The 124,657-nt window shown below is 49.5% G+C and overlaps 7 protein-coding genes and 2 long non-coding RNA genes across 17 annotated transcripts; 8 read left to right on the top strand and 1 right to left on the bottom strand.

Moving 5' to 3' along the window:
* The first annotated feature begins 5,093 nt into the window (after positions 1 to 5,093).
* On the top strand, positions 5,094 to 6,065 carry LOC117005898 (lysophosphatidic acid receptor 1-B-like). The gene has a single exon (XM_033077982.1). The coding sequence runs from the start codon at positions 5,094 to 5,096 to the stop codon at positions 6,063 to 6,065; it is 972 nt and encodes a 323-aa protein (XP_032933873.1).
* Positions 6,066 to 8,869: 2,804 nt separating this feature from the next.
* On the top strand, positions 8,870 to 9,929 carry ZNHIT3 (zinc finger HIT-type containing 3). Its single transcript, XM_033078249.1, has 4 exons — positions 8,870 to 8,949; positions 9,066 to 9,097; positions 9,165 to 9,308; positions 9,455 to 9,929. Exons 1-4 carry the CDS (start codon positions 8,870 to 8,872, stop codon positions 9,643 to 9,645), a joined length of 447 nt encoding a protein of 148 aa, XP_032934140.1. The 3' UTR covers positions 9,646 to 9,929.
* Positions 9,930 to 9,988: 59 nt separating this feature from the next.
* On the bottom strand, positions 9,989 to 27,583 carry MYO19 (myosin XIX). Of its 6 annotated transcripts, XM_033078239.2 has the most exons (25): positions 27,545 to 27,583; positions 26,294 to 26,383; positions 24,602 to 24,746; positions 24,219 to 24,367; positions 23,937 to 24,050; positions 23,094 to 23,226; positions 22,812 to 22,881; positions 22,353 to 22,455; positions 22,044 to 22,140; positions 21,514 to 21,590; positions 21,128 to 21,218; positions 19,661 to 19,832; positions 19,414 to 19,487; positions 19,200 to 19,321; positions 17,520 to 17,633; positions 16,964 to 17,140; positions 15,989 to 16,135; positions 15,679 to 15,786; positions 15,083 to 15,153; positions 14,518 to 14,627; positions 12,639 to 12,793; positions 11,963 to 12,092; positions 11,735 to 11,820; positions 11,147 to 11,428; positions 9,989 to 10,746 (listed from the first exon to the last, which is right to left on the bottom strand). In XM_033078239.2, exons 2-25 carry the CDS (start codon positions 26,303 to 26,305, stop codon positions 10,618 to 10,620), a joined length of 2,868 nt encoding a protein of 955 aa, XP_032934130.1. In that variant the 5' UTR covers positions 26,306 to 26,383; positions 27,545 to 27,583; the 3' UTR covers positions 9,989 to 10,617. The 6 variants fall into 6 exon arrangements, with proteins under 6 accessions (XP_032934130.1, XP_032934132.1, XP_032934133.1 ...); XM_033078241.2 differs by lacking the exon at positions 15,989 to 16,135; XM_033078242.1 differs by lacking the exons at positions 9,989 to 10,746; positions 11,147 to 11,428; positions 11,735 to 11,820; positions 11,963 to 12,092 and adding an exon at positions 14,060 to 14,156 and having other exon boundaries at positions 12,708 to 12,793.
* Positions 22,078 to 31,024, top strand: PIGW (phosphatidylinositol glycan anchor biosynthesis class W). 2 transcript variants are annotated; one of them, XM_033078248.2, is made up of 3 exons: positions 22,078 to 22,158; positions 22,628 to 22,785; positions 28,638 to 31,024. In XM_033078248.2, exon 3 carries the CDS (start codon positions 28,652 to 28,654, stop codon positions 30,170 to 30,172), a length of 1,521 nt encoding a protein of 506 aa, XP_032934139.1. In that variant the 5' UTR covers positions 22,078 to 22,158; positions 22,628 to 22,785; positions 28,638 to 28,651; the 3' UTR covers positions 30,173 to 31,024. The 2 variants fall into 2 exon arrangements, with proteins under 2 accessions (XP_032934139.1, XP_032934137.1); XM_033078246.1 differs by lacking the exons at positions 22,078 to 22,158; positions 22,628 to 22,785 and adding an exon at positions 28,115 to 28,183.
* Positions 31,025 to 34,192: 3,168 nt separating this feature from the next.
* On the top strand, positions 34,193 to 51,362 carry GGNBP2 (gametogenetin binding protein 2). Of its 3 annotated transcripts, none has more exons than XM_033078419.1 (14): positions 34,193 to 34,248; positions 34,914 to 35,041; positions 38,713 to 38,793; positions 40,350 to 40,603; positions 41,197 to 41,295; positions 43,766 to 43,879; positions 45,383 to 45,586; positions 46,501 to 46,675; positions 47,564 to 47,758; positions 48,261 to 48,411; positions 48,647 to 48,772; positions 48,854 to 49,005; positions 49,355 to 49,603; positions 50,687 to 51,362. In XM_033078419.1, exons 2-14 carry the CDS (start codon positions 34,949 to 34,951, stop codon positions 50,888 to 50,890), a joined length of 2,097 nt encoding a protein of 698 aa, XP_032934310.1. In that variant the 5' UTR covers positions 34,193 to 34,248; positions 34,914 to 34,948; the 3' UTR covers positions 50,891 to 51,362. The 3 variants fall into 3 exon arrangements, with proteins under 3 accessions (XP_032934310.1, XP_032934308.1, XP_032934309.1); XM_033078417.1 differs by having other exon boundaries at positions 45,383 to 45,592; XM_033078418.2 differs by lacking the exon at positions 34,193 to 34,248 and having other exon boundaries at positions 34,862 to 35,041; positions 45,383 to 45,592.
* Positions 51,363 to 52,863: 1,501 nt separating this feature from the next.
* Positions 52,864 to 78,450, top strand: DHRS11 (dehydrogenase/reductase 11). The gene is made up of 7 exons (XM_033078375.1): positions 52,864 to 53,029; positions 64,867 to 65,076; positions 70,888 to 70,982; positions 71,949 to 72,078; positions 72,470 to 72,562; positions 73,143 to 73,208; positions 75,877 to 78,450. Exons 1-7 carry the CDS (start codon positions 52,898 to 52,900, stop codon positions 75,916 to 75,918), a joined length of 768 nt encoding a protein of 255 aa, XP_032934266.1. The 5' UTR covers positions 52,864 to 52,897; the 3' UTR covers positions 75,919 to 78,450.
* A 1,360-nt stretch (positions 78,451 to 79,810) lies between these two features.
* MRM1 (mitochondrial rRNA methyltransferase 1) lies at positions 79,811 to 86,936 on the top strand. Its single transcript, XM_033078510.2, has 5 exons — positions 79,811 to 80,537; positions 81,391 to 81,484; positions 81,978 to 82,098; positions 86,161 to 86,280; positions 86,407 to 86,936. Exons 1-5 carry the CDS (start codon positions 79,891 to 79,893, stop codon positions 86,454 to 86,456), a joined length of 1,032 nt encoding a protein of 343 aa, XP_032934401.1. The 5' UTR covers positions 79,811 to 79,890; the 3' UTR covers positions 86,457 to 86,936.
* A 3,386-nt stretch (positions 86,937 to 90,322) lies between these two features.
* LOC117005872 lies at positions 90,323 to 90,819 on the top strand. The gene is made up of 2 exons (XR_004419897.1): positions 90,323 to 90,419; positions 90,703 to 90,819. It is a non-coding gene; the product is annotated as an uncharacterized LOC117005872 (long non-coding RNA).
* Positions 90,820 to 96,725: 5,906 nt separating this feature from the next.
* LOC117005871 lies at positions 96,726 to 99,424 on the top strand. The gene is made up of 3 exons (XR_004419896.1): positions 96,726 to 96,833; positions 97,661 to 97,768; positions 99,289 to 99,424. It is a non-coding gene; the product is annotated as an uncharacterized LOC117005871 (long non-coding RNA).
* The last annotated feature ends 25,233 nt before the right edge of the window (positions 99,425 to 124,657 follow it).

Below are 124,657 nucleotides of genomic sequence, written 5' to 3'. Positions count from 1 at the left end.
AGGATTGGAGTTGATTTGTGGGACTGGAAAATGGGAATTCCATGTGCAGCAACAGGAAATGTTCATTAGGTGACACACAACACCTTACATACGTAATTAAGCAAGGATACATTTTTTTAATAATCCTTTTTTTCTACTGTCTGCTTCTACTACTGTAATATGAGATAGATACAGATTTTTGGATTTGGTCCCCTTTGTTTTCCTATCTAAATTTTTAATTTCACATTTGGAATTAAAGACAAATCAGGGGCAACTCAGATTTTACGTTCAACAACGAAAAGCGACACAGATTTATTACAGGATCACCTTTGGGGTTTTGAGGGGTGGATTTTGATCCAGCTGAGGAAAACACATGAAGCAAACTTCTTCCCCAAATATCCCTGGGGGTACAAGCCCAAAGCTGGGCTGGGTGGAGGAAGAGCAGGATGCCCATGAGGGATGGGCAGAGTAAGTGATGTTATCCCAGCTGAGCTGAGCCTGCAGAGTCATCCAGCAGAGGCTGAGCTCAATCTAAAGGAGCCAAGAAAAAGAAAGAAAAAGAGCCAGAACAGCCTTGCCCTGCTGCTCAGGGCACCCAGGCAGACCCAGGGCAGCTCCTTTATTCATAACAATAAATGAACATAAATAACATTGCACCAATGAATTCTGCTGGGGAGGTTTCCCACCCTGCCCCAGCGCTGATTTGCTTTGCCCATGGGGATGAGGTGAATAATTCCTGCAGGGAGGGGAGAACAAGGAGGGGGTTCTGGCTTTTTCTCCTTTTCTCCCTTCCTCTGCAGGGCCAGGTGAATGCTGAGCACGGAGAGCAGCAGGGCTGAGCCAGCAGCAGCCTCCAAGGGCATCCAAGAGACAATTCCTGGGCTCTGCTCCTCACTGGGGAGCTGAACCAACATCTCTGGGCTTTTTTTCCTTGAATTCCTCTGTTCAGGACTGAAAAGCTGAGGGTTAGAAGTTTTGGTCTTGAAAAATCAGGATTCTTGATTTATTTATCTTTTTTTAATTCTTTTTGTTTCTAAGCCTTCCATCCTGTCATTATCAAAGTTGCAATAAACTGCACTGCAATAACGTTAATTAAGGCTTTATTTGAGTTCAAAAGTGAAGGCACACTCAGGGAAAGACATTCCCTTTCCCTCTAAAGCCTGTCACCTAAAAAAGCAGGGCTGGCATAACTTGATCTCCTTATTTTGTTTTTTTTTTTTTCTAAGGAAACTCCCCTGACAGGTGCTTGGATATCAGTTGAACTTTGGGATAATTCTGATTCCTTAAAAAAAAAAACCTGTCCTGAGATGCCACAATGCCCTCAAGAACCGGATGCATTTTACATGGAGACTTTTGGAGATTGAACCTGAAAATGTGAGAGGATTTTGGGCAGAGGAGATGACACAAAGCTCAGCAGATCTCTGAATTCCAGGCTGGCTTTTCCTGGCAGCTACAGGGTAGGGAATATCAAACCCAGTAAAAACTGCTCTGATTTTGTGGCCTTGAGCAACAAAGGCTGGGAGGGTGAGGCTGGCCTGAGTCCAGACCTGGTCAGGGATGAGCTGAGCCAGCAGGGATTGTCCCTGCAGAGGGACAGGGGAGCAGTCCCCAGGGATTTCAAACACAGATGGGTTTCAGGATTAGTGGGTGGCTGGGATTCCCACCCTGCAGAGTGAGGAGACAGAGTGCTCCTCATTTAGCTGTGTGCTGTCATCCCATTCATTAGGGTTCCCACGCCACTGAGCAGGAAATCTGGAATTTCAGAGCTCTGGGTGCAGCAGAAACATGAAAATTTCATCTCCCCTGTGCAGATGTGAGCTGGCTCTGATCCTCCCTGGCTCTGCTGCCCTGGGAGTGCAGGGATCAGATGTGTCCTGTCCTCTTCACACACACCTGCTCCAGGTGTTTGTCTCCCTCCAGACAGCCCAGGTTCTCCAAAGGGATCACTCCAAACCTGGCAGGCAAAAATTCCTCAAAAAAAGAGAGGCTGCAGAGGGGAGGAGCAGAGCCCTGTGTTTTCAAAACAGCTCCGAAAAATCTTGGAAGGAGATCACACACCCCATTTGTGCCTTCCTCTCCAGAAAGGAAGGCTTTAATCTGCATAAATTGAAACATAAATTGGATAAATAGGCTCCTTATTTGTATTACTCCCTTTCCTGACTGTTTCTTCCTTGCAGAGGCTGGGCAGGGGGATGCTCTGACCCCACAGCTTTGCTGTGAGACCTGGATTCATGGAATGACTCTGCTGAGCTGCCCACCACGCTTGACTTTTGGGGTTTTTTTGGGTTTGGTGTCTGCAGTGTGGTGACAGTGCAGGGACAACGGGGAGAAAACAAAACCATCCCAGTTCCCAAGGTTTGGAGTCAGGAATTGACAATGTGACAGGGCAGTGAAATCCCTCTGATCCTTTTTGGATTCACCAAATCACCTGTGCCTCATCTCTCCTCCTCCCTGTGCTGTGGGATTCTGGTTCCATCACCAGGATGCAGATTTCCTCTGGAGTTTCAGGCACAATTCAATCCACAATTCCAATGTGCCTGACCCCAAGGTGAGGTGGGAGCTGTCCCAGGGCTCAGCCCCAGGATGAATTCCCTGGTTTGGGATCAGCTGTGGGTTTGGGACCTTTGTGGGTCCCATGGAGGCTGAGAGCTGCAGCTGCTCAGGTGGGTGAACTTGGATTTTCCACACTTGATCCATCACTAAAAATTCAGCCTGAAGCCTCTGGTGCCTCTTTCTCAGTCTCTTCACGTGGTCAGTGGTTATTTCTTCCCCACAGGCACAACCAGCAGATAATTCCACAAAACGAGGCCATTTCTTACACATACATCTAAACAAACTGGGCATTCAGATAAAGAAATGTAAATACAATCACAGAACTGAAAAAAAAATAAACGTTGCAGAAGGTGGAATCTTGGTAAACATGAGTCAGAGGCTGTCCCCAGCAAGGTACAGTCAGTGTCTGAGGTGTCTGCCTGAGATCCTGAGATCACATTGAGTTCCCTGGAATCTGGTGGCACCTTGAACAAACAATGAGATTGTTCTTTGCCCATTTATAAGATGCAGATAACAATTTCCTCACCGGTGTAGAGTGAGATAAGTGCAGAGAATGCTTCACAGTTCCTGGAATATGGGAGTAGAAAAATGCCCTTGAATTGTGGTTGTTCCATGAAAAGGTTTTGCTTTAAATTTAAAGTGTTTTTTATCTGATTTTTGGGAACTCCTACTGCATCACAGAGGGTTGGGATGTACAAATCTGGGGGGGTTCTGTACATTAAAGCCCACTAAAAAAAACAGCTTCCACACTATTGTCTCCCTTAATCCAGCAACATGATGGTAATTTGTGTGCAATTCTATTAGGGAAATCAGATTACAAATCTTTTGTGGAGAGCTATTTATACCACTTGATATTACTTTAATTACATTCTGCTCTCTCATCCTTTAGCATTTTGTGCTCAAGCACCAAATTTTCAAATTAGAGCAACTTCAAGCAGCATTTTCAGGAACATCTAGAGCCCTTTGGAGCCCAAATTCACAGAGAAGTTCTTTTTAGCCACCAGGGTATTTTCAAAGCTGTTTTGCTCTGTGGATGTTGAGTTCATCCCAGGTGTCCTGTGCCCACCTGGGCTGTGCTGCCACTTCTGCTGGGAGTGAAAGGATTGGCTGGGCTGGCACAGAGGGGACAGAAATAGTGGGGCCCTTGTTCAGCAGCAACCTCACACCAGAGGTGTGGCTGCCCCAGCTGGGATTACAAAGGGTGTTTTATCTGGGACGCTGGGAGAGGAATATTTTATAGGGTGTTAATGCACCCCCAGGCTGGACTGATCAATTCTCAGCCCTTATTTCTATGAAATCATTCCCTTGTGATCATCTGAAATAGTTATTGCTTGCCTAGACTTGTATCAAGTATGATAATCACGCTTAGAAAGTGTAATAATTAATTATAAAGTATTCCTAGTACACAAAAATGGTGTGTGCTGACTGCACATTAAACTGAATGTACTTTCATACACTTCAGTAAAAAAACCCCAAACCATTAGAATTCCTCCTTTTAAACTTAAAATTATAGCCTAAATTTCTTACATTTGCAATTTGGCAGAGCTATCAGAGTTCACAGATTCCCATCTCTGCTGCTGTAATGATCAGTGCTGAACTGGGAGCCCATAAATTCAGCTGAGCTGCTTGGCAGGGTCGTGGTAGAAAACTGTGACCAGTGGAGGTGAATCCTTCATCAAGGTAACAAAAAATATGAATTGAATCACAATAAATAACGTGGCTTTGCCTGGATAATTGTCCTGCTCACCTGGACTGCTCAGCTGTGTAAAATCTCCCTGCTCCCACTGTATCCTGGATTTTATTCCAGCAGTGCCCTCTGCTGAGAGCATGGAATGTGTGTCCCCAGAGCTTTCTTTTCCCTCCAAGTCTCAGGCATTTTCAGTCTAAGTTCTCAAAAATCATTTGTGTTTAAAAAGATGGAGAAAGAAAAGCTACAGTGGTGTTGATGCTGGTTTATTAATGAACACACCACATAAAATAAACACAAATTATCCTGTAGCAAAGATGGGTGGTGATGTTGGTTGGGCTTTAGCTGTGTTACCATGAAAGGATTGAGTGGCAGAAGGGATTTTCTGGGCTGGAGGGGTCCAGGCTGGTGACAGAGCACTGATGTTTTATTTCAGCTCCCTCAGCCACACACTCCCCGCTCCAAACCCACAAAACTCTGCTCTCCCTTTCCTGGCTCTCTGATCTAATTCATTTGTGAGTTAAATCTGAATTCACTTCATTTTAGAATGAAGAACTTTAAACTGCAGGCGTGACCACTCATCTCCCCAAGCCCTGGGTTTTGTTTTTTTTTGTCAAAGGTTGTTTCCAGCGGTTCATCCATGTGGGAAATGTGTTCTGCAGTTTGGGCTATCCTAGCAACTCCAAGGAGATCAGCACAGCCCCCAGCTGGCAACCCAAATATTGGAAAGCACTGGTTAAAGTTTAATCCCCGGCAGGTCGGTGATGTGGCAGCGGGAGCTGCGTGTCAGGAGCGGTTCTGCAGCGAGGTGGGAGCTCCTGGGGAGCATGGGATGAGCAAAGCCTGGCCAGGGGCTGCAGGAGCACTTCCCACCATGAATGGATTCTCAAACTGCTCTGCCAACTACACCAAGATCTGGAGTCATTACCTGGTGCTGGCCCTGGGGATCCCCCAGCTGACCATCAACGTCACCTCCGTCATCTTCAACGGGCTCGTCATCGTCACCCGCCTGGCCACCAGGGACCTGCACAAGCCCATCTCCATCCTCTTCTGCAACCTGGCTGTCTCTGACCTCTTCACCAGCTTCTCTGGCTTCTGGATTACCGTGCTGTTCATCACCAACCCCGACATCACCATCTTTGGCTCGCAGGACATGCTGGCTCCCTACGCCCTGTACACCACCTCCATCCTCTCCACCATCTACAACCAGGTGAGCATCGGCATCGAGCGCTACCTGGCCGTGGCCAAGAGCATGAGGACGAGGTTCAGGGTGGCCAGGCACCACTCCATCGTCGTGGTCTTCATCATCTGGGTCCTGGCTTTCTTCCTGGGCTGCCTGCCGCTGATGGGCTGGAACTGCCTGCAGGCAGAGAGGAGCATCTCGGTGCTCTACAGCCCCTTCTGCGTCGACTACCTCGTCTTCATCACCATGCCCAACGTGGTGGTGGCCTTCCTCGTGCCCCTCTTCACCTACCTGAGGATCATCATCATCCTGAGGAAGAGGAAGCTGAGGATGCAGGAGGCGTGTGGCCAGGTCACCAACACCTACAAGTCGGCGGAGACGCAGGTGGCCAGGACCAGCATCTCCATCTGGCTGCTGGCCCTGGTGTCCTACGCGCCCTTCTTGGCCGGCGTCATCTTCGACGCCACCAACCAGCGCTGCCACACCGACCTCTACCCCGGGGCCTACATCTTCAGGAACTGCACGGCCATGCTGATCACCATCACCTGCCTGGGCAACCCTGTGCTCTACACGCTCAAGTCCAGGGCGCTGGGGGCCAGGCTGAAGGCGCTGCGCTGCCTCTGGGCCTCGCGCGTCCGGGCCTGCGCCATCGACAACGTCTGACTGGGAACGGCACAGCTCCCACCGCACGGGGAGAGCACGCTGATGGCTGCAGAGACATGTGGGGATGGGGCCCTGGGTGCAGAAAAATGTGTGGATGTGGTACTGGGTGCAGAAAAACGTGTGGATTTGGCCCAGAGTGCAGAAGAATGTGTGCATGAGGCCCTGGGTGCAGAAAAACGTGTGCATGTGGCCCTGGGTGCAGAAAAACGTGTGGATGAGGCCCTGGGTGCAGAAAAATGTGTGGATGAGGTCCTGGGCTCAGAAAAATGTGTGGATGTGACCTTGGGCTCAGAAAAACATGTAGATGTGACCCTGGGTTCAGAAAAATGTGTGCATGTGGCCCTGGGTTCAGAAAAGCGTGTGGATGTGACCCTGGGTGCAGAAAAATGTGTGGATGTGGCCCTGGGTGCAGAAAAATGTGTGGATGTGGTCCTGGGTGCCGAAAAATGTGTGGATGCGGCCCTGGGTTCAGAAAAGCGTGTGGATGTGACCTTGGGTACAGAAAAACGTGTGGATGAGGTCCTGGGTGGAGAAAAACGTGTGGATGAGACCCTGGGCTCAGAAAAACGTGTGGATGTGCCCTTGGGTTCAGCAAAATGTGTGGATGTGGTCCTGGGTGCAGAAAAATGTGTGGATGCAGCCCTGGGTTCAGAAAAATGTGTGGATGTGGCCCTGGGCTCAGAAAATGTGTGGATGTGGCCCTGGATGCAGAAAACTGTGTGGATTTGGCCCTGGGCTCAGAAAAATGTGTGGATGTGGCCCTGGGTGCAGAAGAATGTGTGGATGTGGCCCTGGGTGCAGAAAAATGTGTGGATGTGACACAGACACACACTGGTGGGTGCAGAAAAACGTGTGGATGTGGCCCTGGGTTCAGAAAAACGTGTGGATGTGACCTTGGGTACAGAAAAACGTGTGGATGAGGCCCTGGGTGCAGAAAAATGTGTGGATGTGGCCCTGGGTGCAGAAAAATGTGTGGATGTGGCCCTGGGTGCAGAAAAATGTGTGGATGCGGCCCTGGGCTCAGAAAAACGTATGGGTGTGACCTTGGGTTCAGAAAAATGTGTGGATGTGGTCCTGGGCTCAGAAAAATGTGTGCATGCGGCCCTGGGCTCAGAAAAATGTGTGGATGCAGCCCTGGGCTCAGAAAAATGTGTGGATGTGGTCCTGGGCTCAGAAAAACGTGTGGATGTGGCCCTGGGTGCAGAAAAATTGTGGATTTGGCCCTGGGTTCAGAAGAAATGTGTAGATGTAGCCTTGGGTGCAAAAAAATGTGTGGATGTGGTCCTGAGTGCAGAAAAAGGTGTGGATGCAGCCCTGGGTTCAGAAAAGCGTGTGGATGTGGCCCTGGGCTCAGAAAAATGTGTGGATGAGGCCCTGGGCTCGGAAAAGTGTGTGGATGTGGCCCTGGGTGCAGAAAAACATGTGGATGTGGCCCTGGGCTCAGAAAAACGTGTGCATGTGGCCCTGGGTGCAGAAAAACGTGTGGATGTGGCCCTCGAGGGTGTTCCGTGGTGGGTGGTTGGGGTTGGGGATCTCAGAGGTTTTTTCCCAGCTTTGGCAGCTCTGTGGTTGCTCTCTGGGGTGGGGATGGAGCCTGGCAGAGCCTCCCAGCACGGTGCTGTCCCTGTCCCTGAGCAACTCTGCCTGGCTGCTCCATGGGAACAGGGAGCTGCTTTCCCTGCAGTTAAAAATAATAACCATTAATGGTGTTTGCTTTGTGCCTCACGTCCCTCTGCTCTGGGCTGTGCCTCTGGAGAGGGTGGAACAGCTGGAAAATTACCAGGAATTTTGGGAGATAACTGTGGTTTATTTTCTTGTTCAGTCAGTCAAATTGTGACTTTTGACTGCTGGGTGAATCTTTATTAACAGGGGCACTCAGCACTGTTTCCCTGCTGTGATTTTAATTGCTGGATGAGGTGTTTGTGTGAGATATTTTGGCTGTGCTTTCATATTTCTGCTGTTAAGGGCACCCTCGAGTCTCTGGCTGGTGAAATTTGTACTCTTACAGGTAAATCCTTGCCTGGGCTCTTCTGGATCAGAGCTGCCTGGACAGAAAGAAATAAAAATGTCAAGACCAGATGTTTTGTAAAAGAGAAAGGTCTCAACTCCTCCCTCTCAAAAAAAAAAAAAAAATGACTTGGTTACTGAATATTTGTTTAGTAGATATTATTCTGTCAGATCCCAGTGAAGACGGATGCTTATTCTTAGTTACACTGGGATATTTCCTAGAAGAATCTCAATGTTTAGACTTCTTTAGAAGCCTGGATTGAATAGATTTTGTGACATCAGCTCATGTTTCTGGTTCTGCACTGCTCAGCTGCTGCTCTGTGATATTTCATCAACGCACAGCAATAAAATTCCATGAAAATCCACACAGAGATGATGTTCTCACATCCATCACACAACACATCAGCCCTTGGAGTTTTCAGGGACTTCTTTCCAGTTTCTTTGCTTTGCTGTTTTTTCCTCATCGCTACATATATCTCTGTATCTATGTCTACATCTATTTATATATTTTATATATGCCTGTATTTATACTTCTATCCCTATCTCGATATACACATCTCTCTCCACTCCCTCCTTCTTTCCCCACATACAGAGCTATGTCTGTATACAGTTATATCCGTAATATCTCTATATATCGATGTCCATACATCTCTATAGTTATTTATTTATGGAAAAATCTCGAAACAGTTCGGTGCTGGATTGAGCGCGCCTGGCCGGCGGCGCTCGGCGGTGGATTAGCAGCACTGCCGGAAGCGGAAGTAGAAGCGGAAGTAGAAGCGGAAGCGGAAGTGGCGGCCATGCGGGCCCCGGGGCCGTGCGCGGAGTGCGGGGCGGGGGGCGCGGCCCGGTACCGCTGTCCGCGCTGCGGCACCGCTTAGTGAGCGAGGGACGGGCTGAGGGGAGAGGGAGGGAAGGAGGGGAGCGCGGGGCTGGGGAGCGCTGAGGGAGCGGCGGGCGGTGCGCGGCCCCTCTCTCACGCCGTTCTCCCCACAGCTGCTCCGTGCCGTGCTGCCGGACCCACCGAGGTGAGTGCGGGCCGGGGGGCCGGGATAGGCCGGGACTAACGCGGGGCTAACGCGGGTCTGTCCGCAGAGCACTGCGCGCCCGAGCCCCGGCAGGAGCGGCAGCGGGAGGCGGCCGGGCACGGTTCCCCCCCGGAGCCCGCACCCCTGGAGGACATCCTGAGCGAGGAGGACGAGCAGGACCGCGTCCCGCCGGAGAAACTCAAACTCTTGGGTAATTCGGGGAATTGGAACCGGTGGAGCTCCAGCTTATCCCAGGCCTAACAGCGTTACAAGCTCGATCTGGCCCTTTGGAGGTTTTTTGGCAAGGTCAGGGGGGCCTCAGGCACGTCGGGAGCTCTGATCTTTCCCTCGTTGCAGGAGAATCAGAGGAGCTGAGGGATTTGCTGCTGAACCCCCACCTGCGGCAGCTGCTGCTCACCCTGGACCAGGCTCGGGACAAAAGCTCCCTCATGAGGAAGTTCATGCAGGAGCCCCTGTTCGTGGAGTTTGCAGATTGCTGCCTGAGCATTGTGGAGCCCCCTGAGAAGGAGAACATTCTCCCCGAGTGAGCTGCTGTGGGAATGGTTCTATATTTATCTTTAAGATTTTTATTTTTTTGAGGTTTGGCAGCAGCCAGAGCTGCTCTGCTGTGTGTCTTGGCCACTTTGCCCGTGGATGTCAGTGCTGATTTCAGTTTAGAGCTGAAGGGGCAGGGCTGTGTTGGGACATTTTTAGATCCTGGGGGTTGAACTTGCTACTCTGAGGAAATTTTTCTGTTGGCACAGAAATGCTGGCAGCCACAGGAAATGTTGCTTCACAGTGACAATATTAAATATATTTGCATTTATTTTAATCCATGAGTGCTCTGAAATGTTTTTGTTCACTAAAGGTTGTTGGAAAGGCTCAGACACCTTGAGAGAGCATTGAGCAGTTTATTTGAAATGACATACACAGAGCAGCTGAACATTTTCAAGATCCATGAGCAGCAAAGGGAGGGTACAGAGCACCTGTGGTGAGCCCTGGGCAGGATGGTGCTGTCTGGGGAGCTCTGCAGGCACCTGGCAGCTGTGAGGACTCACAGATTTTGGTTCTGTAGATAAAAAGCAAGAGCCCAGCCTTGCTTTTCCCTGAGACATCTGCCCTTAGTGCTGCAGCTGGCTGCTCCTCACTCCCTTGGGGCCGCTCGTGGTCAGGCAGGACGGTTGCACCTCTGAGAACCCAGCAGCAATCAGGAATATTTGCATTATTTGCTCTCTCCTGAGCAGCCTCAGTTCAAGTATTCATTGCTTCAAGCACCTGATCTGTTTGAATCGATTTGTTCCCATAGTGTTGATATTTCCTGTAATGTGTGGGGGAGGAGGAGCTGCCCCACACACTCTGGATTGAATTTATTGTCTATTATCACGTGTATTGTGCTGTGTGCTGTGTTCCATCTCGTGGTACGGACAAGGCAGCGCTGTGGAAGCTCTGAGGTAGCAGCAGAAGTTGAGTGATTGGAAAGCAGCAGCTTGCAGAGAGCCCTCCCTGAGGCCAGGGCAGAGCTATGTGGGCAGCAGCTCCTCTCTGTCCAGCAGGATCTGGTTGAGTCCCGTGCTGGAAAACGCCTCTGTGTGGGGGCTGACGTTGGCAAAGTGCAGGGGGGACCTCCTGCAGTGGAACTTGACAGGGCCCTGCAGGGACAAGAGGGGGAGAGTTTTCAGCCAGATGTGCAGCTGATTTTGTTATTCTTGAATATATGAACCACTGGATGAGGACAGAGAACTCCTCCAGAGGAGTCCACTACAAATGGATCTGGGAAATGGTGACTACAGAAAATGCCAGTGCTGGGAATGGAGCTGGAATCAGCTCAGGCTCTGGAGGTTGGAGTGCTCAGCACTGACCCTGGCACAGTTTGCAGTACCTGTGAGCTCTTGATGCAAACACAAAAATGTTTCCCCCCCAGACCCAAAGGTGATTTCTAACTGCAGTTGCTGAGGGAAGCCAGTGCCAGCTGGTGGCAAATGCTATCCCAGAGTGTTCCCGAGGTCATGGCAGCTCCAGGTGCTGCAGACAGGAGGGAGGGGTGGGTACCTGTGGGAGGGCTCTGATGGAGGTGATGCCACAGGCCAGGTCCTCCCTGGAGCCCTGCAGCCCCCTGAGGCAGCTCAGCAGCTGCAGCGCCCGCCGGGGCCCCGTGACTCTGACAGGGGCAGAAGCCAGCACCAGGCCCAGGGGCCAGGACAGCACAGCTGCCTGCAGAGGCCACACTGTGCCCAAAGAACGGGGAGGTCTGGCCCAGGTAGCTCCAGGAGCTGGGAACTCCTTTCCTTCCCCCTCGTCCAGCTCTGCTGCTGCCAGTGCGGCCGCTTTTGCCTAAAAAAAGACACAGAACAAGAATATTCTGAAATGTGCTGGACACAGCTTAGGACTGCAAAACTGAGAGGCTAAAAATGAGCTTGGAAGGACAGCACACCCCAGTTTCCATGCAGGTAAGGAATGAGGTTATTTCTGCAGGGTAAACTAGAAGCAGCTGTACAGGACTGGCATCTCCCCTGCTCCTCAGCTGGAGAAGAGTTTTCTGGAGCACTGGGTCTGTAGCTCTCAGAGTTAGTGCTCTCCCTCAGACACCAGGAAGCCTCAGTGGCTCCTTTCCAGTGCTCTCCTGTCCCCCATACTCACTTTCCATCTCCTCCAGCCACGCTGGATGGCACCAGCAGCTCTGCGGATCCTCTGGAAGCGATTCTTGGCCAGCCAGGAACGAACAGCTGAGGATTGAATGGAGACAAACCTGAGTGCAGAGAACCTCAGCAGCTCCTGCACACACTGGGACAGATGGCACTGTAATCCCCCAGTGTGACTGGAAATGTCCCTTGTTGTGTTATTTCAGCCCCACCCTTTGCAAGTCACCTGCTTGGATCAGAGTTGCAGAGCGTCTCTCCTTTGCTGTTTTCTTCTCTTTAAATCTTCTCCAACAGCACTGAATGCAAAATGCCTTCTCATTCAACACCTCAGCTCTCCTGCCTTCCAGGAGCTCCAGCTGCAGTGGGGAACAGGAGAATGGAGTTAGGGATGGGATTCCTCTTGGACAGCCTCCTTGCAGTGTCCCATGGCTGCTGATGAGGTTTGGGAAGTGACAGCACTTCATGAGTGCTTCTTAGGTAACATGGAAATGAAAATGGAAATTCTTGGGGAGGAAAGTGGAGCCTCCCAAAGTCCCAGCAGAGCAGGTTCATACCCAGCTCCACTGAGGGGCTGCATCCTGCCAGGCAGAAGTGCCTTTGTCTCCTTCCTCTTTCCCAGGGAAGGTGTGTTGGAGCAGGCAGATCTGGAGCTAAGGAAAGCTGCCATCCCTGCTGGAATCCTGACTGGAATCCTGACTGTTCTGTACACCAATGCAGCTCCTTGTCCAATGGCAGCACAGAGGACATCACACAAAGTGCTGTGCAGAGCTAGGTTCTGATGGGTGCTTGATTGAGTTCAATAATTGGATGGAAAATGCCCAGTTCTGGTCCCACTGCCTCGTGTGCCAGAATGTCCCTGAGGCAGGAGCACTCCTGAGCCATCAGGAGGGAACAGCACTCACCACAGAATTGGCCAGGAACACTTTGGTTTTGCCACAGTAGACTGAGGGGATTCCTGCTGCATTCCCTGTTTCCTGAGCAGGGGTTTGTCCCCTAAGAGCATCCTGCAGGATCTCCAGAACAGCAGCACTGTCACCATCCATCACTGCAGGCTCACCTGGAAATGAAGCATTGAGGAGAAGGTGTCACCAAATCTGGAAATCAGGGCCAGGGAATTAATTGTCTTTGCACTGGGATTTCCTGGCCATTTAGAGGGGAAACACCTGCAAGAGGGGAGGAGGAGATGGCTGGGAACACTCAATCCTGCTGTGTTCAGGACTAAAATGTGGCAGCAACCAGAAAAGCAGTGAGGGATATTTTAACTGGGCTGTGCTTGGGTGCTGCCTTCTCATCTGTTCTCACCTCTGTTCTCCACAGGTAAATCTGCAATTTGGGGTACATCTAGACTGACACAGGGAGGGCTCAGGTGCTCTCCCATTCCAAGCATCCCACATGGAAGCAGGAGAAAGCAGCAGCAATGCAATTTAGAACTGACTGAGCAGCTCAGCCCTAAGAAAATCCCATTAAATACTCAAAACTCAAAGCTGTGGGAGCAAAGAACAAAAGGCAGGGAATTGTAGCCTTAATGGACTGAAAAGTGCAGGAAGGGGAAACAAATTCTACACAACTGTGCAGCTGTCACAGGGCACTGGGAGCAGCTACAGGGTCCTGTACTGAGCAGGAATTTATGGCAGCAATTACAGGTTATTAAAGCCATTTCTGGGCCACAGTGCACAATTTTTTACATTACAAACAGGTCAGCCAGATGAATCTCTTTGGAAATAGAGACAGACTTAATTCAGACCTGGAACAAGAGATTGTTGCAGGAGTTCCTGCATGCTGGATGGGTTTTGCATCATTCCATCCTGGATACTGTTTGCTTTTCTGCTATAAATATTTCTAAGGAGATGAGAGCATTTTAAGGTCCTGAAAACAAATAGAAGCAATTCTTGCATACAGGAAGACATCTGGTGGCTCTGATGGTGTTCATGGGGCTGGACTGATAAGGGAACCAAAAGCTAGCTCTGTGTTTGGGCAATTGTTTTGCTTTGTTTGCAGCTTATTACCCCCTGAAGATAAAAAGGACTAAAAACCTATCACAAAGAGGCTTTGCAGTTAATGAGTTTGTAATGGAGGGGGAAAGATCCAGTGTGTAAGTAATTCTCCAGCCTGCACTTCCTTACTTCACCCCATTTCCACACAGTGAGCAGATTTCCACCAATTTTACTCATCTGCAATTTTACTCCTGCTTCCCACAGCTGCTGCTTGTTGAACAGAACCCCTGGGTGAGGAGGGGGATTCATTTGGGGGGCAGAAAGGGGCTGCAGTAACCTTCAGTATTAAATGTAAGCACCTGATGAGCTCCTCCTTTCAAAGGCATTACCTGTAGGCTGGATTGTGTTTGTTAAAGTCCATCCTCACTCTTGCTTAGAAAAAGAGAAGTTTGCAAAAGATGGAAGAAGCAGCAGAGTCCAGGTAAGCTGGAAGGTCAGTGATGCAGCAAGGAAACAAGGGGGGAAAGAAAGGAAGGAGAAGGAAGATAAGGCAAAAGGTAAGTGGTTTTCAAATTTACTAAAGAATCAACTCAAAATCAAATTATATTGGGTGAGGGGAACCCCAGAGACCACTGTGATTGTTCCACCCAGGAAGGACACAGAAAACCAGCAGTGAGGGCAAAGATTTGAAGTGTTAAGCAAATTAAAAACTCAGGTTGGTGATAGGTTAAAGAAGAATTTTGAGAATAGTGGTGAACACAGTAATTATCTGATCTGTGTGATACCAAATGGGTGCAGTGACAATTTTTCCTGATGGCAGAGGGATTAGCTGAAGAAACTTACTTACCTTTTTTCACAGCAGGATGAGAGTTGCTTTTATCCCACACTCTTTTTCTACTGGAGGCCCAGGATTTCCTCAGCAGTTCATAGCGCTCAATGAAACTTTGGAAAGGGATCCTGAGAGAAAAATGTGCAGGGAATTCCAGGCAAGAATCATTACTGTAAATAACTGATCCTTTTTTACTGTATGATAAATAACTGATCCTTTTTTACTGTATGATAAATAACTGATCCTTTTTTGCTGTATGATAAATAACTCATCCTCTTTGCTGTATGGTAAATAACTCATCCTCTTTGCTGTATGGTAAATAACTTATCCTCTGAAGGGGGAAAATTCCAGAATGGTTTTGTGGACCCAGTGCATGGGATGCAGAGTACATGGTCAAACAGGCCAGAACTTCTGAAGAAATTCACATTTCCCACTAGCAGTGACTGTAGCAATGCCTGGGCAGGAATTGTGCTTGGATATGCTGATGGTATAAAATATTTGGGTTTCCTGCTTATAAACTCTTCTGAATGACTAAATGCCACTAACTGCTATGGAAATGGATTGTGCTGAAGATTGGACTCACCTGACAGGAAAACCTGCTGCACTGATGGTGATGGCTTCCACTATTCCACAGGCCTGGAGCTGGCTGAGAACCTGAGGCACAAGTTGAGATGGTTTAGACAACACTGACTTTTGTGGAAGCTGCTCCTTGTGTGCCCTGTCCTGGGCATGCACAGGCAGCAGTGCCCAAAGCCAGCAGGGTGTGAAAAGCCTGTGTTGGTATTTCCATGCTCAGCAGATTCCAGGGGTGTTTAAAGCCTGATTGCCCATCAGATGAGGTTCTCCAGTTACAGCTCTAGCATCTGCTGCTCTGCTCCCAAAACTTCTCAGCTCCCTGGACTCCAGGAAGGAGCACAGTTTGGGTTGGAAGGTATTTGTGTGCTCAGGGCTGCTCAGATCTCCTCCATCTGTTTGGAGGCAGCACCCCAAATCACCCCAGCAACAAAGCAAGGTTTGGACAAGCAGCTCAGTGACTCTGAAAGGGTCACTATCTATCTTTGCTCTCCTATCTCAGAAGAGAAAGAGCTGTTTCAAAATGTGCTGTGAAAAGAGCTTTGCCAGTGACTCAAGATCCTGAGAAACCCAGCAAAGGCCTGGGGAAGGCTTTGGAAGAGTTACCTCTTCTCTTCTGAAAGTCATGGCCTTGCAGTCAGCGTTGGGCTTGATGCAGCGGATGTAATGGGGCGTGGTCCTGCTCAGAATCTCCATCAGATGCTCCAGGGAGCTCTGCAGGAAACAAAACAAACACAGCTTCATCCTCCTCCTCAGGGATCTGCCATCCACCCCACCAAGCTGCTCTTGCCAAGGATGGCTTTGCAGACTCAGAGCACTTGAGCTAAAACTCCACTCTGTAGATGCCTTCATCACATTGTTGATGGTAAATCCAGAAAGTTTCCAGAATTACAGCAGAAACCTGAACAGGATGTACCTTGAACTTGGACACCACTGTAACAACAGCTGCTCTGTTCTGGGTTTTGGTGTTATTTTGGTTCTTTTCTGTCACAGGAAATAATTTTTGAAGCAAAGGGTCCTTTGAGTTCTGCAAAACGTGGAGCAGCTCTGGTGGGACAGCATCCTGCAAACAGACATGACCTGTCAGTGTCTGGGCCTGGCAGGCACCTGCACCTCTGAAAAGAACTGAGAATTCCACACAGAGATAGAACAGTTATTTCTGATGCCAAATTTGATGTGACCACAGCTGCAGTTTCAAATCTGATGATGTGCATTCAATCATAGCCACATTTGGGAACAGAAAACAAGATTTGGCTGAACATTCAGCAAATCCAGTCCAATGTACAACTGCTCCCAAGTGAGCTCCAGCTCTCAGGGCTGGTTTAATCCCTGAAGGACAGACTGCAGCAGACATTAGAAATGTTCTCTGAATTAAGAGATGGTGTTTTATTGGTAAATAAATAATAGCACTTGCTGTAATTGCTGGGGATGTCAGAGCTGAGAAGGGACCCTCCTCTCTGCAGAATTCACATTTGTTATTCCCTGATGGCCAAATTTGAGTGCTTCCAGCACTTTCAGTAGTTAAGCCCATGCTCTTGTTCCTCATAAATTTAGCTGGAATTCGTAGGGAATTAAGTGTTGTATTTGTAGTTATAAAAATGCCTTGATGCCAGTAACAATTCTGCATCCCCCAGGAATGGAAGATTTGGTGAAGATTCACTTCATCCTCAGCTCAGAGGTGAAACAAAGCATCTGCTTGTGCCAGTGGTGCTTCAGAGAACCACACCAAGATCATCACCCACTTTTATGTGGCCTGAAGGATTTATCTGCAGCAAGGTATGTCCAGTACCCAGCACTGAATGTATTTGTTAGTGGTGCTTTGATTTAAATCACTTCAGGTCTGTAAGATACTTTTAAGATTTTTTAAGCAGCTCTTTCTGCCATCACCCACCTTATTTTTCTCCACCATTGCTGCCAGCTGATAGCAGACTTTGCCAGCATAATGTGAAATGATAAAGTTGGGCTTCTTACTGAACTTATCTCGACTCAAACACTGATTACTGGACAAGGCTTTCTCAATCCTGGTTTGGAACAGGTCGGTGTTGGAGGCTCTGTTCAGACGACACTCCTGCAAAGGACACACAATTGCAGCATCTCTCATTTGTCCCAAAGAACTGATTCTAAAAGCTACAGCATTTCAAACTTAAATCATAAACCATTTTACCTTCAGAGCTGCTTTGAGTATGCAAGGCCTGAAATATTGGAAAGGAAAGGAGGGAAAGAAATAATTGAGGCTTCATATTTGAATCAGAACATCCAGGATAGAGGGAAAAAAACAGCTCAGAACAGGAGGAAGCAGTGGCATGATTTTTCTGAAACTGAAGCCTTGCAGAAATTTTATAGCCAATAGGTTTTCTATTAATTTACTGTTTGTTATTTTCTTTGGTGGTGTGGGATAAAGGCAGGAAAATGGGCCCAAAAAAATGAAAGGTTTAGATCACACTTACCTCATTCAGCAAGGAAAAAATGCTGAGAGGATTTCCCTCAATCAGATCAAGGCAGTTCTGGTTATCCTTGTAGTTTATGAATGACCACTGCAGGCCTTCAGCTGCATACTCTTCCTGAAGGAAGAGGGAAGGGGTTATTCTGCAGCAGAGGGCACCAGAGCTCAGAACTCTGTGCCTTGGGCAGCTGATCCAGGTCCTGTTTGAGGAGTTAATCCCAGCTCAGCTCTCAGGTCAACACCAAGCTTGAGAAAAAACAACTCACATGAGGATATCCTACCCCAGGTAGCTTTTGGGTGTGATCAGAACCTGCTGGAACAATTTGTCTGAGGATTTGGGAACCCCATGGATTTATCAGAGTGAGCTGTAAGGCTGCAAACAAAGGCCACAGTCACACAAAGCCTCTCCTGGCTGTGCTGAGATTTTCCCTGAAGGACAAGGAACAAGCAGAACTCCTTCCCTGGACTGGGGCACAGCCCTAAGCCAGCCTTTGTGTGCCAGACTTTACTAACTGGGCTCCATTTAAAGCAAAGCCTGATCTGAAAGGAAGTGCACAGAGATACTGGTTGGAATAATTGGTACAATATTTATGCTGAATTACAGGACAAACTGTCAGCAGTGTTTAACAAGCACAAGCTCTGGGCAGTTATTTGAAAAGCCTCCTGCCAAAAGCTTGCTCAGCACAGCCACTAATGGCATTTAAGTGGTTTGGGGGACAGCCAGATCCAGAGGTAAGAGGGCAGGCAGGGAGTGGGAGGGGTGCTATAAACAGAGGTCGTGGAGCCGTTTCAAGAAAAGCAATTGTGTGCTTGAACTTGCCTTCCATCTTCCCTGACCATTAACCCCTGGCATGCTGACCAGGGAGGCAGGGAAAGCAGCCTGGCAATAGCAAAAGCACAGTTTGCAGTTAAAGAAAATACTTGTGTGCTGAATAAATGGAAACCTGCTGTGAGGCAGGAGGTGCCAGCATGCTGGTGCCATAAAGAAAAGAATTCCCCTGATTGCAGGTAATGGCAAAGAGCATTTTGGTAATGGATAATGGTAATGGATCTGCAGTGGGAGGGGTAGAGCAGCCTGGCAGGGAGTCTGCACCTTGCAGGGCACTCAGATGAGAGCTGGAATTAGCAATGTGTGACCAGTGAGGGACTGCATGCTGCAAAAATCCTTCTCTGCTGTGGAACACCAGCATTTGTGTCCCTCCTGACTCAAAGATAAAAGCTGGTGCACGCTGGGGTTTGTTTTAAAGACATCAGCATGCCTGGTTCAGGGAGCTGTGCCCCTGTGCAGGGCTCTGCTGGGCTCTGCCTTCACACCAAGCTCAGCCCAGCAGCTCCACTCTTTAAGAACCTGCTGCTTCATGGCTGTAAGCAGAAACTTCCAAGACAATCTCAATTCAGGCTGCACTTACCCCAAGAATTTAGTCTCTAGTGCTCAGCTCTTTGGGGGAAAGCAAAGTCTGACATGCAGAGATCCAATGGAGCTGGGAACAATTTCCAGTCCCCAAGAGACAAAGCTGTCCTTCCTTCCCACACTCCCCTCTTTACAAAGCCACTGCTCCCTCCCACTGCTTTCTGTGGCATTACTGACTGAAAGTTCCATCTGACCATGGGCCCAGCAATGCAATTAAAGTGACAAAAAGATGCTGTTTTAAATCAGATATTGAAGATCTGTTTGGGGTATTACCTGCTGTGCCTTCAGGTAGTGAGCTACAAAGTGCTGCTGCAGTTTCTCGTTGGCATAATTGATACAGAGCTGCTCCAGGTTGTTCTCAGGGAAAGCTTCAAAGCCATAAACATCCAACAAACCTGGAAGGAATGGGGAGGACAGGGAGCTGGAGTTTAGGAGCAGCTTGGAGGGCTGCTGGCCCCTGAGTTAAACCAGGGTGGGATGTCCATACCTATGAAGCTGGTCCACACTGAGGGATCTGTGTAGATGTTTTCATTTATCACCAAAACCAGCCACTCAAACAACCTGCAGACAGCAACAATGGCATTAGCTGGAAGCTGCTTGCTTGCAATAATCAGAATTGTTTCTTTTACTGCTGTTTCCATCAGGAAGGAAGAGGAATTTCTGATGTGCAGCAAGTAAATCCCTCTGGCCTCCCCATCCCCTCTCAGAAGTCACCTGGATGAGCACATCCCTACCTGGCATAGATGATTTTAGCCAGGCAGTCCCTCCTGGTGTCACACTCAGCTCTGGAGCAAGGCTTCTTGAACACTTGCTGCTGTTTTCCAGCAGTGATTGTTCGAATCCTTAAAGATTCCAGGAGTTCCTCCACAGGAATCTGGAGCAGATCTGCCGTGGTCTTCACAAACTCTTGTTCAGGAGAACAAACAATGCAAAGTCAGCTGGTGTGTTCACACCTCTGAAGGAATGGAAGGGCTAGAGATTGTGTGAAAAAATGCTAATTCCATCAGCTCTCCAATTTAAATGTGGATTTTGGATCTTTCTACCCAAACTTGGGAGCAAGTTTTGCAAAACCAGACTCTAAATTTGGATGTAGAGTGTCCCTAGAATTTCAGATCCTTTCTTTAAAAGGAAGGAATACCAGAAAAAGCTGAGGTTTGCCACACTAAAGTTGTTTTTCTCTCTAAGTGTGTCTTTGTTACTTGTTCATCTTCTTTGAGCAGGGACCTCAAAACCCAGACAGACAAATCCAAGTCATGACCAGGAAAAAAGCAGGGATTTGGGGACAGAAAGGAAGTGTAGAAGAATGAGTATTTGCTGACAAAGCATTTAAGATCCTTCTCAGCTAAGCTGTATTCAAAATTATTTGAATATTAATTACTTTGAGTTCAGAGGATGTGAAATTGTGGCAGGAATTTCACTGTTCAGGGCAGTTTCAGCTCTGAAGGAAACCCAGATCCACAAACCTCCCCAAGACATGCACAGCGACCTCTATTTATGCTGGAATTTCACAGATTTGTGGTCACTGGCTTTTGGTCTTTATCATGAAAACTTGCAAGCTTTGATGTGAAAAGCTCTCCCTGTGGGTCACATTTCTGCCAGCCCTGTGATGGCAGGGTAAGATTACAATCAGAGCCACAGCTCTGCCAACAATCCTGAAATCACTGGTAATGCTGCAGTTGCCCTGACCTGTCAGGGAGGGGAATTATCTCTCAGGGCAAGGGAGCATTAGGTTTTTGTTTGTTCACACAAACACACCCAAATTTTGGGTTGCTCCTGGCCTTGATTGTCTCCTATCAGCAGGAGAATTACTGTTCAAATTCTTTCCTTTAATAAGGAATTCTTTCTGAATTCAATGAAGAAATTAAGTGAATTCGATTTAATAATTTAAAATGCAATAAATTCAACAAGGTTTAAACAAATTTATTAAATTTATTAATAAAATAATTAGGGTTATTAGTAGTTAAAAGGAATTAATAATGAAAAGTAATAATAGCTAAAATTACTCAAGTGAAAAAATGGTAGATTTAATAATTTTAAATACATTTAATAAATGCTAATAATTAAATAAATGCAATAAGTAAATCGAAATTAATTAAATAAAGGAAAGAATTCTCTCCATTCTTTCCCTTCTCTAATCCTTTCCCTTGGGCATCTGCACTGAACTAACAAGGCTCTGGAGCAGGACATGGGTGTTGCCTCACCTTTGGTTTTGTCTTGCAGTTCACAAGGCTGAGATTCATCCACTGGATTAGAGAATTGAACATTCCCAAGGTGCAGAAGGGCTGATAACACCTGGAACACAATCAGGGAGTTTTTCAGGACAGGAACAGGCCATTCACAACATTCCTGCACACAAAAGATCCCAAAGTTCTGTGTGGATCCCTAATGTGCAAACTGAAATTCAGAGGTGCAGCCTTTCAGTTCAGATCTAATCTGTGGCTGTGCAGCCTGATGTGGAGCTGGGGTCCCTCCAGGGAGGAGCAGCAGCTCTGCAGAGTGTCAGGGATTTATTCCAGCAGCAATCCCACCCTGGGACACACTCCCAACACCCTCAGCAGCCTCGTGCTGGCCCTGCTGGGGAGCTGACCTTGAAAATATTGCTCTGCGTGGCGTGGCCGATGCCCAGGTGGAACATTGCCCCTCTGGTCACCTCGAAGCAGTCCTCTGAAAAGCCAAACAGTGCTCTTGAAAAAGCCAAGCACACAAACAGGGGCAAGCAGCACATCTCAGCACATCCAAACTGGAATGGTCAGTGGAGAGGGGGAAGCTGGATGCTCTTTGGGGAAATCCCACACACAAGCTGCAGAACCAACCCCCTGGTTTTTTTTATTTTTCTGCCTCTCTCAGGTGAAGCACATGCAAAGACAAGACAGTTTCTAAACAAAGCCACAGAGATGCAAATGTGCCAGGCCAGAACCAGCTGTTTTAAGCCACGTGACTGATTTTAAGCTTTAAGACTTTATAGTGCCAAGTGGAACTTAAAAAGAATCCCATTAATGCAGGTGGCTTTGCAAAACATCTGCTGCTGGGGATTGAACAGGATTTATTTCTGCCTGCCTCCCTTTAAAGTTCCAGCCATTATTAATAGATTGATTAATTAGTGAAACTAATCTTTACCATCTAAGTTTCTTTCAGAATTTGGCAGCCAGCGGTACTCGGCCCCTTCTGGAAGGTTCCACTCCAGCCTCTCCTCTGCAGTGGCACCTTTTGTGATCTGGAGACAGAAAACAAGGTAAGAATTGAATTCTGCCTTTGGTGTTTACAGCTCCCAGACAGTGAAGAATAACATACTGGGAGGATGATTTAATTTGGGAGCCTGGGAGACAGGGAAACTGGTAATTATTAAAAGTTGCAACTGTGCTAAATCCGGTGATTTCATCCCTGCTGTGTGTCAGAAACACCCAGCAAATTTAACTGAAGGCAAACCTGATAAAAAATATGGAAGTTTCTTTCATTGGGGGCCTGATAGGCAACTCTTGTTTTCTCCAGAAGGAAAGTCTGGATGGAAGCACCAGTCAGATGATGGAATCTAGAGAGGGAAAAAGAGAAAAGATTCCAACAAAACCTCTTCACAGAATCCAAGAGGGGTTGTGTTGTTCTGAGACAAATTTAATGTGAATGCTTTGCAGTTCACCTTCAGTTTTGTTCATATTTTATTCAGAATTCTAAACTACATCTCTATTTTTCCATTGCTCTCTTAGAGATCAGGGGGAGAGCTTGCAGAAAAAAGAAAAAAAAAAGGAAAATAATAACCAGCAAACCAGAATACACTCTAAAGACATAAAACACTCTATGGCAGAATTCAGAAATAAGCTTTAAAGGAACAAGACAATGAAGATTTAAAGGAAGAAGACAACAGGTAAGGTTTCACACAGTGATTCTCACCTGTCTAGCTGGAGCTGGATGTATTTCCCAAACCTGCTGCTGTTGTTGTTCCGCAGGGTGCAGGCGTTCCCTGTGAAATGCCAGTGGCAGACACAGAACAGTCAGAGTGGTCCCACTCTGCCATGCAGCACACAGGTACTTAGGGAGATCTGTAAACAGCTCCAGTATTTGAAGAGTTTGTTTTTAAGGAGAGAACCAAGAGACAGCTTAGACTTGTGTGGGAACAAAGGGAATTCCCACAGTGGCCATGACTTTAGTTTGTTGTTAAAAAGCCACATTTACCAAATGCTTCCATGACAGGGTTGGAATCCAGCACTCTCTTCTCTATCCTCTCCACAGTTTCATTGCCTTTTGGGGAGATGACTGAGGCAGCAACAGAGGCATAGAACTTCATAAGGCAGCGAGAGGTCCAGGTCTGCAAGAGAGAGATCTGACAGTAGCTCTTTGTTTTTAACGTGTCAGTTCTGGCAGTGGAGCACTGCTGCCTTCTGGAAACACAGTGTGCAGCTGGAGGGGAGGCTAAAGAGAGGAACTGTGTCAGGTTTAGAGCTCTGTTCAGTGCAAACCCTGTGCCACAGACACACATTTCAGTGCTGCTGCAGTGGGAGTGCTCTGCTGAATGGCACTTCCATCCAGGTGTCTCCATCTGGAAACTCAGCCAGGACTAACAGCTACTGCCTTGGGATGGAATGAATGTGAATGGATTCTGAGTGATTAACATTCAGCAAAGCATCCTGTTCTTGGGCTTAAAAATACCCTCAGCATAGTCCTGAGCAGGGATGGACCATCAGAGGACAGGAGCTGAACACACTGCTCTAAGTCTTGCTGAGACACCCTGACAGAGCAGGCTGAGGCATTAGCTCAGGTGCAGTTCCTGCTGAATGATTCAAACCCAGCCCTCCAGAAATGACAGATGTCACCTGAAGAGTTGCTATATTAAGCAGAGTGTGTTTAACTGCAGCAATCACTTAGTGCTTCACACACATTTCAAGAGAGTCGTGCTGGGCAGATTGGTACGTGCTGTGTCAGAGGGGTTTTTAATTCATCTTTGCTCATTCACTGCACTACAAATCACTGGCAGAGCTCAAAACTTGAGAGCAATGTCATGGAAAAGCATTTCCTTACCTTCCCAGCACCACTTTCTCCACTCACAATGATGGACTGGTTCACAGGGTCCATCTGCTTTTGGACATTCCTGTAGGTTTGCTCAGCCACTGCAAAGATGTGAGGTTTTAAATCCTGGCAGTGAAAGAGAATATTCGTATTTAAGAGCACAGTAACCACACACAGTTCAACAGCAACAGATAGCAAAGGTTTATCCTGCAGGACTATTTTACTCAGATAAATTTGGAGCAGTTTGACACCTGGGCTCTGCAGAAGGACAGTGATCTCAAACACAAGGGTTACCTGAGGACAAAGTGCAACGTGGTACTCCCTCATGAGCTCAGGTGAGTAGAGGCAGGAGAAAGGCTGGAAAGGATTTAAAGCCACCAGGCTGCAGCCAGCATTTGTGTAGAACAGGTTGACTCTGTATCTTGCTTGAAGACATTTCAGAACTGAAAAGCAACACCTTCTGTCAGCATCTTTTGCAAAGTGTGTTTGACTCTTGCTGTGCCTGTTTGGAACAGAAGTCTCAGGTGTGTTACCTACCAGGTTTAACACAGAATGAGGTGATCAAGAGAGTGATGGAGGTGTAAGAACTCCTGTGTCCATGGTGTTAATGCAGTGAGAGCAGGAGCTGCAGTGTGCCAGTGGCCAGCAGGGAAAGGGATCCCTCAGCAGACACTCACCTGTCCTGGTTGTCACTGGATTCACCTTGGTGAGGTCATCAAAAAGATGCAGCTTCTCTTCATCACCGAGGAAGGCTCTAACTTCTTCTTCAAATGATTCACTGAGGTCATTCTGGATGAGAGAATCTTCCCTTTGGCCATTTTCCTGGAGGGGATGTCAGATCAGCACCAGTGAAAGGTGAAAAGCTGGACTTTCACCTCATCCCCTGTTCTAGCTCTTCTGCTGCTTCCATATCCCCAAAGTTCAGTCTCAGCAGGAGCCAGAGCTCAGGATGTGTGAGCTACTCCTGCTCCCAGCTGCCCTCCTCCTGCTCTGAGGTTAGAAAAGTGTGCTGGCTGTGGGCAAAGGCACCCACAGAACGTGGCCTTGGGCTCACACTGCAGTTCTGCACAGACACTTGCCACTGGCTCATTTCTAAGCCTCTGCATGCCATGCATCCAATCCAAGCAGTGCCCTGGGCTCAGGGAAGCAGGCAGGGCTGGCTGCAGGTACAGCTGGAAGCCCCTGCAGGCCAAAACAAATGCACCTTTCCTCTCATTTTCAGGGTGAAAGCAGCAGAGTGCACACATCACAGCCAGGGCAGAGGAACGGTGCTGGGGGAAGAGCTGCCCTGCCTCAGCTGAAGTTTTGTCCCCTCTGAATCACTTAAAATATTCAAATCTCAGCCCCTGGGCTGTCCTTGACAACATTATTTGGAAGGACACACTTGTTGTATGTAATGGAAAACCAGCCAGAAGAGACATTCCAGGACCTGTTTGCCATTTCTGGGGAAAGGAGAGGCTAGAAGAGAAAATGAATAATGGAAAAGACACCAGTGCTGGTTTTTGCATTCTATACACTCCTCTTCTGATCTCCTTCTCTTTGACAGGAAGTTCTCCAAACCATCCCTTCACCTGTACCACAAGTTAACCAATGACCAGCATCACCTTGTTTATACAAAAAATGCTAAATTTAGTTAGCTGAGCTCATTAGTATAGGGGAAATGCACTGCAAACCCCATTTAGCACTTTCTTTAGAAAAAAAAAGCTACAATAGTGTGCTCATTTAGGAACATTTTTATCTTTTGCAGACAGCATAAGTAGTTCATTTCCAGTAATACAGAATTTTAAACAGTAAGGGGGAAAAGAAAGCTTAGCAATGCAGCAAAGCACTGCCATCCAAGTGATTTCTGTTATTCTCTGAATGAGCATGAAGCAGCTTGCTGCTGTCAGAGAACAGACACCACAATTAGGAAACACTCCACAGGCCTGAGGAGCTCCTGCCAATTCCCCTTTCTCCCCCTGCCTCCCTGTGTTCCTTACACCAGGCAAGTTAAATCCACTCTGAGAGTGCAAGGGCTTGCTTCTGCTCAGCATCACTTCAGCTGAGATGATTGCTTAGGCAAAAGTAAAAGGATATTTGAAAATAAACCTCAATTCTTGTGTCCATTCATCTTCCTGAACAAACAGCCTCAGGATGTGCCTGCTGCCTGTGTTAACACCTGCCCTGTTAGAGCCCAGGGCACAACAAAAATCACTGCCTGGTGTCTCCAACACAGCTCAAACCCACAGTAAATAGGTCCAGTCAATGCATGAAGCAGGGGTGAATATTCATCAGTAGTTACCTAATCTTGACTGCATGGAAATAAGCCAAGAATTCTCTCCTGGCAGTAACATTTAATTAGCACACATAATTCCTGCTTTTCTTTTTACCTGCTTTGGCATCTTGTCCAGGCCTGTGGACGGGAGCACTGGAGGGGGCCTTTACTTGAGGGTACTTCATTCAAATCACACTGGAGAATACTTAAATAAAGAAAATAAAGAGGCATTTAGATAAAAATAACTCTGGCCATATCATTCTCCAGAGGATTCCACAGGCAGATTCCAAAGAATTCAGACAGAATTCCCAGTGTGGCCCAAGTAACACTGGAGGAGGAAATGCTACCCAGAGTGATGGTCCTGTTCTGCTGCTGCTGCAAATAAAGCTTTTTTGGAGGGAATCATGCATCTTCCCTTCCATCAGGAATAAAACGCTTTGCTTCTCTTCAATAAAGCGAGTTTTCTTGGCGAGAACCTGCAACTACTTGTTAAATCCCTCCTGTTTGGAGGAACAGGACAGATCTGAGGGTCTGACAGTGCCAGAGAAGCCAGAGCTTTGGGGAGTGACTTAGAGAAATCTGTGTTGTCCCCTCCCTGTTTCCTCTGCAAATCCCTGGGAGCCAACCCAAGGTGAGTCAGGCTGTTTGAATTTCTGTGATAAACGCTGAGGTTCCACTCACACAGCCAGGAGGAATTCCGTCCTTCCTGCAGCTCAAGCTGCCATTACCTCCATTCCTTTTCTATTCTAATTCTATTCTATTCTAATTTCGTTATATTATATGCTATTCTATTCTAATTTCGTTCTATTATATTCTATTCTAATTTTGTCCCATTATACTCTAATTCTGCTTTAATTCTATTATATTCTAACTCTATCCCATTCGTCTTCTATTGTTACTCCTGTTCCATCCCTAATTCCGTTCTTACCCCGGCATGCAAACAACACCTCGGAGCCACCCCCAAACCCGTGTGCGATCCATCCCGGCAGAGCCTTTAGTGCCGGGGGACATGGGGGACACCCTGGGGATACTGGGGACACGCTGGGGACACCCTGGGGACACGCTGGGGGGACACGGGGGACACACTGAGGACACGCTCGGGACGTTAGGGACACGCCGGGGACACTGGGGACACCCTGGGGACATGCTGGGGACACCGTGGGGACACGCTGGGGACACCGTGGGGACACGCTGGGGACACCGGCGGGCCGTGGCAGCTCCCGGCCGGAGCCCAGCGCGGTGCGGCGGGCGCGCTGTGCCCCGAGGGCCGCGCTGTGCCCTGAGGCGGGCAGGGCCCTGAGGCGGGCAGGGCCCCGCGGCGGCGATGCCGGGCAGGACGGGAGGGCAGGGCCGGCTCGGGACTTACCGAGGGCGGCAGCGGGGCCGGAGCGGGAGCGGGGCCGGGAGAGGAGCGGGGCGGGCGGGCCAGGGAGGCGGAACCGGGGCGGGGGCTCGGGCGGAGCTCGGGCTCTGCGGAAGCGGCGAAAGTGCGGGCGGGGAACGCGGCCCGGCTTTACCGAGCCCGGCTTTACCGGGCCCGGCTTCGCCCCGGGCCAGCTTTACCGGCTCCGCTTCGCACTGGCCCCGCTTTACCAGGCCCGGCTTCATCCCGGCCCGGTTTTACCGGGGCCGGCTCTACCGGGCCCGCTTCACTCCGGTCCGGCTTTACCCCGCCCCGGCTTTACCGGGCTCGCTTCACCCCGGCTCCGCTTCACCCCGGCCCGGCTTTACCGGCCCTGCCTCACCCCGGCCCGGCTTTACCGGGCCCGGCTTCATCCCGGCCCGGCTTTATCGGGCCCGGCCCTACCGGGCTCGCTTCACCCCGGTCCGGCTTTACCGGGCCCGGCTTTACCCCGGGCCGGTTTTAGCGGGCTCGGCGTCACCCCGGCCCGGCCTTACCGGGCCCGGCTTCACCTCGGGCCGGGCCGGGGCCGTGAGGGCGGCAGAGGCGGCCCCGGGCCCCTCCGGCTCCGTGCCCTCGGCACCGGCCGTGCCCCCGCTCCCGGTAAGCTCCGCTCGGCTCTCAGAGCCGGGATTTATCCACGCTGGGGCTGGGGCTGCCCGAAAAAGGCACTCAGGGGGTGCTGGCTGTGCTGAGCAGGTAGCACGGAGTTCTTTAGTGCCGCGTTTTTACATATCTGTGCTATTTACACCATGAAGTGTGTTCTACAGAGCAGTAAGGTTGTGCACCATGTGAATATTTGATGTTTAGAGATCTTCCTCAAAAATGTACGAAGCATCTTGTTGGAACACAGAAGGATGTGAAGTGCTGGAGCTTCCTCAAGCCTGTGCCTGTCCTTGGCTTCCCAGCCAGCTCCAGTACTGCTCTGTGTTCTTTAAATTTAGAAGTAGCTCAGTAACTTCCGAAGTCAACGTTGTTTTAATGATCTGATTCATTTTTAAGGAGTTCTGAGACCCGTTTTACAAAGCTACCTCAAGTTCATCTTTTGTGCTTTCAGAGGGAGGAAGAAGGATGTCCCAAAAACAGCTGAAGGAAGCCTTTATCAGCAACCTGAACGGAACGAGTTTGCTGGAAATTTCCGCAGGCTTGTCCCTGCCTCCGCTGTGCCTGCTCTGCAGAGGGCTCCTCCTGATCCTGCACTACCTGCACCATGGAAAACCTGTAAGCTCAAGGAAGTACAGCCTGCTGCTAGACTTCCTGGTGCTGGTGTCTCCTCTCCTCTTCTCTTGCACTGTCTTGTCTCCAATCATCTTTTTCATACCGGTTATCCTTGCTGCCTTTTGTGCCGGAATATTTCTCAAAATATACAGCCACAGAAAACGGGAGGCCAGAGCGCCCTTTGGGCAGATTGTAAAAGAATTCCAGGAGGCATGCTTGGATCCCAAGTGCATTCCAGCAATAACTGTGTTCCGTGTTTATGTCAACGTGCTGACATCCATCAGCATTTTGGCCGTGGATTTCCCGCAGTACCCCCGGCGATACGCCAAGGCCGAGACCTACGGCACCGGCGCCATGGATTTGGGGGTGGGAGCCTTCATCTTTGGAAATGCTCTGGTTTGCCCTGAGGTTCGACACAAACCTCACATGGCACAGCCCAGGTTCTCCAGCCTGGCCAGGCAGGTGTTCTCTGTGTGGCCGCTGATTTCCCTCGGTGTTGGGCGGCTGCTGAGCGTTAAATCCATCGAGTACCACGAGCACACCTCGGAGTACGGGGTGCACTGGAACTTCTTCTTTACCTTGGCACTGGTGAGACTTGCAGCATCTCTGCTTTTAGCCATAATCCCCAAACATAAGGCTTGGCTTGTGGCTCTAGCTGTGGCTGTGCTTTACCAGCTCCTCCTCAGCACCACCTCTCTGAAGACGTTCATCCTGCACGGCAGCGACGGCAGGGGCTCCCGGCTCGGCTTCCTCGATGCCAACAGGGAAGGGCTGCTCTCCCTCTTTGGCTACCTGGCCATCTACCTGGCGAGCGTGCAGGTGGGGCTGTGGCTGCTGCAGCGCAGGAGCTGGGTCAGGAGCTGGCTGGAAGCCCTGAGGGGGCTGGCTGTGGCTGTTCTGGGGCTGTGGGTGATGCTGCAGCTGTGCCAGGCGTGCACGGAGCCCGTGTCGCGCCGCCTCGCCAACCTGCCCTTCTGCACATGGGTGCTCGCCCAGTGCCTGCTGCTGCTGGGCTTTTTTGTGCTCACCGACCTCGCCTTGGTGTTCACAAAGCTGCTGGTCAGAGGGTGCAGCGTGCCCTGCTGCTGGGAGCTCGTGCAGCCCCCAGATTCCAGGAAAAAGCACGGAATGGAGGCCGTGCCGGTGGGAAGGCAAGACAAGCTGTCACAGCCATGCCTGATTAGTGCCATTAACAAAAATCAATTACTGTTTTTCTTGCTAGCCAATGTCATGACTGGTGCTGTGAACATCCTGATAGATACAATCCACAGCAAGGCTGCCTTTACGTTATGCATATTGCATTTATACATGTTTTTTAACTGTTTAATTATGTATATATTGCATGCCAGAAATATAGTATTAAAGTTTTGGTGAGTGGACTAGCTGGACTTTGTTTGCTGCAGTTGAATGATGGCATTTAATTGAAAAAATAGTATTTTTCCTGGATGTGTTGCAATAATTTATAATTTAGCAGAGCTTTTTATTATTTAGTGTTGATTACTTTTTAATGGTTCATTTTACCAAATTACACAGTTGATGAGCTTACCTGTTGGGAGCTGTTGCACATTATCCTGAAAACTTAGGATTGGAGATTGCTGAATATTCCTGCTGCTCCTGAGAGTAAATTGTATTTACAGTTAGTGAACTGTGCTCATACCCAAGGAATTAGATAACAAGGTAGAGTAGAAACCAGATGAAAAGAAAATGAGTAATTATATGGAGAGAGAGGCCTAGCTGTGTCAAGATTTACCTAGTTAAGGCATAAATAATAGATAAGAATAATTCTTTATATAAAATGTATTGAATAAGTGGATACTTGAAAATGTTTTGGCCCCAGTCCTGCAGAGACTTATGCATATGCTTGACTTTGATGGTAGTAATTGTGGAGTGTTAATCATATACTGAAACCTAAATTAGCCTTTGAATTAAAGCTAGATTTTACTTCCGTCCCCACTGATGAATATAAATGAAGAGCTGAGATAAAGTGTGATGCTCTGAAGGATAAACTCAACTGCAGATGAATTCATAAAGCAGTAGTTGGAGGTTGTGGTGCAGATAGTAAGAGCAACACTTCATAAGAAAATACAAATATACCAAATGGTTTCAGCTCCAACCTGCAGACCAGCACACTGAATAGTGTATTTTGCCAGCTGAGATGTCCCCAAGGGGGGACATTTGGCATTAATTTTGATTAGCAAACAAACAGGGTTCAGATGGAAAGAAGTGCAGTGCACTGGGTCAGGGTTCTGGCAATGGCTTGAGAAGGAAACAGTCTCCCCTGCAAGGCCAGAGCAGAACACCCTCTCTGTTCCCTTTCCTGACTGTGACAGTTCTTCCTGACCTCATAAAGTCGTTGGGAAGAGAAATACACTTAAAGGTTGTGAGGAATTCAATAATGGGATATAAATACTTTAGGAGTAGAACACCAATGGTAGTTGGTGATAGATGTCCAGTGTCAGTGGAGTTACAGCAGTACACATGGGCCATATTTCATATTTCTCCTTGTCCATCACAAGTGATGAATCAGCAAACCTTTGGAGAATAAGCCTCTAAATCAGATTCCTTAAGACACACATGCTGTGGAAGAGTCATAAATTTAGGAGATTCTCCAAGGCCCTGGCCAGCAGAAAGGTGAAGTCTGAGGATTGCAGGCTGTGGCCAGGCTGAGTTCTTGCTTGTTTGCTTCCAACTTAAAGCCATGTAATCTTGAGAATTAGAGCAAACCAGCCTGTATTATCCTGGGGACAAATGTAAGAACTGGCAACAACCTCTTAGAAACAGTTGTCAGTTTATAGCAGAGTTTTCTGGTAACTGGTGGATGTGTTTATTTTAAAACACTTCCTAGACTTGCCTAGGGAAGAAAGGTCTCCCTCGTGAACCAACTGGCACTACTTATTTATGCAAAATTACTCATGGATATTTATTTTTGAAATATTTAAAGCCCAGGACCTGCAGGGAGTTGTTCCTGTGAGCACAAGCCTGTCGGTGTGGCTCAGAACGAATTGGGTGTGACAGGCAGAGCTGTGTCTGGACAAGCACAGGGCACCCAGGTGCCAAGTGCACCGGGGGAAGCAGGGAGGATGTGGGAGGTCTGCTGGGTGAGCTCCTGGCTGGTGCTGCCAGTTCCAGGGCTGCAGCTGGGGTTGCCACAACAGCAGCAAACCCAGGGGATCGTGTGCACCAGAGTGGGAACAAGCCTCTCTCAATGCCAGCTTCTCATCCTGAACTTCTCCTGCTTGGAAAGCCCTGAGGAGTAAATCACAGGTTTGGTCTCTTCTCCCAGAGAGGACATGGCCTCAAGCTGCACCCAGGGAGGTTCAGGTTGGACACGAGGAGGAATTTCTCTGTGGAAAGTGTGGTCAGGCACTGGAAGGTGTCCAGGGAATGACTGGATGTGGCACTCAGTGCTCTGGGCTGGTTCAGAGTGTGGATCAGTCACAGGTTTGGCGTGATGATCTCAGAGGTCTTTTCCAACCTAAGTGATTGTGGGATTCTGCAAACTGTTCACCAGTGAATTAATGAGACAATTCTCATTGCTTGTTGTCGATAACAAATGCAGTGAGCTCTGCCCTGCAGCAACTGCTGTAGTTATGAATGGTGAGTGTTCAGCCTGTGAACACAAGATAATTGCCCAGGCCTCTGAAAGAGCCCAGAGATGCAAGGGAGCATCCTTTGATCACAGGACGAGCAAACAGCTCAGCTGGGGTTTGAAAAGATGTGAAAAGGGAACACCAGGACACTGCTGTTCCCCACACACCTCCACAGCTGCTGGCTGGGAGGAACAGGAACTCTGCATTTCACTGTTGGACAAAGAACCCTTTGTACAGATTGAAGGTGCATTTTTTAAAATCAGAAACTTTTATTTGGTTGTTACATAATGAGTAAAAGTTTAAGATATTTCAAGCAGGAAGACTAATGGCTCAACCATAATGTGTCACCTACTTCAAGAGCAGTAAAGCAGAAGAAAACAGAAATTGTTTTGCTGCCATAATTCTACCCAAATGGCCTTTCTGCCAGGTAGAAAAATGCTGGGATATGGTGGGAGAGTAGAGCTGATTACATTCATCCTTAACCTTTTATTAAACATCACTAACTTCTTAACACATCTCATTATTTTTAAAGACTCTAGCATGCCTCCTCTCCCAGCTGCATGGTGTCTCTTCTGAAGTCGGATGTTACCCCGAAGATTCCAGGCAGTATCCTATTTCAAAGGCACGCTGTCCCAGAGAACAGGTATTTCTTCCAGGCAAAGAGGGCCATGCAAATGAGCGCAGGAAGGGGCTGGCTGCCTTTCCAGCACACTGGGAGATAACAAACAAGCTGCGTGTTCCAGCGACTTAAAAAAAAAACCACCATTAAAAATCCACGGATAAAACCTGTATGGAATGTAATGGTGCTTTTTGTATGTGCACTCCCAGAATACAAAACCTGGGACAGTGCTGTTGATGTGATCCAAAGACCTAAGTTCATGGTGGTTCAGAATGCTCTGGTGTGAGAAAATATCCCTTGGTACAAACCCCAGTTTTTCTGCTGCAGAAAACCATGAGAACACCGTGCAGCACCTTCACTCCACATGTTCCTGTTACAGCTGCTGCACGAGGAGCTCGAGTGAATTAACTCCTCCACTAAACATCATTTTTTATCTAGACACAAGAAAAAAATAACCCTGCTCTTTAATTACCTCCCTGCATTTTCTTGTGAGGACTTCAGTGCCCATATCCATACACAACAAGAACGAACAGGTCAGCTGTATTATTCAATAATTCAAGAAAGACTTTGGGCGCGTTGTTTTGGTGGGGTGTTGTTTTTTCTTTTTTCTTTGGGCTGCTTCATTTAGGCAGCCACAGGATTTCGAGCTGGCTGCACTGGGGTGCTGCAGGCGCCAAGCAGAGCTGTTAAATCCTGCCCGGCCTGGCTCGGCCCCAGCGCACCGAGGCCTGAGCTGCGTTTGATGCCGGGGCAGCGTCTGAGGCGGAGAATTTAGCGAGCCCCAAGGACATGGAGCCCAACGCTCATCCCTGCACAGGACACACCAAAGTTCCCCCACACCGCCTCTCCCCGTGCCTCAGAGCGTTGAGTTCAGCGCGTTTTTATCAGCCCTGGTACTGTTACCCGCGGTAACGCCCGGCCCGGCCCCGTTGTAACCCCCAACGCCCCGGGGCCAACGGCCGGGCCCGGGGCCGTTCCTGACACGGCGGGGCCGCTCCCGACACACGGCCGGGAGCCGCTCCCGAGCCCCGCGGGCCCTGCCGCGATCGCAGCCGGCCCGCACGGCCCCGAGGCCAGGCCAGGCCAGGCCGGTGCCCGGGGCGGGCCCGGGCGGTGCCCGCGGCTCTCGCGAGAGCGGGGCGGGGCGGCCCCGGGGCGGGCAGGGAGGAGGAGGCGGCTCCGGACCCGCGGTGCCGCCCGCCTGTCACAGCGCCCGGGCCGCCCAGCGCCGCCAGCAGCCGGTAAGGGCCCGCCGGCCGCGGGGCAGCGCTGCTGGGAGGGGGGAGGTGAGGGCAGCTGCGCTAGCGTGGGGTTCCCCGCTCGCTTCGCCGGGCTGCTCCCCGTAATCGCAGCCCCGCGTGCGGAGCCGGGCGAGGCCGCGCAGCAGCGGGAGGAAGGGGTGGGTCTGCCGGGGCAAGCCGGGCTGCAGCCCGCGAGGAGGCGGCGGGGCGGGCGCTGGAGCCTCTCGGTGTGGCGGCCGGGGCAGCGCCGGGCAGGCGGCGGCTCCCCCCGCGCCGGGCCGGGGGCGGCGGAGGAGCCGCAGAGCCGGGCCGGGCTGGGCGGGTCCCGGCGGCCGCGCTGGGCCGGTGGCGGGCGGGGGGCGGCGGCGGCTCCATCTCCCCGTGGCGGCTCCATTTTCCCCCGCGGGCTCCATCTCCATCCCCGCCCGCAGCTCCGTGTCCCCGCTCGCATCTCTGTGTCCCCCCCGCGGGGTCTCCATCCCCCCCGTGCGCTGCCGCATTCCCGGCCCGGTGCCGGCCCGCGCGGGTCCCTCGCGGCGGGGTGGGTGGGCCGGGCTCGCCGTGGTGAATCAGGCGATGGGGAGCGCAGGCTGGGTGCCGGCTGCTGGTGAAAGTGTGGCGGGGAAGCGCGGCGGGTGTTTACCTCCGGCCGGGGCCGCCCGCAGGCTGGAGCGGGGAGGAAGCGGCAGCAGCAGCAGCGATGGCGCGGCTGGTGGCGGTGTGCCGGGACGGCGAGGAGGAGTTCCCCTTCGAGAAGAGGCAGATCCCCCTCTACATCGATGACACCCTCACGGTGAGTCCCCGCGGGCCCGGCCCGCTGTGCCCGCGCCTCCCTCGTGTTGCAATTCCCAAGGCCGGGCCTTTCCTCCTCGCCGGGCCTCGCTGGCTCCTCCTCAGGCTCCTGCAGCGTTAATCTTTGGGACTTTGCAACACTTGGGGTTAACAGAGATGAATGTGGCAACTTTTTTTTTTTTCTCTCCTTTATCTGATGGCCGGCTGTGAGAGCGGGCGAGCCGCATAATGAGGGAGTTATCGCTGTGCCGGGGCCTGTGCACAAGTTGTGCCGGAGCCACGAGCGTGGCTCGGTGCTCAAGGGTGGAGCAAAGCCATTTTTCAGCTGGGAAGGAAGGGAGCCATGTTACCGTGAAACCCCGGCTTGCAGCCCGGCTCCTGCTCTCCCAACAGCCTGCCAAAGGCTGAAGGCGTTTTCCAAAAGCTTTGCCGTGGAGTCGGGGTTTATCGAGGGTGCAGAATCGTAACAAATCGGAGAGTTTCCCACCTCAGGGTGTTGCTGTGGATTGGAAAACGTGGTGGTTTGGTCGTTTCCAGAAGATTCAGTGAGGGGGAAAAAAAAATCAACTAAATGCAGCTTCTGGTTCTTCTCCTCATGTGGTTAGAGGAAGGTTCAAAAATTGCATTGTAGGAGAACACGGAGCAAATGGAAAAAAATTCTCTAACTCGGTTGCTCTTTGTTTTAGTTCTTAAAGCAAGAAAATGCGTTGAAAATAAGAATTGCACTTAGTGTAATTTGGTGTCTTGAAAATTCATGTTTGATTTCTCCTGATAGTGGCACAGTAACTGTTGTTACTTTAAGTGATGTAAAATGGGGGTGATTTAAATTCCTGATGTTTAGGAGGGAAGAATCCCTGAGTTTTATCAGCTAAGGAAGGTGTTCCTGCACATGGCAGGGAGGTGTAGCTGGATGATTTTCAAGGTCTCTTCCAACCCAAACCATTCTTCCACCTTCCAGAACAAAACTTGAATTTCTTCAGACAGTCCCCATGTGGTTTTGCTGCATTTGAAGGAAGTCCTATTGCTGTATTTTAGTTTTGATCAGTTTGAATGGTGGCATATTATTAATATACCAAATATCATCACTATTTTTGGCTTCTCTCAGGTATTAGGCAAAGTTTCCCCTGAAGTTGTCCAAAGCAGCATCTGCCTCTCCTAGAGGAGCTGATGGCCTGGAACACCCAGCACTGTGCAGAAATAGTGCAAGTTAGAGATTTTTGGTGGCTTGGCCACACCTTGAAAGTTACTGTGCCCATTCATTTTCCATTCATTTTCCATGTGGATTTCTCTGTTTTATTTATTTTTTTTTTTACTCCTTCCTGGACTCCGTGTAAAAATTATTGTGTCATGCAGACTTGCCACGCTGTTGTTATTTTTGTTGTGTATAATAAGTTGAGAGTGAAAATTCAGCTCTGCCAGGTGGATGACTTCAGCAGACCTAGAATTCCATTTGTGATTTAGTCCCAGAATTTAACACCAGGCCCAAACTCTGTGTAATTGCACTGTGTTGTTGCTGTCCTTTTTACACTATCCTCATGATTGAAAGGGTCCTCTAGCTGTAAATGAGTTTTATATCCATCTGGAGGAAAGGCATTTATGCAAGTGCAAGTCATCCTCACCATGAAAAAAAAATCTTACCTTGTGTCTTTTTATCTTTTTTTTTTTGTCATTCTGTTACTGTTGTTACAAACTATTTGGATTTCTAGGTGGTTTCTAGAGGCTTTTATTTAAAAAAAAATCTGCAGAAGCAAGTGAATGAACTCTGAGCTTCCTTGTCTGTCATCTATAATTTATTTTTTAAATACTTAATGAGAGCTATTACAAGACATGCAGCTGTCTTTGAAACAGAATTTTACATCTGCAGCACCATCTTTAAAAAATAATGGTGGTTATTGATAGTAACTGGCTTCTGTTACCTCTTTGAAAAGTCAAATTTTAAAAACAATGGGAACAACTATGCCTGTTAGCTGGAAGAGTTAATCTGTGCCTTAGACCTGGAATTGGTGAGTTAGTGATTGCAAATGAGAAGTGGATGGCCCATGTGCTCTTGCTTTGTAGTAGGCCAGGAAGCAGCTCAGGTGCAGGGAGATCCTGCTGCCCTGAGTGCATTCTTCAGCACCACACTTCCCTGTTCCTCCTGGCTCAGCCAGAAATTAAAGGAGTTTTCAATCTCGAGCCCTTTTCATTTCTTAAGCAGCTTTTATGGTTTCTAGAAGGCATTCCATTTGATGTGGTATTACAGGATTTTTTTTTTTTTTCCCTTCCAGTTCAGGGTGTGATGGTGGTTGATGTTTAACCACTTAATAAAATCTCATCAGACACATGAATTAATTTAGTCTTTGATTCTTTTGCTCTGTTGTACAAAATACCTCGGGGTGTTGTCTGATAGTGGGAGATGAAGGTGAGGGGGCAGAAACAGGCAGATTTATCTCTTGGCTCTGTTATTAGCAGATAGAGCTTTTACTTTTGCTTGTAGCTCCTGGCCCACAGCAACACCACATGGGTGATGTAGGAGCCCTGCAAATCTGCAGCAGAAAGTGGTGGGGATGGGGCAGGGCTGAGGGAAGCTGAGGGTTAGGATTGGCACTGCTCTGCACTGAGATAAGGCAGCTGTGCCAATGCTCAGATTGGGGCACACGGGATGGCAAAGCAGTGCCTTGTGCTCAGAAAAACCCTGTTTGATTTGGAGGGGTGCTCAGTGCCTGGAGAAGTGAGGGTGAGTTCTCTGGAGGTGGTGGTGGCAATTAATTCTGCCCTCACAGCTCAGGGAAGGTGGAGGGAGGAAAAGGGATGAATCAGTTTTATTTGCATTGGGGTTAGTTAACAAAGTTGTTGTTTTGTCTTTCAGATTTTAACGTAAACTTTCAGTATTTATATTGACAAATTCCCTCTTTCTCAGTTTGGACAGAGAGGAGAGCTAGGCCAGGCTTTACACATTTTTCTAGTTGCTGTTGTTTTATTCCATGGTTGCACTGTTGGATTTTTGGCTGGAAGTTACTTTCCTGATTTCTGCCTCCTCCCAAGAAATTGCCCTCTTTGTTTCTCAGTAATTTGATAAGAAATGTTATTAATTACTTACAAGTAATCACATTGTTCTGTAGGCTTAACATTTTGCTTTGAGCCTCTTGAGAGTTGCAGCTGCAATCACACAAAGCAAACTATGCCTTGGAGTACCTTGTTGGGTTAATATGGTTTGAAATTAGCCTTTGGAGGAGTCGACTCTGTCATTAAACTGTTGTGACTGTTTCCTCAGAGCTTTATAAATTGAGTTATGCTGTTGGGTCCATTTGGATCTCAGTGTGTGGAAGCTTTTTATTTTTATTTTTTTAACTGAAGCAGGGTTTCAAGTCATGTAGATGATAATATAAGTACTGGTGGTCCATTTAGCAACTTTTGCTTTTTACCAGCTATTTAAGAGTTGCCATTTATAAACTGCCTCTAGAACATTATATTAATGAAGCATTTATTACATTGCTGAAACATTCACTATCTGAAACAGTTACTTTTATCCTTTCCCAAGCTCCAGTAATTATGTGAAAAGAACGAGCATTTAACATAATTTCACTCTTATTTCCCCCAAGAAAGCAAAACAACCAGTGCTCTGTTTGACTTTTTTGTTTGTTTGTTTTGTCTGAAAGCTCCTCTTTAAGTTGTTTTTCCTCTCTTGTATAGATGGTGATGGAATTTCCTGATAATGTGCTGAACCTCGATGGACATCAGAATAACAGTACACAACTGAAACAGTTCGTCCAGGTAAATTATGTTTCCTAAGAATTGAGATTTTTTTTTTGCTTTTCTCAGGTTTGTGTTTTTGCTTCTCCAGGAGGTTGTGACTCCTGGAGTGCCTCAGACACGTCAGCACCTGGGACAATCACACATTGGTACCAAAGTGCACTGGGTTCAGTGGTGCTCTGGATTCCACAGTGTTTATTGCACCTTGTCTTGTCAGGAGGCAAATGCTGCACGTCTGAGAGCTCAGAACTTACAGTGGGAGCTGCAGCCTCTCAGTGCATCTTGATTTGTGTTTTTCTGAGCAGTTTGGAGCTGCCTTTGCAAGTGGAAGTGTGGATTGCCTGAGGTTGGGTTCTTATGATCTACCCTATACCAGGGTAGAATCTCTGTGCCAATTTGTACATTTTATATAGATAACTAGTGAGAATTGGTTTTGTGGTACCCCAGAAATTTTAACCCTAGAACCTGCTGTGCCAAATTCTGGCACCTGTAGCTCTGTAGCACCTGTAGCAGCTGCAGAGTGGTGCCCTTGGTGTCCAGAGGGGCAGAGTTTGCTGCTGTGCAGCTGCAGGGCCCTGCTCAGGGCTGACAGCAGCAGTGCAGACACGTGCTGCATGCCAAATGTAGCTGGGCTGTGAAAATAGCTCATTCCTGCTTTGCTGTGACTCCTGCAATTAATTGCAGGAAGGAGGGTTATTGCAGAGTGATAGTGCTTGGCAGGTGATTTAATGGGCCTTGCTCTAAGAGCACAAACCTTGAATGTTACCTGATGGTACCTCTGCTTTCCATATTGCATGGAAGGAGCTGAGAACTTTCTCTTACGAGTTCTGCTGAATTGTGTGGTCTTTTCTTCCTTTCCCCAGAACTTGTGGCAAATCCTTGGTGCATGAGGGGTGTTTGAGTGGTGTGATGTGACAATAATACAGAAAATACTCTGCTGGCATGGCATTCCCTGTGCAGATACAACTCAAGTGTGGATTTGTGTGCTGGCTGTGAGGAAGGGGCTCTGCTCTGCACAGCTCTGCTGGTGGCACCCCAGTGCAGCTGAAAGCCAAGGCACTAATTCAGCAGTGAGAAGGAATAGAAGAGTGTGTGCTTTTTTTGAGGATGTGTGCCTGGATGTGTTTGACACATCTACAACTGTTTATTGACATAAGCAATACTAGAAGGTGTTCTCATTAATGTTTTATTAATAGCAGACTTTGGATGTTCATTACTGAAGTCAAAGGCTTCACTCTGAGTAGTAATGTGTGCTTTCTGTAATTCCAGCTAGTGGGATTCTAATGGGAAAAATACTGCTAAATCGTCATGGTCTGAGCAGAAAAATTGTTACTGAGATTTCCATAAAATTTCCTTTCCATATGCCAAAGATAAAAGGAGTGTGAGCAGGAGATGAGAACTTGCACTTGGTGTGTGTGTGAGACCTTTTCCTACAACACCTGTGCCGAGGTGGAGAAAAAGGATTTCCCAGCTGGGATGGTTATCCCAGAGCAGCACTTGTGATGAAAGGAGGCAACAAAGAGGAGAAAAAACCATAGGATGAGCGTTTGACGATTTGATTTTTGTGCTTTTTGCAGAGACACAGCATGCTGAAGCAGCAGGACCTGAACATTGCCATGATGGTGACGTCGCGGGAGGTGCTGAGCGCGCTGTCGCAGCTGGTGCCGTGCGTGGGCTGCCGGCGCAGCGTGGAGCGCCTCTTCTCCCAGCTGGTGGAGTCAGGGAACCCTGCCCTGGAGCCCCTCACCGTGGGGCCCAAGGGGGTGCTCTCAGTCACCCGCAGCTGCATGACTGATGCCAAGAAGCTTTACACACTCTTCTACGTGCATGGGTCAGTGTCTGCCGGCCATCCCCGCTCCCTGTCCTGCCTTTTGGCCATGCTGAGTTGTCACAGCACATTGTCCTCTTCAGCATCCATAATTACAGCTGTTTGTTGCCTAAACTGGGAGAAAAGCAGACCTAATCTTGGGTAGCACCATCTGCAGTGCCATGATTGCAGTTGGAAGGTGCCAGTATTTAATATTCAGTCATTATCTGATACAGGCACTGTGGGGTTTTCATGCTCTCTGGAAGAGTGTTTGCCTCATTACTTGGCATGTAAAAAAATAAAATAAGGGTTAATTTTTTCCACTAAAGTTTGCTGCTCTTGGGTGGAAAGGTAGCACTGAGAAACCTTCTGGGCTTGGTTGAGCACAATAAATCCCCCAGTGCCATTAGTTCCTCAGCTGTCAGCAGAGCAAACAGTGAGTGCTCAGCACAGTGTGCCTTGGCCTTCCAGCTCGTTCTTCTTGCTCCAGTTAGCAGGAAAAGTAGGGAAGGTTAGTGCAGAGTTGAGGAGATTGAGCTGAGGGGAGGGTGAGGTAGTGTAACCTGCTCCAGTGGTTCTCAGAATACAAAGTTCCTCACTTTATTTTTTCCTCATAGGTCCAAACTGAATGACATGATTGATGCAATTCCCAAAAGTAAGAAGAACAAGAGGTGTCAGCTACACTCCCTGGACACACACAAACCAAAACCTTTGGGGTGAGTCTGTTTAATGTGCCCAGTATTTTAAGGAATCAAAGTATTGAGACTAATTTATTTTTAAGCATTGAGACCAATTTTTATGCTCTGATCTGGTAGCAGTGGGATTGTAGCAGACCTAAACAGTTGTTGGGGAGAGGAAGAGAAGCACCAGGAGTTTGGGGCATGCTCAGGGCAGGGATGGCTCCTGCACTGTGATATAAGCAATGCTCCACAAAGACAAACTGGTTTTTGTGCTCTGGACCTAAATGGTTGCTCAGCAGATTTTCTCCCTTTGAGGTCAAAGGGTACCTGCTATATAAATATACATCATTTTGCATGGGATTATTAAAAATACCTTGCACAACTGTTAACCAAGGGCTTTATTGTGGTTGGGTGCAGTGTTAAAACTGAACTCCATAAAATGCATTTTCTCAAAAGTGACAGCATGTTTTAAATACACCACTGAACAATATGCATATATGCCTCTGTCTTGAAGCTGAAATGATTTATTCCAGCTGGTTAAGCAGAAAAACACTCCCTGTAAATCTGTTGTGGATTTTAGGGAGGTTTCTTGTTTGTGGGGTGGCTCCTTTTATTATTTTTTTTCATATGATGACCAATAAATTAGTCTCTTGTGCTTAATTGGTGTGTCTGGAGCTTTTTTACTCAGCTGTGTTCTGCTGCTGGTTAAACCTCCAACCTGTGAAAGCTTGCTCATGGTTTCCAGTTACAGGACATGTATTTTTCTATGCAGATTGGAGTCTCTCTGGGTTTAGTTAAATCCCCTGGGATACCAAGCATGTGGAATTTGACACTCGATTTTTGCTTGTGCTGCTTGAGGATACTGGGAACTAATCATTATCTTCTATTATATTTTGGTTACAGGCCTTTCACTAAATTAGTTTAAAGCTTATGTTACACAAGATCCTGAGAGTATAGGGGGGTGTATATATGTATTTCTTTTTTAAATGAAGCAAATCCATAGCACCTTGGAAGTGGGTTTTGGGGTTTTTTTTATGTTTAATAGTTTAATCTTTTCTGTGTGAGAACAGATGCTGTGGAACCTGCAGTTAGCCCTTTGGCAAGGTAGAACAATTCTAAAGCTGAATGAATAGAGAGGAAAATGCTGCTTTTATTTCCTCAATTCATGCTGGAATAAATCCCTTCAGTATTTTGGGTGCTGGCAGGTTAATAGGGGATGTGAGGAAGAACAATGTTTTATACTCTGCAGGTAAAACTTTGGGGTTATGAGAGAACATGGCCTGTGGATAAGCAGTGCAGTTTGCTAAAGAAGCAGGACTTGCACTCCCTTCCTCACTGAAACCCCTCTGCTGTGTGCAGAAGTGAGCAGAGTGCATCAGCAATGATACAAATTCCAATAAATCTGCAGTGGGCACAGACAGCCTCTGGCTGGGCTGTGGAGGCACCCAGTTGTGACAGAACAAACTTCATGGATTGTTTTCAACACAGAGCTCCTGCTCCACATCTTTACAAGAATCTCCTTGAGATGAGTTGCATCTGCTGGGCATCTCCTCCACACAAAAAAGGCTTTGAGTTGGAGCTGTGTGTTTAATTAGAGGAGTTATGTAAGCAGCTAATGCCACTTGCTGTCCTCAGTCTGTGCCTGGCTTTTGGCTCCTCAGCTCCTTTGGGGCTCTTTGAATCTCTCCTAAATGCAAGCCCTATGACCTGGCAAAGGGTGATGGCACAGAGAGCTCCTCTAATTGGGAAACAGGGCTGCTGCTTCCCATTTTCCTCCTTGCTGTATCCATAATTCAGAAATGACCATTCTGATAAGTGTCAAGTGTAGACAAGGCTGTAAATAACATGACTTGTTATTAAAGTGCATTTTTTGCTCATTTCTAGCACACCCAAATGGGAGTTGTAAAGTTGTTTTGATACTCTTAACAAATTTTTGAAATTTGAAGTAGGATGTTTTATGGTGGAAGTTGTGTGGGGTTTTTTTGTTTCGCTGTTTTATTTTACCAAATTGTCTTCAGCTGACAAGTATAAAAACTTGTATGTGTTTATACTTAAAGCAACATTTGAAAAATCATGGCTGCAAAGTCCTGTTGAGTCTGGGTTATAAACATGGACAGCAAAATTTGCATCTCAGTTCTCACCCAAACTTTCATAGATGTTAAGGCTTAACCTATAAAGAATTCAAATTAAATTAAGGATCAGAGCAGCATTTTCCATAGCATTTGTTTAGGAAAAATAACTAGCTGATAATATATATGTTATAGGTCTGAAAAATGTTTGGTAATACTATGTGACAGTGAAAGGAGCAGTAGCAGACTCAGTTCAAAGAAATTAAGAGCAGTTAAGAAAAGTAGAGAAGACAGGAAGAGGAAAGAGAGCAAGTGTAGCATCATTTTCTGCTATGGACCTTCCCAGGGAGCAGTCAGGTAAAAAATGAGGCTCTGCTGGGCTGCTGTGCTGCCCCCCACGAGGCAAATGCAGAGTTTTGTGTCTCCTCTCCGTGCAGGGGCTGCTGGATGGATGTGTGGGAGCTCATGTCCCAGGAGTGCAGGGATGAAGTGGTCCTGATTGACTCCAGCTGCCTCCTAGAAACGTTAGAAACCTACCTAAGGAAACACAGGTATGTGAGAGGAGCCAGCCACACCTGCCTCTGGAGGAATCCACATTTTGGGGAGGTTTAAAATGTCGATTTTTTGTTGTGAAGCTGAAGATCTCAGCTTGGTGGTGCCAGGCTGCACTGGGATGGTTGATGAGACAAAGATGGTGAAATATTGTGTTTAATGAAAGGGAAAATGTGGAGACCTCTGAAGTCACAGCTGCTTGTCTAAATTTTTTTTTTGCTAGGATTAAATTACATTTTACAGTTTAATGTTTAAAAATTGTGTGTTCTCATTCATTCTTCCACTGCTCTTGGGCTGTGTCTGTTTTTAGGCTTCCAGGGAGCATGTGCCATTTCAGAATCCTGTGAACTGCACTAGTGCAAGCAGATTTTAGTCTTGGTGCTGCCTTTAAAGCACTTTTTTTAACCACTTGTTTATGCCTGGTGCTGTTAAATCTCTCTTGCAGGGCAGAAATAAACCATTAAATTATAGTTACATGTGCAGAGGACCTGCCGTGCTGATTGAAAAGTTTTAATTTCCAGCAGTCTCAAGGTTCTGCTATCAACTGTGGGGGCACAGATGGGCGCGGGGGTGGAGGTGCTGTGGAAATAACACTTTGGAAACAAAATAACTTTAATCTCCTGTGACATTAAACACTGCCTTGGCTGCCTTCCTGGTGCTAACCTGCAATAATACTGCTGTTTTCTCTCCTTCCACCGCAGAAAGCAGACAGGTGTCGTAGCTCTAACAGCAAAATAGCTTTGACTTAGTGCTGTCAAGTGGCTGCAGACATTAGGAAAGGGAAAAAACACCATCCAGAGCTGGCATGGAGAGGCAGCTTTGTGAGCTGAAATGTGAGCAGCTTGTCTGACTTGCATTTTTAGAGTCATCCAGCAAGAGATCTTGTAGCCTCTTGAAGGTTACTCCTCTTGTGGCACAGAATGAGCTTAATTTGCTTGTGTTTTAATTATAAGTGTACTCCTGTCACACATGAGCTGTCACATGTTTAAAATGAGTACTTTGTGTTATAAATAACCCTCGTTTGGCCATCAGCACAGCAATCTAATAATTCAAAATATGTTTGTAGTGGAAACAAGGATCACTCTTGTACAGCAGGCACCAGAGGAAACTTTGCCTTATTTCTTATCACTCACTTGAGTACACTTTAAAGAATTGCTAGGTGATGTAGTTGATTACTTGAGAGAGGGATTTTGCACTGTTTGCTCAGTGTTGAGATTTCTGATTTTTTGAGTTGAATTCCATGTGGGGATTTCTTCAAATCAAGTAATCCCTTCGGAGGATGGAAGTTTGATGTCCAGGTTAGTGGTGTAGAATGGGTGGGATAATTCATGGCAAATTTAGGTGGGTAATAACCAGGTTACTGATGGAGAATAGGTGGGATAATTCATGCTCAATAATAACCAAAATATTATAATAATCCCATTTTTTGAACCCTCCTTGGCCCGGTTCAGACGCATCATCGCTTGGGTGAACCAAACCTGACTTTGTCCTTCCCCCTGCAGGTTTTGCACCGACTGCAAGAACAAAGTGCTGCGTGCCTACAACATCCTGATTGGGGAGCTGGACTGCAGCAAGGAGAAGGGTTACTGTGCTGCCCTGTACGAGGGGCTGCGCTGCTGCCCCCACGAGCGCCACATCCACGTGTGCTGCGAGACCGACTTCATCGCGCACCTCTTGGGCCGGGCCGAGCCCGAGTTCGCAGGAGGGTATGAGTATGTAATTGGCTAGAGTGGGCTATCTAGCGCTTTGCTTCTTTATTTGACTCCTCAATGTCTTGGCCCAAAGTGGCTTTTTTTGCCTCCTTGCTGTGTGATGAACTCGTGGTTGTGAGTATCTGTAGCGGTGTAGGCTCGGAGCGAGCGCTTCGGAGGTTTCAGCTGTGCTTTGGAAGGAAAAAGTTACCAAATGTCTTCAGTCCCTAAAGCTGCCTGCTTGTCCACTGAGGTGTTCAAATATGCCAAATAGAAAGGGAGCCTTGGTTGAGGTTTGCCAAATTCCAAGTATTCAAGTTAGTTTTGTTGCCGTTTGTGTATTTCTGAACTTTTCTAAAGCATCTTAAAACTTTGCAGTGAAAAGGACAATTCTGAGCTCAGTGTTGGAGAGCCATAGAAATGACATTAAAGATCATCCTCATAACTGTTTAATGAGGAGGGTAAACCCTTTCACAGTAGTTTCCCCTTAACAGATTGACCAGATTGATAGATAATAGATGTATAAAGCAGATTAATACTGAAGTGTTTGTACTCTGCACGGTAAGTAATGTACAAAATTCCCTGTGTGTTTATTCAGCTTGAGCTAACTGATGGTGAAATAATTGCTGTGAAGTCCAGCAAATTTTAGGACATGAAAGAATGCACCTCTGGCATTTAAACTAGGAAGAGCAGGATGTGGCACCTGAAATCAGAGGTGGCAAGGCACAGTACAGTGCTGCTTCTCAGTGGTGGCTTTGACCTGTTCCTTTCTATTTTGCATCTGCATGCAGCACAGCAGAGCCCTGCCAGGCTGCTCCTGCAAACACAGCTGCAGTTGTACCTCCAGAGAACAAACAGCCCTGCTTTGATCCCTTGCTTGGCTTCCAGCTGCTCTAACAGTGCTGTGCTTTGGTTCCCCTTTCCCCCAGACGCAGAGAGAGGCACGCCAAGACAATAGACATAGCCCAGGAGGAGGTTCTCACCTGCCTGGGCATCCACCTGTACGAGAGGCTGCACCGCATCTGGCAGAAGCTGCGCGCTGAGGAGCAGACGTGGCAGATGCTCTTCTACCTGGGGGTCGATGCTTTACGCAAGAGCTTTGAGGTAAAAACATCCAGATCTGTCCAACTTGGGTCTGAGCTGCTGCAGCAACCAGGCCCATTGTCACTGGAATTTGTTTTCTGCTTTCTAACACTGGGCTGGAAGGAGTGCCAAGGTTGTGTGGCATCCATGGACAGCACAACTGGATTCTGTTCCCATGTGGAATAAACTGGAATAGCAAAGATTGAGGCTTGGTTTTATTTTCAGTGCACTGAACTTTCTGTGTTATTAATTCTGTTTTTCTACCTGATTGCATTGAAAGTAGCTCGGGCTACCACAGTTTTTGGTTGGTTTATGGGTAAAAATGGAGGATGTGCTTTTGAATTAAAGTGATTGCAAACAGTTGTGTTCAGCTTGTTCTGAATGTGCTCTGATCCTGTGGGATCCTGAGCTTCAAACAGAGCTCCTTTAATACTTAACATTAATTACCATTTTAAAATACAGTACTTAATATTAATTACCATTTTGTATGACATAGATCTTTTTTGTTATGTTCATCTTCCATTCATAAGAACTGTTGTTTCTAAAACGCCAGAGAAGGAGGAGAAAAATCAGTTGGGGAAGATCATAATGGAGCATTGAGCTGGTTAGTTGTTGGAGGATTTTTCTACTCCCACAGGATCAGAGTATCACAGATCCAATAATGCATTAAAATCTGCAGCTCTTCTCTGAAAAATGTGAATTTGGGCCATAGGTACAGCCCAGAGCTCCCACACACAGGTTTCCAGCAATCTAAACCAAGTGACTGCATCTGGGTGGGCATTTTCCTCCTGCACTCATTAGTTGTGTTACTGGGACTTCATTCCTGGCTCTTCTCCTTCTCCTTTTTTATAAATGTAAAAACTTGAATTGTGGTAACTTCTGTAACTGGATTTAATCTCTTGTAAACAGATGGCTGTGGAAAAAGTGCAGGGCATTAGTCGATTGGAGCAGCTCTGTGAAGAGTTCTCAGAAGAAGAGAGAGTGAGAGAGCTTAAACAAGAGAAGAAACGCCAAAAGCGGAAGAACAGACGGAAAAATAAATGTGTGTGTGAGATCCCTGCTCCTCTGCAGGCAGCAGAAGAGAAGGAAATCAATCAGGCAAAGGTAAATATGGATAGTTGGGGCTTCATCCATCAAGGATTTTATTGTCTTTTGGTCCCTGGTGGAATTTATTTCAGATGAGTAGAGTCTTTGTAAATACTTACCTGGGATTCCTCAGCTTTTGGGGTTTGGTGGGGTGGGTTTTGTTTAATCCTAAATCTGAAATTCAGGTTATGCCAGATTATTTTTTAACTGTGATTTCTTAAAGATCACTCAGAACCTGAGGGTTGAAATGCTGCTTGTAGACAATTACCACTGGATTTTTGGACAGGGGGAATCTTTAAGTGCAATTATTATTCAGGATCTCTTGGCTGACCTTAATGGGCTGTGGGTCAAGGTAAATTGGTTGGGGTTTTGTTTAGTTGTGTTGAACTTGTGAAGAACTCTAAGCAATGCTGTTATCAGTGAGTGTCAACTGGTTTTTTTCATGGAAAGAGTATCCTTTATAAAAATGCTGGCTGAGCTGCTTTCAGTGCCTGCAAGTGTTTTTTGTTTCTGTTTGAAGGAGAACTCAAACTTCACGGAAAGCAGCTGCAAAGCCTGTGGTAGCACCGAAGAAGCCAACAACTGTGTAGAAGTAATTGTTACTAATGAAAGCACTTCTTGCACTTGTCCTAGTAGTGGTACCCTATTAGGCTCACCTAAAATCAAGAAAGGTATGTCAAATGTTAACATTTTTCATTTTTAAAAAGCATTTGCCATTTGTGGGGTGAACAGTGGTCACTTAAAAAGGAGTCCCTGCCTGTGGCAGTGGGGTGGAACAAGGTGATTTTTAAGGACCCTTCCAACCCAAACCTCTCTGGGATTCTCTGAATTCTTGCTTGGTAGAGGCATAACTGAAGGATGTGCAGCAGTTCCTACAGATGGCAGTAATGTTGGCCTCTGTCTCAGGTTTATCTCCACACTGTACTGGCAGCGACTGTGGCTATTCCTCGAGCATGGAGGGCAGCGAAACGGGGTCCCGGGAGGGCTCGGACGTGGCCTGCACTGAGGGCATCTGCAACCATGATGAAAATGGTAGGTTTGGGAAGAAGATGATGATGCTTTGATATCCCCAGAGCTGCAGCATCTCAAAAGGAACCTGGCTGTGTTTTGCAGGGGACGATGCCTGCGTCCATCGCTGCGATGACAAGGAGGAGGATGGAGACAGCTGTGTGGAGTGCTGGGCTAATGCAGAGGAGAGCAACACAAAAGGCAAAAACAAAAAGAAGAAAAAGAAAAGTAAAGCTTTGAAGTGTGAGAATGACCACGTAAGGAACGCTTCTCTAAATGCTTACCTTTGGGAGTAGTTACAGAAGGATTTTAAGTTCCCATTGAGACTTGCACAGAAGGTCTCCTGTTCCCTTGTCATCCCAAGTTTTGGAATTGAGGTCCTTCCTAGAGCAGCTTGTAGTGGAGTCTCTTGTATGTTCCTAAGCATGTGCACTTTTACTCACTCTGAGTGAATGTGCCACCCCCAGCTCCCCAGGCACACATTTAAATACAAATCCCTTCCCTCGCTCACCTTTGAACCTTCCTCTTCTCCCTCTACTTCCGTCTCCAACTGGAATATCCCACATTAAACACTGCTGGCTGACTGCAGGCTCTTTTCCCTTTCAGATTCAGAAACTTGGGAGCTGTCTGGCAGATGCAGGTAGCAGAGAGACCTCAGGAAATCTCACGCACACAGAGTTTCACCGCGACAAGACCAAAGACACACACGCTGAGAGCTGCTGTAGCGCAGACAAAAGCGGCCAGCAGTTGCCTTGGTTTGAGCATATGAAAAATGTGTCACAGTTTGCAGAACCTACAGAAATGTCACTTGTCCCTGATACTGGAAAAGGTGCCAAAAGCTTAGTGGAACTCCTTGTAAGTAACCATCACCTTTGAATTGAAGGTTGGAGCATCCTGCTTTAGTCGTAGGGGCTGAGAGCTCAACTCCCAGTGAGGAATTGAGTCCCAGGGTTCAGTTCCTTGTGCACATTCCCTGAACAGTTTATAACTGAATGCTTTGCAGAGGAGGAGAAATTGTCACTGGAATGCAGTGACAGAACTTGTGTTGCAAGTGCTCATTGTCATGGATTGCATTATTCCATAACATGAAGTGGGCATTATTGCTGCCTTCAGGCCTCAAATGTTACTTCCCACTGCAGGCTCCTTGGGCAGCTTCCTCTCTCTCTTTTTTCCTCTCTTCCCCCCCCTTTTTTCCTCTTTCCCCCCCCTTTTTTTCCTCTTTCCCCCCCCTTTTTTTCCTCTTTCCCCCCCCTTTTTTTCCTCTTTCCCCCCCCTTTTTTTTCCTCTCTCCCCCCCCTTTTTTTTCCTCTTTCCCCCCCCTTTTTTTCCTCTTTCCCCCCCCTTTTTTTCCTCTTTCCCCCCCCTTTTTTTCCTCTTTCCCCCCCCTTTTTTTCCTCTTTCCCCCCCCTTTTTTTCCTCTTTCCCCCCCCCTTTTTTTCCTCTTTCCCCCCCCCTTTTTTTTCCTCTTTCCCCCCCCTTTTTTTTTTCCTCTCTCCCCCCCCTTTTTTTTTCCTCTCTCCCCCCCCTTTTTTTTTCCTCTCTCCCCCCCCTTTTTTTTCCTCTCTCCCCCCCCTTTTTTTTCCTCTCTCCCCCCCCTTTTTTTTCCTCTCCCCCCCCTTTTTTTCCCTCCCCCCCCTTTTTTTCCTCTCCCCCTTTTTTTTTTCCTCTCCCCCTTTTTTTTTCCCCCTGAAACCCACTAATAAACCCCATCCTTTTCCCATGGGAATGTGCTAAGACTGAAGTGGATTTGGATCCATTTCACAACTGAATTTGCTGCTTCTCACCCAGACCTGAGCCCTGTGTGAGCAGGGTGCCCAGAGCCGCCAGCTGGGCTCTGGGCTGGTGTGGCAGGGCAGCCTGGGGACACTGGGCAGCTTGGGGACATTGTGCCACCCAGCAGGGCAGTGCTGGAGCTCTGAATTCCCGTTGTCATTGCAGGATGAGTCAGAGTGTACTTCTGATGAGGAACTGTTCATCTCCCAGGATGAGATCCAATCCTTCATGGCAAACAACAAGTCTTTCTACAGCAACCGGGAGCAGTACCGGCAGCACCTGAAGGAGAAGTTCAACAAGTACTGTCGCCTCAACGACCACAAGGGGCCCGTCTGCAACAGCTGGCTGGCCACAGCTGGAGCCAACTGAAGCCAGCCCAGCTGTGTCTGTCACTGCAACTCGAGATGACTACTGCGCCTTCTCCTTCCAAACTTAATTTAGTGACTTACGGCAAAATTTTATCTTAAATTAATGTGATTCTTTTTTTTTTTTTTTTCTCCTTTTTTTTTTTTTTTTTTTTTTTTTTTTTTCCAGGGGGAGGCTGGTGGAGGTGATTTCCTTAATTTTGTTCTTTCTCCAGGCTTGTATCTTTAGTTGAGTAGCTGTGCAAGCCTCTCTTCTAATTTAAGCCATCTCTTTTCATTCAATGTTTCTCTTCCTGTGAGACTTACAAAAAGCAAACTAGTGGCAAAGTAATGTTGTACCTATAATTCTGTACAGAATGACAAGGAGCTGAATATAAGATTTTACAAAGTAGACATCCATTTGCAAAATGTTTTGGATGTAATATGCTAAAGCGCAATGTGCAAAAATTTAAATAAAGAATATTTATTAATATGCAGAGTAGAGGTGGGTGTCAGTGTTTGTGCTCTGAGTGCTCGAGCTTTGTGCTTCAGGGAGGTGGAAGTGGGGGGAAAAGGTGAGCTGGGAAAAGACAAATCCTTGAAAGCAGCTCTGTGCTGCCCAGGGATGTGGTTTGGGGATGGTGGAGTTGCTGCCAGCCCAGCAGAGCTTGTAGGGGCTCCTCTGGAAATCCTGGTGTGAGGGCAGGGTCTGTGCTCTGCTCTGGAACTCCTGGTGTGAGAGCAGGGTCTGTGCTCTGCTCTGGAACTCCTGGTGTGAGGGCAGGGTCTGTGCTCTGCTCTATAAATCCTGGTGTGAGGGCAGGGTCTGTGCTCTGCTCTGCTCTGGAAATCCTGGTGTGAGGGCAGGGTCTGTGCTCTGCTCTATAAATCCTGGTGTGAGAGCAGGGTCTGTGCTCTGCTCTGAACATCCTGGTGTGAGGGCAGGGTCTGTGCTCTGCTCTGGAACTCCTGGTGTGAGGGCAGGGTCTGTGCTCTGCTCTGGAACTCCTGGTGTGAGGGCAGGGTCTGTGCTCTGCTCTGAACATCCTGGTGTGAGGGCAGCACCCTTTGGGAAGGAGCTTGGATTTGGAGGGGGCAGCTTGGGCCGTTTTGGGGGCATTGTTCAACCCCACCTTTCCTTTCATCAATTCAATACTTCTGCCTCTTCTGTTCCAATCCATCCCATTTTACCATACATTGTCCCTTCACCTCCTCCTCTGCTCTCCACCCCCATTTTCCCCCTCTGCTGCATCCACCGGGAGCCTTTCCAGGCTGGGCAAACAAAACGCGCTCGCCTTCCCTGCTGGGGCTAGCTCGGAGGGCGTGTCCCCGGTGTCCATGGGCGTGTCCTGGGCGTGTCCCCGGTGTCCTGGGGATGTCCCCGGGGGCCATGGGCGTGTCCTGGATGTGTCCCCGGTAGCCATGGGTGTGTCCTGGGCGTGTCCCCGTTCCCCGTGGCGTGTCCCGGTGCGTTTCCCACTGCCGGTGGGCGTGTCCCGGGGTGTGTCCCCGTTCCCGTGGGCGTGTCCCCGTTCCCGTGGGCGTGTCCCTGTTCCCGTGGGCGTGTCCCGGGGATGTCCCCGTTACTATATGCGTGTCCCCGTTCCCCGAGGCGTGTCCCGGGGCGTGTCCCGGTGCCGTGGGGGTGTCCCCGTTCCCGGGGGTGTCCCCGTGTCCCTGGGCGTGTCCCGGGGGGGTGTCCCCGTTTCCCGTGGGCGTGTCCCCGTTGCCCTGGGCGTGTCCTGGGGCATGTCCCGGTGTTGGTGGGCGTGTCCCGGGGCATGTCCCGGTGTTGGTGGGCGTGTCCCGGGGGTGTCCCCGTTCCCGTGGGTATGTCCCGGGGGGGGTGTCCCCGTGTCCCGGGGCGTGACCCCGGTGTCGATGGGCGTGTCCCGGGGCGTGTCCCGGTGCCGGTGGGCGTGTCCCGGGGGGTGTCCCCGTTCCCCGGGGCGTGTCCCGGTGGGCGGGGCGGGGCGGGGCCGGGCGGGCGGCGCTTTGTGCGCGGCGCTGGCGGCGGGGCCGGGCCGGGGCCATGGAGCGCTGGACCGGCCGGGTCGCGCTGGTCACCGGCGCCTCCGTGGGCATCGGCGCGGCCGTGGCGAGGGCGCTGGTGCAGCACGGCATGAAGGTGGTGGGATGTGCCCGCAGCGTGGATAAAATCGAGGTACCGGCGGCGGAGCGGGGCCGCTCCCTCCCGGGAGGCCGCGGCGGAGCGGGGGGGATGCCGCAGCCAGCCCCAGGGTGGGTGGAAGGTGCCAAAACGAGGAGCAGGTTGTTTATATTTTTTTATTAATTTTTTAAAATGTTTTAAAAATTTTATTTAATTTTTTATTTTTTAAATTATGAGCCGCTTGTTACCGAGGTTAAAGCAGCAGGATGGGGCTGGCGGTCCCTCGGGGATGTGCCGTGCTCGAACAGGTTTGGTCCTGCAGCAGCATCCCTGCAGCCCCTCCAAACCGCGCAGCGCTGCTTGAGGATAGCGATGCTGGAAAGAAATGTTTATCGGGATTCTTTCAGTGCCCGGCAGTGGCACGGGCTAAAGCTTGTTGGGCGTTTTTAGGAAGTTTTCTCTGAGCGAGGAAATAAGTTTTAGTTCATATTGAATATTGCCATGTTCGGAGCTAAACCTGCGATATCCAGGGTTGTGTTCCCCTAGGCGGGGTGAGAAGGGTGATAACTCAGAATAAACGATCCCAAATTCATGGAAACCTTGGCACTGCTGCCTTTGCTAAGCGGGGTTGAGTAGAGAAGTGCTGGGGAAATCCAAACTTTTCCTTTGTCACTGCGTGTCCCGGAGGCGCCGTGCAGGGAGGAGAGAGCAGCGCGATCAGCGACCCGTCCTTCGGGGCTGGCTGCTAATTTTGGATTTCCAGCGTTTTGCTGCTGTGCTTTGCAGGGAAAGCCTGGCCCTGCAAAGCCTGGCCCTGCAAAGCCTGGCCCTGCAAAGCCTTTCCCACGTTGCTGGTGTGCTGCAGCCCTGGGGTGCCTGGCAGAGGATGCTGCAGAGGATGTTGTTGCTTCCCATTCCCCCTCCAGAAAAGTTATTTCCAATATTGCCGTTTCCAGCAGCGCCCTTATCTCGGATTTTGTTTTGGAATCTTTTCATTTGGGAAAGAAATCAGTGGGATTGTGTTTTCCTTCGGTGTTCACGTGAGTTTCCTTCCTTTCTGAGCCTTTCCTGGCCGACACCAGCGTGGTTTAAGGAGCAGTGCACAAGGCTTTGTGTTTTTGTTGGAAATGTGCACCCAGATCAGTGAGATCAGTATTGATGATTGGTTGGGTTTGCTCAGGGTGCAGATCAGTGAGTGCTGTATTGATGATTGACTGGGTTTGCTCAGGGTGCAGATCTGCCCTGTGCTGTATTGATGATTGGTTGGGTTTGCTCAGGGTGCAGAGCAGTGAGTGCTGTATTGATGATTGACTGGGTTTGCTCAGGGTGCAGATCTGTGAGTGCTGTATTGATGATTGATTGGGTTTGCTCAGGGTGCAGATCTGCCCTGTGCTGTATTGATGATTGGTTGGGTTTGCTCAGGGTGCAGATCAGTGAGTGCTGTATTGATGATTGGTTGGGTTTGCTCAGGGTGCAGATCAGTGAGTGCTGTATTGATGATTGATTGGGTTTGCTCAGGGTGCAGATCTGCCCTGTGCTGTATTGATGATTGATTGGGTTTGCTCAGGGTGCAGATCTGCCCTGTGCTGTATTGATGATTGGTTGGGTTTACTCAGGGTGCAGATCAATGAGTGCTGTATTGATGATTGGTTGGGTTTGCTCAGGGTGCAGATCTGCCCTGTGCTGTCTCAGACACGTGTTCCCCCAGCAGCTGATGTTTGTCCTTTTCCCTCCCTGTGTCTGCAGAGCTGTCATTGCTCTTGCTGGGTGTCTGGACTGTGTTTTGCTCCGCTGCTATTCTGGGTTTATTTATTGTCCAGCATGTTTCCTTAACGAGGAAGAGAATCCCAGCAGCAGGGAAGGGAAGGTGGTGGAGTGTGAGGGGATCCAGGGTCACAGTGGGAACAGCTCTGTCCCCTCCTGGCTGCCAGGGATGCTGTGGGAGTTTTGTACCAGTCCTGCAATGCCTCAGGGCACAGCTGTTCATGGAGCTTTCCTCCAGGAGATTCACCTGGAGGCTTTTCCTTTAAAAAATAAAAATAGGAAAGTATCCAGACTTGGAACTGCTGAGCTGGGGATTTGTTTGGGGGGGATTTGAGGGATGCTCTGGGGGCTGGAACACAGAGATGGAGGGAGGAGAGAGGAGGACTGTGAAGGAATTGGGGTTTGGTGATGCCAGAGCATCACAGCTGTGGTCAACAGAATTACAGAATTGGGTTGGAAGGGACCAAATAAACCTTATTTGGTTCTAAGGTCCAAATAAACCTAAGGAGGGACCTTACAAAGCATCCCATTCCAAACCCCACAAACACCTTCCACTGTCCCAGGGGGCTCCAAGGCAGCTTGGAATGGAAAAAGGACGAGCAGTGGGGTGTAAAAATGGAATACAGAGCTCACTTTGCAGCACAGAAACATCAGATTTCATTAAAGTTCGTGGAAGCTTTGAGGTGGAATGGCTGGAGCCCTGTGTGAGGTGGTTTTGTAACCTCCAGCCAACTGAAAGAGCAGGTTGTCTGCTGGGGATTGAGCTCGGGCAATAAATGCCATGTCAAGATTTCTTAATCTCTTGGAAAATCAGATAAGGGCTTGAGGCAAGATAAGGAAGGATTTGCAAAGTTGCATGTTTGGCATTAAACCCATGTCACAACCCCAGTGGTCTTTATTTGGCTTTTGAAATAGAAATGTTAACAGCTCATGAAAAAAAAAAAAAAAAAAAACAAAAAACCCCAAAAACAAACTGCAGAAAGATCTTTTTTTTTTTTTTTTCCTTCTAGTGGCTCCACTGGCCAAGTTTCCCCCCACACTCCCCACTCCTGCTGCAGACTCCTCATGTGGGTCATCAAACAGCAACTTTAACAGTCAGACATCGAGGAACAAAATATAATTAAAGTGGCTGTATTTTCCTTTTGCATGCCAGGAGGTAATTCAGGTTGAAGGCTTGTTTTAAATGCAGAGCCTGGAGGTTCTAACAGCTGTCAAGGACTTTTTGGCGTGTGCTCAGGGAGTGTTTGCTGCTCTCCAGACACCGCCACGCGTTCCAAGTCAGCAGCTTTCATCAAGCAGCCAAGAGTTTTTAGCAGCTTGGAAGACCAAATTTTTTTTTTTTTTTGGGAAAATGCTCTTTGGGGGATGATCACAAAAACCTGGGGTCTGCAGGGTGCTGGGATTTACAGCCACAACCACCCTGGTGCTCTTCAATTTCCCTGCTCCTGGTGTTTTCCAGGAATTTGTGTTCAGTGTCTGGCTTCCTGCAGCAGCACAAAAAAAAGGGGAGAATTTGCACATGCATGGGACAAAATGTTCCTCCCCTCCCAGCTGGCAAACACCTCCCTGGTCTTTTATTCAGTGAGGTATGAGAGTTTTATTTTGTAGGTTTTTTTTTATTTTGGCTCAGAGGGACCCTGCAGGTTTTGCAGCACAGGAAGGCAGCAGAGCTGTTTCCAAGGGGGTTGCAGTGATGCTGGTGCTGTGCTGTTTTTATAATTAAAATGGATTTATTTTTTATGTATGGAGAATGGCAGAAGTGCTGGCAGGTGTCAGAGCCCTGGGGCTGCAGTGGCTGCTCCAGCTCTCTGGGAATCTTCCATCAGCTCATTTATTCCATGGATACCTTGCTCTGGAGTGACCAGGGACACCGTGGATGCTGAGTTCCAAAAGAAATCCATTTTTTTTCCCTGTGTTTTGCTGGCATGCTGACAGCAGAGCCTGCAGGAAGCAATAAACGTGGCTTAAGATACAAGGTTTAACCAATTAATTCCAATGCATTTGTGACAGGTATTGATCAAAGGTAACATTTATAACCAGGGCCTGCTTTGTCAAGGTTAGATCTTGCACAGGAAACAGCCTTTGATAAGCTGAGCAACTGATTGCAGGTTCAGTGAGGAGGAGGAGGAAGGAGCAGAGTCTTCCTCCTGGATCTGAGCATCCATTTCTGGATCTTTTCATGAACCCCAAAGTGCAGGAGAGGCTCTGAACCCCTTGGGTGCTCCAGGAAGGGTGATTAATACCTAATTAATGTTGCAGGCAGGTCAGGTAGGTGGTTTAGAGACCACCTGGTTCTGTTTTGGCATTCTGGGGGCTCTGTCCCTGTGCCCAGGGCTGGGCTGGGTTCCCCAATTTTGGGGCAGGACAATCCCAGGGCATGGTCCTGGGGAGGGAATGACCTCCAGGATGTCCTTGGCCCCTGGAAGGGAATGTTTTGTGTTTGGCTTTGCCTCGGGGATGGTGGGCTCAAGGCCTCTGAATGCTTTTATTGCCACTTGTCCCTGAGCAGATCCTTTCCTGATAAACAGCAGAGATCCCAGAATCGCTGTCTGCACTGGGGGGAACAAAGACTTCTCTGTTCTCGTGGTTTTCCCCAGCCTTGAGGCTCAGGGGATTTAAACCAGGTTGGATTCCTCCTCTTCCTCCCTCAAAAATGTCACTTTGCAGCCACCCCCCCTTCTCTGCTGCTCTCCTGTCCCCTTGGGCTTTGCAATCCAGCAGCAATGCCCTGCTCAGAGCCCTAAAAATAAACAATAACCGAGCATTTCCTGGGATTTCTGTGTGTGCTGCAGGGAAGCTCAGGTGTCTGTGCTGTGCCTCAGTTTCCCTGTGTAAATCCTGGCAGGGTGGGAGGGCTGGGTGGGCACAGAGGGGATTTTCTGCCTGGATTTGGCTTTCAGGAGAGTGCCCACAGCAGGGAGGTGTGAAAGGAGCTGTGATGAAAACACCGTGGTGTTTTCCCTGGGGGCTGTTTAAGCTCTGCAGAAAGCAGTGCCTGTGCTCAAGGTGAGATTTTCCCTCTCTGCTGCCCAGTGGGGATTTCCTGGCTCTCAGAGGTTCCTGGGGCAGCCCCAGGTGTGTCTGAGCCACCCTGGCTCTGTGCAATGTCACACTGCTGTCCCCTTTGCTGAGCTGGGGTTAGGCTGCTGTGGCTCTGGGCTGGTGCAGATGTTGGATCCCAGTCCCTGCAGCTGTGAGAGCCCTGCCAGGGCTGCTCCTGCTCCCCCTGTCCTGCTGGGATGTGCTGCAGCCTCTTCCCCTTCTCCAGAAACCTGGGCTGGGATAGAACCCAGCACCTGCCAGCTGGAGTTTGGAGTTTGGGGTGGGAGGGGGAGCCCAGGGCACTCCTGGTGTGCATTGATCTGCAGAGGAGGATTCCTCAGGGATTGGGGCTGGGAGCTGAGGAGCTGCAGTGACAGAACAGCCAGCCCTGCAGAGGGGACACACAGAGACAGAGCTGCCAGGAGAGCCATCCCGGCTGGGACACTGGGGACCTGCTGGCTGTCCTGCTGTCCTGTCTGTGCTGCTGTCCTGCTGGCTGGCTGTCTGTGCTGTCTGTCTGTGCTGTCTGTCTGTGCTGCTGTCTGTGCTGCTGTCTGTCTGTCCTGCTGTCTGTCTGTCCTGCTGTCTGTCTGTGCTGCTGTCTGTCTGTGCTGCTGTCTGTCCTGCTGTCTGTCTGTCCTGCTACCTGTCCTGCTGTCTGTCTGTCCTGCTGTCTGTCTGTCCTGCTGTCTGTCTGTCCTGCTGTCTGTCTGTCCTGCTACCTGTCCTGCTGTCTGTCTGTCCTGCTGTCTGTCTGTCTGTCCTACTGTCTGTGCTGTCTGTCTGTGCTGCTGGCTGTCTGTCCTGCTGTCTGTCCTGCTCCCTGTCCTACTGTCTGCCTGTCCTGCTGTCTGCCTGTCCTGCTGTCTGTCTGTCCTGCTGTCTGTCCTGCTGTCTGTCCTGCTGTCTGTCTGTCCTGCTGTCCTCTCTGTCCTGCTCTCTGTCCTGCTGTCTGTCCTGCTGTCTGTCTGTCCTGCTGTGCTGGATGCAGCCAGATGTGCCTGGGACCCCCCAGTTCAGAGCTCTGGGTTCATTCTCATCTGCTGGGGCTGGGGAGTTCTGGTGGCAGCGTTGGGGACATCCTGGGTGTCCCCAGGAGCTCTCCCAGCTCCTGCTCACCCAGGATATTCTGTTTGACTCAGGGTGGGTGCCTGCTGCTTTCCATGCACTCTGATCACACTTTACATTTTCAGGGCATCTTACACCTTCACTGCTGCAAGGTGGGGTTTGGCTGAATTAAAATCATATTTTTTTCACGTGGAGATGGGAGTTTGGCTGAATTAAAATCATTTTTTTTTCCAGGTGGAGATGGGGGTTTGGCTGAATTAAAATCATATTTTTTTTCCAGGTGGAGATGGCACAGAGGCAGGTACCAGGAGGGGGTGCCAGGCAGGAGCTGGGGGTTGTTTTCTCAGGAATCTGCTGGGGAAGGGGCTGTGATCCCCAATCCTGCTGGATCTGGGCTCTGCTGGAGCTCCCTGGGCAGCCCTGAGCTCAGAGCTGGAGCTGCTGAAAGGGGAGGGAAGTGTCTGTGCAGGGAAACCTGCCCTGGGCAGGCTGGGGCTGGGTTTAGGACAGGCACAGCTCAGAGAAAATCAGAATATTGCTCTAATGAGCTGTCACGGTGACAGCAGAGTCTCCTCCTCCCCCTTGCCTGGAGCAAGAAGTGGAAAACTGGAAGTGCCTTGACATGAGGAGGGATTGTGTGAGTGCCTGGGTGCTCTGGATCATGGGTGACAATGAAATTAAAAATGTAGTGAGCTAAGAAAAACATCTCCTGGGATGCTGGGAGTGCAGGGAGGCTCCCAGCTCAGGGGGATTGGTGATGGCTCAGCCAGACCCAGCTGAGCAGGAGCTGGCTCCAGGATCTGGGGAGAAATGGGGAGAAATGGGGAAAAATGGGGAGAAATGGGGAGAAATGTTTGTCCTTGGATCCTGCAGGCCAAAAGGTCCCCACAGCTCTCTCCATCTGACAGTGGGGACACAGCTCTGGGTGTCACTGTGGTCACACTGTGGAAATGCAGAAATAAACTCACCCCAGCTTTGTTCACTGCACATCTCCATCGTGCTGCTGTGCTGTTATTAAATCTTAATTAAAAGCAGCTTCAGACTTGCCAGTCAGTGCAGTGAAAGGGTTTGTGAGCCCCCAGTTTTCCTTCACTGCTGCTTGTTAGAATTTTTCTCCTTCATTTCAGCAAAAAGAGTTGGGGAGGCTTTGGTGCTTTTCCAGTTGGTTTCTTGGTGCAGTTCTGTGTCCAAGCACGAGCTCAGTCAGTAGGACACGAGTACCTGGCTGGATTAAAAATTACCTGATGGCTCTTGTGGCTGTGATCTCTCTGAACTGAATGGATCTGAAGTTACTGGGCTGCTTTGCCAAACAAAGCCCTGCTCGACTCTTCTCTTTTTATTTCCCCTCTCCTCTTTGGAGTCTCTAAACATTTTTATACCAATGAATTCTGTAAAACCATTTTACCAGGACTGAATGTGGATGCAGGGCTCTGTGCCCCATGTGAACAACAAGCATTAACCCTTTCTGGGGAGAACTGAACATCCCATCCCATCCTTTCAGACTGGGTAGAACCTGCCTGTCCATTCCCAAGCATCCAGAGCTGCTGGAATGTCCCAGGCCAGGCTGGACAGGGCTTGGAGCAACCTGGGATGGTGGAAAATGTCCACTGGGGAACTGGATGACCTTTAATGTCCCTTCCAACCCAAACCATTCTTATTTCAGATTTCCATCTCCAGCTGCTGGACTTGCACTGGCCTGCTCTGTATTGCTGCTGGTCACTCTCAAATTGTTTATGAAATGTGGAAAACCAGCTTTTTTCTCTTTTTTCCTTTCCTCCTTGTGCTCAGAGTGGGATGAGCATCACTTGAGTGACTTAATGGATGCTCTGAAAGGAAAACTGTGAGCTCCAGAGTGGATTTTCAGAAGTCTCCTGCAAACTTGCCTGCAGTTGATGTTTCTTTGAAGAGTCTGTGATGAACTCTTTATGTTCAGCCCTGCCTGGGTGTCAGCAGTGCTCAGCACTTGCTTTTCAAAGAGAATTTGTGAGCACCAGAGCAGCCTGAGAGATGAAAGGAGTCTGGTTGGAGGCAGAGAGACACCAGACAGGGAAGGAAAGGTTTGGAGAGAGGTTTGATTTCTGTGGTCAGTTGTGTCAGAGCAGCTTTTCTCCCAGGGAGAAATTCCTTTCTGTGTGTGGGAGCAGAGGATGGGCAGTGCTGCCAGGGCTCACAGTCCTGCTCTGGGACATTCCTCCTGCTTGTGTTTCTCATTTTGAACATCTTGGCATTGCCTGGCTCACACTCTCACCCCAGCTCGTGGTCCTTTTTCCCTCCTGTATCTTTGCAGGAGCGAGGCCCCATCCCTGGAGCAGTTTGGAACCTTCCAGCAGCCCTTCATCACCCTGCTGTGAATTTTCTAAGTGCTGTTCTTGTGGATTTTCCCCAAATCTGCTTTTTCAAGCGTGTGCTCCAATGGCAAACAGCAATTTATTTTTGCACTGCTATCAGCACATCCCCAAGGGTGCCTGCATGGCAAAGTGCAGGCAGCCCCAGGAGGGCACACAGGGGTGGGATTCAGTCCCAGAGCAGCTTTGTAGGGGCAGAGATGTCAGCTCAAGGCTCCCTGGGGATGCTGGTGCTGCTGAGCTGGGCAGGTCCATCCCCTTGTGCAGCTGTGGCAGCAATAAGAATCATCCCTGTGCTGCTGCAAAGCCTTCCCTGAGCTGGGAGCAGCTCCTGCACCAGGGCTGCCTTTGGCTCGTGGTCCATGAAGCTGCTGGGCTCTGGGGAGGGCAGAGCAGCAGAGCTGGTCCAGCTCTGGGGTGGGCTCAGCTACAGGGAAACGCTGCAAATCATTTCCCAGACAGAGCCACTTGCTCCAGAGTGCTTCAAACGTGCTGAATGTCAGGATGCTGAGCATGTCTGGGCTTTCAGCAGGGTTTGTCCCTCTGCAGGGCACAGCTCAGAGCTGCCTTCAGCCACTTCCAGGAGATTCCAGCACTGAGCCTCACTCCTGCTTTGTGAAAGGCTGGGAATGGCATCCTGGGGCTGGGAATTGCATCCCTGGGCTGGGAATTGTATTCTTGGGCTGGGAATGGCATCCCTGGGCTGGGAATTGTATCCTCAGGCTGGGAATTGTATCCTCGGGCTGGGAATTGTATTCTTGGGCTGGGAATTGTATTCTTGGGCTGGGAATTGCATCCCTGGGCTGGGAATTGTATCCTCAGGCTGGGAATTGTATCCTCAGGTTGGGAATTGCATCCTTGGGCTGGGAATTGCATCCTTGGGCTGGGAATTGTATCCTTGGGCTGGGAATTGTATCCTTGGTTTGGGAATTGCATCCTGGGGCTGGGAATTGCATCCTGGGGTGGGAATTGTGTCCTTGAGCTGGGAATTGCATCCCTGGGCTGGGAATTGTATCCTCGGGCTGGGAATTGTATCCTCGGGCTGGGAATGGCATCCCTGGGCTGGGAATTGCATTCTTGGGCTGGGAATTGTATCCTCAGGCTGGGAATTGCATCCCTGGGCTGGGAATTGTATCCTCAGGCTGGGAATGGCATCCTTGGGCTGGGAATTGTATCCTTGGGCTGGGAATTGCATCCTGGGGCTGGGAATTGCATCCCTGGGCTGGGAATTGTATCCTTGGGTTGGGAATGGCATCCCTGGGCTGGGAATTGTATCGTTGGTTTGGGAATTGCATTCTTGGGCTGGGAGTTGCATCCTTGGGTTGGGAATGGCATCCCTGGGCTGGGAATTGCATCCCTGGGCTGGGAATTGCATTCTTGGGCTGGGAGTTGCATCCCTGGGCTGGGAATTGTATCCTTGGGTTGGGAATTGCATCCCTGGGCTGGGAATTGCATCCTTGGGCTGGGAATTGCATCCCTGGGCTGGGAATTGCATCCCTGGGCTGCAGGGAGGAGCTGGGAGCAGTGGGAGCTGCCGTGGCAGCAGCAGGGATTTATTGTCACCGTCGGTGACAGCGCCGCGGGCACGGTGCCCGGGTGATTTGGGGGACATTTGTAGCCAGAGTCCATCTCCCCTCTGGAGCCAGACATCATGTGGTTCCTGCCTGGCACTGGGAGCTGTCACTGTCCCTGTCACTGCTGTGGCACATCAGGGAGGAGATGCTGCCTCTCATTAGTGTCAGGGTGCAGAGCATCCCTGATGCAGCAGCCTGAGCTCTGCATCACCCTGATAAAATGTTGGGATATTTGGGATAATCCTTGGTCCTGGCCAAGGAGGGATTGCCTGGCACCTCCTTTGCCAGGGTGGCAGCCTGGTGCCAGGGCAGGATGGATTTGTGTTTCACAGGATTGCCCAGGGTGATGGAGGAGCACTGAGCGTGTCCTCAGGTTCAAAAACTGGAATGTTGAAGCTCTTGGCTTCTCCTGGATGTCAGTAGCTCCTTTTTTAAATTAGCATCCCTGAGATTCTTCCCCAGTGCTGTTCTCAGGGCTGTGTTAGCCCTGAGCTGTGGTTTTCAGGATAAGCTGCTCCATGGGGAGAGGGCTGGTGGCTGGTCCATCCTTCCTCAAGGCTGTTCCCATCCTCGAGGCTGTTTTATCCCATCCTCATTTCCCCCATTCATCATGGCTTTTTCCTCCGTCCTCATGACTGTTTTCCCCCTTCCTGTTGGCTGTTTTTTCCCCCATCCTTATGGCTTTTTTCCCCCATTCCTCAAGGCTGTTTTTCCCCATCCTCATGGCTATTTTATCCCATCCTGCTGGCTCTTTTTCTCCCATTCCTCATGCTTATTTTCCCCCACCCTGCTGCCTGTTTCATACCTGTTTTTCCCTCCTGCCTGTTTCATACATGTTTTTCCCCAACCTGCTGCCTGTTTTCCCCATTATGCTGCCTTTTTCATGCCTGTTTTCCCCCATTCCTCATACCTGTTTATCCCTCCTGCCTGTTCCATACCTGTTTATTCCTCCTGCCTGTTCCATACCTGTTTATCCCTCCAGCCTGTTTCACACCAGTTTTTCCCTCCTGCCTGTTTCATGGCTGTTTTCCCCTATTCCTCATACCTGTTTATCCCTCCTGCCTGTTCCATACCTGTTTTTCCCCACCCTGTGCCTGTTTCACACCAGTTTTCCCCCATTCCTCACACCAGTTTTTCCCTCCTCCTGCCTGTTCCATACCTGTTTTCCCCCATTCCTCACACCAATTTCCCCCCTGCCTGTCTCACACCAGTTTATCTCTCCTGCCTGTTCCATACCTGTTTTTCCCCATCCTGTGCCTGTCTCACACCAGTTTTCCCCATTCCTCACACCAGTTTCCCCCATTCCCCACACCAGTTTCCCCCATTCCCCACACCAGTTTCCCCCATTCCTCACACCATTTTCCCCATTCCTCACACCAGTTTCCCCCATTCCTCACACCAGTTTTTCCCCATTCCTCACACCAGTTTATCCCCATTCCTCACACCAATTTTCCCCCATTCCTCACACCAGTTTTTCCCATTCCTCACACCAGTTTATCCCCATTTCTCACACCAGTTTCCCCCATTCCTCACACCATTTTCCCCCATTCCCCACACCAGTTTATCCCCATTCCCCACACCAGTTTCCCCCATTCCTCACACCATTTTCCCCCATTCCCCACACCAGTTTCCCCATTCCTCACACCATTTCCCCCATTCCCCACACCAGTTTTCCCCACCCTGTACCTGTTCCATACCAGTTTTCCCCCTGCCTGTTCCATACCTGTTTTTCCCCATCCTGTGCCTGTCTCACACCAGTTTCCCCCATTCCTCACACCAGTTTCCCCCATTCCTCACACCAATTTCCCCCATTCCTCACACCAGTTTCCCCTGCCTGTCTCACACCATTTTCCCATTCCTCACACCATTTTCCCCATTCCTCACACCAGTTTATCCCCCATTCCTCACACCAGTTTATCCCCCATTCCTCACACCAGTTTATCCCCCATTCCTCACACCAATTTTCCCCCATCCCTCACACCAATTTCCCCCATTCCTCACACCAGTTTCCCCCATTCCTCACACCAGTTTTTCCCCCATTCCTCACACCAGTTTCCCCCATTCCTCACACCAATTTTCCCCATTCCTGTCTCCCCAGAAGCTGGCAGCCGAGTGCCAGAGCGCCGGCTACCCGGGCACGCTGATCCCCTACAAGTGTGACCTGTCCAACGAGGAGGAGATCCTGTCCATGTTCTCTGCCATCAGGACCCTGCACCAGGGGGTGGATGTGTGCATCAACAACGCGGGGCTGGCCCGGCCCGAGCCCCTGCTCTCGGGGAGGACCGAGGGCTGGAGGACCATGATAGATGTGAGTATCCCCTGGGCCACCTTCTGTCCCTTCTGGCCACCATCCTTCTTGGGAAGGGCAAAAATTTGGCAATCTCATAGATATCTGTGTGTAACAGAAAGATCTTGAATGTAAAACCTGAAGAAGGAGTAAAAATGACACAAATTTTGATATAAAAGCACAGAATTGCTGAGCCAGTCTTGCTGTGTATAGAAAGCAAAAGCTGTGTGAGTCTGTGAGTTGGAGGGGTTTTCATGACTCAAAGCAGAGGATAAATCAAAATAAAAGATGGTTTTACCAAGCAAAAAGATTTTAACAGGCAAACAAAAATGCCATGGTGCAAGTAGAAAGCTCCCCAAATTTTCACTTGAAACAAAAGGTGGTTTTACCAAGCAAGAAGATCTTTACAGGCAAAATTTTCACTTGAAACAAAAGGTGGTTTTACCAAGCAAAAAGATTTTTATAGGCAAACAAAAATGCCATGTTGCAAGTAGAATGCTCCCCAAATTTTCACTAGAAGAAAACTGATAAACAACTTTTAGCTTAAACTGTAACACACTGACTTTAGTGATTGGAAAATAGTAACAGGAATGTGGTGATGTCAGTGGTTGTGATAGTAAAGGTATTGATTGTCAGGTTTTAAGGTGCTCTGCAATGAAGAGTAAATAATGCATTGGAACCAGAACTAGAGTGGCTTCAGACAAACAAACCCACAGCTGAGGCTGCAGGGCTGGGCTGGGCTCTGTCACCCACAGCCTGGGAATTGCTGAATCATCTGGACACAGCAAACAGCATTTTAAATAATAAATAAATTGCTGTGTCCTCTGGACACAATAAACAGCATTTTAAATAATAAATAAATAAATTGCTGTGTCCTCTGGACACAATAAACAGCATTTTAAAATAATAAATAAATAAATTGCTGTATCCTCTGGACACCATAAACAGCATTTTAAATAATAAATAAATTGCTGTATCCTCTGGACACAATAAACAGCATTTAAAATACTAAATAAATTGCTGTATCATCTGGATGCAATAAACAGCATTTTAAAGAGCCACCTGGAGTCCCACATCCCTGTTCAGGCTCTTGCACATCTCCTCATTTCAGAGCTGAGGATCTGCCTGCTCTGACAGAGTTTTGCTGCCTGGGGAGTGGAAGGACATGCTGCCCTGCTGAACCCTCACCTTGCAGGATGGAAACACAGCAGCAGTTTCCCTTTAGCTCCCTGGCTTTCTGAAGGGTGAAGAGCCTCCCTGGTTTATTTTTTTTCCTTTAGTAAAGCAGGAAATGGAATTCCAGGTGCTAGGTTTTGCAGCTAATCCTGTTAGTTGTAGAAATGGGCAGATTCTTTTTGGCTTAAAAAGCTGTAATGCTTTTTGTCTTTATAGCTTAATTTTCTGCCCATAATCTGGTTAGGGCTGGGTGTGAATGAGAGCATTTCTGGTGCTGGAATGGGAGCTGTGCACATGGCCCTTCCCATTTACAGCTGCTCCCTGTCCTCAGGTGCTGCTGGGCATCTTGCTGTGACTCCAGCACTTTCTGTCATTGTGTGGGGCCCTTTTCTGAGCACAGCAGTGGGAGCTCAGGATGGTTTGGGTGTCCTTGCAGTGTCCTGTGAGCCAGCAGTGATCCAGGCAGTGATTTCCCCTCCTGTGTTTTCCTGGCAGGAGCAGAGTGCAGCTCCTGGCTGTGAGTGACCTGCAGCAGCTCTGAGCTTGTCCTGCTGAAGGAATGCCATGTCTGAGGAGCTGTTTGAAGTGTCCACTCAGTGTCCACTCAGTGTCCACTCAGTGTCCAGCAGTGGAGTCAGCTGGGACGTGCCAGCTCCCCTGGCTGTTCCTGCAGAGCACTCAGGAAAACAAAACACAGAAGCACATTGAGACTTCAGGCTCCTGCTGCCAGGGCAGGAGCTGCCACATCCTGGCTAATTAAGTTCTTGTTAGGATTTTGGCCCGACTGCTGTGCCTGCAGCCAGAGCAAGCTGAGCTGAGCTTTGTGTGCCCAGCCAGGCTTTGTGGGCTGCCCAGCCTGGGTCACTGCACAGCCACATCTCCCTGGCCCCTGTTGCCATGGAGGCTGCAAGGAAAATGAAGTGGAGTGGAGCTGAGGCTGGGCTGATGTTCAGCAGGGCAAAGCTGGGCCCTGGGGGTCACCTGGGCTTTGCAAATTCCTTGTCCTGGTCCCTGGGACTGTCCTGAGTGGCTCCCTCAGGGATGCTGTGTGTCCCTCGTGCTTTGTTTTTGGCAGCCTGGGGGGACCTGTGGCTTTTCCCACCTTCCCCAACCCATATTCCCTTCCCTGTCTCCTTCCACCACTTTTAGGGAGAGAGATTTTGCAGTGGGGATTGTCCTGAATGAGAAATTCCATTGCTGGTGTTTGCAGTGGCTCAAAGTTTGGGAGCCTGTGGGGTCCCCCTGCTTGTGGGGGCTGCTTTGGGGTGGGAGGGGAGGCAGGGAATGCTTTACTCCCATTTATTCCCATTTATTCTCATTTATTCCCATTTATTCTCATTTACTCTCATTTATTCCCGTTTATTCCCGTTTATTCCCATTTATTCCCGTTTATTCCCATTTATTCTCATTTATTCCCATTTATTCCCATTTATTCCCATTTATTCCCATTTACTCTCATTTATTCCCATTTATTCCCGTTTATTCCCAGGGAGGAGCTGTACAGCTTGGCAGAAATGCAGTTGCAGCAGCCTGAGGCACCCCAGCTTTCTGTGCTGGCAGATATTTCCCTCTCTCCATCCTCCCAGCAGCTGCTGGCTTGGCTCCTGAGTTCTGTGCTAATTGAACAACCCTCCCACCTCCAACGTGAAGGGATGCTCCAAAATCCAGCCCTTGACCCCTGGGGCAGCCCAGCAGAGCCTGGGCTTTGCTTTTTGTGCTGCTGCTGAGGGGTACAAACAGCCCAGGGTTTTGCTTTTTGTTCTGTGCCCCTGTTGGGAAATAAATGGAAATGCCTGCTGGAAATGTCCCTGTCTCCAGGGTGGGAAAAGTTTCCAAACAGCCATGGATCCATTGATTTAGGAGGCATTAGGGCCTTAAATTAAAGGCTTTTTTTTTTTTTTTTTCCTTTTTGGTAAATTGATTTTTGCTTCCATGCATTTTTTATGATCTTTGAGGCTCTGTGTCCTTCTAGATCCCCCTCTCTTCTTGCTCCATATTTATCAGCTAAAACCATGTTATAATTTACTTATTCCTCTCCTTTTCTAATGTTCTTCACTGTCTGGTGTTCATCCCCAGAGTGGGAGCTGCTTCTCCCCAGGGTGTTGGGAATTGTGGATGTGTGGGTGCAGGAGGGGAAGTGTCACCTCAGGCAGGTTCTGAGCCCATCCTCCCTCGGTTCACAGCTTCCCCCATTCCCTGAGTGCTTTGTGAGGCTGGAGCAAAGTCCTGCTCTGCAGGAGGAGCTGGGGCTGTGTGCACACAGCTCCTTCACGTTTCACCCACTGACCTTTCCAGGCAGGAATTCAAGCTGAACTTCCCATTTTCCCTGCTCAGGGCACAGGGGGCTGCAGCACACACCCTCCTCTAGACAGGTTTGGTTCTTGGCATTATTCACTGACAAGCCAGGCTCTGTTCTTCTTGCTTTTCTGAGCCATCTGTGCAGGGATGTGTTTGCTGTAAGCTGTTTCCATATGTGCTCTGGAGCTGGCACTCCTTTGGAAAAGGTTCTGGGACAGTGGAATGCTGAGCACTTCTAGGAACAGAATCTTTTGTGTTTTCCAGGCTGGCAGTGGCAGCTCATTCATTGCTGGGAAATGTGGCACTGTGGTTTCTGGGCCCAGGTGTGCTGGCCATCCTTGCCAATTTGAACTTTTTCTCCTTAAAACAGGAACAGAAAAATGTGGAGGTTGGTAACAACAGCCTCAGGGTGATAAAGATTTGCTCATTTTCCAGGGGTGTTTTTAGGTTTCTCAGTTTTGGAATGGGGTTTCACCCCAAACCCAGCCTGTGCTGGTGGGAAAAGGCCATCCCAGCTCAGCTGCCTCCCAGCTAATTGTTTTGTTGTGCTGTGGGGTTTTATCACAGGGCTCTGGACTTTCCCATGTGGCTGTTGATTGGGATCTTGCTTTGCCAGGAGCTGTCAAAGTGTTGTAACTGCCCACGCCAGGAATGGCTGCTCAGTGAGTCACAGGCTTTGGGATGATGTTACCCTCTAGTGGCCTTTGGAGAGGGAGCTGGGAGTGCCTGCTCCAAAAAACCTGGGCTGGGGCAGGGAGGGAGGCAGGGGTGTTGTTTGTCTGAAGGGTTTTACAGCAGCAGTTGCCCAAATCCATGTCCCAAAGGACTGGGTCAGCTGCCAGTGGGTGATTCCTGCTTTCCCTGCCCTCCCTGCTGTGGAATCCCAAACCCTGCCCATGCCCTGCCTGCTCTGGGCTTCACTCCAGTGCTGTCTTCTCTGCTGGTTTCCCTGCTCATTTTCCTCCTGGCACAGCCCAGGTGAATTCCCAGGTTAAAGATTGATCTCCCAGTTGCAGGTGTGATGGCTGAGGTACCCAGCAGTGACTCTGTGCCTGGCCAAAGTGCACTTGGATGGGGGTGATGGCTCCACTTGTGTTGCCTGGGTGCTCCCAGGATCAGATAAACTCCTGTTTATCCCTGGCCAAGACAAACCCCTCAGGGCTGGCCTCTGGAATAGGGAATAACCACCAGACAAGAGCAGTGAGCCAGGATCCTTGAGCTGACCCTGCTGCTCTTTGTGCTGCTCAGAAATTGCCTCTCCCAGCTCCATCCTTTTCCAAACCAGTCCCTCCCTGCCTGCCCTCTTGTGCCAGAGCTGTTCTGCCCCATTCTTGTTCATTATTTCCCCAGGGATGATCCCCAGCCCTCTCCCCTTGCTGTCCACGTGGCCTCATTGATAGTGGTCCCTGCCTTCTGATTGATCAGAAAATAATTTCTTCCTGAGCATTTCACCCTCTGCAGTGTGCCCTGGCCCTTCTGGGCTGCTCATTTAGCTGGCAGAGTGACACAGTGTTAGATCAGGGGATGGGCAATCCTTCCTGGAATCCTTCAGCAAAACCCCTTCCAAATCTGAGCCACTGAGCAGTCCCTGGGATTCCTGCTCATCAGTCCTGCACGTGCCCTTTGTATTCCAGCTGGGAGAATTCCCTTATCTTTATCTCCCCAGCAGCTTTGACTCTGTGTTTTATGGCCAGGGAATGCTGGAGGGACTGTGCATTAATGTTTGTGGAGGTGATAGGACCGAGTTTAACCAAGCCAGGGCACGCTGGGAAGTGCTGGTCCAAAGAGCAAGAGCCTGGAATGCTCTGGATCCTGGAGCACTGGGTAAATTGCCAGTTAGGGCTGGGGGAAATGTCAGCAGGCAGTGACAGATCAGTGGCTCCCACACCCCTGGGTGAGTTGCCCACCCTGCTGTTCCCTGTGGCACAAAGTGATCTTTGGTTGCTGTGCCTGGAGCTCTTTGGGTGCTGCTCTGAGCTGCTCTGACAGGCAGGATCTGGGGATTTCCTCCTTAATGAGCTGACCTAATTACCTGCTGTCAGTGCTGTGCCAGCTGCCCAAACCTGGAGTGCTCAGTGCTGGACAGAACCAGAGCTCTGCCTTCATTTGGGCTTTACCCTCACACTAAAACAACCAAGTCCATTTATTCCTGCCCTCCCTGGGTCTCTGCACCCCCTGTCCCTGTGGCTGCAGCCCCAGCTCAGGTATGGGGTGTGAGGATGAGCAATTCCCTCTTTGGGTTTTCCTGGGGGCAGGGAGTGGAGCTGATATCCCAGATTTTGGGCACACAAGGGGCAAATCAAGGAGGGCCAGGCAGGGCTGCTGGCCTTCATTTCTTCTTCTTTTCTCCCCCCTCAGGTCAATGTGATGGCTGTGAGCATCTGCACCAGGGAGGCCTATCAGTCCATGAAGGAGAGAAACATCGATGATGGGCACATAATTAACATTAACAGGTGAACAAGGGGGGTGTGGGATCAGCCCCAGGGGATTCCTGCTCTTCCTGCAGCACAGAGACGATTTCAGAGCTGGCTGGGGTCAGCCGTGGGGGTTTCCTCCTCCTCCCTGCCTTGCAGGAAGGGTTTAAGCACTGCAGTTTGCTGTGGGTGCTGATGGGGTTTTCTAAGGATTGTGGTGGTTGATACTTCAGACTTAATCTTTGCTGGTATAAAGCAAGGATTAATCCAAACCAGGGGAAAAAGGATTCCAAACAGGGAAAAAGGGATGATCCAATCCAGGGAAAAAGGGATAATCCAAACTAGGGAGAAAAGGATAATCCAAACAGGGAGAAAAGGAATGATACAAACCAGGAAGAAAAGGAATAATCCAAATTAGGAAGAAAAGGAATAATCCAAATTAGGGAGAAAAGGAATGATCCAAACCAGGGAGAAAAGGAATGATCCAAACCAGGGAGAAAAGGGTAATCCAAACAGGGAGAAAAGGAATGATCCAAACCAGGGAGAAAAGGAATAATCCAAATTAGGGAGAAAAGGATGTTCCAAACCAGGGAGAAAAGGATAATCCAAACCAGGGAGAAAAGGAATGATCCAAACAGGGAGAAAGGGATGATCCAATCCAGGGAGAAAAGAAATAATCCAAACCCGGGAGAAAACGGTAATCCAATCCAGGGAGAAAAGGAATAATCCAAACCAGGGAGAAAAGGACGTTCCAAACCAGGGAGAAAAGAAATAATCCAAACCAGGGAGAAAGGAATAACCCAAACAGGGATAAAAGGATGATATCAGCACTCCAGCTGGGGCAGGGCTGCAGATGGATTTCTGGAGCTGGCTGGGAGGTGTTGGCCGTGCGGACAGGAGCTGTCTGTTCCCCATGCCAGCCTCTCAGCGGGTTTGCTGTGACTCCCTGAGTGTCCTGCAGATCCCTGCCAGCTGCCAGCAGTGTCCCCTGTGCTCTGTCCCCAGCATGAACGGGCACAGCGTGGTGCCCCAGTCCGTGGTGCATTTCTACAGTGCCACCAAGTACGCGGTGACGGCGCTGACCGAGGGGCTGCGGCAGGAGCTGCGCGAGGCCAGGACACACATCCGAGCCACCGTGAGTGCCCAGGGCTCCCCCTGCCCTGGGGGAGCCACTGCCACGGGGCACAGCTCTTCCCCTTGGGGAGCAGCCAAGGGAGTGCAGGGACAGTGCTCAGCACACGGGGAATGGGCAGAAATGCTGTGGGAAATGTGGCGCTCCTTGCCAGGGAAGGGAATTTTTGGGTGGGCAGTTGTTTGTTGTTGTTGCTCATTCAGAAATTTTTCTTTGCTTCTCTTCCCCCTGAAAAGTGCCACAACAATCATTAAGAGAAGCTCTGCTCACTTCAGCTCTTCCCTTAAAAAATGGGTGGGAAAGGAGAATAACAGAAAAACAATTAAAAAAAAATAAATCTTTTACTGAAGGGGAATTACAAATCCTATTAGGATGTGCTCTGCTTTTTTTCCAGTGTATATCTCCAGGACTGGTGGAAACAGGATTTGCTTTTAAACTTCATGATAATGACCCTGAGAGAGCTGCTGCAACCTATGAGAGCATTCGGGTAGGACTTGGAGGAATGGAAACAGAGGGAAGTGGCTCTGATTATAATTGAAGCCTTTTTCCTGGCTAATGGTTCCAGAGAGTGCCCTGTGCTCTCCAATCCCAGCCCTCAAACCTCAAATTTTCCACTGGTATTTACACACTGAGCAGGTTTTCATTTGGGTTCAGTTTCCAGCTCCTTACATTTTTCCTTTTATTGTGATGTTCTGTAAATAAGTGTCAGCCAGCTTTGCCACTTTGCAGGCTGTGACTGCAGAGAAGATGGGACAAGCAGAGGTGCCAGCACAAGGAGAAGTGTTGTCCTGAAGGTGGCACAGGATTTCCTGTGGGAATTCCTGATAAGGATGGCACTGCCTGACCTGGCAGAATTACTGTGCCAGCAGTGAGGTTATTCACAGCAATCCAAGAATTACCAGCACCAGGCACATCCTTTGTGAAATTTTTAATGGATTGGGTATTTCCTGCTTGCTTGCACCTTGTGGATGTGCCCAGTGGCACTGTCTGACCTTGTCATGGATGGGCAGGAGAGGAGGGGCTTGGGGGGCTGCCCTTTGACCCAGAGCCCCTTTGCTGTCTTGCAGTGTCTCAAGGCTGAAGACATGGCCAATGCTGTCATCTATGTCCTCAGTGCCCCTCCTCATGTGCAGGTAGGCTGGGGCTGAGCCTGGGCTGGGGCTCAGGGCTGGCCTGGCCTGGCTGATCCAGCACTGGGAGCTCAGGGAGCCTGTGCTGGGGATTAGCAGGGATCACGTTTGTTTACACTTCTGGGATGGCACTGCTGGGGCTCTGGGATTGCTCTGGGATGGCTCTGCTGGGGCTCAGGGTATGGGATTGCTCTGGGATGGCACTGCTGGAGCTCTGGGTGTGGGATCACTCTGGGATGGCACTGCTGGGGCTCAGGGTATGGGATTGCTCTGGGATGGCACTGCTCGGGCTCTGGGTGTGGGATCACTCTGGGATGGCACTGCTGGGGCTCTGGGATTGCTCTGGGATAGCTCTGCTGGGGCTCTGGGTATGGGATTGCTCTGGGATGGCACTGCTGGGGATCTGGCACTGCTCAGGGTGTGGGATCACTCTGGCTGGGGCTCTGGGATTGCTCAGGGTGTGGGATCACTCTGGGATGGCACTGCTGGGGCTCTGGGGTTGCTCTGGGATCACTCTGGGATGGCTCTGCTGGGGCTCTGGGTATGGGATTGCTCTGGGATAGCTCTGCTGGGGCTCTGGGTATGGGATTGCTCTGGGATGGCTCTGCTGGGGCTCTGGGTGTGGGATTGCTCTGGGATGGCACTGCTGGGGCTCTGGGATTGCTCTGGGATCACTCTGGGATGGCTCTGCTGGGGCTCTGGGATCACTCTGGAATAGCTCTGCTGGGGCTCTGGGATTGCTCTGGGATAGCTCTGCTGGAGCTCTGGGATTGCTCAGGGTGTGGGATCACTCTGGGATAGCTCTGCTGGGGCTCTGGGATTGCTCAGGGTGTGGGATCACTCAGGGATGGCACTGCTGGGGCTCTGGGATCACTCTGGGATGGCTCTGCTGGGGCTCTGGGTATGGGATTGCTCTGGGCTGGCTCTGCTGGGGCTCTGGGTATGGGATTGGCTCTGGGCTGGCACTTCTTGGTCTCTTCCCATCCCTGTGGATCCAGCAAAGGCTGATCTGCCTCTGATTCTTCCCCCAGAGGGTGCTGGGCACTGCCCAGGCTCCCCAGGGATTGATCACATTCCCAAGGCTGCCAGAGCTCCAGGAGTGTTTGGACAATGCTCTCAGGGTGGGATTTTGGGGTGCAGTGCCAGGATCATTGTGGATCCTTTCCAGCTTGGGATATTCTGTGGTTCCATGATCCCAGAACAGGACTGTGCAAGGCAGGGGTGGTGTGAGGGACGGGGGCACGCTCTGCCCTTTTGGTTGGTGCCATCTTGGCTTCTGGCACTTGCCAAATGACTTTTTGGACCTGTTCCCCCCCAGTGTGAGTTGCTTGTGCTGCCAGAGGGACTCTCCTCCTCAAAACAAGAAATCCTTGGCCAGCTTTGGGCTGGAGGCAGGAGGAGCAGGAGCAGAGTTCCTGCTGTGAGAGCAGACTTTGACCACGAGAGGCTCCTCAGTGTCTTGTGAACTCTGCCCCCTGGAGCAGGATGTGTCCCCTGGCACTGCATCCCTGGCGCTTTTCTTGGCTTAAAAAGATAAAAACCCTGCCTGTGGCAGCTCTGTGAGCAGCCCAGACTGCAGCCTTGAGCCCTGGGGTCCATCCTGCACCTTTTCTGTGCACAGCTGAGCTTTTGCTGCCTGCTGAAGGCAGAGCAGCTCCCTCCAGCTCAGTCGGGCTCATTCTGGTCACAGGCTGGTGCAGAGAGAAGTGCCCAGTGCAGGATCCCAGTGCAGGATCCAGTTCAGAATCCCAGTTCAGGATCCAGTGCAGACTCCCAGTGCAGGATCCACTGCAGAATCCCAGTGCAGGATCCAGTGCAAGATCCCAGTGCAGGATCCCAGTGCAGGGTCCAGAGCAGGATCCCAGTGCAGGATCCCAGTGCAGGATCCCAGTGCAGGGCTCCACTGCAGGATCCCAGTGCAGGATCCCAGTGCAGGATCCCAGTGCAGGATCCACTGCAGAATCCAGTGCAGGATCCCAGTGCAGACTCCCCGTTCAGGGTCCCAGTGCAGGATCCCAGTTCAGGATCCCAGTGCAGACTCCCCGTTCAGGGTCCCAGTGCAGGATCCCAGTGCAGGATCCAGTGCAGGATCCCAGTGCAGGATCCCAGTGCAGGGTCCCAGTGCAGGGTCCCAGTGCAGGATCCCAGTGCAGGATCCCAGTGCAGGATCCCAGTTCAGGATCCCAGTGCAGGATCCCAGTGCAGGATCCCAGTGCAGGATCCCAGTTCAGGATCCAGAGCAGAATCCCAGTGCAGGATCCCAGTGCAGAGTCCCAGTGCAGGATCCCAGTGCAGGATCCCAGTGCAGGATCCCAGTTCAGGATCCCAGTGCAGGATCCCAGTTCAGGATCCCAGTTCAGGATCCCAGTTCAGAATCCCAGTGCAGGATCCCAGTGCAGACTCCCAGTGCAGACTCCCAGTGCAGGATCCCAGTGCAGGATCCCAGTGCAGGATCCCAGTGCAGGATCCCAGTGCAGGATCCCAGTTCAGACTCCCAGTGCAGGATCCCAGTGCAGGATCTCAGTTCAGGATCCCAGTTCAGGATCCCAGTGCAGGATCCCAGTTTAGGATCCCAGTGCAGGATCCCAGTTCAGGATCCCAGTTCAGGATCCCAGTGCAGGATCCCAGTGCAGGATCCCAGTTCCATCCATGCCATGTTGCTCTCTTGCAGATTGGGGATATACAGATGAGGCCCACGGAGCAGATCTCCTAGCAGGGCAGGAGGATGAGGAGGACCATGAGCAGCACCGTGCCCACTCCACTGGAACCCTCTGGCAGCCCAGGGTTCCCTCAGCTGGCTGGCAACGTTTTAATCAAGTACCAAGGATCGTGTTTGAAGAATTATTTTTCTCTCCCTCTCTCTGAGCTGGTGCTGGTGCTGAGCCAGTTTGAAAAATGAAGAACCACAAACTCGTAGTGGGTCTCTTTCTCCCCCACTCCTTTCTGAAACTGCTTAAGAGTAAAAATGTATTTGAAAATAATGCAGGGAAGTGGTTTGTGGAAGATTGTTTGTCTCCAGGCTGGTTTATTCTTCCTTTTGCTTTCTTTTCAAGGTTGGTTTGATCTTAGTTGCTGATGCTGTGTGTGGACCTAGGTGAAGTGGCACAAGATGTTTGCCAGCTTCAGTGTGCTTAGGGTTTGAGATTTTCAGTGGATGTCATACATGAATCCATCTAATATTTTATTTTCATCAGGTTGATTACTGATGGTGATGATGCATGTGATATTTTCTATTTCTTTTGTATTCCACTGCCCTAACCCCAGTGTACAACCTCCCCCAGCCCTCCTTCCCCCTTCACACAAATCATGCCTGCCAAGTTTGAGGAAGTATAAATGTGTGTGCTTGATATTTCTCTTTTTTTTCTAGGTAGGTAAATAGTTGGAGGAAAAGCACCTGTCCCTGTGCAGGTTAGGATGATAATCTAAGTGGCATAGTTACAGTAAGAGTGAGTTGTTTGGTATTTTTAATAAAAACTAAACGTGTGCTGTCTTGTGATCACCTCTATGCTTGGTATCATCTCCCAGCACTCTCGATGTTCTCTATGTGATACTTGCATGCATTGACACTTTTCTGGAAACGTGGATTGCTCTGGTGCTGTTGAAATGCTGGTGCTGAGGAGCTGGAAATGGAAGTTTAATTCTATGTAGAGACACAAACTCTGAGAGAGAGAGAGAGAAAGAGAGAGTGGAAGGAGCCATGCTGAAGGTGTCTGGAATGAGGAAGGATTTGTAGAGGATTTTTGGCTACAAAAAGCAGCAGGTGAAAGGTCTGGCTGAGATCTCATGTTGGTGCAGCCCCAGTGTTTGGCTCTGGGTTTATTCTGAGTTGAGGGAGAAGAGAACTGGCCCCAAAGCAGAGCTGGAGTTGTCTCAATGCTCTCTGTGTGTGTCCAGCTCTCCGTGGAGCTCTTGGACACGTTGCCTTAAGATTGCAGAGCTGCCCAGCTCCTGCTGGGCTCCAGGCAGCGTTTCAGAAGGTCAGGGATGGTCAGAGCAGGGGACAGACAGGGAAATTGGGGTTGGATTGTTTGGCTGACACCAGGGAGTTGATCTGTGTTACCCCTCTGCAAGGGAGACCAGAGCTGGGCCACCAAACACGAGCCCAGCTCCCTGTACAGCCTTGGGCAAGTCACTTCACCTCTCTGCCTCAGTTTCCCCGTCTGGAAAACGGGGATAATACCACTCACCTACCTCACAGGGGTGTTGTGAGGACTCACAAGCTTTTGTAAAGCACTTTGACCACGCCAGGCGCTGTGTAAGTGCTGAGTGTTGATCTTGAAGTATTATTATGATTTAAACCTTGTGATACCTGGAATTCCTTGTGCCAAAGGTGAGCAGCTGTAGGAGGATACAAGGAGAAAACTGGCAAAATGTTCCTTTCATGATGGCAAAACCAAAAGGCAATTTGGCCCCTTTTTTTCTCTCCTATATTAGCACATGATGTGTTTTGTCCATTCCTCACCTGTCACTGGTTTCTCCTGACAAATGTACCTGGATTTGGCTTTTTAATTTATTGTGGGTGAATTCTCTGCCCCTTGGGAAGTCTTGCACTGCCCTGCTCCAGGATGCCAAGGTGGTGCCTTTGTGTGGATTCCCAGCAGGTGCCCTAGACAGTGTGGCTGAACTACTAAAGAGCCAAAAAAAAAAAAAAAGAAAATTGAGAAATTAGGAACTTCTGAACAGAAAAAAAAAAACCAAGCAGGGATGTGGGCAGCAGTGGTGAAACACTGAATTGTGGCAGCAACTGTGTGCAAAGTTCAGCAGATGTTGAAATGTGTGGCTGAGGAGAGGCTTTACATCTCCCTGAGCTGTAAAAGGAGGATTTGCAGAGAATTGCTTAAGATGCAGAACCTTGACAAAGGGTTTGTCTGGGTAGCTGCTCCCTGCAAACACAGCCTGGCTGCCCTGCAGCCCTGGAAGTTGTTGTTTATTGGGGTATTTTTTTCCCCCAAGAACAATTATAAGTCTCTAAAGCAACCTCGAGATGATGTGCAGTATATTTTCCCATTTGAAGTGTGGTTTTGGGGGATCATCCCTGCTGCCCACTAAGCTCCCCCACGAAGGAGGGCTCCTGGTGGCCTTGGTGGCCTTGTTGTCACCTCCTGCCACCCTCCTGGGATGAGATGGGACACGACTCTGAGGCAGCGAGACCCCTCAAACGAGAGGATCAGTGAGCTGTGTAATTTATCAGTAGGTTTCTAATTGTGAACTGTAAAATAAAGAATAAAAGGAGAGGCACACTGTGCTTCGTCTGTGCTGTGGTTTGTTATTTTTGTGTTCAAGGCCAAAGTGTTGTTTGGGGAATCCTTGTGTTTTGGGTATTTGTGGGGGAAATCAGAATTTCTTTCTGGAGCTGGATAGAATAACCTGGGAATAACATGGGGAGGTTTGGCTGGGGGCTCTGGGCTGCTCTGTTCCCTGTTCCTGGTACCGGAGGGGTCACTGGGATGCTCCGTTCCTGGTACCGGAGGGGTCACTGGAATGCTCTGTTCCTGGTACCGGGGGTCACCGGGGTCAGTTGGATGTTCTGTTTCGGTACTGGGGGTCACTGGGATGCTCCGTTCCCTGTACCGGGGGTCACTGGGGTTCCCTGTTCCCGGTACCGAGGGTCACTGGGGTCACTGGGATGCCCCATTCCCAGTACCGGAGTCACTGGGATGCTCCGTTCCTAGGCTGTTCCCAGTACTGGGGGTCACTGGGGTCACCGGGGTTCCCCGTACCGGGGATCACCGGGATGCTCCATTCCCGGTACCGGGGGTCACTGGGGTCACTGGGATGCTCTGGTACCGGGATCACCGGGATGCTCCATTCCCCGTACCGGGGGTCACCGTGGTTCCCTGTTCCCGGTACCGGGGGTCACCGGGATGCTCCGTTCCCGGTACCGGGGGTCACCGGGGTTCCCCGTTCCTGGGAGTCACTGGGATGCTCCGTTCCCAGTACCGGGGGTCACCGGGGTTCCCCGTTCCCGGTACTGGGATCACGATCACCGGCGTTCCCCGTTCCCGGTACCAGGGGTCATCGGGGTTGCCCGTTCCCGGTACCGGGGGTCACTAGGATGCTCCATTCCCGGTACTGGGGTCACCGAGGTTCCCCATTCCCGGTACCGAGGGTCACTGGGGTCACCGGGATGCTCCGTTCCCGGTACCGGGGGTCACCGGGGTTCCCCGTTCCTGGGAGTCACTGGGATGCTCCGTTCCCAGTACCGGGGATCACTGGCGTTCCCCGTTCCTGGTACCGGGGGTTACCGGCGTTCCCCGTTCCCGGTACCGGGATCACCGGGATGCTCCGTTCTCAGTACCGGGATCACGATCACCGGCGTTCCCCGTTCCCGGTACCGGGGGTTACCGGCGTTCCCCGTTCCCGGTACCGGGAGTTACCGCCGTTCTCCGTTCCCGGTACCGGGATCACCGGGATGCTCCGTTCCCGGTACCGGTGCTCACCGCGGTTCCCCGTTCGCGGTGCCCCCGCCGGCCGCCAGGGGGCGCTGCCGCGCGGGGCGGGGCTCGCCGCCGCCGCCGGAACCGGAGCGGGCGGAGCGGGGCCGGCGTGTGCCCGAGCGCGTGCCCGCGGGTCCCGGTGCGCGCCGCCGCCGCGATCCCCTGTCCGTGCCCGGTTACGCGGCTGCCCGCCGGTGTTCCGGGGCTGTTTCCCCGCACGCCGTGCCCGGAGCGGGGCTGTCCCGGCCATGGAGCGGGCGCTGCTGCCCCGCCTGTGCCGCGGGGCCGTGCGGCTGTGCCGGGCCGGGCTCCGGTTCCGCTCCAGCCGCGGGGCTGAGGAAGGAGCGCCCCGAAGCCGCGACCCCCTCGCATTCCTCCCGGGGGCCGTGCGGGCATCGCGGACCGGGCAGGAGCTGTGGCGAGCCCAGCAGGACTTACCCCGGGCCGGCAGGGGGAAGGAGCGAAAGGCGCCGTCCCTGCCGAGGACTAAAGGCTCGGAGATCCTGTTCGGGGTGGCCCCGTGCGGGCTGGCGCTGGCCCAGGCGCGGAGGGCCCTGTTCCGCCTGTTCCTGAAGGAGCGGCGCGGCGGCTCGGTGCTGAGGGCCGAGCTGGGGCTGCAGGCCGCGGCCCGCGGGGTGCCGGTGCTGCACGTCCCGGGCCGGGCTCTGGACATGCTGTGCCGGGGCCGGCCCCACCAGGGAGTGTGTCTGGAGGCCGCCCCGCTGCCCTTCCGCAGCCTGCGGGACGCTGAGGAGCCGCGGCCCGGGGATGCGGAGAGCGGGCAGCGGCTGTGGCTGGTGCTGGAGCACGTCCAGGACCCCATGAACCTGGGGGCTCTGCTGCGCTCCGCGTACTTCCTGGGGGTGGACAGAGTGGTGGCGACACACAGCAACAGGTACGGGCACAGTGACACATGCAGGGCACAGAGACAGGTACGGGCACAGTGACAGGTATGGGCACAGAGACAGGTACGGGGCACAGTGACAGGTATGGGGCACAGAGACAGGTACGGGGCACAGTGACAGGTATGGGGCACTGTGACAGGTATGGAGCACAGTGACAGGTACAGGGCACAGTGACAGGTACGGGGCACAGTGACAGGTATGGGACACAGTGACAGGTATGGGGCACAGTGACAGATATGGGGCACAGTGACAGGTACAAGCCACAGTGACAGATACAAGCCACAGTGACAGGTATGGGGCACTGTGACAGCTGTGGGGCACAGAGACAGGTACAGGGCACAGTGACAGGTGTGGACACAGTGACAGGTACAGACCACAGTGACAGGTACAGACCACAGTGACAGGTGTGGGTTACAGAGAAAGGTACGGGCCACAGAGAAAGGTATGGACACAGTGACAGGTACGGGGCACAGTGACAAGTATGGCCCACAGCAACACGTACGAGCTACACTGGCAGGACCAACAGGCTCTTCCAGCCCCTCTTTTCCTCCCGGGTCTCCAGCCTGCATCACCCAGCTGTTCTTTGAAGAGATTTGTGGGGCTGATCTGTAGAGCAGGATTTGGGATGGATTCCAGGCTCTCCCCAGACTCTTGTTGTTGTAACCCATTCTGTGTCTCAGTTGTCCCATCTCTGACTCGTTTTGTGGGTTAGTTCCTGAGCCCTCCTGTTCTCCATAGGAAAGCAAATCCTTACAGTGAGTGGGATCTGGAAGGAAATACAGAAACAAAAATTCACCTGGATTTCCTCTCGTGTGCCACTTTCCATTCCTTTTCCCCTTGCAGCTGCCCCTTGACTCCCATAGTGAGCAAAGCCAGTTCCGGGGCCATGGAGGTGTTCGATGTGTACAGCACAGATGATCTGCAGGGCTTTTTGAAGGTACAGTGAGCCACTTTATTTTGTATTTTTTTCCCAATAAAACTCAAACACTGCAGGAATTACAGAGAAGGGAGGCACAGGGGAAGCCCTGAGTTACTTGCTGTGTTTCCCAGCCCTGTTCCATCGGGCAGGAAGAGGGTGGCTGGTTTTTCTGGAAGCTGGTGGTGCCAGGATAACACCAGGATTTGTCTCCCTTCTTCTCAGGATGTCTGGCACAGCAGCATCTGTGGGTCCAGGCACACGATGGCAGCATTGGGCAGCCTTTGGAGCAGGGAATAAAGGAGGGAGTGCTGGGAATTTTTTTACATTTTCTCTATGCAGTGAGGTGTGAGAGGGAGCCCTTTGCAGGGAAAAATTTAAGGGATGCAAAAAAAAAAAACCACCAACAGTCAGCTTAACTGAAAATGTAAAAAAAAGGAGTGTTTGCATATATGACTTCTTTTCTTTTTAAACTTGAATATTTGGCAATTCTTGATTTCTTTCCCTTTTCTAGGCTAAAATTGCAGAAGGCTGGGAAGTGGTGGGAACAGTCAGCAGGCCTGAGGATGTGGAAGATGTTCCTGTCATCAGCTGCTCGGAATTCCGGTGGGACAAACCCCTCATTGTGGTGATAGGTATTGATTCCATTCCCAGAGCTGGGGGTGCAGCTGGGAGGGGGATGCTTCACTCCAGGGATTGTTCCAGGTCTGGAAAAGAAAAGCTGAGAGGGAATCATGGAATGGTCTGGCTGTGAATGAATCAGGGACTGAGAGGAGCTGGGGGGCTCTCAGAAGGAGCAGTTTGTGGATTAGCTCAGCAGCTGGGGAGGGTCTGGGTGCCAGTTTTGGTGCCAGGGCAGCCACAGTGAGGTGTTTGCATTGTGCTCTGTGCTTTGATCCTGTGCTGGAGCCCCAGATTGGGATTTTTGTGAGCCCCAAGCTGGGGAGAGCCCTGGAGGTGTTTGCTCTCCCCACACAGAACTGCTCAGGCCAGGCTGTGCCACATTTCCCCTTCAAAACCAGGAATGTCTGCTGTGGGAAGAGCCACGAGGGGCTGTTGCTGGGCTTTGTAGCCATCCCTGAGAGCAGCCAGGGCACACCTGGGAGAGGACAGGAGCAGAGGAATCTCCTCCTGCCACTTCCCTGAGCACCTGCAGAGGATTCTGCCACTTTCTCCCCTTTTGTGGGCACAGTTTGGACTTGTGCAGCCTCCCAGAAGGTGAAGGGAAGGGGATCAGCAGCTGTAGCAGCTGGAGAAAGCAGTTCCCCCAGGAATGCAGCTCCAGGCACTGTGTGTGTCCCCAGCTCTGTGTCACCTGGCACAGGAGCTGGCTGGAGCTTGGAAGTGCAGTCCTGCTGGCCAGGAGCCAGGGAGGGGCTGTGATCCTGCCCCGTGCTGGGGCTGCCTTGGCTCCGAGGACATTCCTTTAATTAAAATGTTTATTGAACTCCTGCAAACACTGACAAGACAACGCTGCAAATCTGGCATCTCTACAAGATGTGTGGAGCTGTATTCCAGGGGGAGCAGGCAGGCTGGCAGCCCTGCTGATTGCCCACAAAGAAATGCATCCCACAAACGGCGACAGCACCCGGAGAGAGGCAGGGGCTGCAGCGGCAGCAGTGTCGTTACCTTGAGTTATGAGAGATTTCTCCAGGAAAAAGTCCAAATATCCTTTTGTCAGGGGAGATTGGAGGCTGATTGGTAGATGCATGAGGAGAGCTCCTGGACCTTGCAGCAGTAATGATTTCAACTCTCTGCTGAGCACTAACTCTTGGCTGAAAAGAAAATTGAACATTACGCTCGTCTGATGCTGGGGCTTGTTGGGAGAAACGTCCTGGATCTGAATATGGAGCATTCCTGCAGCTGCAGGGAGCAGCAGAGATAATTCAGCCTGGGATTGAGCTCCCTGGCACCACACAGATTGTCTTGTAAGTTAAGCATTTGCAGCCTCCAGTTCCCCCTCCTGGCATCCTCGCTGGCTTGGCAGAGAGTGATTTGGACAGTCCAGCTTAATGTTGTCTGCACTGGAGTCATTGCTGGAGGCGACAGACAGCTCAGACTGGGAGCTGGTGCACACAGGAACAGATTGAGAGCACTTAGATGGCTGAGTAAGAAGAGTTTCTGGGTAATTTGTTCTTCTTAGACCTTCAGTCTTTAGCTTGGGGTTTAAGGCTCTTCACAGAGCTGCTGGTTTTATGGAGATGCTCACTTTGGGGATTTTTCTGCTGCTGGATCTGAATTTCCTGCACTGGAAACTGCAGTTGTGAGTGGTGTTAATTGTAAATGTGGTTTGTCATTTCACCAAGCTCTGGGCTTTGAGCTCTGTCAGTGAGGGACAAAGCTGAGAGGGGGAAGTTAAAGATCTGCAGTGGGAAGTGTTTTGTTCACCAGTCTAAACCAGGATCTAATCTGATGCAGTCAGTTCTCCCTCCCTTGTGTCACACTGTGCAAATCTTTTTGCCCTGAATTTATCACTCCTCATTATTTTAAGCAGCCAGGGCCATAAAAAGCTTTGTAAAAGCTGGAGGCAAAATTGGTGCCTTTATTGGGAATTGTAGGACCCTTTTGAGGGACAGGAGAGGATTTCTCCAGGAGCATTGCTGCTGTCCCCTGGGAGAGTCCCCTGGGAGTGTGGTCTGAGAGGCTCAGCAGGCAAATACCACTGGAGGTGTAGAACTTTTCCAGGATGCTGTTTCTGGGGTTTCTAAGCATCCCTGGAGTAGTGGTGAGGAGACAGGCAGGGCCATGGGGGGCTGGCTTTGTTTCCTGTGACTTTGGATAACTCCCCCAGGCCTTGTGTGCACTCTGGCTTGCAGCAGGAGGGAAGGATTGGTCTGGATGGGGTTAGGAGCTTCTGAAGGCTCACAGAGCCCAACCAAAGAGCTTTTGCCATGATTCAGTTCATCTGGGAAGGTGATGCAGGATGCATTCCCCAGAGCATCCTCTTCCTTACCAAAGTGCATTAGATCAGCCCAGCAAAACACGAGGAAAAGAAAAAAAACCAACTGGGAATGATGACACTTGCCATCCCTGTGTGTCAGAGGGATCAGTGCCATCCCAGACTGGTGTGGGGCTCAGGGCATGGCTCTGGGGGGGAGCTTTGGCTGCCACATGCTGGGCCTGTTTGCCAGAGGTGTTTGGGATGGGCTGGCTGCCTGTGCTGCCCTAAATAAAAACATCTCTGGGGAGCCAGGCAGGCTGGGAGGTCCCAGCCCTCTGCATTTTCACCTGTCTGCACACAGCATTGTTTAAAGCCTCTCCCTTTCCATTTCCCTTTGTGACAGTGTGAGTCAAACATCTACTAATGACCTGGGATAGATTTCAACTCTGTTTCACCAGTGTATCAGCCCAGACATATCAGGGCTGCTGCCTGGTTTAACAACTAATCAATTGAAGCCTCTGGTTAAACTGTCTGCATGCACAAGTTGTACCCAGCCCGTGGGGTGTGTGTGTGTGTGTGCTGGGAAGGCTGGAGCTGCCACTGGAACAGGGATGTGGGATTAGCTGGAGCTGCCACTGGAACAGGGATGTGGGATTTGCTGGAGCTGCCACTGGAACAGGGATGTGGGATTTGCTGGAGCTGCCACTGGAACAGGGGTGTGGGGTTAGCTGGAGCTGCCACTGGAACAGGGATATGGGATTTGCTGGAGCTGCCACTGGAACAGGGGTGTGGGGTTTGCTGGAGCTGCCACTGGAGTAGAGATGTGGGATTTGCTGGAGCTGCCACTGGAGTAGGGGTGTGGGATTTGCTGGAGCTGCCACTGGAATGGGGATGTGGGATTTGCTGGAGCTGCCACTGGAATGGGGATGTGGGATTTGCTGGAGCTGCCACTGGAGTAGGGATGTGGGATTTGCTGGAGCTGCCACTGGAATGGGGATGTGGGATTTGCTGGAGCTGCCACTGGAATTGGGATGTGGGGTTTGCTGGAGCTGCCACTGGAACAGGGATGTGGGGTTTGCTGGAGCTGCCACTGGAACAGGGATGTGGGATTTGCTGGAGCTGCCACTGGAGTAGGGATGTGGAATTTGCTGGAGCTGCCACTGGAACACGGATGTGGGATTTGCTGAAGCTGCCACTGGAATGGGGATGTGGGATTTGCTGGAGCTGCCACTGGAACAGGGATGTGGGATTTGCTGAAGCTGCCACTGGAATGGGGATGTGGGATTTGCTGGAGCTGCCACTGGAACAGGGATGTGGGGTTTGCTGGAGCTGCCACTGGAACAGGGATGTGGGGTTTGCTGGAGCTGCCACTGGAATGGGGATGTGGGATTTGCTGGAGCTGCCACTGGAACAGGGATGTGGGATTTGCTGGAGCTGCCACTGGAATGGGGGTGTGGGATTTGCTGGAGCTGCCACTGGAATGGGGGTGTGGGATTTGCTGGACCAGAGCTGGCCTGTGGCTCCTTGCCTGCCTTGTGCCAGTGCCAGCAGCAGCTCCCCTGTGCCCATGGGGGATCCCTGTGCTCTGTGCAGCACAGATATTCCACAGAACCACTTGAGATGCTGGAGAACAGATGCAGGAAGGGAAGAAGGTGCCTGGCTGCTCTCTGCTGGCTCAGGTGCTGTGTGGGAGCTGCTGAGGTGGCTGAGCTTAGGGGGAGCGTGTCAGACACAGCCTGAACAAGAACTGCACTGAGGAGGGGGAAGGGACATGGCAGTGCTGTGAGCTGGGCTGAGCAGTGTGTGTGTCCTGCAGGCAGTGAAGGGGAGGGGCTGTCCCTGGAGACTCAGCTGCAGTGCCAGAGGATGTTGGCCATCCCCCCTGGCAGGGCCCTGCACCCCGGCATCGACTCCCTCAACGTCTCTGTGGCTGCAGGTGAGAGCACCAATCCCCAACTTCTGCACTTAACAGTCCAACATCCAGGCCCTCTGAACGATTTTATTGTGGTTTGGGAAAAAAAAATCCCTTACTATTTATTTATTTATTTTTGCTTTCCTACAGGAATCATCCTGCACTCCATCTGCAGCCAGAAACGGAGGCATGGAGATTGAAATAATCTTTTTTTTTTTGTGGAAGAAGCTGCTTGGTGTGGATATGGAAATGCTCTTCCAGGGTCTCCACCATCACTGTGAGTTCCAGGGAGACCCTCAGTGACCTGAGCTGCATTTTAGCTGCTGCAGGAGCCACCAGATCCCTGACTTAACACCAAAGACAGACACCTGGTGTCACAGGTAACCCCTGGGAGGAGCAGTGCACAGGATTTGGCAAGAAAACACCCAGGGATGGCTGCCAGCACCCTGCTTGTGCACAGGGGACTTTGTGCATCACTCACACCATGGGGACAGCTTGGGCTGTGGGTGAAAGTGCCACTGAAAATGCCCTGGCAGCAGCTGTGAGTGCCAGCTGTGCTTGGCATCCACTGGAGCTGGTTGTTCTGTATTGGGTTGTAAACCAGGTGTGCAGCCCTGCCAAGGGCTGGCAAACAGCTGGAGAGGGGGGAACCTGTGGCAATAAAGCTTTTGTAAAGATTGGTTGTGAACTCAAATCAGTTCATTTTGTGTCAGAAATGCAGAGTATGATTTGTCCTGTGGGTGGGAAGAGGGGTCTAGAGCTCATTTCCTTCTGGGGAAGTTTCCTTCCCAAGCTGGGCTGATCCTCCTGCAGGCTGAGGTGCCCCAGGCCCTGCTGATGGCACTGGGGTGGCTTCATTTGCAACCATCCTGCTGGAAAAGCCAGGCTGGCTAAATTACCGAGAGCCAAAAGAATGTTATCACTTAGCCACCTTAATTATTTTATTTAGCTACCCTGGCCCTTTGCATAGGATTCCTCATTAACACTTAATTTACAGTGCCCTTTAGGGATCATTTCAAACAATTCCACTCAGTCTGCCCCCTCCCCACTTCCAAAGGAAGAAGTAAATCACTCTGAGTGACTGATTAGGATTTTCTTTTGAGCTAAATGAAGTCTGTAAACCTCGGGCTGTGCTGTGGGGTGTTCCTGTGTGTCCCTGGCTGCTGACACTGGGGACACTCCTGGGATGGAGGACAGGGCATGGAGCTCCTGAAGGGTGTCCAGGGCTCCCTGCTGTGCCTGTGATGGAGAGGAGGGTGCCTGGGGTGGGGACACTTCCCCTGAGGACAAGGACAAATCCCAAATCCCTCTGAAACAGCACCATCATCCAAACAGGGCTGTGGTACCCAAATCCACAGGGAGCTGAAGAACCCTGAGCTGGTGCTGTGTGGGCTCAGAGCTGGTGCTTTTTGGGGCTGAATTTGCCTTTTTTTTCTGGTTTAAAGCTGAAGGGAAGAGGCTGCAGGCCCAGAGGCCTCCAGCAGCCCTGTGGAGCTGCTCAGCAGCTGAGGGTGCCCCAGCAGAGGGTGCCCGTGGCTCAGGTTTGCTCATTTTCCAGAGGAAAGATTCCCAGGTTCAGCACTTGGCTGAATCCTTCCTCTGGAGCAGCAGGGATCAGGGTAGAGCCATTTCTTCATTCTTGACCTACAGGTAAGTCTATTTATTTCCCATCTCATAGGAGCTGCTGTTTCTCCCTTTTTATTTCTATTTTTTTGAAGTTTGTCTCAGCAGTGGGGAGGCAGTTCCTGGCTCTGTGTGGCTGGGAAGGCCAGGCTCTGTCAGGCTGTGCTTGGCCATCTGCTCAGCCTCTCTCACCAGGAGGCAGCTGAGGAGCCCTGCAGCAGCTCCTTTCCTTCTGGAAGGCTCCCAAAACCCTTTGGAAGCTCTGTGTCCACCAGAGTGGGAGGAGAGGCTCCTGTTTGGCCATCACCCCCTCCTGTGAATCCACAGTCCTGGATCCGTGGTGCTCCTTGATTTGGAGCATCACACAAGGCTCTTTGGGAGTTGCCTGAGTTTGAATTTTAGGATTTGAGTGCATAACTCAGGCTGCAGCTCAGGCTTTGCTGCTTGTGAGGGCACTGAACCCCACTCTGGATGGCTCTGCTGTTCCCTCTGATCCCATTTCCCTCTCTGGTGCATTTTAACCCCATTTTTATCCACTGGGATCCACCTGCAGTGACTTTTGGAGGAGCTGATGCTTTGTCCTCCTGCCCCAGCCCCATCTGGGGCTCTGAGGAGTGTGGGCACCTCTGCACTCTCCTCCTTTTGGAGCTGGAGCTTTGTGCTGTGCCTTTTGCCCCTGATCTAATAAATGCAATCCATTAATTGGATCATTGCCTGCTTCTCCAGTTAATTTCCTGGATATTTTTAAATGTTAAAATGTAGTTTTTATAGTCTTTCATTATTTTTAGCCTTAAGCTTGACTATAATAGTCCCTGTAATGTAACTGTAAAAAACTCCCAGCTTTATATCATAAAGGGGGGACATTAATTGTCATTTTTTGTGTACATCAGCAAGATCAAAACACATTTCCTGATGACTTCTGTTTGTACATAGAGTCTCTTTGATATTTAGATATGAATAAAGTGTGTGTGTGTAATTTGAAAGTCAATTCTTCCCTCCCTGCTGCTTGTCATGGATTCCTTTCAGAGGCTTATTTACCAAATTGATTTTAAAATTTACTAATTGCCCTTCCAGAATGATTTCTCAATAATCAAAGTGTCTCTAAGCACAGTGGCAAAATATTTGTCCTCCTTGGTTCAGAAGATGAGTTTGGCCTTATCTTCAGCCAGGGGAAAACACAAATCTTGCATCTCCCAAAATCCACCCTGGGGAGCTCTGCCTGTGAGAGCAGCTCAGCTCCTGCCCCACGTTTCCCTTCTGTGCTCAGGGTTATCCCACAGCTGGAAAAATCCCACTGCACCCAATCCAACTTCTGAAAAAATCCCATTGCACCCAATCCAACTTCTGGAAAAATCCCATTGCACCCAATCCAACTTCTGGAAAAATCCCATTGCACCCAATCCAACTTCTGCTGGGTCCCAGTGATGTTTTGGAGGCTGGAATGGCTTGGGGACAGGAAACACCTTTCCCCAGGTTGGTGGCAGGGGAAGGGAGCAGCCCAGAATGCTGCTGGAGCTGGGAATGATGCTGGAGCTGGGAATGTTGCTGGTATTAATGCTGGAGATGGGATTGCAGCTGGGAATGAGGCAGGGATTGCTGCTGGAGCTGGGAATGTTGCTGGGATTGGGAATGTTGCTGGGATTGCTGCTGGAGCTGGGATTGGAGCTGGGATTGATGCTGGAGCTGGCATTGGAGCTGGGATTGATGCTGGAGCTGGCATTGGAGCTGGGATTGATGCTGGAGCTGGCATTGGAGCTGGGAATGAGGCAGGGATTGCTGCTGGAGCTGGGATTGGAGCTGGGATTGCTGCTGGAGCTGGGATTGATGCTGGGAATGTTGCTGGGATTGGAAGTGTTGCTGCTGGAGCTGGGATTGCTGCTGGAGCTGGGATTGGAACTGGGAATGGAGCTGGGATTGGAACTGGGAATGGAGCTGGGATTGGGAATGAGGCAGGGAATGCTCCTGGAGCTGGGATTGGAGCTGGGATTGCTGCTGGAGCTGGGAATGTTGCTGGGATTGCTGCTGGGATTGATGCTGGGATTGGAGCTGGGATTGGGAATATTGCTGGCATTGCTGCTGGAGCTGGCATTGCTCCTGGAGCTGGGATTGGAGCTGGAATTGGAGCTGGTGTTGCTGCAGGAGCTGGGATTGCTGCTGGTGTTGCTGCTGGAGCCGGTGTTGCTGCCCACGGGGCACCTCTGGAACGCACAGCTCGCTCCCTTTGTAAATGTAATCAACCTTGAGGTCTCGTTACTTCCGCAGGTGCAATTAGCATCTCCATCTGCTAATCCGTGATTAACGATGTTTACAAATATGCTACAGCACGGGAAAACGTGCTGCCACTCTTTGTTTTGGTTTTTTTTTCCCCTTTATTTCCTTTCCCTCCCTGCTCCAGCACAGGAGCTGTGCAGGGGAGGGATTGCCCCACGGGGTGCTGCCCCTGCCCCACCATTAACTCACAGACATTTTACATTTTCCTTATTTAAAAGCGCTGTTAAAACTCCAAACCAGCTGCAGGAATGACGAGTTCAAATCAGGAGGTCAGTGCTGCTAAATGGGATTTAATTGCACGGGGGTTGAGGTACAAACTGATGAATCTGAATAATAAAACTTTGTGGGGAGCAACATATGGTGCAGTTTAAAGTAAATTTTTATCGATCATCCCACAAGTGATGTGTTAATGGGATGGCAGCCTTTGCTTTGGGTTTGATATCCACGTGGAGTTTTAATAATGTCACACAGGAATATTGTGGAGGGGTTTATAATTTAAAATAATAATAATAAAAAAGAGTGTTTTCTATTAACTGCCTTCTTCTTTTGCAGGAGAGAGGAATACATTACAAGGCTGCTGTGTGTCCTCCAGATCTAGGTTACATGTAATTGCTCAGTAATTGGTAGAACCATGTAAAAGCCATGGTATCTGCCAGCAAACCCTCCTAAGTTACCATGAAATTGAAGTGTGATGTTTATTCTCTGTAAAACTGGCTGCCCAAGTGCTGTGTGGGATCTGGTGGTCAGTGCAGAGGAGGGAGGAGCCTTTAACCTCCCTGGGTTCAGCCTCAGGATTCTCCACAGAATCTGGAGTGGTTTGGGTTGGGAGGGACCTCAAAGATCTCATTCCACCCTGTGCCTCATCCCAGCTGCTCCAGCCTGGCCTTGGACCTTCCAGGGGTTGCAGGGGAGGATTTCTTCCCAATATCCCATCTAAAGGACAGCTATTAATAACCCAATATACATAGATCAGAAATAATAATAATTTAAGACCCTTCTCATTATTACAGCTGTTTCAAGGCCCAACTCAACGTGATGGAGGTTTGAAGTTCTCATGTTTTCAGTGAGCAGGGAGCACTAATTACACTAATGATGGTTTTGGAGCCTTTGGAGAGTAAATATTTCTCAGCACACTCCGTGAGCCACCTGTGTTTTACCTTCTTGTTAAGCAGGACATCCAAAACTGTTCCCAGCTTGGCAATTTCTGTGATTTAACCACAGAGAGAGCTCCAGCCCTGGGGCCTCACTGGGGGAACCTGCTCAGGAATTTTCCCCTGCCAGGTCAGTGATGGCTCCTTGGCACTTCTTTGAACAGAGCAGCAGTGATTTCCTCACCCAGAGCAGGAGTTTTACTCTTTTTAACCCTGGGAATGGATGCAAAGTTAAACCTGCCAAGTTTGTTTTTAGCTGGGCTAAAAACCTCCTTCTGTTTTGGGAGCTCAGATGTGCCCATCCCATCCTGCACATCCCCTGGCTCCACCACACCAGGGCAAGGTTTGGGACCACAAATCCACCTTGGGGTGAGCACCTGAGTCCCCAGGGAGGTGGGGAAGGGTTAAAGGGGAATGCAGGAGTGGCTGAATTTTGAATTTCCTGGCAGAATAAAGAGGTGCTGGTGCTGCTCCCAGCTTTGCCAGCCCTCATTAGCCAGGCACAGCTCCTTCCCACTGCATCCCAAGCTTCTGCTGGAGATTGCATCCCTGCCTAATATGCATTTTTATATAAACAAGGGTACTAAATGGCCTCTCACTTCCCTCTGTAATGTCTTTTTTAATGGAAGGTCCTGAATTAAGAACATATATATATGACTCGAAGAATTTTCTAAGTGATATTGAAAACCTATTGTAGAGCAGGATTTCTCCTTGCAAAATTATTTTAATGAGGTTCCAGTTTATTTTCTGGCTATATTTTACTTATTTAATCCTCCAGAGGGGCTTTTCAGAAGCAGCATCTCATTTTCAATGCAACTATTCTTAACATTAGGGAAAACTACCTTTCTGAAATGCATGAAGGGAAAAAAAAACCCTGAACCAGAGGAAGATGTACGAGATAAGAATAAACTTGAAAAGCTTTGAGGTGGTTTATGGCTTCTCTGGAAAGAATAACAGTTCATGTATTTTTGTTATGGTGTGGTTTAATGATGCTTGCAGAAAAAAGATAAGGTAGGAATGGAAATATAAAATTAAACCAGCAAAGTGAATGTGATTATTTTAGTTACCAGAATTACCTGGGGAAAATGCTCAGGGGGGGTTTTATCTAGACTAAATATTTGCTTTTCTGAGAGGAAAGGGCCCTGTGCATCTCCTGGCAGGAATTCTTCAGGGAGGATGAGGATGGAGGGAGCCCAGGGCTGTGCCAGGGGGAGGATGAGGAGGAGAGGAGCCCAAAAGGAACCTCCCAGTGTGCCCTGAGCAGGGTGGGGAGCAGGGGGATGTGTGCACCCAGCATGGGCCTGAGCTGAGGATGCTGGATCCTTCAAGGGATCCCTGCGAGGCATCATCCCAAAATCCCCAAATCCCATCCCAAAATCCCATCCCAAAATCCCCAAATCCCATCCCAAAATTCCAAAATCCCCAAATCCCATCCCAAAATTCCAAAATCCCCAAATCCCAACATCCCATCATCCCATCCCAAAATTCCAAAATCCCAACATCCCAAAATCCCATCCCAAAATCCCCAAATTCCAAAATCCCATCCTAAATTCCCATCCCAAAATTCCAAAATCCCCAAATCCCCAAATCCCATCCCAAAGTCCCAAAATTCCAAAATCAAATCCTAAATTCCCATTCCAAAATTCCAAAATCCCATCCCAAAATCCCAAAATTCCAAAATCCCCAAATCCTATCCTAAAATCCCATCCCAAAATCCCAAAATTCCAAAATCCCATCCTAAATTTTCATCCCAAAATCCCAAAATTCCAAAATCAAATCCTAAATTCCCATTCCAAAATTCCAAAATTCCAAAATCCCAAAATCCCCAAATTCCAAAATCCCATCCTAAATTGCCATCCCAAAATTCCAAAATCCCAAAATCCCCAAATCCTATCCTAAAATCCCATCCCAAAATCCCAAAATCCCTAAATCCCAACATCCTAAAATCCCATCCCAAAATCCCAAAATTCAAAAATCCCATCCCAAAATTCTAAAGTCCCATCCCAAAATCCCCAAATCCCATCCCAGGCTGTGGGTGCACCCCAAACCCCTCCAGTAAAACCCCCAAAGGCTGTAACACCCCCAGCCCAAGGACTGTGATTTCCCTGAGCAGCTCCACTCTCAATGAGGGACCATCAGGACCAGCCAAATTTGAATCAATTTTGGGTGTTTGTGTCTCCCAAGCATCCCAGCCCTGGGGTCACCAGAGGCAAACCTGAACTGAGCCTCATGTGTGGCCTTCAGCCTCCCTGGGTAGTTAATTTTTCAATTTCTTCCACAGATCTGGAAGAGCAAGAAGTTTGTTTATAATTAAAATACTTGGAGATTTATACTTGCATTGAAACAGCTGAGAAGAAGCAGTTTCTATGTAGGTTTCTTCACTATCAGAATCTAAACCAGATTATTATGTAAATTTTCTCGATCCTAAATTCATTACAATATTCAATTTCAGGAAATGCTCTTGACCATCTGCTGCTGCTCCAAGAAATGAGTCTTGGAGATTGTTTACTACCAGAATGTTGGAGGTATTTGTGGTGGATGGGAGGCTGAGGGCAATGTTCTGATTTCTGAGCCTGGTTATTTAACCTGAGCGCTGAGGCCACGAGCTGAGCATCAACAGCAGCAGCAATTTCTGCTCTGGCCCTGTCCTGGTGTCACCCCCTCCTGGTGTCACCCCCTCCTGGTGTCACCCCTCGTGGTGTCACCCCTGAACAGAGTCCTTCTCTAGCCCTGGCCAGGCACTCTGCATCACTCCTGCTCTCCAAAAAAAAAAAACTGGTTTGGGATGCCTGGGATGAGAAGTGTCTGGAAAATCAGATTTGGTGTTGGGTGTAGCCTCCAAATGTGCCCAGAGCAGTGAGGAGGGGAAGATGAGTGGTCAGGGTGGGGGAGCAGCCTCAGGACAGGGGATGGCCAGGAGTGATGCAGAGATGTGGGCTCTGCCAAGGGCTCCTGGCACACCCCTGGGTGCAGCCATGGAGTAACCTCGGAGTAACCTCGGAGTAAGCCTGGGGTGGGTTTTAGCAGCTCTGGTTTCACCACAAGGCTTGTCTGTGCTGTCCCTCAGCAGCAGGCAGGAGGGAATTTGGGTGTGGAGGGAATGCAGGGATGTTCAGCAGCGCTGGGATGAGTGTTGGATGTGGAGTGTGATGGAGAGGGGATTTTCTGCCTGTTCTGCATTCCTGGACAAACTGAAACCAGTGTTTGCTGATCTGAGCTGTCCCAGGTTCCAACATTCAAACCCCAGGCACCACCAATGTTTTTATTCCCCTCCTTCAGGGAAATTCCAATTCCTGTCCTCTGCTGCTGGCTGAGACAGAGGGAATGCACGGCCCTGTGCTGGAAACCACTGAAGAATTCCAGGGCAGCACTAAAATGTGAATTTGCACTCAGCTGCTGCTGCTGGGGCTGGTGGGGTGCAAGGGAAGCACCCCAGCAGCTCCTGAGGGTTTGGGGCTGGGGACCCTTGGATTGCCCAGCAATGTCCCAATCCCTGGGGACTGAGGATGAGGAGGGTGGGGACAGCACGGTGGCACCCTGGGGATGCTGTGCTGGCTGTGGGGACACCCGGGGACAGGGGCCAGGCTGGCTTTGTGTGCCTGTGCCAAACAGATGTGAGCAAAGCCGAGTTCGATTTCCGACAGCGCCTGGGGAGCGGCGCTAACTCATTATAGAAAACAGAAGATGCGCTCCCCTCCTCTTGCATTTTTTGATAAACATTGTCTCCTCTCAACAGCTGAGTATTTAATTAGTGTTGATTGTTGTTGCCGTGTTCAATAACCACTCATCAGGAGGGGGGTGTCCTCTGGGGCGGCGTGGCCTGGAGCACAGCGCAGCCCAGGGTGTTCATAATTAAGGATGCAATTTATTTCAGCAAGTCATGTGTACAGCACCCCGTGTTTTAGGTTAATTTTCAAGGTTAAAGGGGGAAAAAAAAAAAAAAAAGCCCCAAACAACTTCAGAGGGCGAGGAGAGACTGGAAACTCAACAGTGAAAAGTGCAGGGAGGGATAAATGTGTAAATAAATGTGTGTGTGCATACAGACGTGCATGGGACACCCAATGAATAAATGTGTGTGAATGTGAATGCTCCCTGCAGATCTCTGGGTGCTCCCCATCCTCTTTCCTTCCACACTGGGCCTGGAAATGCTGCCACGTGGAGCCAGACTGTCCAGAAAGGAAACAGGTGCAATAAAAATGTAAAAGCAGCTTTTTCTCCAGTGCTGCCTGTGGGGAGGGCTGAGCTCCCCCATCAGCGTGGGGTTATCAGTCCCTGCCTCAGGCTGGCAGGGTCACCTGGGGAATGACAAGGGAGTGTCCCTGTCCCTGTGTGAGTGTCCCTGTGAGTGTCCCTGTCCCTGTGAGTGTCCCTGTGTGAGTGTCTCTGTGAGTGTCCCTGTGTGATTGTCCCTGTCCCTGTGTGACTGTCCCTGTGTGAGTGTCCCTGTGTGACTGTCCCTGTGTGAGTGTCCCTGTGACTGTCCCTGTGTGATTGTCCCTGTCCCTCTGAGTGTCCCTGTCCCTGCGTGGGTATCCCTGTGTGTCCTGTCCCTGTGTGTCCCTGTGTGAGTGTCCCTGTGGGTGTCCCTGTGCGAGTGTCCCTGTCCCTGTGAGTGTCCCTGTCCCTGTGTGAGTGTCCCTGTGAGTGTCCCTGTGTGTCCTGTCCCTGTGGGTGTCCCTGTGTGAGTGTCCCTGTGAGTGTCCCTGTGTGTCCTGTCCCTGTGGGTGTCCCTGTGTGAGTGTCCCTGTGAGTGTCCCTGTCCCTGTGAGTGTCCCTGTGTGTCCCTGTCCCTGTGTGAGTGTCCCTGTCCCTGTGTGAGTGTCCCTATCCTTACCCTTATTACACTGTGAGTGTCCCTGTGTACATCCCATAGTGGGCAGGGATTGGGCTTTGCTTTCCAAGCTTCTCCTCTTCCTCTTCCTCTTCCTCTTCCTCTTCCCCCACTGGCCACCAGCCCTGTCCAGCCTGCAGGGACGGGAGCAGCATCCCTGCCCTGGGGCCATGGGAGTCCCTTCCCAGAGTTTTGGGGACATTTCCACCAGGCAGGACTTGGCTGGGTCCCCCATGGCACCAGGGGGAAGGAGGAGAAGCCCTGGGGACAATCCAGTAAAATACTGAATAAACCAATGCCCTGTCTCCATTTCCACATTCCCGTGCCCCTGCCAGCAGGGCTGGAGCTGTCACACTTTGGTGGCCACGGGCTCGTGCTGCAGCACCTGCTCTGTGTTCATCCCTGTGCTCATGGGGGGACCCCACACACCACCCCCAGCCCACAAAACAGGCAGCAAAATCAAACCTCATTACACCCCATTGATTTCTTTCCAAATTTGCTTCTGATACACTTTTTGACTACTCCTTGATTTTATTTATTTAATTTATTTATATTTTTAATTTTTCCTTTCTCTTTGCCTCACACAGCAGCAGCTCTGCCTTGTGCTGGATCAGGGAGCAGCTCAGAGACCAGAGGGGATTTTTTGGCTCCTAAGGGCTGGCAGGGATGATCTGTGTGCTGAGCCCCCTCCCAAGGGCCAGGTAGGATTGTGCAGCTCCTTCAGTGCCTTTCCCTTCCCTCCCCTGGCTGTTTGCAGTGGTTCAGAAGTGTTCAGCTCAGGATCAACCATTGCCCAGGATTTGCTCTGCTGGCTGGCACAGAGCCCTGTGCTGGGCTGGGGGCAGCAGCTGCAGGGTTAAAGGCGCTGGGATGCAGAGGTCACTCCCTGGAGCTCTCTCCTGCCCATCAATATATTGAATATCTGCTAATCTGGATCAGTGGGATCCAGGGGAGAGCCGGGGACAGCCACAGCTCGCTGGGCAGGGCTCAGGGGCTGGGAGGAAACCAGGAAAGGGAATCCAAAAGAGAGAAAATCCCAGAGATTGCTCCATGCCCTCCTTCTGAGGGCACCTTGAGCAGTGCCAGGGGTGCATCCCACCCCCAGAGCCCTCCCCCTCCCAAGAGAGGGGCCAGATTCATGGCAGGAGGAGATGTATTTAGGCTCAAGGCAGTTCAGTTGTGTTAATTATGAAAATCTAAAGATAATCTATATTTAATGTCAAATTTTTCTCAAATTTGCTAAAGGAGGAGGAGAATATATGCACATGATGACATTTAAATGAAGAACAAGGTGCAATTAAACTCCAAAACGTACAGCAGACTAATTGGGGAGAGGATGACAAATATAGTTATCATCAGCAACTAATTAGGGCCCTGCTTTAGCTTTCCCTGCTTGATTAATCTTGACTAGGTGTTAATAAGTTCCCTGGGCCTGGCCAGCAGTTGGGGCCAGGCTGTTTGTGGCTGTGCCAGGAGGGATGCTGGACATGAGGAATGCTGGTTGAGGGGGTTGGATTTGTTTTTGCAGGAGGATTTGGGTGCTGGAATTGTCCCCACTGAGCCTGGGAGAGAAGAGGAGCATCCATGACAATCCCTTGTCTCCCAGATTTACACTCTGATCTTTTTGCTTTGAAAGGTGAGAACAACAGTAAAATGTTCATGCTGTTCTCCACATCTGAGGCTGCACCTGAACGGTGACAGGACATGGGAGGAGATAAATCACCAAGGAGTTCAGACAGACATCCCCAGCAGACAGAACCACACCTGAGATCCCCCAGCACAGGAGTGTGCTGGGACAAAGGGGGTCACAGCCCAAACCCCCTCTGGTTTTCACCTTTGGTTTGATCAAATTACAGAGTTTTTTACATTTGCTGCTGGGTGCTGGAGGAGCCTGGAAGTGCTTGCAGGTGAATGGAGAATTCATTGCCATGGGGATGCTGAACGTGGGCACTCGAGCTAAAATGGGCAGGAAAACGGGGCAGAAAACATCAAACATCAATCCCTGGAAAACATCCCTGGCATGGCTGTGCCAGGAGTTACACCCATCCCTGGCATGGCTGTGCCTGGGGTTTGTGTCCATCCCTGGCATGGCTGTGCCTGGGGTTTGTGTCCATCCCTGCCATGGCTTTACCTGGGGTCTGTCCCCAGCTCTGTGTGTTTGTCCCCAGCTCCAGGGGTTTGTCCCCAGGTTTGGGGTGTTTATCCCCAGCTCCAGGGGTCTCTCCCCAGCTCTGTGTGTTTTTCCCCAGTTCCAGGGGTCTGTTCCCAGCTCTGGGTGTTTGTCCCCAGCTCTGGGTGTCTGTTCCCATCTCTGGGTGTTTGTTCCCTAGCTCTGAGTGTTTATCCCCATCTCCAGGTGTTTATCCCCAGCTCTGGGTGTTTTTCCCCATCTCCAGGTGTTTATCCCCAGCTCTGGGTGTTTTTCCCCATCTCTGTGTGTTTGTCCCCAGCTCTGGGTGTCTGTCCCCATCTCCAGGTGTTTGTCTCCATCTCTGTGTATTTATCCCCATCTCCAGGTGTTTATCCCCAGTTCTGGGTGTCTGTCCCCAGCTCTGGGTGTCTGTCCCCATCTCTGGGTGTCTGTCCCCATCTCCAGGTGTCTGTCCCCATCTCTGTGTGTTTGTCCCCAGCTCCAGAGGTCTGTCCCCAGCTCTGGGTGTTTGTCCCCAGCTCCAGGTGTTTGTCCCCATCTCCAGATGTTTATCTCCATCTCCAGGTGTTTATCCCCAGTTCTGTGTGTCTGTCCCCAGCTCTGGGTGTTTATCCCCATCTCTGGGTGTCTGTCCCCATCTCCAGTTGTTTATCCCCATCTCCAGGTGTTTATCCCCATCTCCAGGTGTTTATCCCCATCTCTGGGTGTCTGTCCCCAGCTCTGTGTATTTATCCCCATCTCTGGGTGTTTATCCCCATCTCCAGCTCTTTATCCCCATCTCCAGGTGTTTTTCCCCATCTCTGGATGTTTGTCCCCATCTCTGGGTGTCTGTCCCCATCTCCAGGCGTTTATCCCCATCTCTGGGTGTTTATCCCCATCTCCAGGTGTCTGTCCCCATCTCTGGGTGTCTGTCCCCATCTCCAGGTGTTTGTCCCCATCTCTGTGTATTTATCCCCATCTCCAGGTGTCTATCCCCATCTCCAGCTGTTTCTCCCCATCTCCAGGGTCTGTCCCGGTGGATTTGCCCCCTCAGCCCCAGGCTGTTTCCCCAGGAGCCCTCCCAGCAGAGGAGGCAGAGCAGAGCATCCCCAGCAGGATGGACTGGGCTCAGTAGCCATGGAAACGCCGGCCCGGCCCCGGCCCCGCTCGCGTGTGCACGGGGCCCGTTGACCTCACTTAGAATTATTACCTTTAGCCAAATAAAATAATTTGTGTTAATAAAGAGACCATTTTCTCTCGGCTTCCAAGCGAGCCTTCCCCAGAAGGCAGAGTGACTCCTTAATTACACTTTTACTGCAAGGTGATTAATGTTCAATATGTGATACTCCGTTTAAATAAGTCGCTTATTAACACCTTTAATATATTTAATTTTTTTCTCTCTGCCTTTTCCCCCCTCCTTCCCCTGGCCCTGGCGGCGGGAGGGGCTGTGCAGCACTAGATGGAGCTCTGATATTGGGTATGGGGGTGCTGGGGGTGAGCCCTGGCTGCTCCTGGAAGGACAAAAATGATGGGAAAAGCAGGAGGGGAAACCCTGAGTGCCGAGGGTGGCAGAACTGGGATGGGCAGCGGGGTGGGGACCTCACTTTGCTCTGTGGGTTTGTGGCTCAGCCCCTGGAGAGGGAGGGCAGCAACTCTGGGGGATCCACAGGAGTTTGGAGATTCCCAGGATGGTCCAGGGACCAGCACATCCCTCCTGTCAGGGACACAGGGAGCTCAGCCCAGGGCTGGGAAATGGGGAAATGCCTCCCTTGGGTCATTCTGCCTCCTTTGGTCACTCTGCCTCCTTTGGTCACTCTGCCCCCCTTTGGTCACTCTGCCTCCCCTTGGGTCACTCTGCCTCCCTTGGGTCATTCTGCCTCCCTTTGGGTCATTCTGCCTCCCTTGGGTCACTCTGCCTCCCTTGGGTCATTCTGCCTCCCTTTGGTCACTCTGCCTCCCTTTGGTCACTCTGCCTCCCTTTGGGTCACTCTGCCTCCCTTTGGGTCACTCTGCCTCCCTTTGGGTCATTCTGCCTCCCTTTGGTCACTCTGCCTCCCTTGGGTCACTCTGCCTCCCCTTGGTCACTCTGCCTCCCTTTGGTCACTCTGCCTCCCTTTGGTCACTCTGCCTCCCCTTTGGTCACTCTGCCTCCCTTGGGTCACTCTGCCTCCCTTTGGTCATTCCTTTTGGGGTCATTATTTTTTGGGGATGGGTGACAGACGCTGCTGGCTCGTGTTCAAATCCAGAAAACTGAGATGGATTGTTCCTCCTGATTGCAGCTCGACTGCTAAATGAAAAAGTTAATTTTATTTTATACCAGATTTTTTCCTTTTAAAACTATTTTTATTCGTGCAGCAACGGCTGTTTATAAATACATGTTATTATTTGCCACATAAAGGATGTGTTATCCCCAAAACTGAAATGGAGACAGGGGGAGCTTTTTTATTCCTGCAGAAATCTCAGAAGGACAGACACACCAGACTGGCATGTCCATGGAGCTGGGCTCCTCCTATTTTCCATCACTGATTCTGGATCTCCAAATTTCTGCTTGGAGCCTGCCCAGAGCTGGGTGGGAAGAGAAGTTCCAGCAGCCCCAGTGGCAGAAACACCAATCCTGGGCCAGAAAATGCAGCTCCACACCAGGTGTTGTCTCCTTTTTCCTCCCTTTTCCTGCTTTCTACTGTTCACCATCACACATGGAGAAATATTCTGTGTATTACATAGAAAGAAATATTCCAGGGAGCTTGTGAAGATCTGCCCTGGCTGCTGCTGGGGGTGTGTGTGCTGGGAACTGCTGCAAAGTTAAATAAAATTGCAGAGAAACAAATGATTTATAAAAGAATTTGTCCCTTAATCCATCCCTGAGAGCTCCTGAGGAAGGGCTCAGCTGCTCCCAGTTTTCAGACTGGGGGAACATTTCCTTGGGAACCTCCTTCCCCCAGGAAGGGATCCCTGAAGGTTGGAAACACCCTAAATAATTTATAAATATACATTTCCTGCCCTCAGCTCAGAGCCTTCTGAAGGGAATTCCATGTTTGGGGTTTGCAGGAGTGGGCTCTGCTACCCTGATTTTTTTTTTTTTTTTGCTTTCCCCTTTTCTTTCTTCCTCTTCTTTCCCTGCAAAAAGACATTTTCCTGGAGGGATACCTCTGAGACCCTGGCTCCAGCTGCTCTCCCTGCCCTGAATTCCTTCACTTTATTAAAATTCTATTAATAGAAGATGCCTTGTGGACCCTGTAAGGGAGGTAACACCTCTGGTTTTCCCTTGCTCTGTGCTTTTTTTCTGGGCTGGGGGATGCTGGCTGGTTTGGGTTCAGTTTCTCATTTCCTTTGAAAAAGGCAGGAACTTGGCTCCTGTGAAAACCTGAAGGGATATTGGAGGAAATGCTGCTTAGCTGGTGTAAATACTGAGCCCCCTGTTAAATTCAGGGCTAAATTAGACATTTTCTTAATTGTTTATCCCTCTCTCAGCACTGCAGGTATTTGGGAGATGCAGAGGCTGAGCTGAGCATCATCTGGCATTTCCTAATAACCATCTCATTCAGGACTAATTCCCTGCTTTTCCTGCATTAAAGAAAACTTCAGGTAATTCTGAGAATAATATTTCTCAAGTGTTCAAGGCCCAGGGAGAGGCTGGTTCTGCTCAGAGCTGGGGGAGCTGCAGCTGAGGCAGCTCAGCCTGGGCAGGGCTCTCCCCTCACTCTGGGATTTTCCAGCCTGGCCCCTTTTGTGTCATTTTTTGCCTGCAGCTGGGTATTTCTGTGATTTCTGTCTGATCCAACGGTGCTTGAGCTGCACCAGGTGAGCAGCAAATAAAATGAGTTTTGCCCTGGCTGTGGGGGACCAGGATCCAGGGCTGCTTGGCCATGGGAGCAGAGATTGTCCCTGGAGCAGGGATTGTCCCTGGAGCAGGGATTGTCCCTGGGAGCAGGGATTGTCCTGGAGCAGGGATTGTCCTGGAGCAGGGATTGTCTCTGGAGCAGGGATTGTCCCTGGAGCAGGGATTGTCCCTGGAGCAGGGATTGTCCTGGGAACAGGGATTGTCCTGAGAGCAGGGATTGTCCAGAGAGCAGGGATTGTCCTGGAGCAGGGATTGTCCTGGGAGCAGGGATTGTCCCTGGAGCAGGGATTGTCCTGGGAACAGGGATTGTCCTGGAGCAGGGATTGTCCTGGGAGCAGGGATTGTCCCTGGAGCAGGGATTGTCCAGGAGCAGGGATTGTCCTGGAGCAGGGATTGTCCCTGGAGCAGGGATTGTCCTGAGAGCAGGGATTGTCCTGGAGCAGGGATTGTCCTGGGAGCAGGGATTGTCCTGGAGCAGGGATTGTCCTGGAGCAGGGATTGTCCCTGGAGCTGTGGCATCAGGAGAGGATCAGCCAGGCCAGAGCCTTCCTAAAAACACAGAACAGACTGCTGGGGTGTGCAGGGAGCTGAGAGCAGTGAGGGGAACATCCTGTGCCACCAGGGCCAGGGCCACCAGGTTCGGTTTTGTAGCCACAACCCTGTGCCACCAGGCTCTGTGCTGTGACCACGTCCCTGTGCCACCAGGCTGAGTTTATTGTCACATCCCTGTGCCACCAGGCTCAGTTTATTGCCACATCCCTGTGCCACCAGGCTCAGTTTATTGCCACATCCCTGTGCCACCAGGCTGAGTTTTGTGGCCATATCCCTGTGCCACCAGGCTGAGTTTATTGTCACATCCCTGTGCCACCAGGCTGAGTTTTGTGGCCATATCCCTGTGCCACCAGGCTGAGTTTATTGTCACATCCCTGTGCCACCAGGCTGAGTTTATTGCCACATCCCTGTGCCACCAGGCTCAGTTTTATTGCCACATCCCTGTGCCACCAGGCTCAGTTTTATTGCCACATCCCTGTGCCACCAGGCTGAGTTTATTGTCACATCCCTGTGCCACCAGGCTGAGTTTATTGCCACATCCCTGTGCCACCAGGCTGAGTTTATTGTCACATCCCTGTGCCACCAGGCTGAGTTTTGTGGCCACATCCCTGTGCCACCAGGCTGAGTTTATTGCCACATCCCTGTGCCACCAGCCAGCCCAGGCTGTCCCCAGCCCTGCTCCCCCCCTGCTCACTGAAAAACTCCTTTAAAACTTGCCATGGCCAGTAATGAAGCAGCAAAGGTTTATTGCCTATAAAGGATAAAATTAATGTAAGCAATCCTCATAAAGCTCCTGATTTGTGCTGGCCCGTCCTGCTCTGCCTGCGTGGCTCTGACTCCTGCTCTGCACAGCTAATGAGGGCTGATGAGGGGTTAATTAGTGACTGCCAGCCCTGCCTGGGGTGGCACCTTCCGAGGGACAGGGGATGCTGCCCTGGCCTCTGCACCCACGGATTCCACCTCTCCCTCCGAGTTTTCCTCACCTCCATCTCTGATAAATGTGTTTTTCCAAAGGCTGCTGCATCCTAAGTTTTTTTTTTAATTTTATTTTTTTTCTTTCTGCTGACCAGCTGCACTAAACTCCCTGTGACATGAATAATTCTTAGAAAAATAAAAAATAACACACACCTTGGTTTTCCTCTAATGCTGGAGCTAAACCAAAATGAGAAATTCAGGAGACAAACCCACAGCAGCTCGTACCTCTGACTTAGAGTCTGCAGTGGGTTTTTATTTTCCCTAAATTGATGAGGCTTAAAGGGGAAGTTAAACTTTTCACCGATAGAGAGGTGAAATAATGTTAAATTCCCATATTAAAGATCATCATTAACCTGTTTGGGTTTTATTGGACTAACAGTAAACACAACAAGCTGTGAACAGGGTGCTTAATTATTGCAATGAATATTCATAATGTACAGGACCCTGAGAGGAAATAAAGAGAGGAAATTGTTCTACAGCAGTTGGCTGATAAGCAGAGGCTCAGCTTTAAATTGAGGGAGGAAAATGAAATACACCTGCACTGTAAATATATTTCTATTTTTGAATATATATAATATGTTTTTAAGAAATGGATACAAATCTTACTAAGCAGTTTATTAGAGAATTTATTTTATATTTATTTTATTTATTATTTATTTTCAATGGACACTAGGTGTGTTTAGAATAACTTTGGTTTAAAAAGAAGGATTTTGGCTGCAGGATTCCCTCTATTTCCCTGTTTCCCTCTTTCTGCTGTCTCCTGCAATAACTCCAAAGGTTATTATTAATATTTTAACATTTATTATTTATATTTTAAATATTATATTTATTAATATATTTTTTTTTCTGCATGTGCCAGGTATTTTGGGAGTTGGTTAAATAAGAGAAATCACCTAAGGACCGAGTGACCTGCACAGCTTCTCCCTGAGAATCTGGAAGAGGCCCCAAAGTCCTTTGTCCTACATTTCCTGTAAGGGCAGGTGCATTTTTGACTGTACAGGGAGGTGGGAGTTATAAAGGTTCTGTACAGACAATGGATTGGGTGCCATAAAGGGACGTGTGGCTGCTGAATTAAGACACTTGGTAACTTGTGGGATGATGGCTTCAAATGACTTTATTTTATGGCCAGTTTCTGCCATCTGAGTGATGCTGCATGTATTGGTTGTATTTATAACTTAATAGCTTTTCTCAATTTTATTATACTTTTTATGAGACTTGTGGCTTTATGGTACTTCATAATTTTTCTCAGATTCATTAAACCCCGTGGAGGGTGGGGCTGGTGGCATTGGCAGTGCCATGAGAGCTGGAGCCAGGCTGGGGCAGCTCTGCTCCCTCCAGAGCCAACCTGGGATTCTCCAACTGCTCCCTCCAGTCTGGGATTCTCAAACTGCTCCTTCCAGTCTGGGATTCTCAAACTGCTCCTTCCAGTCTGGGATTCTCAAACTGCTCCCTCCAGAGCCAACCTGGGATTCTCAAACTGCTCCCTCCAGTCTGGGATTCTCAAACTGCTCCTTCCAGAGCCAACCTGGGATTCTCAAACTGCTCCCTCCAGAGCCAATCTGGAATTCTCAAACTGCTCCCTCCAGTCTGGGATTCTCAAACTGCTCCCTCCAGTCTGGGATTCTCAAACTGCTCCTTCCAGAGCCAGTCTGGGATTCTCAAACTGCTCCCTCCAGAGCCAACCTGGGATTCTCAAACTGCTCCTTCCAGGGCCAGTCTGGGATTCTCAAACTGCTCCTTCCAGAGCCAACCTGGGATTCTCAAACTGCTCCCTCCAGAGCCAGCCTGGGATTCTCAAACTGCTCCTTCCAGAGCCAGCCTGGGATTCTCAAACTGCTCCTTCCAGAGCCAGTCTGGGATTCTCCAACTGCTCCCTCCAGTCTGGGATTCTCAAACTGCTCCTTCCAGAGCCAACCTGGGGTTCTCAAACTGCTCCTTCCAGAGCCAACCTGGGGTTCTCAAACTGCTCCCTCCAGTCTGGGATTCTCAAACTGCTCCCTCCAGAGCCAATCTGGGATTCTCAAACTGCTCCTTCCAGAGCCAGCCTGGGATTCTCCAACTGCTCCCTCCAGTCTGGGATTCTCCAACTGCTCCCTCCAGTCTGGGATTCTCAAACTGCTCCTTCCAGAGCCAGTCTGGGATTCTCAAACTGCTCCCTCCAGTCTGGGATTCTCAAACTGCTCCTTCCAGAGCCAACCTGGGATTCTCACACTGCTCCTTCCAGAGCCAGTCTGGGATTCTCAAACTGCTCCTTCCAGAGCCAACCTGGGATTCTCAAACTGCTCCCTCCAGAGCCAGTCTGGGATTATCAAACTGCTCCTTCCAGTCTGGGATTCTCAAACTGCTCCTTCCAGTCTGGGATTCTCAAACTGCTCCTTCCAGAGCCAACCTGGGATTCTCAAACTGCTCCTTCCAGAGCCAACCTGGGATTCTCAAACTGCTCCCTCCAGAGCCAGTCTGGGATTATCAAACTGCTCCTTCCAGTCTGGGATTCTCAAACTGCTCCTTCCAGTCTGGGATTCTCAAACTGCTCCCTCCAGAGCCAGTCTGGGATTATCAAACTGCTCCTTCCAGTCTGGGATTCTCAAACTGCTCCCTCCAGTCTGGGATTCTCAAACTGCTCCTTCCAGAGCCAACCTGGGATTCTCAAACTGCTCCCTCCAGAGCCAACCTGGGATTCTCAAACTGCTCCTTCCAGAGCCAACCTGGGATTCTCAAACTGCTCCTTCCAGAGCCAACCTGGGATTCTCAAACTGCTCCTTCCAGAGCCAACCTGGGATTCTCAAACTGCTCCTTCCAGAGCCAACCTGGGATTCTCAAACTGCTCCCTCCAGAGCCAACCTGGGATTCTCAAACTGCTCCCTCCAGAGCCAACCTGGGATTCTCAAACTGCTCCTTCCAGAGCCAACCTGGGATTCTCAAACTGCTCCTTCCAGAGCCAGTCTGGGATTCTCAAACTGCTCCCTCCAGTCTGGGATTCTCACACTGCTCCTTCCAGAGCCAACCTGGGATTTTCAAACTGCTCCCTCCAGAGCCAGTCTGGGATTCTCAAACTGCTCCTTCCAGAGCCAGTCTGGGATTCTCACACTGCTCCCTCCAGCCTGGGATTCTCACACTGCTCCTTCCAGAGCCAACCTGGGATTCTCAAACTGCTCCTTCCAGAGCCAGTCTGGGATTCTCAAACTGCTCCTTCCAGAGCCAACCTGGGATTCTCAAACCCCCTGAAGTGAGGGAGCAGCTCCAGGCTGAGCTCACCCATGGACCTGGGGCTGAGGAAGGATGGGCTGGGTGGTGACAGCTGAATTCCAGCAGCTTGGCCTTTGCTTTCCAGAAATTCCTCCCATTTCTGCACTCACCTTGGGCTGTCTGTGCTTGGTTTGCTGAAACCTTTCTGGTTCTGTACGAGAATTTCAATGTTTTGGGGCATTCATCCTGCCCAGCCCCTCTCAGCACAGCTGTGGGCATGGAAAAACCTCTCTGCATCTCCTTGGCTTTGGTGCTTCCTTGTGCACCTGGAATTTGCCCAAAATGATGCAGAATTTAAAAACCTGGCTGTGATGAGGAGCCTGGGCTGTCACAGCAGCGGGAGGAGAGGAGGGGGAAGGTTTGGGGCACTCCTGGGGTGGCTCTTTGGGGATTTCAGCCCTGAAATTGTGACATCTGAGACAAACCCAGCAGCTCCTTGTTCTGTGTGGGGTTTGCCCCCTTTTTTAAAAATAAAAACAAAGAGAAGCAACCTCTGGAACTCCCAGATGTGCGGTTCTAAACAAAAATGTGGTTCTAAACAAAAATATTGTTTTAGCTGGTACAGAAATAGAGGGCAAGGTGCACAAAAGCTGCGGGGCCTCAAGGGTGGATGCTGCAGGAATTCCCAAAACCCCAAATTCCCAAAATCCTGAATTCTCAAATTCCCGAGTTCCCGAATTCCTGAATTCTTGAATTCTCAAATTCCTGAGTTCCCGAATTCCCAAATTCCCGAATCCCTGAATTCCTGAATTCCCAAATCCCAAATTCCCAAATTCCTGAATCCCCAAATTCCTGAATTCCCAAATCCCTGAACTCCTGAATTCCCGAATCCCAAATTCCCAAATTCCTGAATCCCCAAATTCCCAAATCCCCAAATCCCCGAATTCCCGATTTCCTGAATTCCCAAATTCCTGATTTCCTGAATTCCCAAATTCCTGAATTCCTGAATCCCCGAATCCCCAAATCCCCGAATTCTTGAATTCCCAAATTCCCCAATTCCCCAATTCTCCAGTTCCTGAATTCTCAAATTCTCAAATTCCTGGATTACCCAATTCCTGAATTCTCAAATTCCCGAATTCCTGCATTCCCAAATACCTGAATTCCCTGAATTCCCGAATCCCAAATTCCCCAATTCTCCAATTCTTGAATTCTCAAATTCCTGAATTCCCAAATTCCTGAATTCCCAAATCCCTGAATTCCCAAATCCCCAAATCCCCGAATTCCTGGTGCTATCACTGTGTTGGGAATGGCCCCTGGGGAGGAACTGCTCCTCTCCAGAGCTGTGATGCATTCCCAGGGGAGAGGGACATGCCAGGATTATTCCTTTGGTACATTTGGGATCAGTTTAATTCCCAATTCCACTTTGGGAAATGGGAGGAGATGGAGCTGAGACCTGTCCATGTCCTGGCAGGTGGGGAGGGGATTTTGGGGATTTTGGGGAATTTTGGGGCATTTTGGGCCCCTCACCTTCCCTGCCTCTCCCTATTTCTGATCCCCAGAGATAAGGAGCTTCCCACCCAGCACAGCTCCATTGCAGCCTCTTGCTCTGCAATGCATTTATAATTTTTATTGTTATATCTTTTAATTTTATTTTGCTTTCCTTGCTGTCTGCGAGGAGGGGAGATAGGAGTCCGTATTTATTACAGAGCAAACGATCTCCCTCCGCCAATGTATGTATCAGTTAATTTAATCTCACCAGTTTTATTTAAACTGTTTTTCCTTCCTTTCTTTACTTCCCTCCTCCTGCCTCCCCCCTTTTTCCTCCTCCTCCTCCTCTGGGCGCAAGGTGATCAGTTTGTTTAAAAAAAAAAAAAAAAAAAAAAAAAAAAAAAGAGAGAGAAGGGGAAAAAAAAAAAAGCTGGAAAGTAAAACTATCCCGTGCCTTTTCTAATGTGGATTGAAAAGGCTTTTTGTGGTTGCTACGGCGTCGCTGTGCCTTTCAGTGCTCACGCCTGTGTGCCTCCCGTGGCCCCCGTCTGATTGACATTTACAAATTACCAAGCTGAGAGTGTTCAATCTTTGACCCGTGTGTTTCTATTCAGCAATGAGTGAGATTTGCAAGCATTTTGTCATATAATTACTGCAAATCCCTTGAAAATTTCCACAACAACGCCTAGATGAATGGTAATTTGTGCAGACAGCCGCTGGTGCCTTTACAATACACTCAGATGCAAAACAGTCCAATTTTTTTTTTTTTTTTTTTTCACCCTAAGATTTCTGGGGAAGGGGGGAAAAAATGTTCTGCTTGTGAGCGTGTTGTAAAATATTTGGATTGTTAGATTTATTTGCTTACACAACCTATATTTGTGCTGATTTTATTGTATTGACTGTATGCATTTTTTTCCTCCCATTCTACAGTTTTATTGTGCCTTGGTCATATGCATACATCACCCTCATTGTTCTCCAGGAAATTTATTCCACCTTTCAGCCTGCTCTTGATAGGACTTATTGCATTACTAGTTAAGTGCTGAGATTTGCTACTACAAAGATTTGAAACAGCCCCTTGTAATGTTTATTTGCCAGACATGGCTGAGATCAGGTGTTTGCACCACACTTGGTGCATTTTGGGGTTTGGGGCTTGAGGGATGGATTGGGAACCTTCCCAAATTGGGGAAGAGCAGCAAAGAGCCAGAAGGAAGTGGGTGTCCAACACCTGTTGAAATATTCCATATTTATTCATGGAATACCCATGGAATCATGGAATTGTTGAGGTTGGGAAACGTCTTTGGGGTCATCAAGTCCAATCATCAACCCAGCACCACTACACCTGTATGGAAAATCCCAGAATAATTTAGACTGGAAAAGATGTTTAAAACCATCAAATCCAACCATTTCCCCAGCACTCAGCCACGTCCCTGGTGCCACATCTGCACTTTTAAATCCCCCTGGAATGGGGACTCCCCCACTGCCCTGGGCAGCCCCTTCATGATTTATAATTCATGGAATGAAGGTTGGAGGTGCTGGCTGGAATTCTGGGTTTGGGGGCTCTTTTAAAATGAGATATTTGTGCAAATAATGTTTTGGTGGAGTTTAGTAAGTATTTGCCTTTAGCAAACACTTTCAACTCACCTTTCCAGAATTTTCCTATATATTTATCATTTTATTTATATTTTTATTTTTATATATGTGCTGTGGCAGCAGGAGCCTCCACTGCCTTTGGCTTTCACAGTGACCTGCACTCTCTGCCTGGGATGAGAATTGTGATGTAGATTTTGTTGTTTGCTAAAACAACCCTGTGAGAACTTAACAACTAATCTGAGTTTTGGTGTTGCTTTCGTTTCCTGCCTTCTGAGCTTCTGGCTCAAGTGCCAGGGCAGAAATTCTGCTTTTTGTGGATTGTTGAAGGTGCTGCTGGGAGGGCACAGAGCTGGGTGGGTGTTTGGGGTGAGCAGAGGTGGGGATGAGCCTGGCTGGGGGCTCTGGTGCTGCTGGAGAATTCTGGAGGGTGGGAGCAGCCCCCAAGGGCAGGGATGCTCGGGATGAGCTGCTCTGGGTGCTCATCCTCCCCCAGCTCCCTGCCCCTTCCAGAACCCAGGATTATTCCTCATTTCTGTGCTGTTCCTGCCAAGTCAGCCCTGACTGCACTGCAGCATTTTCCCTCGCCTGAGGAATTCCCTCTCTGCTTTTTGCAGAGCCCAGCTGTGCTGGGGGAGCTGCTGGGTTTGGAGGGGATTCCTTGGCCAAGCCAAGCTGGGATGGGAGGAGATGAGTGCTGAGCTCAGCAGTGCTGTGATGGATCGAGGCAGAGCTCAGAACAAACACCAGGCTGGAAATGCAACCTGTGCAATGAAGAGGCCATGGGAGACACAGCAAGAGCTGCTCCTGGTGTGGAATTTAATTCACCTGGTGGGATCTAACTGCAGGTCACCACCTTTTATTGGCACGGTGCAGGGTGATGGACTGATCTGGCAAAACATTAACAAAGATAAAAAACAATCCCAGATTGGGTTTTGTAGTGGCTATCATCGAAATGCTGCTCCTCAGGTGCTCCTGTGCTCATCCCAGGGAGTTTCTGCTGCTGTGCTGCTGGTGGAGATAGTCTTTTATAGGGAGTTTGCAGATAAATTTTTGTCTGACACACATCTAGAACTTATATAGTCACCTACTAATTTAAACCAATTTGCCCTAGGTGATGGGTGAATACACTTGAAAATTAAATGGGTCTGATTTAAGCATCCCTTCTCTGAAGCCAAAGATTATATAATTAAATTAAAAGAAAATGTGTTTTATAATAAACTGTATTTCCTCTTGGCAAAATCCAATTTTGAAACAAGATTGTAATATCATATCTAAAAATGTTTTCCCATGGGTATTACCAGTCTATTTCATTTAATTGTTTTCACCCATCATATTATGTGCTTTCAAAGTAGTGAAATGAGTGTGGTTTTTACGAAGAACAAGGGAGGAAATGGCAGGGAGAGGGAAGGCTGGCTCCTTTCCCAGGAGGAATTTCTGGAAAATCAGGGCTGGGCACCTCACTGCTGTTGGGGTGGGATCCCTGTGGGTGCCACAGCCACCCTGCCCAAACCTGGGCTCAGGGGAAATGTCCCATAAATACAGGATGCATTTCCAATGAAATATCAGCCAATTCACCCCTAATTAACATGCTCATTTTCTTCTACCTCCATTTATCTGTTTGTGTGCTGGGTCTGGGTGTCACTGCCATGCTCCCACTTCTGATGGCTGTGCCTGATGATAATTGGAAGCCAGTGCTTCTGATTCTGCATAGATTTGGCAAAATTCTTCAGCAAAACAGCAGGAAAAGCTGGAGGATGGTGCCCATCCTCTGCTCCTGGTGGATCCTGGTGGATCCTGCTGGCTCTGCTCATCCCCAGGGCTGGAGGTGCCAAGAGATGGGGGCAGAGCAGCATCTCAGTGCTGGTGAGGCCCTGCTGGACCCATTTATTTCCGAGCTGGGGCTGTTTCTGGTGAGCAGCAATTATTAATCAGGGGCAGAGGAGTGGGAAGCACAAACTGTGCACCAGAGCTGGGCACAAACCCAGAAAAACACCCTCCCACTCTGAGAAAGGACCCCTCTGCCATCCACACACCTCCTTTTTCATTTGGTTTAGAAAGCCCTGATTCTGTTTTTATGTTTATTTTTCTCCCAGGAGTGCCTGAGAACTTTGGGCATCCCCAGCAGTGCGGGCAGGCAGCGTCCTTCCCTCTGTGCTTTTCCCCATTAAACAAATGCACTTTTCTCCTGGAAAAATTTCCTAGAACTCACTGATTTTTTAACACCAGCAGGATTACAGAACCTGGGGACAGATCAAGTCATTGCCAGCTTCTCAGTGACATCCTGGGTGTCCCCAAAATCCAGGGAGGGAGCAAATCCTTGCGAGCCTTCAGCAGGGACAGACCCGGGGAAAACATTGATGGAAGCAGCAGGAGCAGGAGCTGGAGGGTGAAAATTGTGAGGCTGAGCTGGCCAGGGTGGTGTTTGCAGGGTGGGATGGGGACAGGGATGGGGACAGGGATGGGGACAGCAATGGGAGCGATGCTGCACCAGGGGATGCACATGGGAAGCGTTTTCCAGGGGCTGCTCCACTGCTGTCAGCCATTTTAGCTCCTGAATTCTATTTCCCTGGTGCTTCCTGAGAGAAGCTTTTGGGGGAGTCCCCAGCTAAAACTCAAATTTGCATTTAAATGGAGATTTTTTTTTTTTTTTTTTTTTTTTTTAATGAGCAGGATGCATGGGAGACTAAGACTATTAGGTTTCCTTGTGGGAGAGTGCAGAATTCTCTCACCTTTTACATCCCAGCCCCTTTAATGCACACTTTAAATTAGACATTTAAAAAAAAAAAGAAAAAAAAAGAAAAGAATGGTGCTTCTTTAAGGAGAATATAATCATAAACAAATAAGTCTGGTTGCCCTTGCAGCAGAACTAATCTTCCCTCAGCTGAGCTGTGATATAGATCAGTAACAAGAGCCACGCGCAGGGGGTTCCTTTGAAATGCATAATACCTCCTCGTAGCAATTGGAGTTGTGTGATGGAGCTGGGAGATGACATATTGTGGCATGACCCCTCTCCACTGATTGTGGGTGAACCCTGCAAAGGTAAATCTAACACGGCGCACACATCAGACAATTTCATTTTCATCACCCAGGGACAAAAACATGGCAACAGAATCTTTTCAAATGATAATCTGCATGCTAGGCGGAATTTTCCCTTCCTCCTTTCCTTTTTTTTTCCCTTTTTTTTTTCTTTTCTTTTTTTTTTTTTTTATTTTTGCATGTTCAATTCATGATGTAGGTGAAAGGAATTATAAATTGCTTCCAAAGTTCATTCATTCCCTTCTTCTCATTCTTCCCTTTCTTTTCCTCCTTCTCCTTTGGCTTTTGTTCTCTCTCCCTTTTCCTCCCTTTTTTTCTGCCTTTGTCTCCTTCTCTTTCACTTTTTTCTCTTCCACTTTTTTCTCTTCTTTATCTCTCTTATTTTTATTTTCCTCTCTTCTTTTTTCCCCTTATCTTTAACATTTTCTTTTTATGTCTCCCCTTTTTTTCCTCTCTTCTCTCTCCTTTTCTCTTTTTCCCCCCTCTTCTTTTTCTTTTTTCTTCCTTTATCCAAAAGTTTGCCATTGTGTGTGTGTAACTGATTCATTCTTCTCATCCCCTCAGGGACATCCAGTAATGATGATTTATAGGAGTGCAAAAATCTCTGCTCTTGCTCTTCCCAACTCACATCCCTCCTCCCCTCCAAAATTGGAGTTTTCTGTACAAACCCTTCCCCCTTTGCCCTCCTGCACTTCTGCAGTCACATTTAGGGGAATTCAGCTGCTTTGCCTCATGCCAACCAGCAATGTTTATTCCAGCTCTCACCTGGAGCTGGTGACATGGGCTCAGAAATGCCATGGCTGCGTGTCCAGCTGCTTTGTGTAGGGTTTGATACTCTGAGACTGAGAAAATGTAAAAATGCCCCTTCATTGTGGTGTCTGACTCACCACAAACCCTTCCCCTCCCAATCCCTGCTGTGTTTGCCACCCTGGAGGGGTGGGAATTGGACCCTGAAGGCACTGAAGGGTTTGGTAGGAGATGCCAGTCCTGCCTCTGAATCCTCCTGTCTGGCCACTTTCCCTGCTAGAATTTGCACTAATTAATTGCTCTGCTGATCACCACGATGGCAGAGCCTTGGGCTGGTTATTTGTGGAAGTGGCTGTGATGCTCTGGGCCCTGCTCCCATCCAGGCAGGACCCAGGAGGAGCTGGGGACAGTTCTGTGGGGTCATGGGCACTGTCCTGTCCCTCTGTGGGGTCATGGGCACCTGTCCTGTCCCCTCTGGGGTGGCACAGGGGCTGTCCCTGGGTGTCTCCCTTGCTCCACTGCCCATCCCTTGGCTGCAGGACAGCCTTAGGGAGCAGGGCAGGGCTTTGGGAAGTCTCCATGACCTGTCTGTGCCTCAGTTTCCCCATCACTGTAACAGATCTTCAGTCTGATTTACAAATCAGGTTTTACCCCTCCCAGGAGAGCTCTGCAGGTACAAGGAGTCACTGATCCCCCTTGGAGAGGAACAACAAAATTTTGATGAATGTGATTCCAATTAAATAATCCTGCCCTGGCCAGGAGTGGGGTGCAGTGGGAAAAGCTGAAATCTGCTGCAGATTGGGGCCATGGTGTCCCTGGTCCCACAGTGTCCCCAGTGCTCAGTGACACGGCCACTGCCAGCATCAGCCAGTGACACCCAGATGGGTTTGTCTGTTCCATGTAGCGTGATTGCCACCTCCTCCTCACACAGCACAGCAGCCAAATTGCAGGAGAAAAGGTCAGGAAGGCCTGGTCATCCTCTCCCTTTGTCCCAAATCACTGCTGGCCTGGATGGAAATGAGGGATGACAGTGCCTGTGCCACCTGGGACAGAGGGAGAGCGGCTGGGAGCAGGGCTGGGTGAGTGCAGAGCCAGAGCCAGAGCCTGCTGCTGCTCCTGGCACTGCCAGCACCGAAGTGACAGGGACAGGTCATTAGAAAGGGGTCCCCAGCACTGCAGAATGGTTTGTGGGGAGCATCACCCTCTGCCTAAAATCGCTGGTGCAGAGGGAGGTCAGCTGGGGAATGGGTTCAGGTCAGGTCCAGGAGGATCTCAGCCTGAAAGTGCTTTTTGTTTTTGTTTTCCCCTTCTTTTCCCCATTCTTCACCTATTTTTTTTTCAGAGAAGGAGCAGCAGTGATAGCACCCATCCCCTGCAGTTATCCCTTGTGTGAAGAGCACCTTTCCAGGAGAAGTGTAATCACTTCGGGCTGTTCTGCACTGCTAATTGTTCCTCTGTTCCTCTGTTTTTATGCAAATCCTCATTTGATCCTTATAAAAAATACTATTTTTACAACCAGGTGCTTTTATTTGGGTTTCAGGGAGGGAGTGCTGCTCTGAGAACATCACAAAAGGAAAAGGGGAGATTCAATATTTGCCACAGATCTGCAGACAGACCTGGCTGGGGAAGGAGATGCTGACAGGGAGGGAAGGTGAGAAGTGGCTGCAGGATTTTCTCTGTCGAGATAGGAGAATAACCCAGCTCTGTAATGCCTCACCCAGCTGCAAAGCTGCCCAGAAAATTCATTTTTTCATAATATTTTTACCTACAGCTCTTCCCCAAGTCCCCCTGTCTTTAATAGGGTGCATGGAATTATTCTTTTTCCTTCTTTCTTGTTTGTAAAAGAAAAACTTTTTCTCAGGAAACGCTGAGAAACAACCCCTCCCTTTTTCTGGGAAATAAGTGCCGGTTTTGTTCACCTCTATTTCTGTGTAAATGGGGTTGTTAGAGAGAGAGACAGTGCCTGGGGTTTGCAGAGCTCACCTGCCTCCCAGCCCAAACCCATCACCCTGACAGCACGAATCCAACCCTTCCAGCCAGAGAGGAAGGCTCAGAAATGAGAGAAAGAGGAAGGCTCAGAAATGAGAGAAAGAGGAAGGCTCAGAAATGAGAGAAAGAGGAATGCTCAGAAATGAGAGAAAGAGGAAGGCTCAGAAATGAGAGAAAGAGGAAGGCTCAGAAATGAGAGAAAGAGGAATGCTCAGAAATGAGAGAAAGAGGAAAGCTCAGAAATGAGAGGAAGAGGAAGGCTCAGAAATGAGAGAAAGAGGAATGCTCGCTGGCCAGGTGGAAAGTGGGATTTTTTTTTTCCCCAGCACGGTGATTTTTCTGGGAGTGGAAGCAGCTCAGTGTCCATGGCAGGGCTGCTCCAGAGGCTCAGAACTTCTCCAGCTGCCCCCTCCCCTCCCTGGGCTCTGCTTTCTGTACACTTCCAGATTTTCAGATAAGGTGCTTTTGTTTCCCAGCTGTGTCTGGGTCACCGTTTGGAACTGATATGACAGGCCTAAGGCGAGCAGAGAAATTTGTTACAAGTTCCCATTTCGGGAACGTGTCACCAGCCCAATAGCCTATTTACTCTCTGGGGGATCTATTTTTAAAAGTTATTAGCAGATTACTGGTTTTCTATCAACCTCAGGCACCAATCTCCCAAAGATACCATTGTACTTTAATAAGGTGCATTTGATAATCCTCAGATAAAGGCGTTTGGAGCGAGGGGGAGCAGAGGGAGAAACTCTTGCTCAAGTAAGGGACACACAGGCCAGAAAAGGGTTAAACACACTCATGTTTCTAAATGGCTGAACTACTGTATGTTGTAGTTTTCAACTGCAAATCATCTTTAATAGCAGACATCACGGGATGGCTCATTACATTAAGCTATTTTTCATGCTATCTCCTGTAATATCCTTTAATCCAATGCGTTTCAAATCACCTCAGGCTAAAATAAGAGACATAGCGATGTAATAGCCTAGTGTATTAGTGGGTTAATTGCCCTGTTGTACTCTCTAGTAGATATCTCTGGAATGAGTTCTATATTAATTGTAAATTGCTTAATACATTTAACTCCTTGAGCAGCTTGGTCCTCTGCTCTGTCTTTAATGAACAAGAAAACTTTGGAGTTGGGAATAGTTGGGGTTTTTGGTGGCCAAGCCAGCAGGGTGCCTGGCCCTTCCCCACGAGCTCTGAGCACTCACATCATCCTCTGGAGAGTCAGCCTGGAGCACTAAAAGGAAATTACTGCTTTTTTTTTCCTGGCAGGTGCCAAGTTCTGCAGCCTGCACAGCCTCAACACCGTGCTCAGAGGGAGCTCAGAGCTAAATCTTTGAGTACAGGATGCTCTGAGCCAAATCCTTGAATACAGGATGCTTAGAACCAAATCCTTGGGTACAGGATGTTCAGAACAAAATCCTTGAACTCAGGATGTTCAGAACCAAATCCTTGAGTACAGGATGTTCAGAACAAATCCTTGAGCCCAGGGTGCTCAGAACCAAATCCTTGAGCCCAGGATGCTCAGAACCAAATCCTTGAGTACAGGATGCTCAGAACCAAATCCTTGAACTCAGGATGTTCAGAACCAAATCCTTGAGCCCAGAATGCTCAGAACCAAATCCCTGAGCCCAGGATGCTCAGAACCAAATCCCTGAGCCCAGGATGCTCAGAACCAAATCCTTGAACCCAGGATGCTCAGAACCAAATCCTTGAACCCAGGATGCTCAGAACCAAATCCTTTAGTGCAGGATGCTCAGAGCAAAATCCCTGAGCCCAGGACCTGCACAGGACCAGGGCTGGCACTGCAGAGCTGCAGGACATTGTGCCCTGACCATCCCTGCACTGGACAATCAGAGGAGGGGGAGAAAAAGGAGAAGGTTTAAATAATACATAAGATTTCATCTTGCCAGTGCCGTGGCCAGGAAGGGAAGATGGATGAAGTGCTCTGCAGCCCTGCCAGAGGATGCAGCAGTGGCTCTCTGACACATACAGCTCACAAAGTATTGCCCATAACGTGCAGCAGCTAGTTTTCTAAAATTACTTCTGCAGCACCAGGCAGATTTGCAGTCACTTTTCTGAATATTGGAACATAAGTGTCACCAAGCTAGCAGAGGGTAATGTCACTGATTTCTTTGGATTGCTCCCAGTGTGCAGCAGGGGGGTGCAAAAGGAACAGGCACGGTGGAGGTTGGAGCAAGTTGTATAATTTTCAGGTGAGGCAGCCTTTATTCATTTCTTTTGGGACATTCTGGGTTCTGAAACTCCTGGCAAAAATGTTAGTGTCAATTTAAAGGAGGAATGCTGGAAACGTCTTGCTTTGAAACTTCAGAAGAAATTCTCCTCTGAAGTGCCACCTACTGCAGGATTACAGCAGTGGGGGAAGAGGAGGGCTGCAGGTCAGTGCTCTGAATTTCACCTTGTGACCCAAAATCCTGCCCAGCTGCTCTGGCTGTGCTGCTCAGCCTGTTCCCATGGCCATGAGCAGCACCTTGGCTGTGTTATGGATCCCTTTTTTACACCTGGCATCAGTTCTCTTTTATAGATTAAATAGAATAAAGGATATTAACCATTCAGGACACCTTTAAATATAATCTCAGATTCCAGTGGTTCTAATGGAGCAGGTGAGGGGTTTAAAGAAGAGCTGCTTTGCTTCAGATTTGTCACAGGTCTTTGCCACCCCTGACCTGGCTGTTTGGGCTAAAAGAAATATCATCCCTCTGTTTAAAAACCCATGTGAATGTGCATGAGAATTTCATAACTTGTGAAGGAAAATGCATGTGAGACTAGGGAGACAGTTGGGCTTGGAAGGGAAGACACAAAGTGCTTAGACTGCTGGAAAAAAAATCCATCAAGTAATTCTCTACCTATAAAATAGGTGGTAATGCAATCTGAGCTTAATTTTGATGGCACACTGTACTTCATAACAGTGACAACACCTTAAAAATGTAATGAAAGGGCCTGATTTATTGCTGAAATAATCCATTTAGCACTGCAATAAATAAAAGGAGAAAATACAACCAATGTTTTGTCAGAAGGGGGGAAAAAAGAGAGAAAAATTGCAGCGTGTAGCAGTTTTCTGGAAATGCATCCAGAGTTTTGGGGTTGATTATTTTCCTGAAGACAAATATAAATTCCCAGTTAGATTTCAAGATTTAGAGCTGATGTCCACTCTGCATTCTCTGAACTTCAAAAACAGCAGCCCTGTGACCCAGCCACGTGTCTGACTGACAAGGGGGAGGAGAAACCACTGAAAAGCCCCTAACTTACTGCCTGACAAATATTTGATTTTGAATATGCACTCGTAGCCATTAGGAAGTGCAAAACAAACACATTTCCCCCCTCGTGCCAAATTTGTTTTAATAACATGAGGCTGCTCCTGCAAATGTCAGCTCCACCCTCCCTTCCCCATCTCACTTGGCCCACAGTGGGTTTTGCACTCCCTCCACATCACTTCTATTAATCTGTTTAATCTGCTCCAGGGCTGGCAGTGGCAGTGACAGGAAAAGCAATCAAATGCTCCCGTGGCAGATGTCTGTGTTGAGGTGCTGGAGAGCAGAGCTGCTGCTTCTCCAGGGATGGAGGGAACTTCCCAGTGCAGAAACAGCCACTGAGCAGGACTCAGGGCTCTGCACTCTGACAACAAAGGTTTGATGATTCAGGGTGACCAAATTGTGACTTTTCAGCACATGAAGGAGCTGACAAAAAAGGGGGAGACTTCCCAAGGAGTGGCACTGAGTAGTTCCCATCTCCCAGCCAGGAGTCAGTGCTTGCACCCCAGGGCTGCCCAGTGTTTCAGCCACCACTAAACTGAATGGGAACGAGCAGGGATGAAAAAACGAGGGGAGAAAATCAACAAAACACAGCACGCTGCCCTTTTGGGGGGGGATATTTTGCCTTCCCTGGTTCCCCATCCCTTGTGGAGCTGAGGCTGCAGGAATGGCCCCAGGGCTGGAGTCCCACATGCCCTGCCCAGCCCTAATTGGCCTGTTTGCTTTGCAATAAGTGATTCCTGCCTGTCTTGGGGTGGATTGTTTTTCACACCATTAAATGAAGTTCTGCTGTATTGATCCCTGTTTTTCCAATTTGAAGCCTGAAAAGTGATGAAGACATTTTCTTGTTTTCTCATGTACTTTTCCCTCAGTTCATTTAGGTGACCTGTCTTTAGTTCCTTGCTCTGCTCGCTGTAATTGCTTCTTCAGAGTAATGTTACACCACTGCAGCCAGGGGATGGCTCCATGGGAGTGATAAGGACAGAACAGAACAGCGTTTGGCTCTGATAAGGGCAGGGGAACAGCACAGCACAGATAAAGGATGTGAGCCAGGCAAACAGGAGCCATGGAAAAGGCGAGCAGGAGGCCAGCCCAGCTCTGCAAGGATGGCAAAGCAGAGCTGGAAATGATGATATTGTGCTGGCTGCAAAGCAGGGCTTGAGGAACAGCCACCCCAAAAGACCCCGGGAGTGAAAACCGAGCCTAAAGAACCATCCAAGAACAGTACTAGGGGGTGTGACCATGTAAAATAGATTAATGCATATGCATGCAGATGGGGATGGATCATGAATATGTAATTAGCGGGAGTGATTAAAACTCTGCTACAGCTCTGATCCTCAGAACTGCTGGAAAATTTCTATCTGGCTGCTTCTGGTACCGGGTTGAAATCACCCTGCAGTATTTGCTGGGGAAGGTTTGGCACAAATGACACCTCAGTAGCAGCAGCTCTTCTGAAACCTCGGTAGAGCAGGAGCACTGCACAGCTTTGTCTCTTCAGGGTGCTTCATGTTTTATTTCAGAGATGGAAACATCGTGGAACGTTCTCTTTGGACACATATTGTCATTTATGTCCTCTTCACCTTTGTGAAGAATCTCAATGCTCCAATGTTTGCGTTGGAATTTGTCAGATTTTTGTTTGGCGTTAATGGAGGGGTGAGTTTTTGTAGAAGAGTTTGTCTAAAAGAAGTCTAGAAGTGCTAAACTCAGGTTTAATTAAGGAGGGAGCAATGATCCAACTCAGCCTCACCCACAATTATTTCATGTGTGAGTCCAGCACACAGAGAAGTTTTCCAGTGGCTTTGCTGGGCTCCAGACTCGCAGAATTCACTGATGAACACCAGAAATGCAGCGAAGCACTGCACACATGGGAGGTTGGGATTGTTCCCTGCATCCCTGAGCTGCTCCCACCCAGCCTGGCACAGCCTGGGATGCTCCAGGTGGAGGGAGGGAGGGAGGGCAGGACACTGCTGGCTCACCTCAGAGCGTGGGCAGCCACTGAATTTACAGTTTGAGTTCAGAAATGTCACAGCACCATCCTGCTGCCTCCCCACTCAAGGGGTAATGCAGAGACAGAGTAAACAGAAAACACACAACAAGGAGGCTTCAATAATTTCTTTTCCTCTCCAAATGCAACATCCATGGAAAAAAACCTAAAAATTAGGAAAGGTGCTAATTTGCAGAAATGTTCAAATCTGCTCATTGCCTAAGAGATTGGAAAGGATTTAGGTTTTAATTTTTTTTTTTATTGTAAACTACCTTACGACAATTGGTGATAAAAGAGCTGAGCCTTTCAAAATCCATTTTAATAAAACACCGTATGACCTCATAGATATGCATAGGATTTAGAAATAACATGGATTTTAATGAAGGTACTTGAAAGGTATGGTGCCATATTGCAATTTTATGGAAGATCTTAGATTAATGAAATTAAACGTGAACTGCATTGTTTAGATGATGAACTTAAGGTCATATCTGCAGCATTTGAAAGAGAAACCTTGAGTGGAGGGTGTAGAATCATTGATTTAGACCCTGGTAGACAGCTGAATAGCAAGCACTGAAGCATGAAGGTAAATTCCCATATTTCATTGTTAGAAGGTTAGCTGGTGGCTGCCAGCTTTTCAGTGATAATCACCAACCAATTCCACCCTGTTTCAAAAAAGATTTTGCCTTTGTGTGCTAAGACACTTTTAAAAACCATTACTGTTGAAAGCAGGGGCACAGTGTTTAAAGGGAAGCTATTTCTGCAAAATGCAGGATGGCAATGAGTTGATGCTGTCCTTGGATAGTGATGCTATTAAGTTCATTAGGATCATCATCCATTTAAAATGCTTATAAGGAAAGTTGCCACTGTTTTGCTGGAGACACCACCTCCTGCAGCCCCCAGTGATGTGTCACCAGTGATTAGCTCTCTTGCTTCCTTTAATTTTTGGTGAGACAAGGGCCCTTTCAGGTTTGAGTGCTGTCTCCATGCTCAGACACACGCAGGGAATGAATGCACGAACATGCACACGTCTTCAACTAATAGACGTGAATTTGTACAACAGGAAAATTGCAAGGGACCAAATCCTCAGGCCTTAGGAATAAGTGATAATAGAATGATACTGCCAATTACTGCTGGAGAACAGTGTTGTCACAGGGAGCAGCTCCTGGAGATGGAAGGATGAGGGGTGGAGAGCGGATTCCCTTTCGACAGTTTGCCGTTAAAGGGAATTTGTCAAGGATGTTAAAATTAGATCTAACTGGGCCAGATCCTCAGATGACATAAATCAGCCTGTAGACTTCAAACCCTGATCTGCCCACATGCTCCTCTTTGTTCTTTTTCCAATCTTTATTATCTGCATCCTAACCCTGCCTGGGTGCTGCTCAAGCCCTGTTCTCTTTGTTCTGCCCCAGCCCTGCTGATGAGGAATATTGTAAAATTTACAGGCAGCATTCAGCTCCTGGACTGGCCTGCTGGGGTGCAGGGATCTAGCTGGGGACCAGAGAGAGCAAACCTGAAAAAAAGGCTCTCAGGTGGGAGCTGAGACTTCTGTGTCTAATGTGCTTTCTTGTATGTTCTCTCCCAGCCTGAATTTTTGGCAAGCTAAGCTAAAAACTCTGCTTCATTGTGAAACCGTGTGAGAGCTGCCAGTAGGAAATTAAGTAAGAAATAGTGCTGGATAATGGCTGCAAATGCATTATGATCACTCTTTTCATTAGGAACTTCCTTGTTTTCTCCCTGGTGTGTACCACAAACAGCTTGCACGTGATTTATCTGTGTGTGCTTGGGAAGGAGAGGCAGAGGGAATAAAGTCTTTGCCATGAGATGTTTTAAAAGGCAGTTGGGACATGATGCTTGTTAAAATAAATGGAAGCTGTGTGTCTAAACCTCCTGGTCGTCCTTGGAATGTTTATCTTGCAGTGGTTTCCAAAAGGGGATTGCACATCCCATTTCCAGGGGGATCTCAGTGCAACAGGACAGCAAAGCTGGGATCACACAGGGGCCAGGCCCAGCTCATACCATGGTATAAAGCTTTGGAATGGGGCAGAGCACTTTGTGGGAAACTCTCTCTAGAAAATCAAGTCCAGGTTCCACAGCAGTTGAGGAAATGTGGCTCCCCTCTCCCATTTCCAGAGGTTTCTGCTCTGTGCAGCCCTTGGGGTTGGACAGACTCACCCTGCAGTGTCCAGTTCTGCAGAATCACTGAGCTTTTAATGCATTCATAACTTCCCACTCTGTTGTAAATCTTCTGACAAATATATTTGTTTTAATTTTTAAAAGAAAAAATGATTGGCATTGTCCACTTTGGAAATGCTGGCCCATTAAGTCTGAACAGGGAAGTTGGGGCATGTTAAATATCAATTGATTATAAAACCCATATTAACTGATGTTCAGCAGCCCTGCTAATGGAGAGGAGCTCATTACATAGCAGTTAACCCTCAATGCATATATATTAAATAATCAATTAGTATTTATTTAACATACAATAACCTCCCTATTAGTGCTAAATTAAAAGCCTCTTTATGGAGGCCTTGCAAAAAGCCCTGCACTGTGCTAACCTGGAGCCAGGAATTTGCATTTAGAGCTTCAATCTTCATTACCTCTGGTGCCCCCAGGATGATTTTAAAATTTTAAGTGAAAGAGTAAAGGGGCTGTGTTTGTGACAGTCACTTGGCCCTGCTGGGGAGGGGGTCAGTGCCAAAAAGTTGGTGAGTTGCTGCCCATGTGGTCACAAAGAGATGCAGAGACCTGGCAGGGTGAGAGGCAAACAGAGGGATTTGTACTCCATTAAACGACCTTTGAAGTAGAAGAAAAGTATCTTTAAATGGAAAAAGAAAGGAGAATGAGCAGAGACAACAAGACAAAATAAAAGCAAAGAAGTGGCATGGCTGGGTAATAGAAACAGGGCAAACTGGGGAACTCGGAAAAGGAGCAGTTGAACGAAATTGCCCAAAATGAGTCTCTCCTGTGTTATGTCCTGAGCTGCCATTTATATCTGTGTGGTGTATGGAATATTAGCAGGTGGATTCACTCCCATCTCTGTCTGGCCTGAGGTGTGACAAGGAGGGGATAGAAAGGAGCTCTGCTGTTTTCCTTGGAGCCTGGGTGAGTTTTATATTGGGGTCTAATAGGCCCAGACCCTATTTGAAGCTGAATTACATCACACACCTATGCAATAATCTCTTTTCTGGTGGGGGGAAGCTGGGAAATCAAGCAGCTTCTCCAAAAGTCAATTCTGGTACTCAAAATGGAGCCAGCTCAAGAAATTGTCATTGATCCACTTCTGAACTTGGAGCAAATTTCCATAAAAATAATCAGATCCTCTCAGCTGCAGAAGTTTTAATGCCATGTGTTTCACTGGGTGGGATGGGCAGGCTGGGAGAACAGGAGCTGAGCAGTGATTTGGGTTCATTTTCCTCTTCCCTGTACCGGTTCTGAACAGGGAATTAAAGGCTGAGGGGGATGGGAGACAATGCCTTGGCTGCTTTCTTTGCAAATTGTTGGCAAAATGGAGTAAAAGACAGTGAAAGCTGGTTAGATCCTGCTGGATGAAAACTGGAGCAGTCCTTAGCAGGGCTTAAAGAAGCTTGATTAATTCAGGCTCCTGGGAATGGGGCTGGGCTGAAAACCACTGGGGAACTCGGAGGAGCTGTGACAGTGGGGCAGCCAGGGCCAGGCTGGAGCAGGCAATGACAGCTCCATCTCAGAGGTGTGAGGAAGAGCTGGGACCCTGTGGAGCAGCC

The sequence above is a fragment of the Catharus ustulatus genome, chromosome 22, assembly GCF_009819885.2.
Source record: "Catharus ustulatus isolate bCatUst1 chromosome 22, bCatUst1.pri.v2, whole genome shotgun sequence".
Taxonomy (NCBI): Eukaryota; Metazoa; Chordata; class Aves; order Passeriformes; family Turdidae; genus Catharus; species Catharus ustulatus.
Note: the sequence above shows the minus strand (reverse complement) of the source record. Positions and strands in the feature narration are given on the sequence as shown.

What these genes read in the sequence shown, in the direction of transcription:
- LOC117005898 (XM_033077982.1), top strand. Translation starts at nt 5,094, where the DNA reads ATGAATGGATTCTCAAACTGCTCTGCCAACTACACCAAGATCTGGAGT.
- ZNHIT3 (XM_033078249.1), top strand. Translation starts at nt 8,870, where the DNA reads ATGCGGGCCCCGGGGCCGTGCGCGGAGTGCGGGGCGGGGGGCGCGGCC. An exon ending in GTGCTGCCGGACCCACCGAG is followed by an intron (nt 9,098 to 9,164) that starts GTGAGTGCGGGC and finishes GTCTGTCCGCAG; the next exon opens with AGCACTGCGCGCCCGAGCCC. An exon ending in GGAGAAACTCAAACTCTTGG is followed by an intron (nt 9,309 to 9,454) that starts GTAATTCGGGGA and finishes CCCTCGTTGCAG; the next exon opens with GAGAATCAGAGGAGCTGAGG.
- DHRS11 (XM_033078375.1), top strand. Translation starts at nt 52,898, where the DNA reads ATGGAGCGCTGGACCGGCCGGGTCGCGCTGGTCACCGGCGCCTCCGTG. An exon ending in GCAGCGTGGATAAAATCGAG is followed by an intron (nt 53,030 to 64,866) that starts GTACCGGCGGCG and finishes CTGTCTCCCCAG; the next exon opens with AAGCTGGCAGCCGAGTGCCA. An exon ending in GTGCCCCTCCTCATGTGCAG is followed by an intron (nt 73,209 to 75,876) that starts GTAGGCTGGGGC and finishes GCTCTCTTGCAG; the next exon opens with ATTGGGGATATACAGATGAG.
- GGNBP2 (XM_033078417.1), top strand. Translation starts at nt 34,949, where the DNA reads ATGGCGCGGCTGGTGGCGGTGTGCCGGGACGGCGAGGAGGAGTTCCCC. An exon ending in AGGAAATCAATCAGGCAAAG is followed by an intron (nt 47,759 to 48,260) that starts GTAAATATGGAT and finishes TTCTGTTTGAAG; the next exon opens with GAGAACTCAAACTTCACGGA. An exon ending in AAAGCTTAGTGGAACTCCTT is followed by an intron (nt 49,604 to 50,686) that starts GTAAGTAACCAT and finishes TTGTCATTGCAG; the next exon opens with GATGAGTCAGAGTGTACTTC.
- MYO19 (XM_033078239.2), bottom strand. An exon ending in TTCTGAAAGAAACTTAGATG is followed by an intron (nt 21,591 to 22,043) that starts GTAAAGATTAGT and finishes TTGGCTTTTCAG; the next exon opens with AGGACTGCTTCGAGGTGACC. An exon ending in TGACTTTCAGAAGAGAAGAG is followed by an intron (nt 15,154 to 15,678) that starts GTAACTCTTCCA and finishes CTTGTGCCTCAG; the next exon opens with GTTCTCAGCCAGCTCCAGGC.
- PIGW (XM_033078248.2), top strand. Translation starts at nt 28,652, where the DNA reads ATGTCCCAAAAACAGCTGAAGGAAGCCTTTATCAGCAACCTGAACGGA.
- MRM1 (XM_033078510.2), top strand. Translation starts at nt 79,891, where the DNA reads ATGGAGCGGGCGCTGCTGCCCCGCCTGTGCCGCGGGGCCGTGCGGCTG. An exon ending in GTGGCGACACACAGCAACAG is followed by an intron (nt 80,538 to 81,390) that starts GTACGGGCACAG and finishes TTCCCCTTGCAG; the next exon opens with CTGCCCCTTGACTCCCATAG. An exon ending in ATCTGCAGGGCTTTTTGAAG is followed by an intron (nt 81,485 to 81,977) that starts GTACAGTGAGCC and finishes TCCCTTTTCTAG; the next exon opens with GCTAAAATTGCAGAAGGCTG.